This window comes from Cyphomyrmex costatus, unplaced genomic scaffold, assembly GCF_001594065.2.
Source record: "Cyphomyrmex costatus isolate MS0001 unplaced genomic scaffold, Ccosl1.0 scaffold55, whole genome shotgun sequence".
Classification (NCBI taxonomy): Eukaryota; Metazoa; Arthropoda; class Insecta; order Hymenoptera; family Formicidae; genus Cyphomyrmex; species Cyphomyrmex costatus.
The window spans coordinates 444,653-588,831 of NW_017279708.1; the positions used below are offsets into that span (position 1 = coordinate 444,653).

At 37.3% G+C, this 144,179-nt stretch overlaps 1 protein-coding gene across 2 annotated transcripts; it reads right to left on the bottom strand.

The window, feature by feature from the left end:
* Positions 1-36,489: 36,489 nt before the first annotated feature.
* Positions 36,490-91,552, bottom strand: LOC108779039 (amyloid beta A4 precursor protein-binding family B member 1-interacting protein). 2 transcript variants are annotated; one of them, XM_018546373.1, is made up of 10 exons: positions 91,451-91,552; positions 59,470-59,569; positions 41,497-41,664; positions 40,986-41,141; positions 40,272-40,505; positions 39,580-39,809; positions 39,320-39,472; positions 38,551-39,063; positions 38,031-38,405; positions 36,490-37,949 (listed from the first exon to the last, which is right to left on the bottom strand). In XM_018546373.1, the coding sequence occupies exons 1-10, from the start codon at positions 91,451-91,453 to the stop codon at positions 36,588-36,590; spliced, it is 3,294 nt and encodes a 1,097-aa protein (XP_018401875.1). In that variant the 5' UTR covers positions 91,454-91,552; the 3' UTR covers positions 36,490-36,587. The 2 variants fall into 2 exon arrangements, with proteins under 2 accessions (XP_018401875.1, XP_018401876.1); XM_018546374.1 differs by lacking the exons at positions 59,470-59,569; positions 91,451-91,552 and adding an exon at positions 46,560-46,624.
* Between the last annotated feature and the right edge of the window lie 52,627 nt (positions 91,553-144,179).

A 144,179-nucleotide genomic window follows, 5' to 3' on the forward strand; every position in this document is an offset into this window, starting at 1 on the left:
GCCGAAAGTGAAATACGAAAAAGAGATCGAAATTATTCAAAGATAAGAACGGAAATAAAACTTACATCGAGAGAAAAAAAGTAATACAAAAAATAGTTGTGTACATATATATATACATAAATTATACGAAAGCAGAAAAGGGAAAGGGTAAAATAAAAAGAAGTACGATATGAAGAAAGAAAGATTGTCTTCTTGGAGTGGCAAGCAGTTGAAAATGAAAAACGAGGAGAATGGCGGAGATGGAAAGGAAAAGAAGAATCTGGGAGGAAAGTTTGGAGAGAATAGATTGAAAATGAGAGAAAAGAATAAGGTTGAAGAAGAAGTGCGAGTGCATGAGGAAGAGGTCGGGAGAAAATATTCAAGAAGAGGAGGAAGGCCTTGAACTTCGAAAACGAAGGCGCAAGAACGACCGAAGAAAAAGATTAAAAGGGAGACGAAGCGGAGAACTGGTTGAAAGAAAGGAGGTCTCGAGAAGATTACGACCTTGAACCGCAAGTTGAACAAGAAGAGGGGATGAAAAAATATAGCGAGAGCAAAAAGGCGAGCTCGCGCGATGGAGAATGAAGCGCGGGAAGAGCTCGAGGGGAAAAATAATACCCTGGACACCGAAAATAATCATGGCGAGAGATGATTCGGTAAATTTATCAGTGCGGCACGTTGTCGTCCTTTTTCTTATGTTCATCAGTTCAGAAAAAATAAATATTGCGACTACAAATAAACTGTAATGAAAATACAATTTAGTCCTGTTAATCAAATTTTATTAAGGATAAATTTAAATGAAATCGAAATAGATTTCTACGAAAAAGATAGGAATGCGAATAAAAACAACAAACAGAGTTAATATAGAAATAACAGTGATAAAAAAAGAAAAAATTTAATTAAAAGAACCTACGATATAGATTTCTTCGCAGGAAAACATAAATAATGTTGAGCGTTCGAGATAAATAATTTATGTTAACATTATGGAATGCATATAGGTACAAGTCTTCATTGAAACGTTTAATTTTACACATTAGTTTTGAGATCTTTATTGATCAGAAACATAATGATCTGATAATCATTCTTAATTTTTGCCTTATCAATATAATACGTTTATAAGAACACTTTCTGTAATACCACGAATAATAAGAATTTAAAAGATTTGACGTGATCTGCGCAAACTGCTCCAGATTACTGAATTGAGCAATAGTTTTAATTGCTGAGAGGGCAAAGAGCATGTTCCATGAGGCGTAACCGGTCGCTTGGAAAGACTTCTATAGGGAAAGGAAAGTGGAGGCACGCTCAGATCAAAGGAAATACTGGCGGAACGTGGAAGGATTCGGCAGTGGCTGTTTTGCGGGAAACGAGAGCACGTTCCTAAGTCGCAATAAACCCGGTAACATTGTCCGGATCTCGCGCGGAGGTCAGGTTCGCCACGTTACATAGGGAAGATCGAAGAACGATGGAAGGCGGCAAGCTAGACTCGAGAGATCGAGACGGTGAGAAAGAGGGAGATCGAACGTCGATGATAATGACGTACCGATACTGCTCGTATTTTAATGCGAGAACCGCTTTAATAACGTTATGGTGCCGGCGATCGCCCGTGAGGCTTTATTAAGTCGCAGCAGCGATCGTCCATTCGACGAATCGACCGTTAAATTTTAGTACGTTTAATTACGGGGTCCTAGCGAGTGTTCATCGAGTGAGCTACGTGACTTCGCTAGGTCTCGACTTCAGCGTACCAGCCGCGTCGTTTCGAGAAGTTTGACTCTTTAGCATGACCATGTTAATTCGTACACAGTCGATGTTAATCATTCAATAATCAGACGGGATTGATTAGTTAACCCTTCTGCTTTACATCCTACTAGATTTTATTTCCTAAGGATATATAAAGGATGTGCGTGAGACGGCAGAATTTATAATTTATAAAAGAAAAATTGTTTTATTTCTTAAACAATTTTCTTAATGACTTCAATGTCCGTAAATGGGAATTCAAACACGAAGCGTACGACGTGTTAAACTACATTCTTCTCTAAATATAGATGAAACCCGTGAAAATTCTTCGAAACCAGTTCTCGATGGCTTAATTGCCGGTTTGTATTATATAGTAGGTATGTATATAAGCTGCGTGAGAGCTGAGGTGCAGAGATCTAACTTGTCAATCATCGTCCGCGGACCGATCGCGACTTCCTAGCAGCTGTAAATTTGTCGATGAAATTTCTTGACGAACTCGAGTGCGCGTTAGATCTCTGATCCGCTCCGATACCTCGAAGATCCTCGAGCCGAGCGCGCACAGTCGCTACGAGGATGACAGATATGGCGCGCCGGAGATGGCGACCTTGAACTGGACGGTTCCCTCCTCCTGGGATCTTCGAGAGTTAGGCGCCGAATGTAGAGTCCTGGCACCTCCTCCACAAGGTGATGTCTTCTCCTGTACGAAGCCACAGTGACTAGCCCAGTCGATTCTCACCATCGATCATCCCTCTTCTTTTTACCGCGGCAACAACGAGCCCCCTAACTTAGTCCAGACGAGTGACCTTGAACCGCGGTCACGTTTCCTTTTTTTTTTCTCTCGAACGAGTGCTCGGACGCGATCTCGTGCGGCATCTTCATCGGACGAGCTTGACCCTTCGTCGGCCTCGTCGTTTGTCACTGCCGTTTCCCCCCTGAAAATAATTAGGAAAATTTCGGACAGGCCGAATTAGAGTAATTATATCAAATCGTATTATGGTTCTTGCTTATTAAGAAATCGCTGTAACATATTGCAAAAAATTTAATTTAATAATAGGATCTTTTTAGATTTACTTTTTATAGTCAAGTACCAACTAAAAATCAATCATACGGTCTAATAGAAAAATTATATTATTGATTTCGTGTTTGTAGAAATGCTATTTATTTTACATCTTGAATTACTGGCAATTTTATATTTTAATTATATCTATATTTATATACTGTATATATTTAGATTCAATTGTAAAATTAAAGTTGTTTTCTTTTTTAAATTGTTATTGCTTGAATTTATAGGATTTATAGCATTATCTATATACTTTGTATATAGAGAATAAGAATGCATAGATAACAAATTGCAATAATTAGCATAATTTCTGGAATCATTAAAAGAATGAATAAATGTGATATTAAAAAAGAAGAGACGTGTGTGTGTGAAAAAGAACCGAACGAGAGAAAGAAGGAAGAATGCATAAGATGAAGAAAGAACAAGGAGTTAACTGTCGTTCTGCGATCCAGTCAGTTAGTCAGTCAGTCAGTCAGTCAGTCAGAGCCCCGCGGCAAGTAGCTGACAGTCGTGTGAGCGAAAACTAATCTATTCCACACCTCGATTACGTTGCCGACCGCGGGAATTAAAATTCAGAATGGCCTGCTAAACAACGCTTTAATGCTGTCTGATTCTTAATGCGACCGATCCAGGCTGACGAAGGGGCCCGGCCACCATCACCACCTCCCGGCCGACACATCGGACCACCCGCTAATCCAAAACGACCCGGAATCGTCGGCCACGGCACAGATCTTACGAGATACGATTGACGAATGCGCATAATTAATTGGCGCCTCGAGTTTATTTCCAGAATTAAGAAAAGTTATGACTGCGAAAGATTCAAGCAGATTAGATATATTCTCGTCGAGAGGTTAAATTAGGTTGTTCGGAAAATTTGTTTAAATTTTTTTTCCAGCTCAAAATTGTATATACAACATAACTTTGTAAAAAATGAACGAAATTTAAATTTAAAAAGAGGATTTTAAAGCTTAAGAATCTGATTTCTCTACTTTTGAAAATTATATTTTTTGAAGTTCTGTGAATTTGGTAATTTTTACATATAAAAAACTACGAGCTGAAAAAGATGAAAAATTTTCTTTTCACTTTGGGCTATTTCATGTCCAAAAAGAATTTGGAAAAATTTTCGACTACCTATCGTGAAAACTTTCCCTATAAAATCGTTTTTTTTTTTTATGTTTCTACGATTTCTTGTTCCTGAGTTATTCACGAGTTTAGTAAAGAAACATTTTAATTTTAATTGCTCATAACTCCGTTAAAAATCATCGTACCGTAATTAAGAAATAATATTCTCAAAGATATAAAACTTTGTTCTATCGAATGGTATAATCGCTAATCTTTTTAAATATACAATATATCATTTTGAGCTAGAAAATTTGAAATAAACAACTTAATAATATTTAGATTAAGTGGTCTTTGTAAATTTAATATCTTAGATTCTAAAAATAACAGGCGTCGATATATTCATATTTGACTTTATTTCTGTTATGTACATATAATATTTCATACAGTATAATATGACACTCTAAATAAGGGGATGTCGCAGAAGTATTTACGAGGTGCGCAATTTATGGTCGAGTAAAGGCACAGCGGGCGAGACTGTCGCGAGAAAGTGGCCGTGCCACAGCGATCTCGTGCCTAATCGAACGAAATAATCGAGTCCATGTAACCCGAGACTCACGGAATCCGTCAGTCCGCGCTCCACCATGCTCGATTAACGTAGCGAATCGATAATGAGCGCGTTTCAATTTTAATAGTCGTCAAGTTTGTTATCCGGTCGTCGAAGGTGAGGCCCGCGGGGTCGCGTTTTGCGTTTCGACCGAAAGGGGAGAGAAAAAGGAAATAAACGTGCGCGCGGGGGAGAGTCCTCCCCGCGATTTCGGCCGGCTCGCGTAACTCGATCTGCACGAACACCTACGAAATCAAATTATACTGCCTGGACACGCCGTGAATTTTAATCGGCGGTCTAATCTGGCCGGATCGCCATGTTGCATACCACGATAGTACGATCGTATATCGATCGTATATTTTCGCGATCATAGGCCCGCATTCTCACCGTGCAGTTAACACTAAATGCACCCATCTGACTCTCGTCTCGTCCCATTGCTATGCAACTGTGTGATTTTCGTATCGGCAAAATAAAATCCCGAAACAGACGGCTACATTTAGCGCTAAATAAAACGAGTCTCTTGAGTCACGTTTGAAAACGATCGTTTCGTTTTTTGTACTTATTAAAATGAACCTCGAACAGGATATTTGTTATAATAATATTTCTCGAAGAGAAAGAGGACGGAGCAGATGTTTCTTTTGTAGTTTGAAAAATATGATCGTTTGACATCGTTTTAGGTTTAATCCTCTAGGGACAGCATCTTCCTGTTATTAGAAAAAAATTTACTGCTTTCTCAAAGAAAGACTTATTGTAAGTGAAGAATCTATCGATATTTATACACCGACTTTCTGCAGGCAGGTATAGAAGGTACTATACAGATTTCCATTTCTTCCTTTCCTAATTAAGTATAACTAATTTACACGGTTCCCGCCGAAATTATCCCGAATTTATTTCGAATTTAATTTTAAAATGAACGTTGCAAATTTGTAACACTCGCTTCTAGAGAAGTGATGTACGAGCTAAATGACTGTCCTCCACATTAATACCAGAGCGAAACTCGCGCGCTAAAATCGGTGCGCATCGTGAATGGACCGAGACATCAGAGACCGATGCGTAATAAGAAACAAAGATACGCGGGGGAGGCGAAAGACACACCGGTAGGCGAAATAAAGAAGAAAAAGCGATGCGCGCAGGGAGAAAGATGCTGATCTCTTCGCGGAATATGTTTACGTTAAAGGCGAGCCCGGGTGGAAAAAAAAGACGAGACGAACCGCAAACTGCTTAACGAGTTCCGCGCTCCCCCGCGTCGTCTTTTCACTCTTCTACACGAGCTACGGTATACGCATGCACGCACGCACGCACGCACACCGCCCGTGTACCGACACGCGGTAGCGATGGAGAGGTTTGTCTTACCAGTATTTACCTTGTCTTTTAAGCAAACTCGAAATAAAAGCCAGACTTCTAGTTAGGAAGAATCTACAGCAGTAACAAGAGTAAAAGCTAGATCTTAAATGAACGAAAACAAAATTTTTTTATTACCAATATTAAAAATAAGAAGATATTATTAAAGCATTGTAAAATATTGCACAATAAGGGAAAGAGTGAAATAAAAAACTTTTTATTTAATCCTAGATTGGACTTTGTCATGACAACTGAAGACAGCTTAGAGCTTAGTAATCATATAGCATTCTAGAGTTAAAAAAACTCGATTGAATATGTCCATAAATACATTGTTTAATAATAAATCAGTTGATTATGGTAGAGAAGTATATATATAACTGTCTAAAATTTTTGAAGTGGAATTTAATTCTAAAGAGTGACAATTTAGCTTGTATTGAAATGAGTTGTTTAAAAATTGTCAACTTTTTAAAAGTAAGATTCACTTTTAAAAGTTAGATTCCACTCTATAAGGATTTAAGAGAATACATAAAAAGAACTAAAAATTATATTTGTAAAAAGTCGATCATGAATTTCCGTACAATGCTGGTAATTCGAGGTAACTCGCGAGAGCATCGGCGCCATCGCTACGTCGCAATTCCTCACGACCACCTGGACACACGCACTCACACGTGCACGGGACGAGACGACCGGGCGCTGTTACGAGAACGTCGTGTACGACCCCCGGGCGAATTTTAATTTTCACGAGCACGGCGCCCGTGTATTGTCATTAGACGGTCCTTGGACGAAGGATCGGCCGGGGTTGCAGGGGGGAAAAGGAAAGGGGGCTGCAAGGCGGAAAGTCAAGCCACGAGTTATGGAGGGGGTGGGAGGCCACGGTGTTATTAGATTTCTTGCAAATTACTCGCGCGTCCCATTAACGAGTCCCATCTGTCTGGATTACCCGGACGGCTCGGGCGAGCCTCGCGATTTAAAACGCCCCCGCCGCCCCCTTTCTTTCTCCTCCTCATCCTGCCCCGGCCACCCTCCGCTTGCTTGCCGATAACTTCCGCTCGTGCAAAGAAACGGGCTAGACGGCAATCAAATTGATATTCGTTAGGAAGAACATAGACGGCAGCAGTCGGAATGAAGAAGGAGGGGAGGGGAGATTTAATCGATTGATGGATAGTTGAGCGGGGATTTTATGCTTTGAAGGTTCAAACGATCTCACACTTCTCTCAGCTATAATTTCCTTACTTTCGCAATATTGATATACCGAGATTCAGCGCGCTATTGTGAGTTTGACGTACTTTATATTAATCTTCATGCTTAGAAGATAAATATCTTGCGCTCTAAGCAATTTGACTCGAAATAATAAACGTAATGGAAGATTGATTTTGCACGCCGCGCCGGCCCGTACGATGCCACGGGAAAGAATGAAGAGAAGCGGACAATGAATCTGCTGCCGGTCGGGCGGCAGCGCGGAGCGGCATTAGGCGGTCCACGTAGCCGAATTAAATCAGTCCCAGAAGCCGGTGCTGCGCACGGAGGACCACCCAGGCGATCGTCGTGAGGTCCGCGATATCGTATCGATCTTCTTCGCCATGACCCGAGGACGAAGGAAGGCAGGGAGAGAAAAAAAAGGAAGGAAAAGAGAACGAGGGAGGGAAAAACAAGGCAATTTCCGAAAGGAAACACGTGAAATCGATAGTCAACCGACTTCGCCTATGCCCTCGGGATTTTTACGACTCTCTGCTGCGTGGAAAAGCCACGACCGCGCGCGAAACACCCTTCGCGAGAAACGACCGAGGAAAATACGGCCGGAAGAGTGAGAAAGGGCGAGAGGGGGGAAGGAGGAAGGCGGATGTGTAAGGAGATAGTGAACAGGCGAGATTGCAAAATCTAAATGGCTTACGTTAAAACTTCCACGCGCAAAATGTATTATACGTACGATACCGTTTGCCCTTCGTGCTGAGTTCATGCGCGTTAAAACGGCCATTCCCGGCCGGGTAAATACGGCACAATGCGGCAAATTTGACGTGCACACGTCAGATCATCGTGCGTTAACGCGCGCCGCGGGTATTCCTGGTTCCGTGAACGTGGAAATTCTGCGCAGTACGGCATTAACCAAAAGTGCCAAACATGCTAAGTCCGGCAACGCACGCAATTCATGCACTTTGCCTGAAATATCGTGCCGAGATATACCGCGTTTCATTTGTATGCAACTTGCCTCGCACACGTTGTAATACTTTGTTTTAGAAATGTAAAATTAACTTGTCTCTCTTCGTTGGACACGCGACGAAAGTGGAAAATGCGTAATTAAGCGGAAAAGCAGACAACGTTGGATAAATAAAAAAAACCTCGATGCATCTCGTAAAATTATGTTGTAAGCAATGTATTTTTTCAGAGAGAAAAAATCTAGAAATTTATCGTGAGACTTTAAAACAGTGCGCGCACTAATATAGGAACTAATTTTTATTTTCGTTGCTCTACTGATATTATGAATAGACTGCGTATATTCCTATGAAATTGTCTCTCGTTCTCCCTAAAGTTGAGTATTGAGTCAAATAGAGACGCTCTGACAGGAAGGTATGATTCAATTCTTTCTAACGGGTCATAGAGATGCTAAGATCATGGAGCGCGCAATTTATATCTATAGCTATCACGTCTGTAATTTGCTCATGTCGTTCTTTTATTCTTTTTTGACCGTGTCCAAATAGATATATAATAATAATATACCGTTTCGTCCTAATCGATCCCGTCCGGCATTAAGCATTCGATTTGGACGGTGCTCGGCACGATGGAGATTCCGTAATTTCGAAATCCCCGCAGCTCCCGAATCCGTTGGGCATGGCTTATTTATCCGATCGAGGCCCTTAGGTCTCGATCGGATCTAAGAGGCAACGATCGTTGGCGGAGAAAGGAAAGGAAGAGAGAGAGAGAGACGACAATCTTACACGCTGTGGTCCGTCTCGCGCAAACTTAGGCGTCGCACCGACCATGTAATTTCGATTCGCTGTTCCGCGAAACTCGCCGGTAATTGAGCAAATTGGCAATCCTGCCAATCAATCGCTAAATATCAAGGATAGCGCGATCGTTCTCGCGTGTACCCACTCACACTTGGCAACACACTCGCGCGCGAGTTTCGCGCGCGCCACCGATCACTCCTGTCATCCTTTTGCCTAGCAGGCTCTCCTCCACGTATAACGTCCAATCGAGAGATTTCCGGGAAATAAAAAGGCGGCGGCGACGATGTCTTACGCAACGCGATTTGTCTCGATACTCGCCTTCGCCGGCAGCTTTTGTTTCATTCGCCATCGCCAATCGGCGGTCTATTTCGTGAAACTGGATACGACGAACGAAAATAGGAAGAAGTAATTCTACAAGCCGAAACATATACACATCTTGAAGTGATAGAGACAGAGCTGAGATGGATAATTATTACGTAGCGGGTATCTAAATTTTGAAGAAAACTCTATAAAATTATTCTTATGAAAATAGTTTTGCCACTTTAGTGACTTATGAAAAAGTCAACGAGTAAAAAAAAAATATTTAAGTTACTAACTTATTCCGCGGCTCTTTACATTTGTGATTCATTTGTGTCCTTTAAATTAAATTGACGTGTTACAAACTATTCCGGCGCGAAATAAGATGCAAAAATACTTCATCATTCTCATTCACTTCAAAACAATTATAGAAATATTATTGTATTCTTTTGAGAAATATAGGAATATTAATGAAAAAATCGATAAAAATTAAAATAAACTGAAAGAAATTAATGTCTTTTTTATCTGCTAAAAAATCAGTAAAAACGACTTTGCTGCGATTTCGCCATGCTTAACACGATTTCGTCAATTTTTATAATTTATTTCCGCTCACACCCATGCCGTTCACTTCAACGAGATTGAAGATTTTGAGAAAGAAACGCGTTTGGTGGGGGAGTCGCATTACGACATCCGAAGATCGAAATTGAGAGAATGATTAACTTCAGAGAAGTCGAAGTCTGTTTCGAAAGAAAAGAATCTCATAGGCCATATCGCTGCTGCGTGAGACCCGTATTTTTACATTCGAATGGAACGAACAAAAAATTACCACCATATTCGATGATGCTGTTGCATCGAAAATAACAGGATTAAAATTTCTCGGTTTAGTGAACGCAGCCGATCGCATTAACTTCCTCAATGCCACGTCGTGTTGGCGAGTACAGTCGGCTGATTGTCACATTTCTTTATTTGATGTAACAATGATTTTGAATAAACACGTTGGTAGCGCGCCAAAAAAAAGTAATAGCGTATCCCCTTCCTTTTTTGTGCACATTCGCCAGTTTTTATCGCTTAATAATTATAGAACTCGCGGCGGCTGTTAAAGCCCGTTTTCGAGAACCGCGTTTTTTCATTACGATCAACAGTATCGCTGACAACGCTGACAATGTAGAAATCATCAATAACGTTGAACGGTAGACTTGACGTTTTTCGCACTAACGACATGTAAAAAAAAAAAATTAAAAGAACCACGAGGAACCGAGCCAATCATGTAGACTACGTTGCGCAGATCGATGACTTGCATGACGCAGATAAAGTCATAATGCAACAGAGCGTTCGGCTATTTCGCTCTTGTTTCCCGAATAGCTGCATCAAACGGCTGCAATAACAGATGACTCGGCGAAAACCTTACATTAAAAAACTATGTTAACATATTAATTGTTAGTTTAATTATTTGGCTTTTGATATTCCAAGCGATGTCTGTAGAATTTTAAATCACAGTCATTGTAATTAGTTAAAACTACGCATGAGTAATTTATAAAAATAACTTAAATAAAAATAGGTTTGTGCTTCCAAGAATAAATCAAATGTGAGTAAATTGAGTATATATAAGAATCTCCGGGGTTGTATAAATAATATATATATATTTATAAGGCGATAAGGTATATAATTCGCAAACAATTGAAATTTGGCTGTAACAATTAGACATCTTATTAGGCAATTTACTTATATTTGAAATTAATTTATATATCGAAAATCTTTGTAAATTCTTTGGAATGGAATTTCAATCTAAAGAATGAAAATCAAATCAGTCTTGAAAAAGAGTGCTCAATTTTCAATCATTAGAAGTGACGTTCACTCTAAAATTTTTTAATTTGTTTAGAACACATAATAGTATATACAATTAAATTGTTACTGCAAATTGTGCTTTCTTTAAAACCAATAACTCAGAATGTATCACCGGAGAACGGTACATACCGACGAGATCCATTCGTCTCTTCGTTCGCCAACGGAAAACACTTTTCGATTCAGTCAGGCACGCGCTTTTATTAACTTTTATTGGTTTTCCGTTGTTGACAGGTCAATGTCGACAGTTGATCGACGTATCGGGCGGCTCCAACGAGAGCGACATTGGCGCGCGATAGGTTTACGCACCTCGACACCGATAAACCGGTCGATGTCGGAGACGGAAACCGAGCGGGAGAAATGATGCACGGGGTCGGTCAAAAAATGAGGGTTGCTTCGCGAGTCACGTCTGAGCACGGACTGGCGTGCTCGGCCTTCGGTGTACGGCCACCCTCGCTCGGGCTCGTATTATCGAATGGTCTCTGTGTGCACACCTGCTCGGCATTTCGATATACCTATATATCCGCCTGTACACGGATGCCGTATACACGACTACAATCACGCGCGAACTCGCGAGATTGACATGGAAGCCCTCAGATTCGCCCATTTATGAAACCACGTTCCGCGCAATTTAAGAATTCAACGAGACCAACACTTACATCTGTTTAGGTATTTGTTCTTCAGTGGGTACTTTCCAATTAGTATCCAGCAAATCGATAGAAGTATCGTTCTATCTTTCTTGACATTCAGTGAGTGACAAAGATAAATACTTGTGTTACGAAATAAACAGCCAATCTATTAAGTCACACGCTGAAAAAGTGTGTCTCATCTATACTGATGATAAAACATCCTGTGTAAATCTATGTAACTCATTTATTATTAATTAGTACACGATGAGTGAGATTTAATTTCGTTAAATCATTCGCGAGAATGTCCAGATGAGAATTTACTGCTCGTCACCTTGTGATACTCCAATTGAGAGATTGTCACGTCGTCTCGGGAAGTTCTTGGATCATTTACCAGTGATGCCTTTCGTGTTGGCGACCATAAAACATAGCCACGACATCACGAAATCCGGCCGACTTCTCGGCCTCCCCTCGTCATCCGGCGGCAGGATAATAATTAGCACAATTAGGGGTGCAGGGTGGGATGCGTGCGCGCGTCCTGCAGCGGATCCTGTAAACTTTCGGCAATAATTTACGGGGCTTTTAGCGGCCTGGCAGGAAGCAAGCCGCTGCCTTGAGACTTACGAAGCCAGGCTTTTCTCAAATTGTACGAGTCGTCGCACGATAGCCCTGTAACATCCCAGAATTAGCTTTGCATTATTCATGGCACCGTGATTTTTGCTCATCAACAGTCTCTGACATCTTGGACATTTGTCTGAGTTGTGTTGCAAAGAAACGCAACAAAGAAACTAAAAATGGAAATAAATGTAATATGGATTTGAAAATAGAAAAATTAACATTTTATAATTGTGTCTCTCTTTTTTTGGCAATATAATTAATACGTATTATTTTAAAAAATAATTAAGATATTTTGATTTATAATATTTCAGTCAATGTGATACCTTTGTATTTCAATAACTGTTTTGTTTTTTTTAGAATCGTGTCGTGTGTAATGTAGTTTAAAATGACTATACGCGTATTAAAGAGCTGAAATTTGTCAATTTCAGTAGAGATTCGCAACTGGCGCGCAATATGCGCGTACGCACGTAAGCAGTCTCGTGTTCGCAAAGCGAAGGTCCCTGTACTGCTGTCTGCCACCGCATTATATATGTACGTATACACGATATTATGATACCCCGGGCCCCCAGTAGACGTTGTTATGCCAAGAGACCGAGAGGGTAAACTACCGTGCCTCGTGTTCCGCGTTTTTAGAATGCGGGACTCGAATACGCTGAAACACGAGTCGCGTGAGACGCCTTTCCCTCTTTCAATTCGATCGGTTAATTATAATCGCGCTAGCGAGGGTCGGCGATGTTACTGTCGGAATGTCCGAGATGAGTAAGGAGAGAGGAGTGATTATGGCGCGCATAATTACGAAACTGAAGGAAATTAACGCCGACATGTGGTATACGTTCCTCGGCGGAAACGGACTTAATTCGTCTTACTTTGTATGCGTTATTGGCGAATTAAATATGAGTATAATGATAGCGTGAGAAAAACTTGAACTTACAAAATTTTTAAAAAAACATACCTCTTTGCGCAGAAGCTAATGCACTGTAAACATTTAATTTCATCTACATATACTATACACTAATTATTTTTTCACTTGTAATTTAAGAGAAAAAAAGTTGCCTATGAAGAAACCATGTTCCAAGAAAATCTCAACTGTTTAAAAATAGATATTATCGCAACTATCCTTTATTAAAGTATATGCATGATGAAACATAAGAACGGATATGGAGGCTAGAAGCAACGCAGATAGAGGAACGAGATAGAGGTCTTGGTTAACGGCTCTTATCATCGATCGTGCCGCAAAGTTGAACCGCGAAATGAGCTAAATGAGATCGATATAGCTAACGCCGAGCAATCTATGTGCTGCCAAGTGGCGCGATTCGCGCGATAATTGCTTGCGAACTGGTGAACCTTACTCCCTTTCACCCACCTCGTTCCCTCGGCCGCCTGGCTCATTCGGAACAGCTTTTCGCTCACCCATCACTCACGCGCTCGTTCGCGACTGCTCGTTTTACTGACAATTCAAGCCCTCAAGAACCAGAGCCTGGCACGAAGAGCTCCATAACCCAAATCGCTTTCTTCTGAAGCACAATTTGCTAACACGTCCATGTGGATCCTTCTTGTCCTGGTGCTCAACAGAAACTTTGCCCCGACAACAATCGATAATACCTAACGAACCGACGTGGGTTTTGCTCAACTTGAAAGCAACAGTGTTCAGGTTTTAAAAGCTACAGAGATTTCACCGTAGAAATTCTTTAGCTTTTGTATGAATGTAACTATCAGACATATCAAGACATATTCTCTCTTTCTTCAAAATTTTTATAAGATATATGAAAATAATAACGTGATTGTAGTGATTTAACATTATAGATTGTCAAAAAGGTTCTGAATCTTCGATTTTTACATAGAAATTTATTCCGAAACAGCAATTAATTCTCAGAATACAGATACAATCAAATACAAACATCATGTTCAACAACCATTTGTCACTAGTTGCTAGATTCCGTCTCGATATTATTTGAGTTCAGACGCAAAGAACTCACGACAAGCTATCTCAACTTACTCATCAGTTTCGTCATCTTTGCAAAAAATATTTTATTAGACGAAACAGCTCACCGTCAAACGGTATAAGATCAGAACTATATGCTGAGTGCGATAGGACTTGATGCCGTCTAGACGAATAATATCGACCAATAGCAGACTGATGGCGAATGGTTGTTAAACATGATCTTAATTTTGAGAAACAATTGTCGTTATTTCCGAATAAATTTGTATGTAAAAAAACTGAAGAATAATTCAGAACATTTTCGACAATCTAATAATTTGAATTGCTGATTTCTTTCAGAAATTTTTTATTTTACAAATCTGACATAGTTCCAAAGATCTCTTGATCTTTCCAGAATCTAATAGCGAATTTGAATATACTCATTGTCGGTGTGCTGGTGCACATTAAAGCCGCTGTACACAAACTGATATAAAAATATGCGTGCTTAAATAAATATAAAATCTAATTGAATCATGAAATACATTTTATTGTGCTGTCAAATAAAAAGTCTGTACTTTATAATTTAAAATATTTACATTTTAATTTTACGCAGATTAAATCAGTGTACAACAGTCTTAATTATTCATTAGTAGTCTAATCGAATTCGCTCTACCAAAGTTCTTCCCAAAGGTGAGCAATTCGTAAAACACGGTTACAGGCTATTAAATGGTCGTAATCGATGTGAAACACCCTTACTATCTCCTCGTAAATCACGGAAACGACATCGGATAGCCGGCCGACTGTCATTTCCGACGAGCTCGCGAGTCCGTCGCTCGCGCTTCGTGCGAGTCGCGTGCTCACCGATCGTAACGACGAGCGAAACGTTCAGCCGTGACGCGAAGTTATGGCTTAGTGCACGCGACGAGACTTCAGCGTGGCGATTTTCTTTTGTCACTCGTTATTACTGCGTGTCGTGCCGTCGTTAAAAGTGACGTGGGTGTCGGCAGTTGGATGACTTTCTGCGTTTCTCTAGTCTACCTCTTCGTTTCGCCTAACTTTTCAGACAATGCAACGAAATCGATAGCAGAACGCGATGCAACGCGACAATAGTGACAAGTAAAAAAGAAAACGAGAAGTCTCATTTCCGCAAAGATAATATGCAAAAATTACGAAAGGATTCTTTATTGGAGAAATTAGAATATTTAATTTTATTATGAATACTATGTTCTGATTTTCCCATCAAAAGGATATTCTTTTACGTTTTACTAGCTCTCTGATCGATAATCTGTCGGTATTATACTTTTTGTGCGAAAAGAAATAGTGCAAGTTTGGCTAATAGTTTCTTCCTTTTATCTTTGAAAAGGAGTGTATTGCGTCACGACGACAGAGGTACGATTTACATTCACTAAACGCGGCATCAATTTTAATTACTCCGTCGGGCCGACAAGTTGACGAGTCGAAGCCAAAGACATTTTCTCTTCTACGGTGGTATCGAAACGAAGTTTGAAACGAGAAGTCGTAAAGTCGTTCACGCGGTCTCGAGACGTTTCACGTGAAACTCTATGCGCCCATTAAAGACCAATTCTCAGAATACGTTTCAACTAACGAACGAATGGACTGATCTCCCTGGCATAAACTATTTTTAATAACTGATAATTTTCATTTCTTTTTGTGTGCATACTGAGTGGCCGCTTCATCAGAATAAAGAAGTGCCATTTTCGGCCCAAATACGAGGCGCGCGTCGTTAAAGCCGTTGTCGTAAGAATGAAGTAAATATTTTACTGTTTGCGCTTTTATGGCTCAGCTCTGTCCGAATAATCATCCGATCCATGTATCCGTCTGATAAGTGTATCATGACATTTATTGGTATTAACGCCTTCGAGAGTGATATAGTGATACCAGGCGTTGCAGGAAACAAGAAACATAAAATTCAAAGTTTCTTATAATGAGTCCCTCCTCAATAATGTATTACAATGCAATACGTCATTTTATATGACTATTTTCTATATTTTTACTATCGGAGATTTGAATTCTGTTTTTATATTTGTTATGAATCACTTAAATAGAATTCGTTTTAACACTCGGTTAAGTTAACGAAACCTTAATTAGTAATTTGATGCTTATTTCTTATTCACCCGCTCGAATTGTTTTCTTGAGGTAACAACGTTGCTTGAAATTTTTTACAAGAATTTTGATACGAAAACACGTTCAATCTCAAGTGCGTGCTATTTTCCCGTATACTAAAAAATGACCACTATCTTATATATTGATACAATTTCTTGGCAAACCCCGCTCGTAACTTTGACATTAGATTCATGAAGTGGGAGTCTCGCTGGAGCAATTACCCTGCTTTTTTTACCCTCCTGCTCGATAACATCACAATTCTTTTAAAAACGTAAGAATATTGACGCTTTATACGTACACATAAAATAATATTATTCAATCTCCAAAAAAAAATCGAAAATCTAATAATATCTGATTTTTTAATAAGTATGTAATTCATATGGTACATGCATATATCTTTATTATTTTTTATCGTCTTCTATTATAGACAGTTATTCATCAGAGAAGAAAATTTGTTACAAACATCGAAAACAGGAAAACAAGTATAGATCCAATATCGCAAGTATTTTCAAATGTTTGACAAGCTTCCGACACCGAGATCGGATTTCTCCCATCATTGTGACTAAAATACGATTATGTAACTGTCGTATTACATTGACGAGATTTATCGGGTAAATTTATTAAGGATCGGAACACACGTGTGCGCAGGCGTTTATTGGATTATTGCGCGCGTGTGCATTTACGTAACGTGGGAAGGAGTGAATTATGTTCGCTCTCAGCGAACAGCTTATGGCATTTATTAGAAGTCCGAGGGGTGCTTCAGAATTACGAGCTTCCAGTCGCGGTGCGCGGGACTCTCGCTTTTTCATTTATACGCCAAGTAAACGGCCGGTCGTTATCGGCCGACACCTTGGTCGGTTCTCAAGAATTTACTACCAACCGAAGGGGATGACGGGACTGTAACGATTACGGGGGATAATTTCCTACATAGATATCAGATTCTCCAGGGTTGTCCGAAGAGCGTCGCGAAATAATAACGGAGCACTGCTGTTTTGTAACAGAATTATCTTTTGTGATGACGTCATTTCTTGCGCGTATTTCTTTACATATAGAATGTATAAGTATATATCTCTCTCGAAGAAAATATTAAGACATAAAAGCAGTCAAAAATGACTGGATATTTAATTATGTTAATTGTGTGTGCAATTTTAATCTCTTTTTATTAAGGTCATATAATTATTATTTAAAAGTTATTTGTAACAAATAAAAAAGTTAACATAAATAATACAATAATTTGAATAAAAGAATTATTCACTGCGATTAAAAAAAACGGAGAAAGCAGCTGCGAATTAAATTAGAAGGTATCAATATGATATATTTGATATGAGAAATAGAAAAGTAGTTCAAGCTGTACTTATAAGTCGATTCGGAGATTGCAGTAATTCATAATTGATCTCATTAATAGGAATATTTCGTGTACCAGACGAATAGCAAAACGATTCCGTCCATCGAGAACGTTCAATCGAAAAGTTGGCCATCGAATGTAAAGCTTTTGATCTGCCAAGACTTCGAGAGGGCGAAGAGGACCGTTAACGGTATCACAAAGAGCATATCCCTCCCTATTTCCTTCTCTTTACTTCCTCTCTTTTAACGTCCTCTCCCTCGCGAGAGAGGTTTCGCACAGAGAGAACCGCCTATAGTCAGCGATCGGATTGGCTCATTGAATTTTAAAATCGCAAATAGAGTTAGCGTAGACATCAGACGAATCGAGAGAGCTCGCAGTTGCATCAAAATGCGGAATGTCTTTTAAACGATTTACGGCGCGCATATTTTAAGATCGTCGAATGGAGATTATATTATAATATAGAAAGGGAAAAATTGTACAGTTTTATTTATTTTCTCTCTTATATTGACATGTTTTTAATTATTATAAATGTGACGCTCGGAATAAGTTGACGCGTTTTAAACGCAGTAGTAGCGATCGATATTATTCAGACACGCGTTTATCGGACCTAATTGTATAAACGAATAATTATGTACTTAGTAAAAAAGTATGTTTCCAAAAATAATTCACACTTAAATTTGTTTTTAAGACAATAATTGTACAAAATTAACTACAGAACTTCTTTTTTGTGGTAACTTGATAACTCCAGTAAATAAATCATACAGTTTTCTGTTCTTATGTATGTGTTACCCATTTAAAACTTCTATTATACTATATATTATTACGGTCATTATAACTCATTAATCATCACTACGAATTATTCAATATAATTTGTATGGAAAAGAAATACTTAGAATTAAAATTCATCGTGGCATCTGGAACATTGGCCCCGTAAATCCAGTCCTGAAATCACAATTATAGAGGTCAGTCTGGGATTCGTCAGGCTGACGAGTTTACCTCGTTAACCGCACAGTAGTAACGCATCACCTTCGGCCAGACAGCATCAAATAAATCGCCCATCGACCTAGCTAACGACACCCCGAACATATCTCTCGTTGGGGTAGGGTAGGTTCTCCTCCCTTTTTCTGGCAGTGTCAGAAGCGAGGGTGGCCTAATTCGTCATAACGTTCTTCCTATCCCGGCAACCTCGGGACACCATCAGGAAGCCTTATCTATCCCCACCACCATCGTCGGACTTTATCGGCTGTTAAATTGCCATTCCGTTAACGGCCGCGCCGGAAGAAGAAGAAAAAGAAGAAGAAGCAACGGGGCATCCGGCGGGACGAGGATGGGACGCGACCGATGGATTTTACGACGCGATCAAACGCGTCCGACGCTAATTGCCTTCTTTTTTTTTAACGATTCCCGACGACCCACCGCCGAAGACGGAATTCGCAACGCGAGTGCAAGTATCACGACAATGTGATTTCTCCAACCGGAAGTGGGGAGTCGACTGTGTAGCATTTCCCCATCGATCTGCCATTAATTGGTCTCGTAATATTAACGGGCGGGTGTATTTGACTACACGACCACTGTTTGCGCGAAATGCTACTTCCTGCTCGAAATGGACCATCTACCTGCTGGATCAACGATCGTCGTCACGCAGTAAAGCCAATTAATGGATCTAATACATAACGACTGCGTTCAGTAGAAAAAGCAGCTTTGCAACCGTTAAAAATTTTTTTAATATGATTGGTTCACATCACAGATACAATAAGGAGCTAAGAGCAAAATCAATCATATTAAAGAATTTTAAAACATGTGGTAAGCTGCTTTTTTTGCTGAACGTAGTCAATGTCTCGATACTATTGATACGTCTAGACTGAATGTTATCGTAGATACAGCTTGACTGATTTTATAGATAATACTATCTGTCTGTCATTGTTTTCGTAAATAAATTTTAGGATAAGGGTATTTCGATGAATTTTGTTAGGTACACACATACACACACACACACACACACACACACACACAAAAACTTACTGGCTCACATTTATCTCTCAACGTTCTTCTCCGTTATATTTGCTTCCTGCGGCAAAAATTACATAACGCAGTCAGATCTCAACAAAATCTGTGAAGTAATCCTTATCCTGGATATTTACGTGAAGGATTTTTGACTGAATAAAAAAAAATAAAACAGAAAAATGGTGTGTAATCCTAGTCACGTAAGTGAACACCGCTTATTCTTTCTCACATAAGATCTCCAAATAGAATTGACGTGAATAAAGCAAAAAACTTCTTTTCAGTCTTCATTTTAAAATTGAGAAACGTAGTATATGATTTTGCATTTCGCTAATACTAAACACCAAAAAATCCGAGCTGAAATTTTACGTTGCATTTACGTTTGCGACATTCTCTTGATTCCTTCATTAAAATCGACGTCATTGCATTCCTAACATTCACATGCATATTTTGAGACCGTAAGTGAGAAGTTTGGGTGCCGATGAAAGGGCGCTCGGCAAACCTCGCATGATTCGCCCCAATTATCCCAACATTTACCCGAACCACCACCGCATAGCCACACGCGCAACTGGCAGATGTTGGTTGGCCACACGCGAAAATTCGCGCGAAAGTGGCCCACAACGCCGTTTAATTGCTTGCCAGAACCAGCCTGTAACGAGAACGCTCGCGGCTACTTGCTCGAATTAGTATATCTGACAATGAGAAGTATACGTTGTCTGTTGCAAGTGTGTGCATTTCTCGATATAACACACGTGATGAATAAAGCAAAAGTTGGTGAATGAAACTACGGACTTTGAATTAAATAGAGAACTGTGGATTCAATTTACGAGTCGGAGAAGTGTAATAAATATACATTAAAATAATTGCTGCGTCTACTTATCATATATTGTATAAAATAGAATAAGTTCAAATGAAAACGAGACAAAAGTTTTTCTCGGTTAATTTCTCATCTAATTTTCACATTATAGTTATACATAGGTATATACCGAGAAAAATAATTAAAACAACAGTTCATATATCTGTCATTTTTTATGTTTTAAAATGTTTACGCTTTAAAATGTTATAATAATAATTATTAAAATACACACAGATCAAAATGATGTTAGAATATTTTCGTAAGATGTATCTTCTTTTCTTTTTATTCCAATATATATTATAATTATTATCTCCTGATCACCAATTATTTCACGATTATATTTTTAATTTTGATTGCATCGCAATGTTTGAAATTCTTACGTTTTAACAAAAGAAATAATTTTTTTTCTAAAGAGATACCGCTGAATAAGAAATAAATAAGTATTGTGATGTATTTTGAACTTAAGGAATCGAAACAGCCGATCTTCCGTGGTTTCCTTGAAACTTTAGGAATAATCGGTGGCCGAGAAAGACAGCGATAGCCGCGGGGTGGCTTTAGGTGGCGCTCTCTGGCGTTGCTTTTGCCAATCGATACGAGTTTCGAGGGTAGACGTATCTTCGAGATGGGGATTAGGGTGCGGCGACGTGCGGAGAAGTCGTCGTCGTCGTCGTCGTTGGCAGTGGTGGCAACGAGGTTGGAGAAGTAACGGGGGTGGAAAGGAAGGAACGAGCAGCCGTGGAATCGTGAGGGTGAGTGCGGAGTCAGGCGGAGGTTGCAAAGAGGGTCGATTCAGCGCTGGACCAAGGTCCACTCTCACTTGCCGGCAGAGAGGGGAGAAGACGCCGGGACGAAGCGAGGGTTGATGTAGAAGGGTGCAATGCAGGGTGGCCACAGCGGAGTCGTAGGGCGGCAAGGCAGAGGGAGGTGAGTGAGAGCGAATCGAGAGCGAGAGTGAGTCGAGCTGCCGAGTCGAGCCGAGCCAAAGGGGGTGAGACGCCAAAGGGTTCTCTCGCTTGGAGAAAGTGAACAGTGGTGATCAACTCAACCTTGCCAAGAAAGTTACTCCTATCAATTTTGTTAAATGAGTAAGCAAAACATTTATTATAATCACGGCTATGATAATGACAATAATAGAAATTATATCGCATCGTGTAATTATTTGTAAAATTTACATTGTAACGTTGGAGAACATACGTTACATATACCCTACTTAATATAACTTAATATAATTTTTATTTTCTAAGATATAGGAAATGAAATAGTTTTGTTCCGATTTTATAAAATAATTTAAATAATATTTTTTAAACCGATTATTATTTATATTTACTCAAATTCTTCTACAATCAGATCCAATGAGAAATGCGTGGCTTCTCTGCTATTGACCCATCAGGATAAATTGCAGAGACTGTTTTAATTTTCGAATGTGACTCACGCAACGTGCAATTGCACGTCGCATAAATTATACGGATACTACAGCACCAGCGCATCGTTTTGTGCGTTGCACGCAATTATGCTGCTCGCGTCGCACACGTAAATATTCAGAGAATAGCAATCAGCCTTTAGTTTTTCTCTACCGACAGTCGATTTTCATGCTTTTTTATCACGTACGGAATAAACAAGTGTATCGGTAACTGGATTCTTATTTAGATGTTCTTATTTTTCGAGTATATAATTTCTCACACATATAATGTACCTACAATAAAAAAAGTGTACAGTTTTATAAAAACATTTTTAATAATATTCAAAATAAAAACATAATATTAATTAATCAAAATATCTGATTACTGACTTTGTTAAATAATAATATTCAAATGTATATAAATAAATATAAAATAAGATGAAAAGAATATTTTTTATTCTTTTCTTTTCTTTATAATTTTTTTGGGATAAATTCAAAGCTTATTTCTATTAAATAAATATTTGGCATGAACAAATGTATCATATAAAAATGATTATTCATATATCATCTTTTTGATATTTCAATTCGTTAATTCCATGCAAGAAGACGTTCAAAAAGCTATTTTCGTGATAAAATCTTTTTAGTTTCAAAAATGATGTAGCTCCTTTGAAAGGAACGACTTCATAAAGACGTTTCCAGAATGAGACTAATGCGTTCTAAAGAATTAACGATCTACAATTAAGTTTAATTGAAGTGGAAGGAATTGAGTTTTGACGGAGAAAGTCCAACGAGAGAATCCGATGCTTTTATCGGGCGTGAATAATATTCCAGCACAAAACTACGTGAAGTGAATATCAGGATCTCGAATAAGCTTTCGGTCGCGAAACGAAGCGGAGAGGAGAAGATGGCGAGAAATTTTTTGGTTATTGGACGACCACATCGTAGGCGGAATCCGAAAGGAGAGAATATCCAAGAGGGATCGGGAAAAGACGAACATGCAAATGGATCGACCGACCGGTCGAATTTTCTCGGGCCACGTCCTCGGAATACACACGCGTGTTGGGTATCGTGGGCGTGTGTATACGTAAACACGCAGGGGATGTGCGAACGCAGGAACGTGCGTCACTCTCTCTCTCTCTCTCTTTTTCGCGCCCTTTGCTCTGTTCCATCGCCCGATCTTTCTCTTTTGTATTCGTTTGCGGACACGTAGAGCAGCGTATTCGAGGAGGCGAGCGGCCATCCTTCCCGTGCGAGGCGAAACTAAGGGGAAATTGACCGACGCGCAGTGGTTCTCAATGATCCAGGAAATTACGACGTGATCGGTCGTGATATTTTTTTTATATAAGATTATATAATTCAGTTCTAAGTTTCGCAATTTTTGAACAATATGGAAATAGTGTCGTAGAAGTCTAAATAAAAATATATCTTGATACTTTTACAACGATATATCTGTAGAAATTAATATTTCAATAATATTAAGATTTGATAAAAAGTAATGAAAAATTACGTAAGAACATTTTTTAATCCTTATCTTTCGGTAAAGGTAAATTTAGAGTTGAAAAAGTTATCGGTAATACTTTAGTTCAAGAAAACAATTTTTGACTCGTATTGATGTAATAATTTCTTTAACGTTTCTAGATATAAAAAAATGTATAATATAATTAAAATTCTCGGAATTTTATATATAGAGAACTATATTCTATAAAAATAAAATTTAATAAATAGAGATTATTTTCCTCACAAAATTTTCATTTTTTATTCATTATTTGTTAATGTCACAGCTTGTTAAAACAATAACAGATCCATTGCAAAATTATAAGAACGTCTTTGAAATTGAACAAAAAATTGTCTTTCCGGAAAGTTTGGCTCATCTCGATAGATGCAAATCGCGAGGGTTTGCTGAGAGAGCTGGCCGGCCAAGAGGCTGCGGCGGGAGGAAAGGAAGGAAGACGGGCGGGGGGCCGCGGGGGTGCAGGGTGTAGAATGGTTCGTAGATAGGGTGGCTTGATATCGGCGAGAAGGTGAGCTTCGGAACGCGATGTCCGGCCTGGTCCAGCCAGCAGGAGATGCGAGAGTATTGATCTAGGCTCAGACCTAACCCCCGACCCCCCCTTCTTCCGTCCTCCTCCTCGGCAAACCCCCGACCACCTCCTTCGTCTCCTCTAGCCTCGTCGCGAAGCCACCCCTGCCTGTTCCTGGAGGTCGCCGAGGGAGGAAGAGAAAGTGCGGGAAGACAGGGGTTGGGATGTGAGGGATGGTGGTGAGGTAGACACGAGGAGGGCCGAGGGGTGGGATACGAAGGAGGGTGGAGGACCTCGAAGTCCGGCTTGCCCGAACTGGCCCCCTCGGCTACGCACGTTCACTCTCACCTCCTCCACCTCCGGTCGGCTCCTCTTACGTTAGACACGCTGCAGTGGTGCTCATTCTTCCGTCTTAATCCTAGCAGAATTGAAAACCTGGAGATCCTTATTAAAATATATTACAAGAGAGACAATTTTAATAATTCTTATATCTTTGTAAGTAGCTATGAAGTAAACGTACTAGTGACCGGTTGTGTATATACATAAACGTTATTTTTATTAATCTTAAATGCTTTTTTATTACACTATTATAATTTAATTGTATGTAAAGATTACAATTAATATTATACTTAAAAAAATGTTTGAGATTAATAACAATATAAGCAATTAAAGTTTTGTGTAAATATATCTGCAGAACATAGATAAATGTCCGGTTACTGAAATGTTTACTTTGTACAATTCTAACTAAACAGTCAATTTTTGTATATATCTTTACAAATTAATCTCTCTTTTTTCAAACTATTATCCTTTATAGTTTTAGTACTTCTAAACGTTTCTTGATTCGTCGGAAAAGTTCTCCATATTGCTGGTTAGAAATGACAACGCCCAGATTTTTGCATCAGTATAAGATTTGTCGTGCTATAGAATGCTTTTAGCACGACCTTGAACGTGACTCTACAACTCGGAAGCACGATTAGCGGTAGCGTTTATGGCCGGTGCACCAGTGGAGCAAGCGACGATAACGTCGCAAGCGAGTTACTCGAATCCCAATAAATCCAACCCGCCCTTCGCGGCCTAGGAAGCCTGCATGAGCTTGCTCCGAGATTAGTATTAATTTATAGCGCTGGCAGATAGGATAGAATGCGGTGGTGGCCGACGCTGGCCGAGAATGGAAAGGGTGGAAAGTGAAATTTCGCGGCCGCCGGAACAGGACCGGGCCGCCATTTCCATTTTCCGCGCTGATAATTGCAAGCTGAGGATTTCGCTCTGGCGCGCGAATAGGCAAAGTTTACCCTATTTACTGAACCACGGATCGTGCACAGGTTTCATCGAAGTGATAAAGTAGCCGAGATAATTACAGTAGCGTTTATTAATTCATGTTAATAATTTGAAATTTATCTCCATAGAATTTTTCCATAAAAAGATTCTGTGACTTATCCGGGCAAAAGTGGATTGACTATTTACGTTAAGGAATGGTTAGGTGCGATTTCGAACTTGGATTAAAAGATTCGTTCCCCTAAGTTGAGACGTACCATAGTCAGCTTGCGGCTTTATCTTATTAAAGACGTAACAAAGACGCGCCTGTTAGGGATAGTACGTGGTGAGGGAGAAAAATGAAGGAAAGACGACAACCTACCCCACGGACCATCGGTCATCGCCCACAACCTCCCCGTCGTTTTTTCCCACCCTCCGTTCCACGATATCACCCTGTAATGAATCTGTCACGGAGCTGTGAGGTTTCATTTCCTTTCTCTTCCTGGAAAAAACACAAGAAAATTATTTTTGCTATTCTAGACGCTTTGCAAGATGATACTAATTTTTAACTTTTAACCAATATTTTAGAGAATTGATAACATATTAGAATTTTACTTCCACGTTTACTTATTTTATAACTTTATAGCGTCTGATTGAAAAAAAGTGAAATTTGTTTAACGAAGTAAGTGAATGCAGGATTCTTAATACCACGTTTATTTATCTAAACGCTAAAAGAGAAATGAAATTTTCTTGTGCGGTGATAAGAGCGAGCACGCTATCCCATTAATCGAATTACGACAAGTACATCCTCGGAACTTCCGGCCACAGTATTCGGTAGGAGTATCGGAAGTCCGAAGTCGTCGTGGGAATTGAAACCTCTCCGGAACGGTCGGCGGCGAGCCGTGGTCGATCCCGAAGAAGCTTGCAAGGGACTCCGACCCACGACGAAGGAACCCAACGATGGCGACCCAGTCTCGAAGACTTTGACCCACATCATATCGCTCGTTTTTGCTTCTCCGCCTCCACCACCTTCCGAGTTCCTTCCCTCTTGAGACTATTATCTTAATCCCATACATCCTCTTTAAGAGACCCGCTCTCTCAAAGACCGTCTTCTCGCCTCAGTGTTGATCTTACCGTCACGCGTGCGTGACACTTTGATTTTTCTTCATCTCTTCGTGGATCTTTAATTAAAACATGGCGAGCAAAAGGAAAGGCCGATAAACAATATCGATTTACGTCGATAAGTTTTGACTTAATTATAGTGATTTTATAATAATTGTTCACTTCATTACTATATAAACAAACATTCAGTTTTAATCTCCGTTAATTTTGGTTAATCTACTCGGAAATGTTTATTGTTCATTTTACGAACACTTGACAAATAATTAATTTTGTTTCCAACAAAAGTGGATGAATTAATGATTATTGCTTGCATGGTAAACAAAATAATAACACCGACCGCAAACAGGTTCTTGAAACACGTGTTGAATTCAAAGTGCCGCATTACGCACCGGAATGGCATCCACCATGAAATTTACATTCACACGATATCGTAGGCGGTAAAGAGGAAGTTACCGCAACAAGCGGTGTCGTTTTCAAGGTCGCGAAGTACGGGCCCGAGAATGATAGCCGGGGACCACCAGCGGTCTGCCGGGGGCATGCACACTGACCGACATTCCTGCGGTCGCCGAGATCCTTGATGGAGGATCCTAGATCGGAAATCACAGTTGTTTCACACGCGCACGATGCCAACAATTCATGCTATTTAACATTGGCGCCATTGCCGAAAGGACTTTTTTATACCAGAATTTTATTGAAAAAGAAACACGAAGAAAAAACAATTATGCTAAAATATCCAAAAATTTAACTAAAGTTCTGAAAATAATTTCATCATTAGGATTAGATCATCAAAAAAAAAAGATTATAATAAACGTTCAAATTGACAGAATATGTCAACTCATTACAGAATTATTCATTATGCTTGAGTGTTCTATATAATAATTTTGACGGTTCAATAAAAACTATTTTTAGATCTGTATCTATAGTTAAATTCTTAAATTTCAGCAAAATCGTTCTTTCCATGAGAATAATATTAGATTTTATCTCTAAAGGATGAATAGTTTATCAAATGTTGAAATAACTTATTAATTCCAATCCATGAAATTTCTTTAATAATGAAACTCTGAAGCGCATCTATCATTAATACTTGTCTGCTATAAGCTGCTTATCGAAATGTGCACATATGAAAAACACGACAGCTTGTACCATGCACTTTTACATTTTCTTCGCAAGGGTTATGATGTGTATTCGCAAGTTTTATGACGGAATAATGTATAAAACGCTTACACCGTTGTAAAATCAGCCTATATGTAAATGGAAGCGTTTATAAGAAGCGACGTACGTCGCGTTGGAATAATTTACGCGTCCTCCCGCGGACTTACGAGACGCTTAAAGTGTCAGACAAGATCGGGGCGCGAGCGTCTTTCCCCTTTCGCCTTTCCATCCCGGAATCTTAATTCCGGTAAAACGTCTCTCGTATCGGCGATCGTAAAGCTGGTAGCACTTCCGTCGCAAGATGAAGAGGACAGTAGAATAAGAGGAACGAAGAGGAGGATGAAGACAAGTGTCAGGACGAAACTTCACATGGACGAAGTGCAATCGCGATATTAGGAGTTGAAGTGCACAAATTTATGCTGATTCGGCTCTCATCAAACTTTTGGGTAATCAAACTTAATTGAGAGACTCCCGCCATCGAATATACAAACTCGTTCGCGAAGTCAATAAAGTCTGGCGAAAACATGAATCTCTGGGCCACCCCCGAGGTCTTTCCTTATTTTATTTTTCATTAATTTAGCCCGGGAATTTCTTTTAAATCTTGATTTATGCGTCTGATAATTTAGTGTCGGCTACGTGGAAAAGTGACAGATCAAGTTGTGCAGAAGAAGAGAATTTATATTATTTTAAACATAATGTTTTTTTAAGTAGATTTTTTAAATCCTTTATATAAATAATTGTTTTCAAAAAATAAAGAAAATATTGAAAGAATCGAAAAATGTTATGAATTTTCTCACACAATGAGCATGACATTTTTTTGAAAGGAAAGATTATCAAAATACTAATCCCAGTCCTTTTCCCAGAACAGAATAGAATTCTTTCTAAACGATGTAATCCATAGCACAACTATTTACATAAATCTTTTTTTCTTAAACGACAATTTTACTTAACGACTGTTGCTTTATATATATATATAAACAAATTTCTAAATGTTTAAATCTGGAATTAAAATATTCAAATTTTTCGAAAAGTAATTTCTAGGATAATTTCAAATATTTTACTTTTCTCACGTTATCTGGACCTACTAGTCATAATCTATACGATAGGTGTAGTAAGCACTTTTATAAAAAATTGATCAGTCACAGTCAAATTAATGAGGAAATCGATGATCGATATGATTGATCTTTTTTGTAACATTAAATTAGCCCTATATCTTTTGAAAAATTCCAGAAACACACACTAAGGATCTAGAAGATTTATCCTAATTTTAATAGGCCATACGATTTAGATTAATATTTTTAGATTTTTTTTATTTTGAAACTCTGAGATTTAGGAATGTACTTGCATAGAATGTAATATCAAAAAATTGTATATATTGTCAAGTTATAAAATAAAACTCTCCTTTCTTTTCTTCGTGTACAAAAAGCGAACGAAATTTTAATTGGGCCTCGATCTATGGTGTGTGTTAGTATTATCTAATATACACTCAAAATTTGAAACTAAACTTTGAAGAAAATGCGCTTAATTCTTCCTCTCAAAACACCGCAATATCTCAAATATTTTAAAGAAGTAGAAACGCAAACAAATTACTCTACATCTTTCGCTCTCGGTTGTTTTTATTGAACGAGAAATCGTTTTTCTGTTCTTTTTTTACTTGGGATCACCCTCGTGGACCTCGTTTGCTGTTTCGCTAACAATCTTTCGCGGCGCGACGAGTTTGGCACGTTCTTGAGCAAGTGGCGCGATTACCAGTTTAAAGTAGCTAACTCGGCGTCGTCGTCGTCGTCGACGTCGACGACGGCGGCGACGGCGGCGGCGGCGGCGGTGTCGGCGAGCTCTACTCCTCGTAAAATTATCTGTAATAAAATCATGATTTACGCCCGTGTTCCTGGAAAGCGGGCCGCTCAAACGTTTCACTCTGCGTTACGTCCTCCTCCTCTCTTGTAGTTCGCGGGGACGTCGAGGTCGAAGACGACGGGAACGACGCCGCCGTCAACGTCTTTCGGCGCACTCTGACCTTTCTCGAGGATTATATTATCCTCATGAATTCATCAAGGAACATTGGGAGCATCGCTGTACTGTAATTATGCGGACACCGTTCATTTATAGTGATTTACGGAAAAAAATTCTTTTTTTTTTTTATTAATATAAAATGTTATCATTATTTTTCTTCGCAATAAAGTTCGAAATTTTATTTCTTCGAGTTTGTCAAGAGTCTGCGGTTTACTCGTTCAAAGCTCGTTTCAACTCCTAGATTACAGCCCTTAAAAGTTAATTGCGCGCTGTAATATTTTTATTAATATCGGAACCCGAGTTGGCAATTTCGTAGACTATAATAATTTTTTATTAATGCAATTTTATCGCGCTATGCGCCGACGTCATAGGGGGGTCGCGCCGAAATTACACTCAAAACACGGACGTATGTGACGCAACGAGCAGAAGGAAGGAGAGGGAGAGATATTTTATGCGTACACATGGGACACTTTTACAGAATTTGGAAAGCAAAACGGAAATTTCGATGGGAGCCACACTCGATACCAGTGAGAGTGTAACAGCCTCCACCTCAACCCCCTCGCTCCCTTTGCTCGCAATAGTGATGCGCGTAAACGTTCGAGGGTCGCGCATGACGTAAACGCAAAGTAGAACGCAGGACTGCTGTAAGTCGTAAAAAGAATCCCATAAAACGGTAGCCCCCTCTCCCCCTTTTGCGGCAATTTCGTATATTTACGTCGATCTTCCTTATAATAAAGTAGAACGCACCATATGTAATACATACTTCGCCGAAAAGCCGTCTCAGTTGCTACGAATAATTGTCCACTAATTATTATATATACATATAATATTAATCATCGAGTCTTTCGATCTAATATATGTGATGCTTTAACAATAATTCTCTTGTCAGTACATTCTTGAATTGGGAAACATATGTGAAAACCAACAGGTTATCGCGATAATGTCAAAATGAACGTTAAAATCGTACTCATTAAAAAGTGACTTTTGATAGTATTATTTTAGAGCTATTATATTATTTTAACATCATTTTTTTTGTTATGTCATGACTTTTGCTAACTTGCGCAGCTTTGCTTTTGTGACTTACTTTTTATGAATCGATCTAAGAGAGAGAGAGAGAGAGAGAGAGAGAATGAAAGATTGTATATTATAAGATGAATTCAATTAGAGTATTGGAAATTGAAAATTATATTGTAAATCTCTATGCACTTATTGTTAATCGCTTAGATGATTTTTCCTCTTCTTTGCTCCTACTTTTTTTTTTTTAAATATTAAACATATAATTGCTGTATTTAAAAAAAGGATCAAAATTAAAAGTAACACAACGTTATATAAATGAAAAAATAAAAATCAAAACGTAATGTAGCTTCAATCTTGTACATTGAGCGTTTAATTATTTCATCCTTTTTTTTTAAAGCGATTTCATCTGGCTATGCAGTAGCAATAAGTATCCTATTTATGCGACGAATAAAATATTCCGTCTGTTAATAGATTTTTCTACGAATCAACGTTAAGTAATTCACCATCGCTCTTATCACGAACTTTTATCCAATTTAATTGCGGGCCGGTTGCGACAAAGAATCGCCAACAAAGAACGCGACATATGAATTATGAATCATGCTGACACGAGGGCTATCGTTAATGTATTAAAATAAAAAACAAGAGAGAGAGAGAAAGAGAGAGAGAGAGAGAGAGAGAGAAGAAAAGACGCAACCACAGCTTTACGGCGAACCTTAGCTTACGCGACGAGAAAAGCTGGAAAATTCAATACCGCACAAGTTTATGTGTATCTGCGAGCACGTCCCTCACACACGGCTTGAGAATATTAAAAACGAGGGCTTTTTATTAAGGCGCTTTTATGACCGGAAGCGTGCACCTTTTTGCCACTTATATGCCCTCGGTATAAGGGTAAGCACTCGGTTTGAAATTCTAAAGGAAGGAGAGAAGGTAGGAAAGAGAAAGAAAAAGAGAATCATGCTAAAAGAATTCGAATGCAAAAAATGAAAAAATACAAGATGTTCAAAAAATTTTAGATACATAAAAATATAAGAAACCTTATATTAAACTAAAGAAGTAAAATTGTTTCTTAAAAATTGTATGATATATCATAACGTAGAAAGAACTTTAAACACGATTTTAGAAATATAATTATTAAAATTCACAAAAATCGCTAAAATATTGCAATTTTCATGGATATAGATATTTCTCTTGAAATTTTATATATTAATTTATTTTTTATGTTGTGAATGCAAAACATTTCCTGTACTTCATAACCAACAGTTAGTATTACCGATGGTTAATAAACTTGGAAAATATTTCAAACGTCAAACTATTATACAATGTATAAAAATATACAACTTAAATAAATATATATTTCCTCTCTCATGTACATAATATTATAAAATTGTTGTTACGAAACAGTAAAATTTTTATGAGAAAGTATTCCTATAAAATTTTTATTTACGTCGGTAATTAAAAATTTACAGATTTCTCACACAATAACAATTTCGATATTATAAAAATTGTAAGTAATTGTAAGTTACCTTTAAAAATAAAAATTGTATTATATCAATGTAAGATTTTTATAATAAAATCAAGCGACAAATGCGACATGAGGGAAAGAAAAGATGGTCGTCGACCATTGAAATATACCAAAAATTTATTTACATAAAAACATGAATATAATACCTATAATATTTCAACTGCTGCGCATTTCTTTGTTCGCTCGGTACGCGTTATACCTAAACAACTGGCGTCGGGTCACGAAATAATGTCAGTATTGTCACAATTTTTTAAACACACCTGCACAGAGTGTATCCGAAACAACCTGCAATACGACCTAAAGTCTAATTGTTAAGCTACATCGAATCGATTTGATAGCGATGCGAACGCAGCGTTCGAGGTCTCTCGTCCTCGCGATAACTGACCGAAGCGATTTTCTCAAGCCGAAACAATTGATTAAATCAAACGAAACGCAGTGGAGTCTTCGCAAGATTCGTATCCCTTCCAAAGTCTTTGAAGGCTTACTCTCTCTTTCTCTCACTTCACTTCTTCCTCGCAAACAACATAAACACATTTGTATCATTGTTCGGCCGCGCGACATCACCGACAATTATTTTCCTTGTGGTACCATTCGTTACAATATTTACAGAATTATACGAACAACTTAAAGTATACAATTTAAGAAGGATCTGCTCTTCTCTATCTTCATACGAATGTTGTTCAACGCGAGAAAGAAACATATTTTTCTTATTTCTAAACCTACTCATGTAAATTGTTATAATGAGAAAAAACGGAATTTACAATAAACTTTGTTCCATCTGTTCTTAACTTCGACTTAACAGTTGATTAATCTTCTAATTGTAAGTCGGCTCCGAATACAATAATCAAAATGTTACAATTTCTGTTAGTAACCAATAATCATTCTTATCCTCGACTTCATTCCTATAGATTCTATTACCAATTGCACTAATCTCAACGCGAAAGCTTTAATCCAATTATTCACTGGAAATGGACGGTCGATTAACTCATCCATCCCACGAAAATCAAGCGATGGGCAGCACGCGTACATCGAATACTAAAGCTACCTACACAGATTGCCTGGAGTGTTCAGCTCGGCGAAAGTTTCTTAAGAAGTACGGATACAAAAGAAGTTTTCATCTCGGCACGCGCCAGCATTCCCAACGAGTCCCGTACCAGTCCCTTTCAATTTACTTGGAATAAGTCTGCGACGTGATGGTGCAACAAATTCGTGGAAACTTATTTTATGTAAACAGAAACTACAAAATTCCATCAAAATAGAAAATAAAATTACGTGAGAGAGTCTTAAAAAATCGTATAGGAGTGAGTCCATTCAAATTACAATGGAAATAAAATTAAATCTAAAAAACAAAATAAAAAGCTAATTAATATAAAATATACATTTAATGTCAAAATGTTTTCGACAAACCAAATATTTTAAGAATAAGGGTCGCATTCTAAGCGCAGAGGCACTGATACTCGTACTCGTGGCAAATATATTTTAGAAATTCGTATGAAAAGGATCATTAATCTCTGTAAAGTTGATATATTAGTCTCAAAAATTCATTTATATTATTGGTTCAGTTTGATTAAACCGCACGTAAGGCGGGGATATAGTTAAATCGACATCGACGGTTTCACTTTAAGTTAGTCTCTTCAGCTATTATTATTAAGTAATTCGATTGTGTTACAGTACGCAGTTTCGTGCTCGCTTTTGGCGCTCGCTCGAGGAAGCACATCCGATGCGAAATCGTGCGGATCTCCTTAAAAATTGAGAAAATTTTCGCGCACAGGCACGGCGTGAAAATCGTAAAATTGTATATTAAAGAACGACACGAATCCATTATAAAACTGGAAAATTCTCACGCACAGAGTCCGGTGCTGCCAGTCGGGCCGGGTTCCCCCTCCAGTGCCTTCCACAAACCAGGCAGTGTGTACACAGGAAATATTTAATATTTAAATCTTAATTTTTAAATCTTAAATCTAAATTTTTTAAAATATATTAGATTAAAGATTCAATTTAAAAATAGTGCACTGCCGGTTTATGGAAGGTACTGGAAGGGGAACCCGGCCCGACTGGCAGCACTGGCACAGACACACGGCATTTTTCTTCAAATTGGAAAAATTCTCGTGCGTAGGCACGGCGTAAATATTCTTTTTTGAAAGTTAAAAATGTCAAATGTTGACAAATTAAAAGTGATCTGTTGACTGAAGACAAATCGATAAGTCACTCGTAATAGTATCTCGCACACACGCAGTCAGTATGAATTTTAAAGAGATGATAAGATTTTATCATAGATATGATCTTCCGGAAATATCGAAGGATGAAAAATTAGAAATGATTTGTTGGCTCAAAAACTGGTCGAAAAACTACTCGTAATAGTGAGCGTTGGAATTTTCGATGCATATAATTGCGTAAAACTACGGTGAAATATTTCTTTATCAAAATCTGTAATCTTACAAAATACTTTCTACGGATTGAATATCGCACGAACGAGCTATCTCGAGCGATTACCGACTTCGTATATAAAAATTTGACGATACAGATGCTCCGTAAATCCGAAGAGTCGTTAACTTTCATATGTAAGTCATGCAAACGCGATACAAATCGAGATATAAAACTACATCAGCTACGCGACCTTGAAAAGGCTCGGCTAATCGTTACTGAAGATTCCATTGGTGATCACAAACGGGAAGCTACGCACGATATTGTTCCTCATCATTGGCTAGCGCGACGATCTTCGCGATCGTTCGACGCATATTTCGCTTTCTCTCCGGTCGGCGACGTGAGACAATTGCACGTACCTGGATCGCATTTTTCTTCATCTAATTCTAAGAATCGGATATTTGAAACAAGAAAAGGAGTTAGTTAAATCGTCAAGAATAAACATGTCCAACGAATACGAATAACTAGCACGTTCGCGTGATCCTCTCAGCAACTTTATTTAAAGTATCCAAAAATTTGTTATTATCTATCTAGCCTCCAGAGTTAACCAATTCATCGGAGACTCGCGAGAATTTCGACATTCTCATTTGATCCGTCTGGCTGTCAAAATGACATTGTCAGTTTTTCTCCGTTATCGAACGAAAAAGAAACGGAAAATGGCAGAAACGAGATCTCGCGTCCTCGCGTTACGAGATGTCACGCGCAGTTCGCTCCAATGACAAACGAGAAAAGTTATATTGTTACGTAGTTCTATTGGTCTATAATCAATGAACATACGGACAACCGTAAATCCCGTCATCGTGTTCCACATCGCGAAGCGTGCTTCGATTGTATAATACATCTACACATACAGCATCCAAGTCAATATAGCAATGTAAACGCGCGTACATACTCAACTTATATACATATATGTATACCTATGCACAAGGATGTGATCGCAAAAGACGCTCTAATCGCAGAAGATGTCCGAAAGTTATCATCTTCACTGTTGAAATACGTGCGCTGCGAAAAGGTGGGTTGCTTCCAATTCGAGCTGAGATCAATTTCGCTTTGCAGCGATTTTCTCGATATTTTTTCGAGCGTTGCGATTTACGCATTCAAGGAATTGCGTTCCTTTTGTTATCATACTCTTTGAGAGTATAATTCGAATCATCAAGCTTTTTATTTCGAAAAATTCAAAAAGTAAGCGAAAACTTCAGATAAAATATATAGTATATTACATACATTTATTTCCATTATTATTATTAGAGAATATATATCGTAAAACATTTTCGCAATACTTTTGAAGTAATGTTCTCTCGAAGGAAATATCAAATAAATCATTTTTTTTTTAATTGTCAGATTCACAAAATTAATAAAATATTATTAAAAATTATATTCAGTTAATGATTATTCTTGATCAATTATTTCATCGAATCAAATTTGAGAAAACTTCAACAGAGAGATTATATATTTTTGCATATATATTTTTTTATTTTATATTATTTATCACATCCAAGTATATTTGAGAAAATCGCAGACGAGGCAGTTAGCGGTTATAAAATTTGCGTACAAACAGAACTCTTCATTCTGCATAAAATCGTCAGTTAGTCTCTACGTCTTGCCTAAAAAAATCGTGCGTTTTGTTGCTTCTCATCGCCTCTTCTTCTTCCTCATGCGATCTTTAGATCGCGGAAACATGGGTGCAATGCTTAAGATTTATATCACATCCTTCGTATGTGCGGCAGTGTTTCTTATATGTTGATTGGCCATAACGCCATCGAATCTCTGTCGCGGGCTCGAATTCAATTCAGTTCGTTGCTCGATTCAAAAGAGCGTCATACATTCTCTGGTTCAGCTTCAAACGGCAGTTGCTTTACGCAGGTCAAGGATCAGAACTTCCAGTAAGGACGGTTCATCGACGTTAATTCTTATAATTTGTGCACTTATAATTTGTCATAATAATCTCTAATTTTTTGTAATTTCATTGTTGAAAATTCAAACAATTCTTTTTCATTGATATTCGTATACATAGATTCTATCATCGTTCTAAATTCAGTTCTACAGAACTGTTCAAAATTGAATTAACGAATATTCTTTTTTTAATTTACTGAAGAAGCATATTTTCCAAATTTTCTTCTTCTATTGAAGATTCTTTCTAGCAAGCTAGAACAATGGATTCGATGTCATTATGTCGGAATTGGCATTCCGAAATAATGACCAAACGTTGCGTTCACGGAGCCGTCTCCCGCCTTCGTTCTCACTCCTTCCACCAGCCGCAAAGACAGCAATACCATCGCCTCTCGGGATGGGGCTGGATTATCTGCTATTGTCAGTGCATCGCCCTGGTGGTGGTAAGATGCGTGGTCTCGGCCCTCTTGGGCGGCGGTGGTGGCGGCCGTCTCTTGCCCGCGATTGCATTAACAATGTTCATGCTGCGATTTTCATCTGCGAACCTCACCGTTTGTCTGGCCGGACTGGACGCGTATTCAACCGGTCCGTTGGGATCTGTAGCGTATACATTCTCATACAGATTATCCGCACCGTAGTGTTCTTGTACCCAATTGGACACGTTGGTCTCCCTGTAGTCGGCCACGGCAGGCGGTGGGTCCCGAAAACCGAGCACCTCGTGCGGCGTCGTTGTCGAGTCTAACTTGCACTTCTGAGCAACTTGCCACTTCTTTCTCATCACTCTCTGCAGATCTTTGAGGAAATCGCCCGGTGGCGCTTGATCAGACGCTGCCAGCTTCTTCGGTGACGTAAGCCTGGTGCTGTCGGATCTTCTAGGCGGCGTCGGCTTCCGTTGCGGCAATGCAGGACTGCCTGGTTCCTGTTGGGGTGGTAGATTGAATGAGATCTTCTTGCCGGTTCCGGTCTTCGATTTGGGTGACGTTGGTGGTTCTTGGATAGTCACTCGTCGTTGCGGCTGCGGACTCGAGGCGGCCTTTAATTCGGCTAGATAAGGTGGTGTTGCGTAATGACCAGTTCCTTGTTTCATAGCGCTACGTCGGACGGTGTCCATGTTGGGATTCGGCCTAATCGGCTGAATCGTGTTATGATGACCGGTCTGGTATATCGATTCGACTTTGGAATTTTGCCGGCCGAGACTCTGGGAATTGGTAAGTGGCGGTTGAGCACTATAAGCCGGCGGTGGTACGAAGGGTGGTGGCGATGTGAAATTAGGCGAGTTTGGGGTATAGGTCGGCGTACTTGCCGTCGATCCTGGATAGGAACTGTGCGGAGAGGATACGGAATTGGCGGTATTGTTCGCGTGAGCATTCGGAGACGTATTCGAATTGTAATTCTGGACTGAGTTGTTTAACGCGATACTATTTGTATACATTTGATTGGCTTGTGACCTAGGATTGGGATTATGCGTGGGTGTGCTCTCGGGAGTCACAGAGTTCGTAGGGGTGGACTGTTTGGGTCTAGCGCGACGTATCGTTCCAGTTTCGCCGACAAGTGGACTCGGCGGTGGCGGTAGAGACGCGAGACTCAACGAGGAGCCCGTAAGCTCCGGCGTGTTGCAAATCGGAAGTTCACCAGGCGCTGGCGGCGGTGGCAGAGAATCCAGCGAGAGATTCGATCGGAACATTTCGGGAGGTGGGGGCGGAAGCGGTTCGCTGTCGGACTCAACTTCTTCGACAACTCTTGATGGTGATGGTGGCGGTGGTAGCGAGCTAATCGACTCCATCTGTAGGACACAAATCTATTCGTTACGTATCGAGCAAATATTAAATTCGTTCATATTAAATTTCTTAGTGATATTAATTACCATGCACGTTTGTATTGGACTCGTCGGCGTTTTCGATTCCTGACTCTCCGATCTGCTGTATCCCATAGGACTCGCCCTCTCTCTCACAGGCGTGCCAGGAGGTACGGGGCTGACTGGTGTCGCGTTTCCAGATCTATGATGTCTCTTCAATGTTCCGGACCCATCAGAGTCAGTGCCACTTCGTCGACGACTATGCCTTCTAGTTAGCGTACCGGATCCCGAACTTGTCGGGCTTGGGCAGGAGTCTGGTTCGTCTCGAACAGTTTCGCCGACCTCCTTCAATTGCCTCGTAATTGATGTGAGAGGCAACTTTGGATTCATAGACGGCTTCCGTTTTATCGTCCCGGTTGGAAATTCACCGCATTCGAAGGCCACCTATCGTACAATTAATATGCAAAAATTAAATAATTGTATCTAGTTAAATGATTATGATATAACAGAAACAGTAATATGTAATAACAATATTTTTAAATGAATTTATTGTTAATACGTAGGTCAAATAGTGTTTAATTGTATTCACCTCACAACTACTCGGTGCCCCATCAGACAAACATCCACTGGAGCTAGAGCTGCTCGCTCTGCTCAGTCTGCCATCGTTGTTATAACTCTGCCGCTGTTCCGAATTATAACTCTGTCTTTGAGCGTCGTATTGCCTCGTCGTAGCGACTGTCGTTTCGTTGCTGTGCCTTACGTTCTCCGCAAACTGTCTGGCGTTGTCATTTGTCGTATTATACTGGGTTTGATTTGGAGGTGCAGCAATAGAACTGACCGAGCACGATCTGGCATGTGCCAATAAGTCCAAATCCTCCTGCGCCAGCTCGTCCACGAGTGCTCGATAATTTTCCATTAGCTGCCTGCCGTACTTCGCTACGCGAATGCCAACCATCCAACGCTCCAAAGACGCGTTATCTTCCGCGCAGAGAAATTTAATATACTTGGTGGATTTGGGCTGTTGCAGTCGTGGATGTTTTACGGCGAAGCAAAAGTCGGTAGGCGCTTTGTATTTCTTTCGCCAGCCAACGCCATAATAAACCTGGTTAACAATTAGCGAATCCTTTGTAGAAATCAATTCGCATGATTAATGGATGCAGAATTTTATAGCAAATAATAACAAAAAGATCGGATAATCTTATTTTATATAAAAAAGGTATAATGGATCAATAATAATAATTGCGATTATATAATTATTAAAAATTATCATAAAATAAATACAGAACGCATAAAACATATTTGCGATTAGTATTATATGATGTATCGCTGACTGAGAAAGAATATATAAAAATATAAACCTGATTAACATCGAAGGTTGCCAGACAGACGAGGTCTCGAGCGGTGCGCGCCTTTTCCTTCGGCCAGTAATAAAGACCGGAGGCTCGTAAAATGAAGTGATACCTCTTCCAGCCCTTCTTACTGTCCGATTTCAAGTACAGCGGACCCTCGACCTGGAAGCAAATGGTAATCGATGCAGAAGAGAAGTGGAATATATGTCAACGAACTCGTTCGGTCCGGCTGCCAAGGCGCAATGAGATCGTAAACACATCTCGCTTACCTCGGGTACGCCGACGTTGCTGCTTGAGAAGAACTCCTCTAATAGAATATTTCTCGAGTGGTCGTCGTACTCGCCACCGCCGCGATCTGTGGGACCGAGAAGGAATCGCTCGGGCGTGAGAAATAGTTGTGTTTTATCCGGTCTCTCGACGAAAAGCAACTTGTTTTTGGAATCCCTGGTCCATAGTAGAAGATTTTCCACTAATAATTCATGGTCCTCGTAAACCCTCTCTGAAAGTTTCATTATATCTCATTATCTTATTGTTAGTCTGCAGATTTTGACACCGGTAGTACAATAAAATTACTTCCCGAGCTTACGATGTATTCCTTTCAGAAAAAGTTCTAATAATGTGAAGAACGAGAGTATTTACTCATTATTCTCACTATTAGATACAATGACACTGTACGTCATTTAAGAGTAATAACATAGTTATATATTACACGCCTTTAAAATCGTGTATAATTTTATAATGTATTATATATATAGAATATATATTTATCTAATATTTCTTTTAATAATACCTTTTACATAAATATAAAAAAAGCCATTTCAAGCACTAGCAAATATCGATAAAAAATGAGGATGTCAGCATAAAAAATTAATGTCACGTGTAAATATTGTCTGTTGGAGAAGAAATGTTGCGTCACTAGTCTAGCAATTAGCGGTCGGCAAATAGAAGATAATAGACTCACCCATGAAGAGATCGGGCAAATGCTCGACCACGGCCCACTTCGGATCCATTGGAACGTGGTTTTTGTCCGCGAGCAACCTACACACGTGCGCGACGCTCATCCCTTCGTCGACCAAGAGGCTTTTACCGCTGCCGTCCAGCGTAAACGCTTTGATGAAGAGCTTCTGTACGCTCGCCTCGCGCATCTTCTCCAGCGCCAGGCGGATTTTCTCTGCTTTCGCTTTGCTCGCTGTATCTGAAGAGATAATTACAAACAAAATTACTCAAGATGCACAGACTAGTATAAATATAAATACAAATAAAAATAGAATAAGTAATACTGAGTGAAAATCGACTGGACATGCTCAACATTTAACGTAATAAATAAACGAAGACTTTATTCGGTCAAAACGAGTCTTGATACTGAATAATATTTTTGTATATATTTACAATCTCCAGTTCGAACAAACTGCGCGCCAATTATTTGTTGGCCTTGAAAGCTAAGTCCTAAATTGAAGCTAGAGTACGTAATATCACAAGTTAAAAATAGAATGAAAAAATAGAAAACTTACCGTTCAAATAGTTCAATCAAATAAAATATGCATTCTCGTAAAACAAACAAAAGTTTGAAAAATCGAGATTTGATATTTAAATTGATCTCTCAAATTAAACGATGAATTAATCAACATTCTAAAGTTATCGACCGCGCCGCGGTCAAAATAAAATGTAGACTCACCGACAAACTGGTGCGATTGTTGTTGAGGAGCTGTGTGCATGGCGGTCTGAGGTGGCTTGTGTCCGGAACCACTACTGCTCGCCGAACTTTCGCTGGACAACATGGACACCGTGTCTGAGAACGCACTGTCATTATCAGGACTATCAGTGCGCATACCTATAACAAGATCAAAGGCATATAAAAATAAAATATTTTAAACTTTACTATATCTTACAAATAATATAATTCATAAAATTATAAATGACATAATAATTAATAATATAAAGTAGATATTGCTACATATACAATTTAATCAATATAAGTCTTGAAATTGTGCTACAATACGATTACAGCCACCGGCACACGATGCTTGTTTTCTTGCTGGATTGCTAGCTGGATTAGAATCTTGTTACCGTATTGATTACGATGCTGGCACGATGGTAAGAATCTGATCCAGCTAGCAATCCAGCAAGAAAACAAGCATCCTGTGCCGCCGGCTTAATATGTCGTTAGAAAATTTCTTTGCACGAACCTCCTTCATTTTTGATGTCAGTATTGTCGCCTGGGTTGATCCTTGTGCTGGTGGGTCGTCCGGGTCTTTGTGAATCTGGTGCGGGAGTAGCGGCGATGTCACCGTCGCAACGTCGCTCCAAGGCGCACAATTCACCAAGGATCGCATCCAGGTCAACATCCTGGGAATCTATAAAAGCACGTATTGCATCTTTTATATTAAAAAGCAACTAAAAAATACATTGTCACTCTGTGTATAAATATACATAGCAAAGAGCAGAGTACATAAAACTTTTACAGATTTTTAACATTGAATTATTAAATAAAAAACTCTATATATCATGTATTTACAGATTAAAATTTATAAGGCTTTCAAAATATCGTGACATTGAAACTCTTTAGTCTTCGCATTTTTGTGTATCTTCAATATATTCTGAGATTTTATTATTAAATTTGTATTTAGAAATATAGATTGATTGTAGGATCCAACGTTAAGAGATACTTTACTTCCCATCATTCAATATCATCTCATCTTAAATCTGCATTATCTCCTTACGATTAATCAAAGATTTTCCCACGATTTCTCAGGAAACGGTGAATGTAAATTCGAATACATCTCGTCTGTCATTATATACACGCTTGCGTCGTGCACACGCCATAATTACCACGTATCGTTATCAGTATGTGATAGCATGCATATACGGAGCTCGTCGCAGCAATTAGCGAAATTAGCAGTTCAGCAATTCAACCGAGTATCTCGCACGCGAATGTGCTGGTGTGTTACGCACAGGTAACAGTGTTACCTGCGCGAAAAAATGGGTATGGTAATTGCCAGAATTCTACCAAGCTCGATAGCATTTTATCATTTTAAATCTATAGAAAATACATTTTTATTTTCCGAACAGCTCTGATTATTATCGATTAACTTGTAATGGAAATAATTATCGAAAACGGAAAACAAATAATATATCAATAGTATTATTTTAATTAAAAATAATTCAATAACACTATTAATGAAATAAATACACGCCCTTGTGTTTTAATAAAATTTTGTTTGTTCCACATTAATACTGTTATTGATTCAACAAGATTATTTTTCATTAAAAAAATATTGATATAACATCGTTTTATCAATATTACAGCGAAGAAAATAATGAACAACTCGTACATAGTATAGTCATAGTACTTAAATGTAAGAAAATTATGCAATATCAAAATGTAATCGTAAAACACTTGAAAACAGAGAAGAAAAAATAATACAATCGAAAGAATTGTTTTCAACTAAAACCGAAGCGCATATAGTCGTACTTACTTCGCGGAATGTTTCATAATCACGCTGAATGTGAGTAGTAATATCAATTTGTACAATTCACGGTAGGCGTGACACTTTGTTGCAAAAGACCGAGCGAGGATACTGAAAACGCCTCTCTTTTGCTTTGCTGATACCGCAAGTGAGTGTCAGATCGCTATGAAAAAGTGCGGCGGGGCGTGAGTAATTGATAACGTGCGAATTAGTGTCAAGACTACTTTCATGACCAACGTCAAGTAACCGTGGTAAGGCTGTCAGTTTCTCAAGCTCATCAGGAAAATTATAAGCACATCACAGAATTTCCTTGTAATTTTATGTTTATTGGTCCAGGTGATGAAAATTGGTTTAGCTGATGAAAATTTACACAATGCATTGTAAAATCGATAAAATATTTAGAGACCATATTGTGAGGTAGATTGGATATAATAACACGTAATATAAAATAAAATTATATTGTATTATATTGAGATAAACAATTACAGTACTTGAGCGTTTCAATTTAACTTCTTATTACTCTTATTAAAGTTTATAATCATTCAAGTCCTTTGATATAAAGACATCAACAAACAATGGCAGTAATGCTTCTTGCTCTTTGACCGTACGTTTTACTGCGTCTTAATGATAACAAGCAATTGTATTATGCGTATTCAATTTAGCATGCAGTTTTCTGCAACTTTTCAGAACACGACTCCTTGACCGACGCCACGGTCGTTGCTGAGTGACGTGCACCCCGTGGAATGTGAACGATATCGCCGCGCGAATCGTCACGAGCGACGCGACGCAACGTTACCGCGAAACCGCCGACGCCGACGTTGCGAATGCGAAAGAGAAGCCGAGGAATCGCGCGAATGTTTATCATGCAGATTTGTGCGCTCGTCGTCCACCTCGAATTTCTCACGCATTGCCTGGCAAGTTCGCGTTGTCCGCGATGGAGAAGTTCCCATCGCGAGGAAACTTCAGATTAATAATGAGATGTAATTCCGGTAATTTCATTTGCGCTGCATAAATGCAAATTTGTCATGAATATAAAAGTTTCTTATTTCCAAATAACACACGGATTAGAATTAATATCAGTTTAATCCGTTTTAATTTGCAATATTTGCATCTTCGTTAAATACACGAACGATATATGCAGCTGTCGCACTTAAAGTTATATCAGATAATCTTTCTGTAGTCTTTTTGCACTCGTGACGCATATATCAAGACGGTGAAGTTGCAATCGCGTTGTATTGTAACACCAAGCTGTAAATGTGTCGGCTTTGGAGAATTAATAAGATTGCAGATGATATGTATACGCGGGGAATTCGCATCGCGGTGCAGCGTTCCTCAAAACGAGTTATGTATACGCGGTGAATGAAAATGAAACCGGTGTGTGTGTGTGTGTGCAACGCACTTTCCATGGGCGCGAACAACGCAAGTTGCGAGTTGCACCCGGCGACTACCGTTACGGCGAAATTACGCGTACGCTGCATCGTGACTCCGTCGTGTGGTGCGCAAACACCTCGACGTGGATAAACCTAACCGGTCATTCGCATTCGGAGGACAACATGGATGGAAACGTGTGAATCACGGCTTTCTCGAGTGCTCTTTGACCATCTTTCGTCGAGCGTCTCGTCGATCGTTCTTAATGGAAAAAAAAAAAAAGAAAAGCGTATAAAACTGGCAAGAAAAATTTTTATCTGACATTTAACGTACAGTTAAAAAAAAAACAGACTTTGAAAGAAGAGAAATTACTGAAGTGCAAAAAAGTACGCATTTTTCTTTAATAATGGAGCCAACTTTCCGTTAAGAAGTGACTAATTTGAATTGATAATAAAGGAATTATGCAAATTTTTTATAAGTAATCTACCCAAGTGTAAAGAGCGCGAAATTGTGTTTTAACTTCAGGCTAAAAGTTCGTCTTGGGGAAAATGTAAGTCTTGGCTTAATTGTCAAAATTTATCATAGAAGGCGAACCTAAATAATCACAGAATACATTCTCAACTTGTGACGCATTCATGTATAAAATACGGAAAGTATGGTTAGTAATAATTTTGACTATTTCTTTCTCAATAATACGTCCATCATCAAGAATGTTCATTACTTTCTTTCCTTTGTTTTTCTTATCTTATTAGATAAAAATTGAATGAAAATATGCAAATTATATACATTAAGAAAGTTAAATGAAAAAAATTTCAAACTGTATAATGTCTTCTATAAGCAAATTTTTGTTCTCTTAAAGGGCATTCAACTTAGTTCGTGGACTTTGTCATGCTACTTAAAATGCTTTGTAACCGTTTTTACGGCGATAAGACGTAACTCTTGTCGTTTTTTAAGTTTGTTTACACGGTACAGTGGTAAGATTTGTAGTAGCAGTTTGTACAAAAAGAATATCAGAGACGCGTATCGATCTCCTTTTCTATGATATGATACAAGGGTAAGGAGAAATGGGAACTAAAGGATTGGGGAAAGGCACAATGCCGGCTTTTACGACGAGTCTCGTGGCCATTATCAGAAGGGGTCGTCGGAAAAAGATAAATGCTGGGTAAACACAGGAATGGTCGTAATCTGTTAGATTTACCTTATACCAATACATATTCCGTGTAGAAAGGCGGATAAATAATAATGTAACAAAAGAGAATTACCCTATATAATTATAATTAATTTATAATCTGTACGAATTTAATGTTATAAAAAGTCTCTGTAAAATTTTTAGAATTAAAAAATTAATAAAAGACTCGTTGCAAAATAAATTAATACTTCAAAGTACGAAAACTAAGTAAACTATTAATCCCGAAAGCTATCATACAAACTGAACCTTTTAGACTTCATTATATAAGCTTGCGAAAAAAGAGATTAAATGCTCCCAATTATGAAAAATGCATTTTTAATCTAAATTGGCCTAAGTTTTAATTTAATTACAAACACAAAGAGATTATATATCACCCAAAAAAAGTAATTAAAAAAAGTAATTAAATAAAGTTTTAGCTGATTCTATTAAGAATTAAAGGATTATATGGTGGTACTGAGAGTTGTGTCCCAACATTGCATTGCCGAGATTCGCTTGAATAAAAAAATGAATAGTTCATTTAAAATTCATGTTGGCATATTTAAACATTTCAACTTTGTGTAAGTATAAGTAGTTATAAAGATGAATAAACGGAAGTAAAATAAAATGATAATTATTTTGGTTAAATAGATCGTTCCTACTGTAACAAGAATTGTTCTAAGGAGCAGCTTTCCACTGGCTTTCTAAGTCGAAATAAATTACCGCATAGACGAATACGTAAGTGTGACTCGACTCGTTAATTTACGAATTCTCGTCGTCGCACGGTGCTAAATTGCTATAAATTTAGTCGAGCACATTGTCGTGGCACGTTGTCAGAAAGCTGCACTTTCCTTCGACCTGCATCAATTGTTATTGCAGCTTATGTTGAGCATTATAACAAATTTTTACGATACTAATATTCAAACTCATATTCAATCACCCTTCGCATAAATGGAACTGATAACGCGGAAACATAATTGTGCATGTTGAAATTTAATTTCATTTTATTTAATTCTCATTATAATTAAGACAACTGAAGAGTTCTTTTTATCTTATCGACAATGTCGATATGATAAAAAACATCGTTATATATAATTTTACTAAAACTACTAATTTCTTTGCTTATTTCAACGCAGTATATCTCGCATCTCGTTAAAACTTTCAAAAATCCATTACAAGTCGATTATTAATACATTTTCATTTGTTTCAAAATTTTATTACTGCTGTGAAGAAAAGTTTGTCTGTATACCTTTGACAGTGAGGTAGCCCAATATGCTCTCGTTACTACCAAAATGCCCGAGCATCTTCCACCCTGCCAAATGAGGCGTCGATTCTCTCGAGTACAATCTCGTTTCCCTTGCGATCGTCAATTAGCATCGTACTCCGATGAGCCTCTCATCGGAGCGAAAGAGCATCGTCACCCAATCATCGCCACGAGCGATCACAACGTCCGCGTTTTGCATAATCACTTTTCCATTGAACTGAGAAGCCATTTGTCAGATTATCACTTCACAATCGGAGACAATTTGAGGTCGACATAACGCAAACTTTTGCAACTACATAAAAATTTCTACCTTTTTAATGTCAATTATTCAAAAACGATTATAAAAGACGCCACTTTTGATCACTTTCCCACTATTAGCTAGTAATTCTTGAATAAAATATCAAGCATTGAAAGTTAAGAGCCAAGAAGTTATATCGCGGCGAGAAAGTCAGGTGGACGCGGATTTTCAGAAGATAAATATATTCGCGCCATGTTTAATTGAAACCAAATCAATATTAAGTAAGTTTTTGTTGCTTTTTATCTATGTATATTGAACTATCATTACAGAAAATTTTTAATCAAAATTAAATAACCCTCTGACGTACAATTTTCATCTCACCGAGTATATATATAATAATTAAAAAGTCTCGTATAAAATATAATACAAATAGTTCTCGTATCATTGACTATATTTATTTTCGTGATATAAACCCAGGATAAAATAAACTTATAGAATTGATCAGCGGTATAAGTAAATTAAGCGACGTAGAGGAAAAACGCAAAGCGCACGATGATTTCGCACCTCTGAAGGTGCATCGGATGGTTAATCCCGATCTTCGATCGAGCAGACTCACGACGATACACTGTCGACGGAGGGATACGATCCACACGGTGAACACGATGCGCACGTCGCGTGCGACGGCACTAGACTAAAGGCCTTAAGGTGAATATACTTGCCTCTCGCTACGAGTTTTCTACGCGAACGCGCGTCGCGCCTGCGTGTGGGTGCCTCGTGCCTTTGTGTGACGTGCGTGTTTTACGCACGTTAAAAAGGGTTGAGAGTGCACCGGTTGACTTACGCAAACGTCTATTGACTATAAATAAAGCCCCCCTTTGAAACGGCGTTTCGTCGTTGGAAATATTCCGCCGATCTGATCGAGGCCGTGATAGATTGCGATTTTTTATCTTCTCAAACGTGCGGGGATAATCAACGTCAAAAATTATCGCCTTTCATATTGATTATTTTATTCGACATAAATTTGTCGATACTTGAAGTATGAGAACCTCTGTGAAAACTTGAACTGGAATTCGAGGAATCTCTTTGATAGTGGAGTGGAATCTGTAGATAGTACGGGATGACTCTTTAGAAACAGAGCGCTTAAATATCTTTGAATTTATATTTATAAAAATATGTGAAACATAATTTAAATAACTTTAAATATTTCCGATATAAAACTTTATCTTCCTTAAAAATACTCAACGATATCCTGCTTCATTAGTTTCATTATTATCTGCGGACGAATTTTGCCATCAGTACAACGACCACCGACCAACGCTTGCTCCCTTTAATTAAACACTTGCACTTTAAGTATCGCATTTATGTCACGCGGTAGGTGCGTACGTGCACGATTATGCGTGCGAAAGGGTTGAACGCGCCATTGACTTACGCAAGCTTTTATTACGCCGTAAATAACATGGTGTATTCCCTGGGATAATAACGTAATTTTATATAATATAGTAATATATATTATATATACGACGTTACACAATGCTCACGAGTAAAATTAATACGTCAAATAATATTCTCGAAATATATTCTTCATACGTAACGACATGCGTAATGATTGTATTGCACAAATTGGATCGTGGTAATGGCCGAGCTTTTATAACAGTACATTGTTTAACGAGTTGAGCACAAATCGAGTATCGAGCCCGACGCGATATCACAGTACACGGATTAAAGAGTTCGTATTGATTAAAGTCTAGGCGCCGGAGTGACGATTTGATAAATGGTAAAGACGCGACATCGCGGCGAAAATGCATCACAAAGCGTCCACTCCACTGATTCGTGTGTCATTGAGATAAGGGAGAAATCCTCATCCATCAAGACTCAATGAATGATGCAGGGAAATAATGAATGTCAACATATTTAACGATGCAAGCGTAATCATGTTAATATTGTATTCCGCAAAAGGGAAATTAAATGCGAAAGATACTGCACATCTATCGTGCGATACTTCAGTTGTTCAATAAACCACTTTGTCGTTTATGTTACATTATCATGCCATCTATTTAGCTTTGTTAAAGTACCGCAGTTACGAGCCGATCTCTAGTCCCACGAGGCGATGTAATAATGGGTGCATTCAATACTACAATGGTTCACTGAGCGACTAAGTAGCAGTCGAATGTAATTGGTTTTTACTTTTAGATCCAACTAATCACATTAAATTACTACTTAGCTTCTCAAGCTTTGTGTTTAGGATGCTAAAAACCGCTGCAAAACCTCGGATAAAGAAAAAAAAATAATAAATCACATTTGAACAATTCGATCACATGATCAATGCGATTGGTTAGTGCTTTCTTTCTTCCGCAAGATCGATTTTTAGCATCGTGAGCACAAGATTTTAGTGAGTGTTTGTACTGAATGCACCCAACAGGATTTAGAATTCCTCATTGTGGATCTATAAAAATTTATAAACCAGTTGTATGAAAGAATTTTACAACAGTCGTAAAGCTGCTTTCTATATTGAATATAAACATCGTCAGTTTATAATTGTTACAAATATGCTACATCATTTCAATTCTTCTGGACTACTTCCATCTTTCAGCATTCATTTTACGCGTTCGAAAATCCTAATTTACATATATTATGCACAAAACAACCGCTGCCGATCAGTACGATCGGGCAATCTGACACGTCGCAATTAATCGAGCAGAACGGGTGTTTCGCAGTCAATCGACTTGGCTTTTTACCGCGGGCGAATTTCGCGGATGAACTTTTTATACTTTCCCCGCTCGCGATCGCGAACGAGGAAGGAAGGAAGGTTCGTTCACCCTGCCGATTATGTGAATACGCAAACGCGCTCGATAACGCAGTAACCTAGATTAATCGAGCTGCATAAATCAGCCGAGCCGACACGGCGCAGCGCGCCGCTTCTTCGGTTGCAAATATTTTCGCGCTATTTTCGCAAACGCCTCTCTAGCTCCGATAAGCTCGCGCGTAAACGCCAGCTTAACTATATAAATCATACTCGACCCTTTTGACACGCGTGCGTGATGTAATACGATCGGTGGGTTCCATCCGAGCGGTGTATGTGTATTAATTATAAATTGATCTTTATGTTATATATGTACTTTTCCGAGGTAAAATTGTGCTTCTCATTCATAATTCTTCGAATTATGCATTTGTATATTAAACGTTCCTATGTTAAAATAATACTCGAGTGGACTTAAGCATTAACGAAACCATTAGATAAAAAATAAACATTACACAAAGCACTTCGTGTAAAAGAATGTCAAATATTGGATCGTTTATTCGATTAATTATTTATAATCTTGGCTTGATTTTGTTTCGATACTTGTTAATTAAACGCGTGATCCTGCTTTTCAATAAACGTATTCGGCGTATCTCGTGGGAAATATATATTTCAGCTCTGTCGGACTACAGATTATTAATTAAAATGTATTCTACTGAACGTAATAATTAACATTCGCACTCCTGAGATTATTTTCAAAAAATTCAATAAATGTATTCAATTGGAAATTTCTCATAATTTTATATTTTTAAATTTATATCGACAAGCAAAAAATGTTGTAGTTTCTCAACGATTAGAAAGATGTTAGATTGTAATAATAAACTTAACATTTAAATGCATTATATGGTGCAGTAACTTTTTTGTAATAGTGACTTCACGTTTGAATATGTTGTGTGCAGTAACTTTTTGCTTGTAATTAGTTGCACTGTAGCTGCTGCAGCCATTGCGCAACTACTTTCATCGCGTGCTTTCATCTCATTGCGATCTTCGCGATAATGCATCGGGAGAGATATTTCTGCTTTTAGAAATTTTTTATTAATTCTAAACTTTCAAACAAAGTTTCGTTCTCCCATAAAAATTTAATTGCAATGTACCAGTTTCGAAAGGCTTTTGCAATCGCAAAGCCGCAAAGAAAAAAAGAGGTACGCGTCCTCCATCGTTTAATCATTCTGCAACGCATTCAAAATTTATCAAAATCAAACCGGGACACTTTCGAGCGCCTCCTTCTTCGCAATTAAACAGGCGTAATTACTAAATTAATTATCCTGCGCGTCAGACACAAAATAATCGATCGAACTCCGACAGGGGTTTGATCGAGTTTTCTGGACCGCGAAGAAAAAGTACAATCGATTAATTAACGTTTGCACGTATACGTGAGGAAATGCAATAAAAGCGAGTGTTAATGAAAGAGCAGGAGGGTAACCCTTGCGTATATCTTTTATTGGCAAAAGAGACGCAACGCTACGTTCGCAGTTGCCTCGCGTTTAACCCGATTCCGATGGTATAGCTGCTGGAAACCGGTCGCCGCCGCGCCGTCCGAACGAGATGACGGATAAAAGCGATTAACCACGCGCGCGCTGCACCGGTTCGTTTTCCGCTCAGGCTGTTTTCCACGCGGCGTGAAATCGGAAAAGTGCCGGACGCCGATGCACGCACTCGCCTATGGCTAATACATATTTACGCACTTGGTAAACCTCGCACTTTCTACGAGATAGCGGCCGCGCGAGTAGCCGCTATTCGCAGCGAATTATTGCCCCCCGACAAGTAGAAAACACAACGGAAAGAGACTTGTGGAAAAGATTCCATGAGGAAACTGCCGTAGGAAATTTTATACCTTGCAATTTGCAGTCTATGTATTGATTTCGCTGAAACGAATTGTAAAAAGACTTGCTGTATTGAATATGTTACAACGTAATAATGCATGCCTGTAGGTACTCGTGATATTTTAAAAGTTAATTTCTACAAAATCATATAAATGAATTTTTTGTGATCGAACTGGTCGATTTTGCATTGCTTTTTTTATTGTATAATAAAACGCCCGAGGTGAGATTCCCGTTTATTCCTAATTGGCAGTTGATACATTGCGAAACGAACGACACTCACAATGGACCTCGCGTGTCGTAATTACTGCAGCAATTTACTCGATCTGCCGGTGGGTAGATTGATTTCCGCCAATGTCGATGACGGTTCAATAGGCGTTTTGCCAGAAACGTTTGTGACTCTATAAAAGCAATCCTATTTGCCCCGTGGATCCTACATTATCTGTTTATCTCTATCAGTCTTTAATGTAATTCTAATGCACATTTTTGTAGACAAAATAAAATTGTAAAAGTATACATAGCATTTCTATTTGCGAATCTGACATAACTGCAGATTACGAAGTACGTCATGCAGTGTCATGGATCTTCTAAGTTCAATTTCATTCAAGGCTTGATTCTTGCTTTTATCTTAACATCTAAAATTAGCAGAATGAATATTAGGATAATATTTTTATGTTTGAAGAAAGAAAATTTCTATGGTATGGAGGTCACGTAAAAACAAAAGATATTAAAAAGCAAGATTGATAAAAATCATATTTCAAACATGTTTTAAACAGTTTAAAAAATACTTAATCGATGTTCTTAATGTGTTTTAAATATTTTACAGTATTTTATAATACTGTGTTTAAAACAAGCATTACAGCATTATAGTACCTTTAAAAAGAAACACAATGTTTTATTCTTCACAAAAAAAAATATTGATCTTCGCCAATCCTTAAAAAAAAAATAATAAAAGGAAGACAAAAAGAGGGAACTCAAGGTCGAACTACGATCGCGTGTCCAAACGAGCTTTGTTTAATTAACTAATGAACCTCGCCCTTCATGACGTGACTTGCCTTTGGTTCGACAGATGCACCCTTCGTTGCGTGTCAAGTTTTGTTGGAACACACGTGGATGCGCCGGAATGGAAAATCGTCAGTTAAACATGAAAGAATTATGGTAATTGAACCATTTGCATCTTTAAACCACGGTTGCCTGCAGTATTATAATCTAAAGAAATATTAACAGGTGACAAAAATCCTTTAATCTCTCAATGTAAAAACTTATCACATTTATTAATCAGTTTATTAATTAGTTTCCATTAATTTATTTAATATTATTAATTCATTATAAGTTTTAATCTTTTTATTATTTATGATAATAAAAAGTTAAAAATCTTAAAACAAACTTGAATAACACAATTTCAGCAAGAATATCACGAATTCTCAAATAATTAAACAAATTATTACCAAAATGTGTCGAATTACTAGTAAAAAAAAAGGGAACATAATTATAGCTTAAATATCAAATAATAATTTTACAAATGTCGCGCGACGTGTAGCTGAAGGCGCAGTTGTATGTACACAAGCATATTGCAATCATTAGAACTGCACGGTCGTGCAACTGCAAACTGTAATGGCAGTCATTTGATCTGTCGCAATAGTGGACTAATCTACTGTAGGCATTTTTCATAATACGTTATTACCTCTGCTCTCTTGATGAAAAGAAAGTAGTAGAGACATTAAACAAAAATATAAGATGCATTTTTGTTTCTTCTGTGTATGTTTTTAGATAATTATTAGGTAAAGAATGTACGTATTTTATTATTGTTATACGTAATTCTCGTTCCCCCAAGTATTTCTGAATAAATGTTTAACGTAAGTTACGTCGTCTTGCTGTTTCCTCAATGTCTGTCTCGAGCAAAAGGAAATTCTCAGATTAGAAGAGACAATTCCTTAGAGAGAATATGGTAAAATTTTGCAAGGGAATCCTTCCCATTACTGTGAATGCGGCAAATACACGGCCGAAACGGAGAGTGAATACAACGAGCATTCGAGGAGAAGCCATCTCGACAACTTGAGCTACGATGAGACTCAAATGAAGGGCATTAGCGTAGATGTCGAATGGGGGAGACGAAACATCGTCGTAACATTCGCAATTCCGAGGAAATCGACGGCGCCATTGAGACGCCGTATTTGCTCGCGTGCTTAATAAAATTTTGACAAGCGTGGACATTGCAACATGTCGGATTAGATAAGAACATGGTGAAAGAGGCAATGCTTTTTCAGTGAAAATTTATGAGAGGAGAAACTATACCGTGCATGATCCAAGTTTATGAATTATGAAACAAAGTAGTAGCAGGCAATTCGAAAATTTTCTTCAAGTTTTGATATTTTCGGAACTGAGTAATTCTTTTTTAATCCAGTGTTGTATAAAATCTTATTCGAGTATTTCATTTAATTTGATATAATCTATATGCATATTAGGTACTGTATAATAAATATGTTTATTATATTACATCAGTATATTCTCAATCAATAACTCACGAAATTGCTTTATAGTTTAAAAAAAGAACGAACATTGAGAGACGAAGAAGCCCAAGTCTTCTCTTTTTTTTTTCTCTTAAATCCTAAATCAAGTCTCACATGAATAATCGTGAATAATTCCGTCCTTTCTATTTAAGTAATCTCAATTACTTTTTAATCAAAAGTGAACCATTCATATTTCTAATTATAAATCTTCGCTTAATATCTCACCGAATTAACACATTCTTAAGACAAGATTCAGGTAATGTCTACAGATACCTAAATGTCTCTCAACGAGAATAGTGGAAGAAGTAGCACGGTGAAGTAATCAAAGCGTCACACAAAGGAAGCGAGAAGGAACGAATAGAAGGAGAAGAAAAGACGGGAAGTCTCAGTGAATATTCAGTGAGCTGCACAAGGAAGCGAATGATGCGGGGGTGTCTTAAAGAGAAATGACATTAAATGGGGACATTAGTAGAAATGTCAAACGAGGCAATGACATTCTCTTACTCGCCCATAATTTTCATAATATCCGTTCTGAATCTTATGAAATTACTTGTAATTTGTTTACGTGCTTTTCATTATGTCACGTATATATTTTAACCATGTATATTATTACCGACTGGCATAAAAAACATTTTCGAAATTTTAGGATATTTTATCATCGCTCAAAACAACAATTCCAAAATTATTTAATTTTAAAAGTATAAGTACACAAAATATATAATATTTGAAAACTTATATACTGAGAGAAATATCGAATCGTTTTAATAGATCATATATTTACAACACTCAATAAAGATTGCAAGTAATAAAAAGAATTGTATTTAAAAATTGATTTCATCAAACATATCTGGTAGTGTTGCGTTTAATCGACGAGAACTATCATCGCGTTACCCTACGCTCGAATGAAAGGAGACATTTGACGATCTGATATGATGATTTATGGGCGAGCGAGAAAGATTGATGAGTCCATCGGCATTGATCTCGTTAACGACAAACGCTTTTATCCTACGGTTTCCCGCAAATCGGCAGAAACCGTTAAAATAGCATCCGGTTATGTTCGACACTGCCATGAGAGATGAAACAGCAGTATGTTTCAATGGCGATCGCAAACGACGCATAAAATTACGGAGCGTCGAGACAGAATCGTGAATCTTCGTGGAATAATCGAGCGAACAAAATGGTTAGTTTGTAGATGAAGCTGCTTATTAGAGAGGTATAATTTCAGCATGAATTTCAGATGCCGAGACGACGAAGAAAATTGCAAAGAGCCTCACTCCTTTACATTTTAAAAAAAGAAGAAGAGTTCAATTAAAATCCACTGCTTTATTAATTTTGTTATCGATATTCAGTAGACATTCCGTAATACCGGACATAATTATAATTAAAACATCTTATGGCATTAAGTATAACACATAAAAAGATAGAGTAGCGAAACATCGCGTGATGAACAAGAGATTTTAATGAATTAATTAATTAACTAATTTATCCAACACATATTTTGCCTAATTTTACAATCAAGGATTGCTATCTCATTATCTTCGCATAATTCAGAATGGCCGTTTCCTATTCCTATACTTCATTCTGGATTTCATTCCTTTTTTCGTCAGTGATGCACTCCGTCAGTTTTGTGGTCATTGATACTCTCGGCCAACCTCATAAATAATTAAATATTCCGCACGGCAAGCCGCATAAATTACTCTTAGCGCGTTTAACGGATAATTAAGTCTCTCCGCAAGAATTAATTACTTGTCGCGCTTGAATTCAAGTATTTCGAGTTACCGGGCATTGTCCGAAAATCGGGAAAATATTTTGTCTACATTCATTCAATTAATTAATTAATAACGAAAGAGATACAAATTAAATGCTGCAACAGATATTCAGTGAAAAAAAAAGGCCGGTGAAATCTCGCAACAATTATTTTCAGATATTAATAAACGGTGCAAATTGAATTTTTAGAGGCGAGCGTTAAAAGTACGAGTTAACAAGCAGCAGTTAACATATAGCGCGGCTGTGAAATGCACCCACGGTTTTATACGAACCGAGAGAGGAAACGTTGAAACGTGCGCGAGTAATAAAACCGCGGACTGTACCCGGGGTAAAATCAGCGAAAAGGAACCATGAATGGCCGCAATGCATTAAACATTCTCGCCTCGTTTCCCGACGGCGTCGTTCACTTTGTCGACGATTCGTACCACTGGCCCGCGCCCGACGTCTTATTGATATTCTCTCCGTAACAACGGTCAAAACTCTCATAAATAGATTGAGATTCGATTATACTAATGCACGCATTATCATTAATTTAATGACGTTACGTGGCCGTTTCATTTCGTCGTGATTATCGCCTCGCGAAGGCGCACGCGATAATCATACCGTTCGTGCCGATTAAATGTAGCTTCGTAATAATCGGAATTAAAAATTTCATGTTGCAATTAAAGCGATTTAATACGGTCGGATGGTGTCTAGTGGCATAGGCGTACTCATCGATAACGAAATCCTCAGCACTGAAACTTACTTCGCCCGGCTAAGCTCGAGTTCAAAGAAAAGTTCTCTCGTTTGACGACGACGACGAGAAAATTTGTTTGAACGCTAATTTCACAGAGTTTCCGTGAAACTGTGCGACAATGCAATTACTTGACGATAGATCCTTCAATTTTCCGTTCACGGTCGTTATGATTTCGCATCCTTCGAAAATGCTTTACGATCGTCTTCCTCGATTTGCCGCGCCCGCGCCGGTGCTACCGTAATCGTAATGTTGCGCTTTACGGGCGCTTTATCGCGCGCGCGTGACTTCTCGTCGATTCGCCGTGATTTAAGGATGGCTCTCGCGAGAGAATATTGCCGGTAGATCCCAATACCGACGTCTAGACTCGGTATTGCTCACCCAAGGCACAGGCTTGCAATATCGGTTTAACGATGGCAAGATGGAGCAGAAGAATGTTCTCGAGCTTGCGAAAGCCCTGTCGACGATGGAGACCATAAAGAACAGCAACGATACGAGCGACTCATATTTGAAATCTGTACGACACACCTGTTCAACTCATTACGCGTTGATAGCATGTTTAATATACGGGGTGTCCTAAAACTGACAATAAATGTTTCAAAGATATAGTTTTTTGTAACATTTTAAGACGAAAAGTCTAACACAAAAATGCCGTGGCTATAATAGTTTTCAAAAATCACAAATAACAGAGCTAGAATTTCGTGCGCTCAGAAATGCGGCACTCATCAGGAATGATCAATGTAAAGATGTCTCCTCGAACTTCATGCTTTTGACAATAATAAAATTCAATCCTGTATTCGTAATTTTTCTCTATCTCTTTGAAAACTATCTCTGATAGCCTAGGCATTTTCTTATTAGATTTTTTACCTTAAAATACTACAAAAAAATCTGTCTTTAAAATATTTATCGTCAGTCTTGGACACTCTGTATAAAATAAATTTTCTCTGAAAGATGATGGATGGAAAGAAGATGGATGAAATATTTGTATAAAATCGAACGCAAATATTTTTTTTATTAATAGAAAGGGTCTTGAAATATTAGTAATAAGTCATGGTATACGTCATCGCCTTATCTACGAAATACCAGAAGAATAAAGTTCCAGTCGTGAAAATAGGGAAGCGTTGTAGTTTAGCAGCGAGGATTGAAGCGACGCCCGTCTGGCGTGCTATTTTAATGCGGGAGATGATCGATTAAGTATTCCACGTGCGGCAAGGCGCGTGGCCGTAATTGAATGCACATCTTGGGATTTTTCACGCATCGCGAAATCCGCGCATCACGACCTGAAAATACCGTAACGAGAATTCCGATGGCTTAAGGTGGAGTTTGTCTCGTCGCGCTTTACGATCTACCGATCATCAGTAGTTCTCAAATTGAGAGGCACGTTTCTGCCATTTTTGGAGGAAATTTCTGGAGAATGTTTCGCAAGCTTTTAAAATGTAAAGCTTCTATTTTTATCTATCCACACATTCAAGACATTTTTCAGGAAATACAATTTATATAGAATTTTTTTTCTATAGCAGATTCTAAAAAATCTTTACGAAATGACTCATCCGGAGAAACACAGATATATGAGATTCATTAAATTTTATACTAATTCCAGATGTACAAAATAACACGAAAAACGTAACATTTAAACCCCTAGATATTTAAAACTGAGAACAGCTGATGATCTCTGTAGTGTGAAATAATAAGGCTGTACGCGTGTCTCGCTTAGGGGTCCAAGGTTCCCAGATGAATCATTAGCCGAGGAGGCAAAAATAATAATCCTACCTCTGCGATAAATCCGCCGCATTATATATAACTCTTGATCTTTGCATCGTGTAACAACAATATATCATCGTATCGATTGTCCGCCCCCAGGTTCTGCATCGAGCAAGTTGAGAGCTTGCCAGGCAGCAGCCAACGACAGAGAGATGAAGAAAGATCGCTGTGGCTACGCATGCACAGCCTTTCGAGAATCTTCCGGCGCGGCGGCGCGAGTCCGCCTGTTCCTCCGCTTATAATCGCGTTTCGCACAGTTGTACTCGTACGTGCGCGCGTGGGCGAGGGTGAGGTATGAGAACAGAAACCGAGAGGGAGAAATCGTGACTAGAACGGCGTGTGTAATGAAAGGGCAATATTCGTAAAATACTACGAGACACATAAAGCAGAATATTCATAAATGTCTAAAATAAAAATCAAATTCAAAATATATGTACACACGTACCGTTTAATATCGCGATATATATAATACATAAAAAATAAAAGATATTTCAGAAAAAAATCAGCTCGTATAAACTCAAACAATTTTCCAAATAAGTAATTAAGTGGACGTTATTATCGGAACTAGAAATATCTCAAAGGAACATATGGATTACACGAACGATCAAAGTCGACCGCAAATTAATTTCATACCGCTCGAGAAAGCAGCAATCAATCGACCAAAGAGGCGGCAAAGGCGGATCGATATAGTGGTAGCCTAAACCGGAAACAAATGGCCGAAATAAATTTTTACGACAGGAAGATATGTATCGCGTCTCGTTAGCCGTTTCGCCGATCGATCTTTGTCGCACGATTAATGTCTCGTCGGAGAGCGAAATCCGCGTAGGAGCCGCGCAGGCCAGGAGAGAGCCAGGAAGAGTCTGAAAAATTTACGCACCGCGGGAGACGACCGCTTCCTGCCTTCGCGAAATTGAGAAGAAATAAATGAGAAAATAACTAGAACGCACGGAAATACTTAGGACGACGAGATCGCGAAAGGAGCTGCCGATCGATGGAGAGGGAACATCCAACGAGCTTTCATCATTTTTACTTGACGGAGTGAGGAAAAATCAAGCGTGGAGAGAAAAAAACGGCGAAAAACGGAGAGAAGTCGTCAGGCGGGCTGGACGGCTCGAGTGGTCGACACACGTCGTTCAAAGCGACTTTTCGCCCCACACACTCGGGAACGCATCTCGAGTCTAGCACGTGTGGAGATCGTCAACGGATCGAGTGACTTTTCCGGGTGGAAAGCGGGATCAATAAACCTGAGCGAGTGGTACGCGAACTTACCTTCGAGATTCGCCATGGAGAACCTGTAGCTGTCGATCCTCGGTGTGTTGATGTCCGAGTTAAAGGGCCTGAGGGTCGCCGAGCTCACATTGTCAAGACCCTGCAACACGAAAGATAGCAAACACGTTAGCTCTACTCCCAATCGAGAAATGTGTGTTGCCGCAGCGTGTTAAGCAAATAAGGGCAATGACCGCAGCCATCTGCCCTTTTAAAAGGAGTAATTGATGAAGAAGATTAAAAGTCTCTTTATATTCGGTGTCTATTAGATTTTAGTAAAACTGTAAGACTGTACAAATATTGAACAATGATTTATCATTGAAACGATAATATACAATAATTACTATAAAGAATTTTAGCAATTTTAATCAATCATTAGTACGAAAGAAAACTTTTATAAAAATGCTGTCCCCCTTTTTTCTTCTCACGATCAAAATTGATCGTGAGAAAGAAGGAGATAGCGGATTTCGATATCCTGCAGCGTGCAAATCGTACGCGGTTTGTAAATGTAGCAGCATGCGAATATATTCTTGAATGTCTGAGTTCTCAGCCACGAAAAACGTGGTGTCATGTACGGCGTAGCGGAAAAAGGTGATATTCAAATCGAATCCATGCCAGAAAGTAACCCCAGCATTTCTTCGACCTTTCTCGTCTATTAGAAATCCAACTCAATCCGTAATCCGTTCGAAATCCTTTTACGTTTCCAATCCCCGATTGCGGATGAGATTTGTACAGTCGAAAGCATTAAGTCACCTACACTCACTAAAAGACTTTACGGCACGTGCGATTTTTTCTGTTCTCTTATCTACAAAATAAAATGAAATAATTGAACTATACTATTAATTATATTATACTATTAAAAAATACTCGCGATTCGTTTAGCATCGATAACATAAGTTGTTAATATCCTCGCAATAATCAGTTAGCAACGAATTTTCTAAAAAATTATCTCAAAAATTAGCTACATGGATTATATTGTTATACACCTTTTCGATTATTTTTATATATTTAAGCATCTAATAGAAATATTTCGCATGTTTTAGTAATAAAAGAGCAGCATTTATTTTCGAAATAGTGTTACAGAAAATGTTCCAATGTAGATCTTATGATCTTCTTATATTACTTTTATTAGAAGTGACTCTTATTAGAGGCAGCAATTTTATTTTTAACAGCAACTTCCGTAAGATAAAAATAAGTAGCGTTTGTGTATCGTTAAGTCGATAATACAAAGTTGATCAGCAGCCTCTGCTTTCCAATATTTTGCGCGATAAAATCATGCCAACGACGAGCAGAAAAGAGTGTTGTGCTCCTCTGTTTATGAAGATAGCGCCAACGGATAACTTCTATAATTGTGCGCGCGCGCGTGCTTTTAGATAGGCAACCTGACTGGCATGCATCGATAACCTTAGAGAGGTACAGGTTATGAGAGGAACGACCTGGTGGTCATTACTGGGTCACTGAAGTTTAATACGCGAACTAGGTAGCCCGATACAATGTAAATAGACCGCACGACCACCTTGTCAAAAGGAAACTGACGCGTCGTAAATTGTCTAGAAGGATTTATAAACAGCGCCGATAGAAGCATGAATGCACAAGTACGCATTGTTCTCTGAGTGTTGCGAAATTATAGTTAGCAGTCCGAGAGTTCGCTAGGTATAGATATCCATGAAGCATAGCGCGCGTGTATGTGTTAATGCATAGCGCAAAATATTTGTTTTAATCCACAACCACAGAGATTTTCATTATACGAGTACATATACGAGTATTACTTGTTATTACAAATTGCAAGCGCAGCGCTATACTTCAACTACAGTTTGCAACAATAACGTATTTGATATAATTTATAAATATTTAACGAGACACGTTAATAGAAAGAGAAAGAGGGAAAAGGAAGGGAGAGAGAGAGAGGAAAATTTTCTCTCTGGGAAAATTTTCCAAATTATAACGATTGTTCACTATTGATATATTCCGACGTAAATTTCATAAAGTTTTTTTTATGAGAAACAATTATAAAATAATCACAGAGGAAAAAATATTTACAAACTTTTTAAGATTCTCTCTTAAAAAAATTCTATTGCTATCTTTATCGTAATCTTTTTCGAGCTTTCGAATTTTTAATTGTATTCCTGTACCGCCTGCGATCGCTGAATACTTCCTATATCTGATATTCATCGGCGATGAGCTCGGTGTGGGTGTGGTGAACGACCCGGTAACCATCATTCGGCCAACCGACGCAACAATTAGATCCGCACGGATAATGCCGGCTCTTCCTGTAACGCGAAACCCGCGGACGTTACGCCCGTGTCTCGTTTCATGAGTATTCACGTATTCTGTACTATCAACGTACTTGCATTAAACCCCGAGCTCGATACAAAAGCTCAGTAGTATTTATGTAGATGTAACATTTTATCTTCTTATTTTAGTACTCGACCTTTAATCCAATCTTCTTCCGACGTAGATAAAATTTTATGAATGTTATGCATTCAAATATAAAAATGAAAAGGACTAATTGCAGTCTGCGAGATAATAAATGCGCAAATTTCATTAAATGGACATAATTCTTAATGAATAATTATAGCATTAAGCGGATACTATAATTGAATGGTTCGGCTTACGCTTTGGCCATTCATTAACGAAAGAAATCGATGCAATGATAATTCTGCTATTATAAAAGGTAGAATAATAGCAGAATGGACAATGTATCGGTTTTATTCATTACTGAAGACAGCCAAAAGCGTGAGCTAAACTGTATAACTGTATTCGCTTCGTATTTTGAAATTATTTATTAAACATTATATTTATTTAATGAAATTTACGTATACTAATTACTGTGTCAATTCTCATTAACCTTTTTCACTTTTATATTTGTTCAAAAGTTCAAATTACTTTTTTCATCTTTTTAATGTATTATAATAGCACTAAAATTACTGTTTTCTGACATAAAATATTATATGAAATGTATAGCATTGTAGCGTTATAATTATCGTAGGTAAAAAAAGTCTAATAATTAAAAAATTACGCTAAATAACAAAAAATTTCGTGAAAAAGAAAGAAAATCACATAGAAAATTAAGATATTTTTCATATACTTAATTTTTTTTTTCTAAGCATTGATTCTTCCCGTTTATCGCAGTATTATTCAACAAGAATAGGTGAGAATGGGACGTCATAAAACTTCAGCCAGGCTCCTTCGGGACTTTTATTGCCGCATACGGTTTGCATAGTCAAATGTAAATTCCGTGAGTAGCTCGTGTGTTTCCGTGTGTACTCACATCGTCCTGCGCCTTGTGGCTCTTCCATCGAAATAATCTGTCCATTTGGCAGGTGACAGAAGCGCGGTTATTTCCTCAAACTTCGCGGAAGATCACTTGATTCCCATCTCGCGCGGCTTTATCGACACACGTGGACGGCTTCATTAAATCATTAATATTGAACATATTTCGATTTTAGATGAATCGAGATGCCAAAGGATCCATCACCCTTTTTCAGCACTTTAAGAAATCGACATAATGTTTCCAAGAGTAATAAAATAATGGCATTATTATAGTAAACTGTTTAAACTGTTAAGAAATCAAAGACAGTAACACCGCACCGTTTGCAATTTTTCTTTAAAAAAAAAAGGGGGGGGGAACTGATTCAAGTGTCTAATTATCTTTTAATTTTATAATGTCAATATTACTTTTCTCACTACTACGATTTTACAACACTTTTGTGTATCCGTTTTCAGATTTTTTTCGATGCATAAAAATATCTAGACGTCTGAATCGAATTACAAGAAATATCTTTCCTCTAAAAAAAATTAATGAGAGTTCTGTAAAAAGATCGTCTTCGAGCTGCAATTTAAACTATATTTTGTCAGCCACTACTATTACTGCATGTAGTTGGTGCTATAAGATTAATTAGATCGGGCTGAAGGGAACGGACGGCTGTGAAAACGCGCGGACGGACGTGGTATCGCGGCTGTCGTTGTGATACGAGCACTGGATGCTGATCCGCGAGGGATTCAACGTGAAGGCTGGTCGGTCCACGTCCCACTCACCCTCTCGATTCCCTCCGCCGCATAGAGGACGGTGCCGAGGACCTCACCGCTTCTCTTTCTCTCTCTTTCTTCCTGGTTCTCGATTCCTGGCACGAGAAGCGCCTGCGCGTCTATCGATTCCCTCGGTTCCTGCAGGAACATTGGACGCAACGCCTTCCTTCCTTCCTGCGTATAGTTCTAGTCAGAACACTAAAGTGTCCTTTACTATTTGTCAGAGATAGCAATTTTTTCTTAATTAAGTTGAGAACTCGGTTGAGAAGAACTTTTAAAAGTTCCGAAATTGTACGAAAGTCCTCGAAAACATTTCTACATTGTATAACTTCCGATGAGAATAAGGTTACTTCCGGTTTGTCGAATTTTGAAAAACAAAATGTAGAATAATAATTATGATATCCTCGAATAATAAAACCTTCGAATTTCTTCAACTATTAATATAATAAGAATATTATTGATATTGTTTCTAACTTTATATATTGATAATTTCTAATAGTATACACACGTTCAAGTAGTTTAAATCGTATTATTTTAACAGAATTAGATCATCGGCATGAATTATTTATCGTCCATTCATGAATATTAATAACAGACTAAATAACAAGTATATAGAGGCAGTTCTATAAGAGGAACTTATAATTGCTAATTTATACCGTTTAAAACTCTATTAATATAAAATAATTTAAAAAAAAATACACGAGGTAAGAAGTTAACTTTTCCACTATAAAAACACCTGCAATTCTACGCTTTATTGATAAAAAAAAGGCTTTATTGTAAGCGTGTATCTCGTCTGTTATTTTATCCTGGCGCGTCGGTGAATAACCTGATCGCTCTGTTTGCAACCAGGATTGCGTGCGTTCGCACCCCTGCAGCAATCGCGTTACAAAAAGGGACTTCGAGTTAACCCCTGACAAGCTGGGGTCGAAAAGAATGATGGCACGTCGAGTGAGACGGTCGATGGTCATTCAAATGCGACGTTGCTAATCAATACGATTAATAATATACACATCAATAATCGTATTAATAAAAAACAATTATGTGATATCAAAAGGCGATAAGAGTAAAAAAATCGTATTAATTAATTAAACACTATATAACGGTATAATTCTGTTAAAACTATCATTGTTTTTATTATGCTGTATATATCATTTTTTTAAATGCTGAAAAACACTCTTGCCTTATTCTCCTTTTCTGAACTATAAAACAATTTTATTGTCTCTAGCAATACATCAAGGTTTGACTTTAGAAGAATAACCGCAGTGTTCAAGTGCCGCATTGTGCAGACCATCCATGCATGCAGGCACCTACACGTATTTGATAAATGCGTTCATGGAGGTGTATACACCCTCTCGCACCGTTCGTCAACACTGCAATCCGATTCTTCCACGCCGAAAAATCTCGTTCGCTTCGCAGACATTTAACAGAGCAAATCGTTTAACATCGTTGACAAATTTGACGAAATCAACACAATATAAAATCGTCTTTAAACTTGAAAATCTTCGAATGAAGTTAAAATTTGCTCAGTCGAAAAGTTTGTGGGACTCGCGAAGTTCACAACTCTGCGCGCAATTTGCAAAGTGGCTGAGAACGCGCGTATTCTGGTCTAGAAATCCCAGAAACGTGGCAGAAGCAGAAGATGCAAAGGGAAAGGGTAATTATAGACCCGTTGCCGAGGCCGCGGCTATGCTCCCTACGGGACTGGCATATTTTTCGTTTTGCGAGCGACGAGAAAAACGAGTCCAATTCGAAACCGAGGCCACGTGTATCTTCCTCACGCCTTTAATGCTAAATGTAGCTCTGATTTTTCCCGCATCGAGATTAAAATATTTCAAGGAGAAACTTTATTATTATTCCTTTTAATATTGAAATAAATAATTTCTCGTGTCTACAATAATTCGAATAAAAAGAACCTATCGAAGCGTTTTTAATTTATACGATATTGGAAATTTAATTTATAATTATTTAACAATTCTAATTTCATGTACAAATTCCATTTTGTTTAACGAATTAAACTCTGTATATTTAAAAAATCGCAAATATGCGTAAAATATTTAACCTCTTGTAGGTACTTCGCGACGTTAACTATTGCCTGATAGTAGCTCGTGTGAAATACATGTAATAACTTTGTCTCAGAAGGCATGATCAGTTTGAATGTCCTCATAATCCAGGAAATCGTCACGTCGAACGTCAACGTCGTTCTTCGACAGAGAAATATTCATTACGTCCAAGGAACGTCGACCGACTGCGAGATACGTTGAAAGATAAATATGCGTCGCGACAACATTGCTCACGTGCTACCTTACCATCACGTGTTTGCATATCCGGTACGGTGTGTTCACATATACCTTTATACAGGATATCTCAAAGCCACTGTGGGTAAATTTTCAAAAGAGTTCTCTAAAAATTTTTAATAATAAATTCCAGAATAAAAAATCAATTCAGCTCGTTCGAATTTGCGAGCAATCCTAAACTTGATGTATCATCTGCATCATAAAATTAAAAAATTACGTTTTTATCATTCTCGTGAATCACATGACGGTGCCTTTAGCTCATTTACATTTATAATAAGATTTTAAGTTTATTCTTTCTTTAGATTTTTATCAATTCGGGTTGAAATTCGAATTAAAGTTCAAGTTCAAATCCGACGCGACGAAAACGAATCGTCCTGTATAACTACATGCACATACACACACACACACACACACACACACACACACGAGTATTGACAGAGAAAACCAATCGTTACTCGTTGGTCTCGCACAATGTACGATGTACTAGAGACATGCACGTGCACGAACGATGTCATCGCGCCTCCTTGGAAGATAAGACGTTACTCACGGCGCTTTTCAGCGCGCGTAGCCGTGCGCGCAGACGAGCGTGAAATCTCGACAAGCATCGCGAACAATACTCGCGTAATGTATAGCGGTGTCATCTCCTCCGAGGCGGTAGGCGCACGTCGGGAAATAAGCATTAGCAGAAATTCCGAGGTCGTTTATATGTGGAAAAAAAGAAAAAAAGAGAAAAGAACGATCGTCCTTCTACTAAAGGACAAATTTCTTTCATACAAAGTGATTCTAGCAAACGCAACTTAATCATTTGAATTTTTTTTGTAATTTAAACAAATGATAAATTGAACTAATACAAAGAAAAGAATTCACAAAATTGTGAAATAGTTTTATTATCACTAAAAGGTGTTTTATCGTGATATCTTGATTGAATTCGAAATTATAATCTTTTTGTTTTATAGTTTTCTTAATTCTTCGTCACACACAGACTATATGAATTATAGAATTGCTAAGCAACCGTTTTTCAGTTCAACAAAAGCATCGGAGATCGTAATCATATAATTCTAATCGACCACCCTCGCGTCGAATTCACGGGAAATTACGGTCCGGAAGAAGCATTCCTTTCAAGTCCGCCGCTTATCACCGTGTGATCCTTGCGAGAGAACGAGGAACATCCTGCCAGTTTGGCGAATTAGATCGATCTAGCCTCCATCTCTCCGATGCTTGTCGAGATACAACTGTATACTATTCACTTAGTTACGTGGGTACCAGCAGAGATTCCGACGAGTTCCAATCAAAATAATTCGTTAACGTCCGCGTTGGCCAGTTAACTTGTTCGTACGCATTGCAGTGCCAAACAAGGGCTATGTTATTTTGCTTTGATTAAAGATTCGTTTCAAACATATACAGAACATTGGCGAACTGATTAAATTTTACTGCAACGACAAATATCACGATAATTAAGAAAGAAACGCGTTTTAAATAGTATTTATTTTTTGTCATACCGCTGATAACATAACGTAAGGAATAAATATAAACGCATATATAAATTAAATGAAAAAACTATTATAATATAACTATATTAAAATATTTCTATCTTTTTTTTTTAATTGTGACATTTAAATTTTTATTCTTGATCACTTTATAGACTATCTAATGATTACTATTTATAATAGCTTTCTTTTAACGCTGATATTTCATAAACTAACTTATCAACATTTCTCTATTTTTATCCATTATCTCTAATGTTTTTCTTTCTAAGAATGTGTATGTACGTGGGGATCACTGATTCGAATGAATGATATTGAATTTTTAGTTCCGGTAAAAGTACTACTATATACCCTAATATATTCATCATGCTGACTCAATGTCTTCTGTTATCTGTCGCGACGAGGGTACCCGCAGTACCATCAATCCCAGACACCCTACCAAGTGTACCTATCAATAACGAAAGGGCAGCTTTACGTGAATCATATTTTACAAAACCGCTTGCAATATCGGATGTCATTAGTATATGACGATTTCAACAAAGAATTATAATCATTTATTATATCATTAAAACTGTGACAAATATATTAATTAAATATCATTTATTAAATTATTATAATGTTGTATGTACGTATTAGGTACTTACTCGCAAACGTTAAAACACAAGGAATAATGCCAATCGTTACATTTCATAATTTTTCAAAGTTCATGAGGATTGATAATATATACGATAATCCAGTAATTAATTAATTTGTTAATGGAATCAGCGAATGAAGAAAGAGATATTTTGTGTTCGTTAACTCTTAAAAGGTTATCAAATATAAAGTTTAATAAAACACGTAATTTAATGTTGCGCATGGAGTGCTGACCGCTTGTTACTCTCTCATCCATTTATATTTCTATATATCTACCCATTTCACCATGTCGACTAATTTTTTATCACTGATAAAAACATCTTTTAAAACAACAATATCTACATAGAGAAAAATGTAAAATAATATACACTAGAAATATAGTAATTTTTTGGAATCAGATCTATATTATAGGGACGCCTATTTATATAATTTTACTTTTCTGATAAATGTGCGATCATAATATAGTTACACTGTAAGGTATTTTTTTACATTTTGTAAAGTAAACTTCAAGAATTGTAAGATAACAATTGGAATGGATTTACTATACAATCATGATATTGTAATAATATATTTTTTATCTTATATAATAATAATCTTCAGCATTTTTAATTTCAAGCAAGTAAAATTTGTCATAAATTCGGTAAAAGTAACCAGAATATTTTTACTAATTTTCTAAGGCGAAAACTACTCAATCATTTTCCTTCGAGTACAATACAATCGACGATTTGCAATTTAAAAATGGACAGTGCAGTATACACGACTTGGAAATCGCATGCAGTAAAAGATATTTCGTAATAAATGATCTGCGACACGCATTTCTTGCGATTGTCGGGTACCTTTTTGAAATAGCAGCATTTGATCAAATATGTTGCGATAACATATAATACATTTCAGTTCATACTCGCTGTTTCGTGCTTTATCTCCGATTTACTGTTGCGACCGGTCAGCCCGTCGAGTTCGCTCGGGTCGAGCATTCGTTCTGATAAAATGATGTTTGAAGAACCGGAACGTATAGGGTTCCGGTAACTCCGGTTTCTGGTAACGATTTATCGGTCGTACCGGCAGCGAACGATCAATACGTTTTATGCTTGCAAAGTAATACATCGAGAAAAAATTCATATCCGACAACGTGGAAGTTAGTAACTCTCGATCTATCGTAATTTTATTTTGGTGGGAAAATATTGCACTTCCTGTTCTTGTGCGCACACGCTACAAAGTAGTTTCCATAATAATTTCAATAAAATTATATATTATTTAAATAATACGTGTTATATAAGCAACAATGATTTTATACGGTACTATTGAAACTAATTAACTATTGAAATAAATTGATTTAAATGACAATGCAGTTGATTGATTGTTACGCGTATAATAGAATTATATATATATATATACATATATCTCTTTCCTCTCTCTACTTCTAATTTATTAATATTTATTCAATTACATAATTTCTAGATATTCAGAGAATTTGTTATTTAGATCGTCGACTTTGTTATATTTTGATACAAAACTTTAATTTTAACAAGTGTAATTTAGCTTGACTAGATGCAATCTTCACCAAAAACAGAACGCTTTAATAACGCTAATGGACACGCAAATCCACCCGCATTGGGAAGAGATGATAAAAAAAGAGACAGAAAAAGGAGGAGAATATAGCGAAGTCAAGGACCGCTACGTTATTAAAAGAACCATACATTGAGGAGCCATTTTTTTACTTCAATCTACTGAAATATCTCAGCAGGGGGGCATGTGAAGATAAATGCAATTACTATAATCTCCCTATTCGCTGTCATACACCCGCCTTTCACAATTGTACTCAATCGCACGAATTATTAATCTGATCTCGTTTGCTTACTTGAGCTTTCAAATCATCGAGTTAATTTATTTGTTAATCAAAATTTTACGAATTTTAAGAGAATTTTGCGGAGATTCTTAACGTAGTTTTAACATCAATTTCAATTATTATAGCAAGCATTGATTTTTCTTGAAAGACCGAGTTGTATCTTTAACTTATCTTGTTAAATTGTTGATATCTCTAACTTGATTTTTATCCATTTCATATATACGATACAGTTAGAACAAGATATTTCGAGATGTAATATTTTTTTCAGAGAGCAACTCACGCGATCGACAATATTACGTTGCTTCGACGATAGTCGACTGCGATAAAAAGCCGTCGGAATCGTCTCGTTATAGAACGGCGTGATAAAGGGCCCGGTTGTCCCTTGAACCGGCAAACCGCTACCTCCCTTCGCTACGATTTAACGAGCCGAGCGTTAAGATTGGCTTCGTTGGACGTCGGGCGCTTTCCAGCCGCTGCATTTCTCGATGCAGCACGGTTAGTGCGCGAACGCATCGAAAGAAAAAGTGCAAGCTGTAGCGCTATATCCGACGATTCGCGTCCGTGCGCGCCTTCCCTATGATTCTTCCACAAAAAAGAAGAAAATATGGTCGGAAGATAGAAGCGCCGTTATGCCTAGCGATGGCCGCTCCGACGTAACAATAGGCAAGCAGGATGCCGGTTATCTACGCAACGTAGTTCGTCATGAGAGATAAAAATGTCCACGAGTCATCGCGTTTCACAAAAGGGCCCGATAGTAGATATTAATATTTATAAAAAAAGAACGATAAATGATATTAGTGAAAAAAGTGCCCTTGTTATCAACGGAAAGATGCAAAAAGTAGAAAGGGAAAAAGTAGTTAATTTGAAAACGTAATTACAGTTACAAAATGAGTTGCGCAGTTATATGCGATATAAGATATCTCGTCACAAGTATCCTATAACGAAAAGTGATATTTAAATCTTTGCATCGCAATATTAATGTCACCGTATATTATAGAATTTGCTATTGCAATTTCGATATCAATATTAATGTCGTCGTTTATCGAAATTCAATATTGATATCATGCACCAATAATTTATGCGCATTCAAAATAATACTAAATCATTATATGTATTTCGTGACAATACGTATCGACAATACTTTAGAGACCTGTGTATTCAATATCGCAATTTTTATATACGCAAAACGCTTCTGTTTGAAGAGTACTTCTTTCACAGAGAATTGACTTTTTTAATTACCGTCGCGTCCTCTCTGCTCCCTGTTGTAAAAACCGAGTAATGGCGAGTAATAACGATGAAAAATGTTTCGGTTAATGTTGTGATGTTAGCTTTAGAAGGGCGAATTTATGACGGTTGCTTAATTAGCAGTGACCCAGTAATTAAGCAAACTCGCCCAGGGCGAGTCAAAAGTTTTGCGATTCGTATAATAAGGGATATCGTTGTGAAACCCGTAGCTTTAGGGGTTTCACTGAAAATTAAACCCGCGTTTCCACACCCCCAACGTATTATACGTAAGTGTACCCTGTAGGTGCACACTTTCACGAAAACAGAACCATTCCTCGCCGCTCCATTGGAATACGGAACACCTTTGTAATCGCATCTTTCCCGCGCACCTGGCACAACAAAGGTGCCATTACTGTGGTAATTGAAGTCGTTAATTATTTTATAAACTACGTCAAACTGATTAGCGGGACTCCCCACTGCTTCGCCACGGTTTATTCTTCCCGTCGCATTCAACAACAACAACATAAACCCTGTAGACTTGCACAAGCGCGAGCTATAAGTTCGTTGGTCGGATTTATGCCAGCTTCGCTGGTACGCTAAGATAAAGCTGCGTTTTAGTTGTCCGACGTTCTAATTTCAACATTTAAAATCCCGCGGAGCAGCTGAAACGTCACTCTCAACGAAATCGTCTACAGAAATACTCTATTCTCAATCACAAACACTCTCGGGAAGAGATTTTAATTCTTTTATATCATTGTCAATTAAAATTCAGATTTGTTTTTGTCTGTGACAGTATCATATATAGTTACATATTGCTTCCACGAAAGGTCAATAGGCGAGAATCTATGTAAGTAATGACGCAAATAGCCTCTCGCAATTTCTCCGTAGCTCTCTTCGCGACCGCCTTCGGCAATTGGACGATATTGGATCCGTGCAGAGCGGAGAATTGACTCGTTTCGCGGAAGTGGGTATTGCACTCGCGACGAACTTGCGCCCGCGCATAGATGCTGCAATTCGCTCGTAATTGCATCGAACATCGGAGCAGCAAACTGCCTTCTCCGTACAATATCTTTCAGTTCGCCTACGGTGATTTTAATAGACGCGCGGACTCGTTTTCGTACTCATGAAATATCACTTGGCATCGCGTGCGTGTTAAAGGAAGCGTATAATAGAAAACTCACTTTCTCACGTTTCTGTAGATAGTTAATTTTGTGTCGCGTTGCTGGCTTTTTCTAAATTGACACCGAGAAATGTCCTATTTCACGCATTTCAGATGTCACGTCGTGATTCCGTAACGCTTACGTGATCTCAAACGACTGTTCTTTATCTTAATCCTCTGCTGGCAACTGAAGTTTTTATAAACCACTGATATTTTGGTCATAAATTTTGACAGATAAATTTAAGTCTGTAAAAAAGTAAAATACAATCTGCTTCTATGATGGTAAAAACTCATTGTTGAGATTTTGCTAAATATAGTACCACACACAAAATTGTTTTGTTTTTCGTAATATCTCTATTATTAACGGAAAAGTTGTTCATGTTACCGACGGAGGGTTATAATTTTCAGATTGTAAAGATTGACATTAAAAATTTAAAAAGTCTTGTGGAAAAAATTAATCACTTCAAGTCTCACCCACGACTCTCTTTCGTCTCCGCGACGCAACAGCTTACCGTTCCCCTCGCTGTAGCTTGCAATGAACTTCCGTTCGTCAGGCACGTCCCATCGTGTATCCACGCATCCCAATGATAGGTCTGTGGCCCGACGTTGGTTTAAATATAGTCGACTCCTCTATAGTATCACCTTACGAAAGATCGAAGTACGACAGAAAACGTGAAAAAGTCCTTATGGTACGGTCACACCTTCAATTGCAAGATCCCCAAAATATTTTTCGAAAGAAAAAAAATTATTTTTATTATGAATCACGGTTAATTGTAAATTTCGACTATACACAAAATAATATTATATTATACTTCAACTAAAAAAAAAAACGAAATTTGTTAATGCAATTAACTGTAAATTAATATAATAAAAATTGTAATTATTATTAATGAGAAATTGAGGAAAAACAATTTATTAACATTTTCCACGTTTCAGATTCCGTTTATTTTACAATTTTTATGTTCATGTTTACGATGATACGTGAGAAACGGTACAGCTGCTGGTAATATGTATATAAAAATAGAAGATATATAGTCTGTGTGTTGCAAGTATACGAGAAACATATTGGACTTATCCCTTAAAAACCAGGTGCCGGAACTAAAAACGGAAGCGAAAGTATTGGCAGGCTGATCTCGAATTAGGATCACCGACGGTTGTATGTCACGTGTCGTTTGTTACGAGAAAAAAAAGAATTGGACGTATAAGCCACCACGAAAATACAAGCGGATGGATTACGAAAATATCGAAAAGATGGTTTTCCATTCCATTAGAACAACGTTTTATGCAGTAGAGGTTGTTATTTTTCCATTCACAATGCCTGTATTTTCTCATATTACGTATCATTCTTCGTAAATATCGAAAAAATATTTTTAAAAGTCTTCCCTCCTTTTTTTAAAGCGAGTTCATGCATATCGGATTGTAAAAAACACATAATATAATATATAATAATTCTCACTCTGCTCAATTCCAGTGCTAGACAATGCGATCACGTAAGAGTACAGTTTCGTGTAAATGCAGCATCGGTAAAAATTACGAGTTTTACGTGTCGAGGGGAAAAATTGCGAGGAGAAGGAAAGAAAAAGAGAAAGAGAGATCAAAGTTGCTGATTATAAATAGATCGCGGAGCGGAGAAAGACCGATGGGAGAGTCGGTTTCTATTCTAGGCCGACTGTAGGTTGGTCACCTCGCTGCCACCCACCGGCCCTGACCGTCAAAGAAAATGCATTCGTTGTCGCGTGCTGTATTAGCAAGAGAGACAGAAATTGTGTTTTTATGAGAAGACATAAAAAGAACGGTATACACTTGTTTACGGCTTTCATAACCCCGGCTATACGCAATAATGAAGATAAGCTAGTCACGTGAAGGACATCCGGTGATTCTGGGTCATCTGAGATAAATCGCCTCGACTGAATTAAATGTGACAATCTATCGTATAACAGTATTGGATTTTTACAAGAAAATAAGAAAATAACAGTCACGGAAGCGATCGTGGTCAAACGGAAAAAAAAACAAATAAAAAATTACATAAAATCACAATCATAAAAGTAAACTTAAATGTGAAACTGACAAATAACTGAGAAAAAATTTACTAAATCTTAATATTTCTTTTCAATAGTACTAACTAAACATTTACTTATAGGAAATAAATATTTAATAAAAAATACGACAAATCAAATCAATGATTCTCGTATCAAAAAATAAACACATGTTTACATTACAGTAAATATTTAGTTAGAAATATTTAAACAAATATTTACTAAAATTTAGTAGATATATATTTCAGTGAATAGCATAAAAATTTATGTCGTCATTCAGTTCTGCAAAAGTTGATAGAACATCCCAATGTAATTGACATTTCCATGATAAAAAAAAACGCCACAATGAAAGTTTCAGATATACTATTCTGTTCTAATACGGATTATATCTCTATTCCATTCTATTTTAATGTTCCGCAGCAATGCCCTGAAATAAAGCGACGAACGTGTGCATGGAGAAAGGCGACGCAGTGTAACGTCGCGAGCATAGATAAATCTTGGCACGAGTCCGCGTAAATGTCCGCGCGACGATGCGGCGTCTGGACGCTCAATGGCGGATTTCGCGCTTGAATCATCCCCGTCTCGAGAATACGCCTGCCTCGGCGATGATGCACCGTCCGTTGCAAAACGCACTTCTCTCGAGAGAGAGCAACAACTGTGTGTATGCAAACAAGCGTGCGCTGTACTCACCACCGAATAATGGACCGAATGCATAAGACATGTTAAATAAAAAGAAAAATAAATTCATCTTTACACGTTGAATCTCTTTTCTGCCAATTCCTTGTTTCATGTCGCGACTTTTTAATATAAATTTCATATTATTTATTACCTCCGTTTTCAACTCCGTTTCTCGTAATTGCTTTTTTATCATTATATCTTATATGCGTAACCCAGAATTACTACCCTTTTTTTTTTACAATATTTTTACGAATTATACGTTGTTTAATCAATCACAATTATTATATTTTTTTTGGGGAGAAAAATTATAAAAATCTATTTTATGTTTCTTTGAAAAAATACTCTTGACTTATTTTCTGATTAAGTTTCACACGCTGAAAAGAATGCGACGGACTTTGATGGCCGGAAATTACATTTATACTTGGCAGCCTCGTCTTTTTCAAAATATTTCATCTCTGGTTATCGTAAGGACGGAAACTCTCTCCTCAAAGAAAGTTTGTTTCCTTTTAACATTGCAGTATACGCTATCTCATGTTGCTCGACCTTTGAGACTTGCCATAAGTTTCGCTAAGATACACCCTTAATTAGCTTTCTAGGAACTTCGCGGCATCATATAGCAGACACACTCAATGGCGTAGTGTAATTTTTATGTCTGGCATATTCGAAAGTTATTAATATGCGAAAGGAGATGCTTCAGAAATAATATACTCGTTTGTAGTTTTGAGAAAGTTGATAAAAATTTTTCTCTCAAGCCCTACAGAGCAAGAAATTTATTAATATTACGTTGTAGAACTTAAATACGACACGCATGTTAGAGATCGTTCTCAAGGATTTATGATCAAATATCTCATTGGTAGATCGAAACTACCGCGAATGGTAGATTATTATTAAGTATTATTTCTGCAATAAATGATTCCTATGTCGGTCATCTTTTGTAGACTTTGCAACGTTTGCCGATCTTTAAGATGATGCACCCGAATTTATTATTCAGGATAGCGAGAAACGACTCCCCGCGATGGACCCCCCGACGAATCGTCTGTGAGGTTTTTCGAAAGTCGGCTCGCACAGAACACGAACCTTGAAAGCCGCGTGAATAAAACCATGGCGATGTAACCAGTGAAGCTACCGCTGAGTCATTTGAAGCGGCAGAAAGGACCTGCAAAGCGGCATTTAACGAAAACGCGCGGGTGGCCGTTCACTGCTGAATCCAACAACCTTCCTACTGAGGTGAGGGCGGTATTCTGATGATGAGAAAGCGATTGACCGCAAAAATCTTCTGTGTCGCCGGCCATTGAGGACCGCCGCGTGTAAATGTGTTTTCTTATGTCCATTTCTTTGTCGAATCAAGATTTTGTATAATATTGCATAAGTAAAATGTCTTATAAACATAATGGTCTTCAAATGCTGCGATAACAGTAATTTAAGCAAAAGTACTTTTAGAGGCGTTAACGAAGTAAGTAAATAAAAAGTTGATATTTTATACATTGAAAAAATTCTATTATGTTTTTATGACAGAAATTGTATTTTTTTTTCTAGTCATAAATCATATTACGTTATATACTCTCGAAGAGTGGAGTTGATGTATAACGTGATATATTTTGAGATAAATTACCAGGGTTTCAAAATATTACGTCTTTTTATTACTGTGGTCCGTAGTGTTTCAGGCAGGAACGTAAAATCGAGTGTTACGTAAAGCGATGCATCGACTTTATACGTGCCTCGTCGTCGTTGAGGCGAGTGCATGGGTGGTAGACGTTTTTACTGCCACCATGAAGGACGAGGCCCCCCAAGGGTTCTACGAGGGCGAAGGGTCCGGAAAAGCGCTATGTACCATCGCGTAAACGATCAGAAGGGATTTTCAAACACTCGATTTTCTGATCGTTCCCCGAGATTGACGTCAAAAAAGCGTACCATAAAAGTGACGGAAAATTTATGAAGAAACTCCAATGTTTATGCTTCTACTGAAAACTTTGCAAATTGTCACATCATACGCGTTTACGAAAATTAACAAATATAAGTTTCACACGATGATATAAGATTTAAATTACACAATAGAGAGATGCGGTAATGCGACATAGATTTATGCGCGGTATATATTCTGTATTCTCACCAGAGCTTGAATTATACTTGAAAGTACGAAAATCCATCAGCATCGAAACGAAGTTACTGTAAAATGTGTATCTTGCATTATTGCGTCCGTAGAACGCAAATTGCGCTGTGTAGCAATAACGTCGGGAATAAGAATAATAATATCGCGAAAATACTTTTTTATATGACACGTAATATCTGTAACCATCTTCCCTGAATAAAATGCATTGAATATTCAAAGAGGTGTCTGCATTCGCTTCTGCAACGTGACCGAGCTACCGATAAGATCTATTATTACTCTGCGGTATAAAAACCCATTTAATAACTCCTTGTCTCTCTTCTTGCGTCTATTTCAGGCTCTCTCCCCCTTCCCTTCTTTTAAACAAGACTTATCTTTTAAACAAAAATAGCTGAGAGATTCTTCCGCGCAAATAACACTCGCTGAAATGGAGTTAAAATAAAGTTTTCAGTGCGTGTCACGCACTAATTATCACATATGACATTACGTGTAATTATCACATAACTAGCGAGTTTCCTATTTTGTGAAGCAATCGTGACAAATGCGTGAAAAAATATTTTTCACGCCCAACTGACACTATACAAATTGATTTCTTCAGAAAACACTTATGTATTTTGAAAGGAATCGATTGGGAGACACTGCTCGACACGATCCAGACAAGCCACTCTATTCATTTTCATTCTGATCGCACGCGCATCACGGAGGCGACAAAAGCGCACCTCGAAGAGGAAACAGCGACGGACTGTCTGGACAAGCGGAAGTGACCGCTGGCTAATGCGACACGATCCTCTGTCCGTTTAAACCGAGACCGTACAACACAATAGCAGCTTCCACTTCCAGTGTAAAAAAAGAACTGAGAATAAATTTTGTATGTGTAAACGAATTCAAAATCCTTATGTACCTATAAATATTACAATGTAAGTTGTGTGAAGAACGATATTCATTTACAAGAAACAAAAAACTGAGACGTGTGTGTAGAATTTATTTCAATTTTGAAAATCGAAATATATATTTTAGTTAGAAGGAAAATTTATAAGCAACGACAAAATAAGTTTACTAGCATTTTTGAGTGTTAAAGTTGAATATATTGCATGGGTGCTAATTTAGTACTCCGTTATTTCAAGTTGGTTCTCTTTCACTTACTTCGTACGGAATAAAACCACGTGGCGCATTTCCCGCAAGGGACATACTAATATTGTCGCATGCCTAGTCGATGCTTATGGCTGCAGTAAAACCCGATATACCTCCTCTCACATGTTGCACGCTCACTCCACACGACGGGGACAAGACTCCGATATTCATCGTCTCGTTTTCGAGGACTACTAGACGAGGAGCTGGCTCGCACGCCCACGGCCCTTTGATATTTTTACACGGTTAGGCGTGGCCCTCCGTCCGACCCCCCTCCCCCCTTCGCCGCCCCCGTCGTCATGACCCTCTTATATGAGGGTCCATACGGGAACGAGCGATGCCGTTTGTTATAACTTATTGTGCCGATGCGCGTGGCTCGTCCCTCCGTGTTTATGTTGGCCGTCTCGCCCACACGCTGCCCTCTCCGCATTTTTCACCCAGTATATTCCGCCCCGTGTTGTTGTAACGAGGGTTGATGGCCCGAACAGCCCCGCGTCTCTTCCCCTCTCCGCTCGAATTTCGATGTCCAGTTTTTATTTTCAGAACTGATGGTTTAAACGGTCTTGCCGTGTTGTCCTGTTTATTTTTTTAAGACCGTCATTCTCGAGAAGATAATCTTTAGTGAGTCACTTTGTCGAAACATGAAAATTATTCAACATTACTAGAAGTAAACAGTTCTTGAAAGTTTTCTTTCATATGTAATATAGTATTTACTAAAAAATAACAACTGATAACATTGATTTGAATAAAACATTTCGTTATCTATCATTAATTTTGTGCTAAATTTAGCTTCAATTTTTTAAAATTCTAATTTCAAACAAATGAAATATATTAAAAAGACATGAGAATTAAATAATTTTTCCTTAATTATATTAAAACTGTTACTAAATTTTATCTTTAATAACAAATTTCAAAGTATTATAAATCAATAACGGAACACGAACTTGTCTTGATAATGGCTACGTTCTATTAGAAAAAGCAGCTTTGCAACAATTGTAAATTTTTTTAATACGATTGATTTTTGTCTTTTTGATTCCTTATGGATCTAAATCAATCATATTGACGAATTTTACAACAGTTGCGAAGCTGCCTCGTCTGCTGGACGTAGCCAATGTCTGATTATATCGATCGCTCCTTTTCGCGAGTCGCTGCGTCAAGCGGCCATGTTTCTCCTAAATTTCCAATTAATCTCGGACCACATGGGACATACGTCGACAATAAACTCGCATTATCTACCCCCGACAGAGACGCGAATTTATTCCGCCCGACGCGGTCACTTTAACGTCGTAGTCGCACGCAGTCACCGAGGGAAGGTTACAGACTAATCGCACTATGCGTGCGCAGAGGAGTTGCGTACTCCCGGAATTTATGCATGGCCACGCACCAATGTCACCGTCGCGCATACTGTCCCGACAAATTTCCGGAAACATGTTGTCTCTCATTTTTATTATGGCTATCTTCCTACATAACAATCATGCTGTTTCAAAAATAAAAAAAAGAAAGAATACATGTCAATTTATATTAAAAATTAATTTTTTAGTATAAATAATGCGAAGCTTTGCGTAAAAATGTAGAGCACAAAATTCTGCTCACTTTGTTCCGCCAACTTAAGACGTGAGTTATGTAGTATGTATATAGAGTACAAAAGTATATGTAGAGCAATGTGCTTTTCGCGTGTCAACGTTCTCGATCTAATAATAGCGGATTATTTTCGGAAAACGTTGAATAATTATTCCCTCTTAAATTGTAAAGACTTTGGACTAAGCGAGCCGTCTGTAAACCGACACCGTCTCGCTTCGAGTTCTCTACGCGCGAGTTTAACGGAATGACTCGTGACATGGTCGGAGGGCATTTCAGGCCTTCGCTATGCGTCCCTAAACCCGTCTAATCCGAATATAAGATATTGTATTTTACGGCGTGACCGAACGGACAATGCACGCTTCGGACCGCCGCCATTGTGAGGAACGACTCTAAGTCCACGGAGAAAACTTTGAGGTAGAAATGTGTTGCTTAGAGCGTGGCTTCACACTAATAGCGTCATCGGCTCTTCTTACAATTCCTTCGCGCTCGAACGCGCCACAAACGAGATGCAAATCGGTCGAGCCGAACATTAAAATCGCGAGAGCAGGGCTGTGCCGAGATAACATAATCGCGTATGCTCAATTATAATAAACCGATGTAACCGACCACTTCTTTCTTTCATCTTACGATATGCAGAATCATGTATCGAATCGCGAACGTCAATTTCACACAATTGAGCGATGTAGAAGATTCTCTCCGCATCTCTTTTCTCATATTACATAAAAATTTTGCTGAAGTATCGAAAATTTAGCTATAGATACAGATCTAAAAATAATTTTATTGGACCATTAAAATAATTATGACACTGACTGCCAAAATGTTAAAATTTTTTGCAGCATTGCTCATTATACAATATTTGAAATTCCTACGTAATTATTGTTATGATTTAAAATTCTTTTCAGATCTGTAGTTAAATTTTTAGATATACTTCAACGAAATCATTTTTTCCATATATAACAATTTCAAATAACTTAAAAAAAAAAAAAGTTAAAGTATAACTAGTCCTCGAGTTGCAAGATCGGTAATGTGAAAAATTTTGCAGAATTTATCTCCGAAGGAAAAATGAAATAATGAAATTTTTTATTAGAGATCAGAATATATGCAATAAAATGTTTTACTGAGAAAATATTCTAGATCGGTCAAACGATTCTGCGAATGTATAATGATGATTGATTAAAATATTGGCGGGTGTTAAACGAACTGAATTAGATCTTCGCGCAGAAGAGGGTTCTTGAGGTTAATAGACAAAAACTGTGTCGACCGCTGTCAACACTATTCCGAGACAGCTGCAGGACTTTCGGATAGGACCTAGCTCGACCAATGGAGCTTAGAGTGAAAACAACTGATCGCGAATTAAATGCAAGCCACGAAGGCAATTTGCCATGGCAGCTGCTCGACATCTGCCGAATGCATTCTGCTTGTAACCTTCGCGATCTAAGCGTGCAAATAGTTCTAGTTGGTTGAAGCTGAGCGAGCTCGGTAAAGGATTTCATGAGAATTCGCTCCCTACGGCGGTGATCTTATCCAGCTATAAATAGACGGAGATAAGGAAAACAATCAAGACGAACTAGTCAGATTAAATCTCTAGTGGGAAAAATATCATTTCAATAGAGTTACCGTTATGAATTTTTAATTAAATTTTAATTAAAATGCGAAATTTAAATAAATTGTATATCTATGTCCATTATAGTGCGTAATTTACAAAGCCACTCGTTTCTATCGAGAACTTATAGAACGAAGAGAAAGAGATTCCACCGAATGATAATCTATAGATCTGTACATTCTCTCCAGCTTACGGAACTTGTGAATCTAATAATCTATTGATCTACGAACAAGTCCATAGCAATTTATGGACCAACAACTTTTTAAATCAAACGATCTAAAAATTTTTATATCTGTACATAGCTATCTATGAATCAAAGCATCTTCGAATTTATCGCTACATGTATAGACCCATGAACAAGTCGACCTAATAATCTACGAATATGTCATCTATTAACTTGGATGTATAACCTTCTATTATATGCAAATGTACAGGCAAAACCAATTTGATAGACAAGCAATTAGGCAATCAATATTAAAGAGACACTTGACGTATGTTCTTCTTAAATTTATTATTTCACATTCATGCGTATTCAAGGTTTTTTTTTCCGAGGAGAGGGTATTCATCGAGTCTGTTATCACATAAACAGCAATTTTTGTATATTAATGAATTGCTTTTGGAAATATTTAAGTTAGTCTTAGAATGCTTTCTTACTTCTGATTTTGAATAGAAAAAATGTTGGATTTTGTGTAAATGTCATAACTTTTATTTTATTCTAAAGAAAGCACCATATTTCAAATGAACTTCTTTTTACGAGATTGAGTAATTAATTATCCTAGTGAGCATAATGACACAGTTGACAACTGTCGTGAAATCGACCGTGCCTACGAGCACGTTAATGTCGAAAGCACGATAAAAGATCAGTCGTTATGTAAGATATCATCAACGCGAGCAATGAATATTCCGATGAGGGGAGACCTTTTTTAATTGGCAGTAAGCGCGAATATCTTCGCGCGTATCGACAATCGTAACACGACTGTAACGACGTCAGACGATCTCGACTTCGATGTCGGTCAGCAATAATTACTTTCTTATCTTTTTTTTTAATTAAAGAATATAAATAAGAAATGAGCTTCAGCACACCACCTATACATTAAATACGCATACACGATCTTGTTTTTATCCCAGTATGTTCTTATTATTCTTATATAAATTAAGTTGCATCTTACTGCCACTTTTCCTCAAATGTTTATTGCGTTATCGCTCATAAACCTGTGTACGTGGGCGTGCATGATGTGTAAACACATGTGAGTGCCTGCAGTGTGTTGAGCTCCGTTCGTGGGTTCGCTAAACTGAAATGACTGTGCGGATCAGTCATCCTTGTGGGAAGGCAATAATTATATCGTAAAGACAACGCCGAGGGACCCCCGATTTCGTGTCAATGAAACCGTCTCACTACCGCAAAATAAAAATGCCCACCGGCGATACATAGGGCGAGGACGATAAAATAAATGTAGCCGGAGGGTGCTAAGGGTCCTTCGCAGCGATAACAGATTAGACAGTAATGACAACCTTCAACGACTACAAAAAATATATTTCATAAAATAGGGTGGAGGGAATCGATGTAATATTCCACGATATATTTCGATATATTTGTTTTAACAATCGGCTAGAAAATGTGAGCTTTAAAGAATTATAGCAATTCGAAACGAATAAAAATATACTACTAACAGCGTCTGATTTAATTTCGAAGCTTGCGACCAAAGTAAATGTATTTTGGTCCATCCTGTAATTCACTCAGGCTCTCAATCTTTCCGGGTTCGGCCGGGCATCGAGGATAGCGATAGCTTATCGTTCGATCTGCCCGAATCGATTAGTCAGACTCGCGCTTGCGACAGCAAGAAGTGAGAGAGCGTGGGAAGCGAAAGCGAGCAGGACTGAAAACGCAAGCTGGCGTGTGGGAGCTTCGTGACTCGATGCGAAAAGCTCGGCTCGCGGCAACTTCACGTGACCAAGCATGGTTGGTCAGATCGGTTGACCATGACCTCACAAACCTTTCTATCTCCCGTCCGCCACATCGCCCGCTCTCCCTCCTCCCTTTTTACTCTCTGATTTTTATCCACTTCCGCAGTGATAAATGCGACTTTTAATTTTGTTAAAATTTCCAGAATATAAAGTTCCGGAAAACTATGAAAATAATTCATTTCCTTCTAAATTTTTTTTAGATAATTCTAGACGATTAAAAAATGAAATTCTAATTTCGTTTTTCCAATATTCTACATATCACAAATATGTTGAATAGATTATACAGAATGCCTACTTTGTCAGTCAATTACATAAATATACTTTCAGAAACAGATATGCGGATCCAGTGACTCTGAACAATGGATGAACTACGATATGTTAAATATCAAAGTGCCTTATACTTATACGGCGACCATGGGACGCGAATCACCCTAACACTGCGCGAAAAAACGCATCATGCGGAATGACGAATGATCTGCGAATCCCATCGAGTGCCTCGCGCTACTCGTTTCAGTCGATTAATCTGGCTTGAGTGCGGTGCTACGTCGATATTTCCGTGCGAAAAACTCCTTTGTCGAATACGAGCACAGCGATGAATTGAATGACGAACAAGAGGATCCTGTAATCCTCTCATTGTCTCTTCGTCGTCTTCATCTTTGTCTCCACGTCACAGTGTCCTGTTCGATGAAGCGATTATTCTGTCAAAGATGTTCGAATCATTGAGGGGGAGAAATTTACGTGTACGAAACTCATTTTACAAATGACTGAACTAATTTTACCACGATAATATTTACACAATGAGATTATTATAATTGCTGTATAATGTAAAGAAAAGCGCTTCGAGCGCGCTTCATCGAATGATTCACCGTCAGTCATTTAAGCGAAATGTTGTATTTATAATTTAACTTAAACAGGTTTAACTTAAACAGAGACGCAGTTTTTGTCGGAACAGATGTTTATTACGCCGGCCCTGGGCTCGCGTCGGCGATACAGAGGGATACGAGAGGGATCCCGACGCGAGAGGAATCACACAAAAGAGCAGAGGGCTACAGAGAGATAAGTACTGCCCGTCCGTCGGCACACCCATTAGAGACACATGTGGCTTTTCTGAACAACGAGGCCCTCCGTAATGTTCTCCGGGATAAGAAGAGACGGCTCAAGAAGGATTAACGTCCCCAAAAACGCGTAACATGATCATGCGAAACAACGCCTCGATCAATATTCTTGCGACCAGCTTAACAATAAATGCAATCCTTCGAAACAAAATATTCACTGAAACAATTGGATGTATATATTTTATACTAATTATTAAATTCATTAACTTTTAATGTAATTATCAATTAAACGTGTATTTTATGGTAATTAATGTATTCGTTCAACATATCATGTATAATTGATCGTTTTGTAATATTTATATGAGGAAGATACAGAATACATTATGATTTCCAAAAGTAGAGAATCGTTGTCTCCTCGCGCTTCTTTTGCTGACAAACGCAGAAATGCAGAACGGCGAGCAACACTAATGTATTCCGATAATACGCGCATTTTCTTAACTCGCGTTTTCTTTTACGCTGGTGCGGCGGCGTCTCGCGTTACGCTCTTATTCCGCGCGTCGGGGTTACAATGAGAAAGATGATACCCCCGACGAACGGGGTTATCTTGGCGATTGTACCGCACAATAGAAAGAGCATAGACGCGAAGTGGCGCCCGTTAAATGTGGAATGGCAATACCGGAAAGAGAATCGGCAGCATTTAGCGTAAATTCTGTTAGACTGTTTACGACGCGCTGTTCGCCTTATCAGAGAGCCTTATCAGGGAATAACGTTCTCGACGTATATAGAATCAATAATCTCGCGCGTTATAATGTAAAAAATAAGAATTTAATTACTCCTTTAAAACTCAGGAAGCTAACTATCTCTTGTCGTCTATAATTATACTCATGAGACAGTTCCGAATTGAACCCTAATTAAAATGATCCTATAATTAAGATAATCCTATAATTGCCGAATTGAGTCCTTATAATTATAAGCAGGCTTTCAATCAAATCCAATGTGTGCTCCAGAGTTTTAATTGACATGGCACGAACGGGAGATAAGCACGAGGGAGATGTTTTGCGACTCGTTTTCGATAACGCAACACTTTTAATTGACCGCGATCGTCCGAAGAAACTTCGCGGAAGCCTTTGATGGTGTGGTCTTGTGTTAGGTCTAGTTGGGCATCAGTTCCTTGGACCTTAGAGTAGTCTTCGCTTAGTGATAAATGGCATTCCGGAGCGAAGAGACCTAATCAGCTCAGGTAAAGGTTTCTCCTTTCCGCTCTATATATACACACACATATATATATATATATACATATGTACGAACTCCTAAAAGCGACAACGATACCTTCGATTGAATTTACGACTCGTCGTCCTAAATCAGCCATCTAATACACAAATCGTCTCCATACGTAAGATTGAATCTTATTTCTCGGTTGCATCATCCGCTATTACAACTTTCGTCAATTATCTTTGATCGATTGTATCTTTCTACGATATAGTTCGACTCAACATATTACGAACTGTGATCCAACAATGAGAATCGCAGGTTCTACATCGAAAACGTCATATAATATTCCCTGCAAAGCGGAGAATTAATGTAATTTTATATTTAAAAAATAATTAAAATGTAATTAAAACGCTGAAAAATGCTTAACAAAAACATTACTGATCTTGTTCGAGTTATGTAGACCTATAACAAAATTACAAAATTGACAAAAAATACACAGTCAGTACTTCTCTCAAATTCGGTCGTAAGTGCAATGCGGTGTGTATTTAATGCAGAGTTAACGTTTTCGGTGTTGCGTGAACGTTTAAACGTAATGGGCAGATGTTCGTTTAAGTTTAAGTGATCCGCCAGGCAAGAACAGCGTACGTGGAATCGACTTGCTCGCGTACAATTTCCGAGGCTCGTTTGGGATTTCTGCGAGGCCACTACGATGGTGCAAAAACCTCGTCGACTTGGCGTGGGCGAGCGGTTATTATTGCTCGGCGCCAGACTTCAGGGACCACGCTAAGAACGATTTCAAATGAAGGAACACCGGAGATGCATCAGAAGACATGCGAATTACGAGACGTCGCATAATCCGCGAGACATGCAAAGACGAGAGAGCCTATATTTTTAACAAGTTTCACGAAAATAATGATTTTTTTATCTTCAGCAGCAATAAAAATATTTTAGACGATAAGATATAGCAAAGAGGAAGAAAGTGAACTTTATAGTTCCTATTTATGCAAGAAATAAATAGCATAAAGAACAAAAACCTAAGAAGATTATAATACGCGTTTTTGTATTCATAACAAGTTTTTAGTTATGTCAAATAAAATGTATATATTTAAATATTAGGATATATAAAATATTTAAAATAAAAAAAAATAACGTGCAAAAGACAAATAGGTTTCTTACGAGCTTACGAAAAGCTCGTACCAATTCCCTATTATAGAAAATAAGATAAAAGCATGAGAAGTTTCTCGAAGGGTGGCGATAATTCTGACCGTGCAGTATCGATCGATTGGACAATGACGATAGATAATCTACGCCCCCACAATCCCGAAGGGGTGGATCCGAATCGCGGTCCCCTCACTGTCTCTGCAATAATGATCACCTGAAAGTGCATTCCCTCATCTACACCGACACGAAGACATAAATCCGCCTCCAAAGGGATTGAACCACGTAATCTCGTTCTGACATCGAAAGCCGTCCGTCAAATCGCACGAGGCAGATGCGAGATTTTCTAGACGTGGTATTGAATAGAAAATATTTCGTGACGAAATTCGGAATCATACTTCGGGTGAAAAAGCAAATTCTTCTTGATAAAAATTCGATCAAACGCTGTCACATCTCTAGCACTCTTCAAAATTTCTTGGCGTTTTCAAATTGCACAAATTAAATTTTAAATAAAAAATTCCGAGTAGAATTTTAAATTGATTACAATTTCAAATTAAAAAGTAAAATTGATAACGCTCATTTGAACGAAGAGAAATAAGATCTTATTTATGCTTTTGCATCTCATTAGGAAGAAGCAGGGCTGTCCAACTCCGGGACGCACCACGCATATGTAAAATACACATCCTCTTACGAGGCTAAAGGATGAGGTAAAAAGAATAAAAATAATGGGATTAATTCGTTCGTCAAGTGACCGTGATGACATCCGAGTGCCACCACATGTGGATTAGATCTCTTTCTTGTCTGCACCACGTGTGGATTAGATTCTGTTCTTTTTATTTTGATGCCACGCTGCGACGCTGTCTATCGCATTTACCGTGCTAACGAGGGATCTAAATATGGTATAGAAATACGATTCTTTTAATTCGGAAACAATATAAAGATATTGACGCTGCACAAATAATATATAATTTCAATTCTTACTTTCAAATTATCTTCAATCTTCATTGGAAAAATAATGTTCGTATTCATCTAGTATTTTTATACAAGTGAAATAAACAATAAAATAGAATTAGAAAAGATATTTAAAAATATAACAAAAAATCGAGCAAAAAATACAATAGGAAACCTAAAATACAAAAAAAGGACCGCCTTACAGTCAACTCACCATTATTTCTAAATCGCAGGCACGTCGCAAAGTGCAATTTACCATCTATATTTCTCTAAAAACACACAATATATTCCTTTCTTTTTTTGCTAAAATTCGACTACGGTAGCACTGATCATCCGTGACGGCTCGTTGCCTTCGAAAGAATAGCAAGAACCATTCGACTGCGGAATCGTAACGAGCACGAAAAGTCACGAACAAGGACTACGGTTGGGCACCTGAACTGCACGCGCCTGATGGTGCATCTTTCTTCCCGCTGTCGCTACGGATTATGATAATGCTCGTTTACTCGCTGGCAACACGGTAGGGTCGATGAACAGATTCGACGGTCAGAGGGGAGTCACGGGTGGTGAATTTCCCGACGCGAGAGACGGCCGAAAAACAGGGGTGGTGGCACCCGGATGAGTCATACTTCATCCCCGACGTGGTCGCGGCCGGTGGGGTGAAATGGTGACTGGTCGCCTATCATCCCCCCGTTTTCTGCCTGCGGACGAGCTCCGAGCAACAGACACCCTCGCTCTCTTCTCTTCTCTCCTTCTCTATCTCTCTTTTCGACTCTCTATCGATTCTATCTTGATTTCGTTCTCTTCCTCTTTCTCTTTCTCTCCATCTTTCGATTGAAATTATATTTCAATTTCCGGGCAACCCCATTATTTCGGCACGCACTGCTATTTGGCGATCGGATCAGACGTGGAGTTCTGTACAATGGAATACGCAAACTTTCACTATTAATTAATGTAAATTTCTAAGGAATAAACTTCACAGATTTTGTGAAGTTTGTTCAATGTTGAAATAAACTTGGATTAGCAGGAGGAAACTCAGAGATATATAAGTTTTCGATAGTTTTAGTATGTTTAAACTTTTAATATTTGCTTTTTGAAAAGATATTTGTATTAATTTATTAATAAAAAATTAGTTTCATCATCATACGGAATGCTAGCCATATATATGATAATGTAATATCCTTACATTATACTTGATAAATATTTCTTAACACACTGTCATTGAATTTTACACGATACACGCGCTTGATAAATCTAACTTTCGTAATAAACTTTCGAGGAAGCAATTTGCGATGTGTATCGCATGCGAAGCGTTAAAACGCTGGTATTATACTGCCCATTATTCCCGACTTTTGACAGCAAATACTCGTAACTATTTAGTCTACCGTGCTTATCTGTCGCTGCCTACGCTACCGCCTGTCTCCTGCGCCTTCCCGCCTTCCTCACTTCCGGCTGATACGATCGCCCAATGAGATAACAGGAAGTGAATTGACGAGATAGCGGCGCGCACGTAGCGAAAGACGAGGTGGAAAACCTCGTCGAGTATTCTACTCAGGAGACGTGTATCTGTTTAATCCTACCGAGACGAGGGATCGATGTTTCGGTTTTGACTAACAAATTTCGAGCGCTGTTGCTATAACTGATCCTCCTCCTCCTCCTCCTCCTCCTCCTCCACCTCTTTCTTCTTCGAGGGCGCAGCTGGCGCTGAATCATCGTGGCCCCTCGAAAGTACCTCGGCGTTGCCAAGGTTTCCGAAGTGGCTTCGAGTAACTTATCACCTGCTTTTATCAAGATGGTAGAAGGAAGGCAGAAAGAAGGAGAACACCGATGCGGTCACCGATGGTCACCGGAAAATGCGGAATTCGCGCGACTTCCACGAACGTGATTCGCGTAATCCCGATAAATCGATATAGACGTATCAACTGGCAATTTCTCCTCCTTCTCTTAATTTCCGGCCGAGTCGGCATGTTGCCAGGATCCAAAGAATTGCCCTAGACCGAGTGCCATTATCGCGGCCCCTTTTTCAATTGTGGGTTCTTTAAAGGGAATGAGTTCGATTTAGAGAGGAGAAAGTTTAAAGAAAAGTCCATTCGTCGTAACTTTTTCTAATTTTTTAAAGTCAAATCTGTTGGCATAAATTAAAATAAAAAAATTCTCACAAACTTAAATCAAGTTGATATTAATCAAGTCGTATTTAAAAGCTCAAGTTATACGATATCCTATGGATAAACCAGTATCATTTCCAAACAGATATAAATATCGCGACGTTAATATAAAGGAAGGATGATACGTGACTCCAACAACCCTCGATTTTTTCGTATAATTTTATGATTTATCGCCTCGGGCGAGCCTTTTGTCCCTGTTAAATGTTTGTGCGTAGCGCACGCACATTGGTTCGCATGCAATTCGCCCCGAGCGAGCAGAGTAACTCCGCCAGCAGCGGTTAGTAATTCAAACGGTCATTTTGGACGCAACAATGGACGTAACAGTAGATTCGACGTAATTTTATACTCGAGCCCCCATTTTCTCGGTAGTCGGTTAAGCCCAATTCACACAACATTATATTCGTTAATGACACGTTAGACGTAGCATCCATATGTGAAGTGGAAGCCACATGGTTATATTATTATTTAAAAAATATGATTTATCAACGCAGAATGAGTCAAAATAGTTGCTAAAAAAGATGTTGAATTACTTCCGTTACATAATCTGAGATCGTGGAATTTGATTTATAAACGTGTAGCGTTTGCAAATAAAGATCTTCTCTGCTAGTACAATATATATACATATATATATATATATACAATATTACAATTATATTATAATTATAATATCAAAACAACACATGAAAGTAATAAGAAGACAGTGCTGACAAGTTGTTGCATAATACAATTCTTAGACCTCCTGCAGATTCGAAACGAACGACAGGAGGTTGAAAAAAAAGGATAGCGGCGACACACACGTAACTGCGAATGCCCTAACGGTCAGCATCCGCCCCAGCAATTACCTGGAGAAAATTCGATACTCTCTCGAACAGGGCACGATGCAATTCGAGGGCGCGACTCTGACAGATGCTACCATAGATAGATGCAGGGTCGGGAGGGAGGGGGTTTGGCAATCTCGCGGGAAAACTCGCAAAAAACCGCGAACGCAATAATTGTGCGCGTAATCGAAAAGACGCGCGGGTATACGATTGTGATTTCACCGCGGACTCACGGACTATCGATATTCGCGTACGTCGAACGCGATATTCGCGAATTAAACTGACCGTCACCAACGATTATTACGACCATGGCGAGCGGCCGATAACGGCGTTATTATTAACATTCATGGACACGTTGGGAGATACGACGAAGATCACGATGCTCATTCGTGTACAACCGTTATTAAAGGAGAGTGCAGGTCTCGAATGAGGGAGACCTCGTACTCTCCAAACCGGGATATGCAAATTTCCACCTTGACCGATGTAACGCCAGACAAGGAGAAGTGACGATATTCGGCGATGCATCTTTAACTAATTTGCATTGTGCAAATGCTATAAATACTAATTTTACCCTGCCTTGATTGCTGCTTTAATCATGTGGTACATTTATATTTCAATAAGTGTGCATATGTAATGCGATATAATTAAAACATACATCAAGTCTTATTATATAAACAGCTCGATAAATATGTATATTGACACGTCGATCGTTGCCTTTATGCATATAAAGTGTCTGCGTTTCGTGTGTGATAATGTATCTTAAAATTAAAATGGCAATAATTATTGCAGGACACGATCGAATTAATTCTCCGAACAATCGCAAATAATAATAAAAAGACGGTAGCGCGAAATCTCACGTACCATTCCCTCGTCTATCGACGTGTCTTCTTCGAAGCAACACTCGTCGTCGTCTTCCGGTGTCAAGGTGTTAGGAGCTTCCTGCGGCTCCTCCTTGACATCCTGTCTCCTCATCCAATCCATGACGAGATTTCCTCGCTTTCTTGGAATCCCTGGAATCGAAGACGTCGAGTCTATCTAGCTTTCGATCGGTCCTTGAAATCACGTGTCTCGAGGCATCGCTTTCAACGCGTTTGTCACTTTCGGATTCGTCGCAGAAGAGAGAGAACGGAGTACGGTTTCAGCACGGAAAGCACGAGCTGGTCTCTTATCGTTCATCACGCTCCGATTACGCGGAAGTTACGCCAATGGCTGTGGTTGACATTTGCGAAATGTCAGGATTCCTCCTGCCGTCCGGCTGAGTATCGCGCTAACGAGAAGGACACGCTTCTCGAGATTACAGCCCAGAGAGAGACGCGATCGATAATGCACTTCTCTCGGCCTCGCGGTTCGCACGTGCTTCGCGCAGTGTGGCTCGCCGCGGAGGAACGCAAAAAAAAATAACCGATACAAGCCGATCGCTGGCAACTTCACGCTTTACACTCACGTCTCTACGCTATCCTCCGAACTCGTCTCAGTTATCTCAGCGACTGCGAGCTCGCGGCGTCGATTTCTGGTTCACCGCGTGAACCCGGATTGGTGGAGAGGAGCTAGAATCTTGACCGAGAGACCTCCGAGAGCCCTTCCGTCTGCAAATTCAACATCGACAGTGAGAGAGTTCGTCAATCCTCGTCAATGTCTCAGCTCGTGAACAATTATTCAGCAATCCGACCCTTACCGAAGCTGAATGTTATACAGGAAGGACAATCGATTTGCGACCCTTCTAATTACGAATTTACATCGGCGAAAGTGTCGCTCGCGCGCTCGTTTCTGAATCTGACGATTCGGCACGGTGAGTTCGCTCGCTTACGTCAAAAATCTTCGAAAGTCCAGCTGAAGCTTAACATCGCAGGGATGATGATGGTCGATAGATGCGCAATCTCGTCCAGCGGGAGGATAAGCGAAGTAGCGAAGGAACCGGCGTCGTTAAAACTGCACAGCGGCGACGTTGTTGCACGTCACGCAGTATAGTTATACATGTATATACATCCGCAGAGACACACGTACACACGCGAGAAAGAATCGCGAGATTATGCGAGAGACGCGCGCGCAGTCTCGCATGTGCACACGAGCGAGCCACGGCCGCGGTGCAGCTGCAACTGTGTGTGCAGGCTGGGAATGCTGGAGGTGGTATGGAGGCGGCTCGGTGGGCGCACTCGCTGCCTGGTCTCTCTGTTCTCTTTCCCTGTCTCTCTCATTCCCATTTCGCTCCCTTTCTCTCTCTCTCTCTCTCTCTCTGTTTCTCTGTCTCTGTTCCTCCCTCTGTCTGTTCTGTTCACTCTCTCCCCATCCCTCGTCTGTTCCCCCAAATAGTCCCCTTTCTTCTTTCTCCCTCTAACTCACATCATCTGTCTGCTCTCTGCCCTGGCTTCTCTACTATTCACCTCTCTCTCCCTTTCTGCTTTCAAAACTCCCGCTGGGTCTCTCCTCCTCTTCCCGAAGGAAGCCTAACTCTGTCGCTGTCACCCCAGCGGCAGACTTCTCACTTCCCCTTTTGCTCTTCTTTCCCCTTCTTATTCTCGAAATGCCAAGATTGTATTTTTAATCTTGGAAGATTAAGTTTCCTCCATCTTGAAACAGTACTATCTCGTTACTTCTTTCTTTCCCTGATTCCTCTTGATGATCATTCCGTTTCTATTTTTTTTTTCTTTCTCGAAATATGTCTTCCTTATAATTTGTGAAGTTCTCGATCCATTCTCTTCATCTATCTATCTCGTGACGTGTCATCAGAATTCAATCGTCCAGTTATTACAATCAGAATTACTTATTTTTGTCTCCTTCTCCTTTCTCTTGCCTCGTGATCTCCATTCTCTCTCTCTCTCTCTCTCTCTCTTTTCATATTCGCGGCAACCTTCTCTTTTTTTCTCTTTAAACATTCGTATTATCTTATTCCTTCTCATTTCAACTTGCATTCCAACGTTTCTCTTCCTTCAGCTCCTGCTTCTAGAGCTGTTTTCTCGTTCTATGTCTCTTTGTTCTTTCTCTCTCTTTGTCCGAAGCTAGTTGGAAAGCAATGAGCAGTAGATAGAGTTAAACAGAAGAGAAAAGAGAACGCAGAGGAAGAGTAAGGAAAAGAGAGCGTTCCAGTGAGGGGGTGATGGTCGAAGGTTCGTCGCGACTCTTCATCTTTCTTCATACAGCCAGCATCCCCTATAGAAACCTCTCTCTCTTTTGGTGCCTCATCCACCTCCACTATGGTGGGCTCCCCTCTCTATGAGTTCCATGACCCCTTCTCTTCCGCACGTCGCTGCCATGAGTTCAGGGACGATCCCTCTTCAGTGAAAACCCAGGCGTTATCCTGGGAGATTCCACAAACGGCGGCTTTGTTTTTACAGGTTTACCTAGATTCGCTTGGGATCTACCTACTGATTCGTTGACTCGTTGATTTTAATCTTAAATGTATATATACAGGGGATCTGAATAAATAAATAATTGTAAGTACATTTCTTGAGAAGACATGTCGAGGTCGTCGAGGATGCTGCAAATGTTATCTCACAAAATAAAATCGATAAAGTAATAGAGATTTTAATTATAATTTTATATTTAATTAAAAGATATATTTTTTCTTCTGACGCTGTACAATATTCAGTATCTTGTTATTTTTGGATAGATAAATTTAATAAAGACGCAAACTCCGATGAAAGAAAATTTAAAAAAATTTAATTTTAATTTAACTATTAAACAAGAAGTTTCTATTTATCTAAAATTCATCACTTATCATTCTCTAAAATGATATTAGATAATCAGCCTTTCAGATGTACACTACCAAGATAAGCAGCAGTTAATTACGATAGTATGCCTCACAATAGATCGAGAAATTCTCTCGCTTAGCATGCTATACGCACCATAAGTACCATTTTGATCTCGTTCTTGTACACATGGTACATCGACATCGGAGAACTAAATACATGCGAATGTGTCTATCGTAAAATCAATAATCGACGATGCTTCTTGGGTACAGAAAACGTAGCGTAAACGACGTTTTGACGGTCATGTGTCGTCATATACTATGATGATAATGATTTTTTTCTAAGTGGTAAAAAGATACGGATGAACTTGGAATTCACTTCAGCCTTCTTGGCTTACTTCGAAACTTATAAATGGACGATAAACAGATGAGAAATCGCCTGATAAGGCGAAACTTATCATCATCTATTTATGGTCCTATCAAGATTTCTTAAAGATAAATATGGTTCGAAGTAGGCTGAAGTCAAGTTTATCCGTATCTTTCTTTCGAAGTACAATTTTCAAAAATTGATACAATTTTCGGATAAGATTATAACGCGGCCTTTTAAGTAAGCTGCGGTTCGAGTCTCGTTAGTATAGAAATCCACTCCTGTGAAGGGGAGAGGACCAACGGATCTCATACAAGCACGACGAGAACGCTAACCTAGGGTACAAGGCATAGGAGAGAAAGATGGTAAGAGAGAAAGGAAGAGAGAACGAGAATGAGTGTCCCTGAGAAGGATAAACGTGTCGCATGAAACGAAGAGAGATGGCTTACAGTAACGTATCAAGCGATTTGCGGAATGCATTCGTAGGAATGATTAGACATAATGCTCTATTAGCCATCTGTGGCGCTGATGGAATTTTATATCTTATTTTCACAAACTATCCGTATACACACTGAAAATATATTTACTTATTTTTTTTCCTTCGATTTAATAGTAGCCATTCATTTAATAATATGCATATGCGTGTATAATTTAATCGACATATATTGACAATATAAAATTATTTCATAAATTTTAATTGTACATGAAATTTTTACACAAATTCCACACGCAATTGCTTAAAAGCATTCCTACTAGTACTGTAGAAAATATCACGAGACAGGATAGGTCTGCATTGTTTACAACTTAATAGAACTTTTTTCTAATCACACAATCATGCGATGACAGAGCACAATGAAATTTTTCTCCCCCGAAATTGATTATTAATTCTTGAGTTTCATCGCGATGACTGTTACGTCACTGCATCCAATGCAAGGCAGAAAGAGGAGGAACGACAAAAAGGAGATCGACAAGAGGAGAGAGAAAGAAAAGAGAAAGGAAAAGAGAAAAGAGTGAGAGAAAGGTAAAAGAAAAGGGGAGATGGGGGTGAGAGACGAGAAGGGTGAGAGACGTGATGCTGGAACGTGTGTTAGTCACGGGTTGCCCATAGCAACCCACGCGGCAAATGCACGCGTTACAGGCGCCTCGTATAGACTACAATGTACAGGGTGTCTCCGAAGTTAGTTTCTTCTAAACAGTAAATAGCGAGAAAACTATTTAAAAACCGTCTCGTCATAGCCGATTTCTTTTTACTAAACGTGATTAAGCACAAAATTTTTTCAACCGGGAAAAAATGATGGTTTATAGAGAAAGTGAAGGACAAGTCCACCATTTCTATCGCACCCTATATACGTTGCGTACTACGTATCTACTACGTGCGTATGTTGCGAGTGCGCGTGCGGGACGCATTCATATGTTAGGCACGCTTGTGTTACCAAAGTTAATTGATTTTGTCTCCATCGGCCGGCACGATGTCACCGCTCGATCTGACCGCACAACGAAACCACATTATTGGTCGCAGATACCCGCGAAACATATCTGTGGACTGCTATCTGAGGCGGGGGAGGGAAGAAGGGTATAGGAATCACGTGCTTGTGTGACTATAACGTTCTTCAGATTTAGTATCTAAAGAATGTTATGTCCTCATTTACAAAATTTCAGAACAATGCTGTGAATATTTCACACTGAACTCCAGCGTGATTCCATTCTATACATACTTATGAAAAATAGCACAATTGCGATTTCACTCGATATCGATATGTACGAGTGTCTGCAATGTGATGAGAATTTTATACCAGTAATCTTCAAAATACTCGTACGAGCAATTCATTTAATGATTACGCATTTAGATAAGAAAGAAATAAGTGTACACAAATAGCATGATACATTTCGGATCTTCACTGCATTTCTTCCTAATGATCTACGAATACCCCGTAGAAACGTGCGATTGACTTTCAACTGATTTTTCTACAGCAAATCGGTTGACTAATGACTGATATTATAAGCGAACGTAGCGTGGAGTTCGGGATGATTGAAGTACACCGAACGTATCAATGCACATATTATGTTAAGCAGGCTCAGGTAACGTGACTTTTTTTTTCCTTATTTCTTTTGCAAGCGAATCCCTTGCGTAATATAACTCGCTCGGCGAGCCGATCGTTGGACAAAGGTTGATATGATCGCAAGAAGCAATAAAATGACCGATTAACTTTCATGACGCTGTATTTCGGTCTTCTATATTACGCATATTGTCGCGATATATTTCAGTGATATCTTCATTTTTTTTTTCGAAAAAATACATTTTTAAAGATTCTTATAAGCAATTCACTTGATTTGTTTTTCAAGTCACAAAACTATCTTAATAATTTTAAATTTATTATCAATTAATGGATCTTTCTATTTTCATTTGCTCGATTGTTAAAATTTATCAATGATTCGTAAAATTTTGTTCGACTATCATTTAGAAACGGTTTGGTACACTTTTTGGAATAAGAAAAGCGAAGGCGACAGCCGGAAGACGAAGACAATCCCATCACTCGAAAAATGAGAAAGTTGTACGTATAACTACGAATCCAACAAAAAATTTTTGATGTCACGCATAAATTAGGTACGATTACATTCGGCTCAATGTTTTCACGGTAAAATTTCAGAAGAAAGGAAGTTTATGTCACATAAAACACTCGGACTTTTCACTCGTATAAATAAAAGAGTCGGATAAGATAGTCCAACTGTTATTAAACGCAGCGAATTATCGATCGATCAAGCTCAAACCGAAGATATGCAGTATAAACGTTTCAAAATCCCATAAACTCGAAGAGAAGAAAGAAGGGGATCGCGCGGGTGGGCCTCCTCTTCCGACATATTGTTCCCATTCGCACCTATCTGGGGCCTTGGGCCACGAACCGTCTCGTTAGCTCCCACGCTTGCGAAAGAATTCGAGACTTTCGTGTACCAGCCCTCTCTCCCCGTTCTCATCCCACATTCGATGCTGCATCCGCATTTACATACCATGTTAAAACGTTGTAATGTTATGTAGATGCTGTTGTTTTGGAAAATGTAAGAGGTCGACGACATCCTTGAATATGCTCGCACGTGTTTCGTATGTGTGTTCCATTTTTTGACCACATCACACACACATACATATATTAAAACGAATAAATATATTATATTAATTATATCAAAACATTTTTGTTTTTTCAGGTTCAAAATATGCTACGTGAATTAATCCTCCCCCCTCCCTCTCTCAATCTATAATCTCAAATTATTTAATATTACCCTAAATTGTTAAATATCTATTATTATAATTGTTTAATGAAAATCTTAAGATTAAAAATCCTATAAATAACGGAACGCCATGCAAATGGTAAACCATGAAATTAAAATAAATTATGACGTCAACGACAGTTAATGTTCGATTATTTCTGATCGCAACTGAATTCGTGATCTAGAAAGAGCGATTAGCTAACCAAAGCTATATCGGGGCAATCAGAAACAAGAGACACTTATTGTGCTATATGTTTATGTTACTCGGAATCTACAATTAATCAGGCCATTCCATAAGAAGCTTATGCAATTCGTTCTCATTGCACCATCGATGATTATTTCGCTGTATCGTACGTCCAATAACGCAAAGCGTTTCATATCCTGTGAGGAACGCGTCTTATTTCGTCAGTGTGATGACACCGTATTTGTTTTCTCGTCTGGGTCTAACACGATAAATCACCAACTCATTCGTACTCGCGTTGATGCAAATTTTCCGCGCGTCCACTTGAAGAATGAGAGATTTTTTGTCTACAATTTTTAATCCTTTTATAAAAAAAAAAACAAATAAAATTATTTCATTGCAATTAGCAGATTTTTAATATTTTGCTACATTTTTTATTATCTTAAATTTGTCCGACTTTAATATTTTTGACGTAAGTATTTCTTTCCGCAAAAAACTTTTTTGATTATTTCTGCTTTTCTTAAGCTTCTAGAGGCGTGTCGAAACATAAATAAGAACTGCAATAAATTACCCTTTTCGCAATGCTTCGTACGGAGCAAAATTGGTTCAAAAGACCGCTTATCTCGGCGCATTGGCCGACTAGCAATTTCATTTCTGCCGGTCGACGATTTGTTTTAATCAGGCTGTTATATCCCCTTTCGTCCCCTGCCCTCGTTGTTCTGTCGTTCACACCGGTTTGCGCCGCCTTCAATTTGCGGCGCCGTCTCTCTGTGGAATGTCTTCTAATAATCGCTAATTAGAGTTAATAGCGTACACGCCAGCCGCCCGTCACGTCGTATAGCGTCGCCAAGAATAATTCGCGATCGTCTAGTTTCCAGAAAAATCAATGGCAATTTAATAACGATAATAATAAAATAGATAATACAACAGAGAGAGAGAGAGAGAGAGAGAGAGAGGAATTATGGTAAAATTACGATCAAATAATAGTATAAAATAATAAGGACTGTGTGCAGCGATAACATTTATAACTTCATCTCATAAATGTTTAAGTCTGTAAGTGTAATTTGTATATAGTAATTAGAAAGATAAAACATAAATTGACTCACTACGCAAAGTAAAATGCATGTTTATAGATGCATTTTACTTAATTTTTTATCAAATCTTAACTAATAACGGTACACAATAAAAGTATAGAATTTATCCATTATCTACTTATTTTTATTTCGAGAAACGTACGATCTTTCAGCACTGCATATTTTGTACTTCACCTATAAATCGATATGCAACTCGTAACATAGCAAGTATGATGAATTACCCTTTTTGTTCTGTGCCGTGGCGGTAAATGATATCCTGATGGTTATTTGGCTGATTAACAGGAAAGCGGTATAATTATTGGGGAAAATTATCAAATTCATTGCAATGAATATGAACGAAAGTAAATCGAATCGTCGGGATGTAAATTACATCTGGCGATTGCTCTCGGATTAATAATATAGTAACAACGTTTTTGTTAAAACATACCCGTCGGGTATAATTATGACAAAATTAGCATACTAGATGCAGAACTGCATAATTCGGAGGAAATGTCTCGTATGAATGCAGTATGATTTTAATCGGAGACAGCCCCAACAACCGGAAGGTGAAAAAAATCTCATTAAAAACAAATTGCATAACGTTATGAACGATATCACTCAGGTATACAGGATGCTTTTTAAAATTTAATTTTATCGTACTATATTTAATTTTTATAAAACTTGACACGCTTAGAAATGATATTTCCTCAATTTTCTAATTTGATTTATTAGTTATCTTGATTTTCAACAAGAATCTAAAAAATTTCCAATCGTATATATATCTCAAAAAGACAAAATTTTTTATTATAAAATTTCGTTAACCCTGCACCGGCAATGTGAAGTTTTCAAGCAGAGTCGATTTTTTAGAGGAAGTAATCACTTAATGTAATCGTGGGACGGAGTCTCTAAAATCATTATAAAATTTATATGAAATTCCGATATATAAACCGATAATTATATATGTAAGTACAAGAAATAATTGTGTAATATTAGATAAATTCGTTTATTTTATCAAATGACCGCATATACAATGAGGAAAATTATTTGTCATCGAATAAAATTATATAAAATTAAATGAAATCATGTAATCTGTAGGACAATATTTCAGATAATGATTACTCCTTTTTTTTACAGCGGAATTCGATATCTTTCAATTCTAAGGAAAAGAAACGAATTATGACAAGTCGTTCGATAAACAATGCAAAAGCAATTTTATCATTTTTTCTTAATCATGTAATAAAGTAGCGTGTTATTACCTCAATAAACTTTAACTAACGTTTCACACACGTAGCTTGCCGAACGAGTCCTAACAGGGGCCTAAGGGCCATTGACTGGCGGGGGCCTAAATCGCTACGGCACGATACGAAGGAATGCGCCGGGATATCTCGCGTTGCAGAGAGACGAAGGGAATAACGGAGGAAGATCTCGCGGTGGCGCGGGAGGACGAAGAAGATGAGAGAGAGACAGAGAAAGAGAGAGAGAGAGAGAGAGAGAGAGAGAGAGAGAGAAAGCAAAAGGAGAAACGAGTTAAAAAAAAAGACATGCGAACAAAGGGCGGTGGGGTACACAAATTGCAGTGGCGAAAAAAGCACGCGTTCTCTCTACAACTCCTATTCTTTCTCTCCCTGTTCCGTCTTTTTCCTCGGAATCTCGAGGTGAAGCTATTGTCTTTATACGAATATTTTTAGAAAAATTTTGCGATTCGTCTAAAGACTCGGTTTCACCGATTACAGCTTCGCGAGCGACCTGATTTCGCGAAGAGGATATAAACCGCGCTATTTTACGATATTTCTCTTTGAGAAAGCAAAATTACGCTTGACAAAAAGTAATGGACAGTTATTTGTCGATTTTTTATTATAAACAAAAATACTGGTACTGATGTGAATTACACAAATATTTTACAGTCGAGTGCGATGGCCGTACTAAATTTAATAAAAATAGAATGTAGCAAAGAAAATGCTGATAAAATAAAATATTAAAAAACAGTAAAAAAAAATTTTCTTTTGGTTCAGAATTTATGGGGATAAAAATAAAGACTGCCGTATCTTTCGATGATAAAATTAAAACTCGAATCATTACACAATAATTAGCGAAAGATAACAGCTATATCTTATCGGACATTACCACGTTGCGTGATATTGTCATAATTATCGCGATTAAATCTAAATAAGCAAATTAATCTACATATAATGCGCTTCTCTACCACGTAATATCAGGATTAAATAGATTGTATACATCATGAATACTGTTCGTATTACTTGCAGACAAATTTGAACCTGTCAAATTCTTGTGGATTCCACGATTCTTGACCGCGGACAAAAATTTTCCTTCTACAGGAAAGGCATGCTCAGTCCGGTGCAACGAATATTTTTTCGCGTTAACGTTCAAAAATTCCACAAAAAGGCACCTCGTACTCGTTCTCTATATTTATGTGCATATTCATGAACTCATTCTCGCCGGTTATGCATTAAAATTCTCTCTACTCGAGGGAAAAAAATCCGTCTATGGATAACGACCAATCAGCGGCTGGTAAAGAGGTTACACAGCTAATAGGAATGAACGACATCGAATTACCGTGTTTACTTATAATATCGATCGCAATTAATTTTTCTGTAGATTTTATAACCACTATACTCTATAATCTTATTAATGGAATTAGCTTCGATTAAATAAATTTGTATATAGATTCTCCTCGCGATATTCTAATCTATTTTTGATCTGAAAGTAAAGTTAGATCAGAGATTTAAAAGACAAATAAATATTTCCAGAAGCCAAAATTAATGCATCTCTCGCTATGTCCACTTTATTATAGTCCACGAATAAATATTACATTCTTTTATGTTTAGTATTTAAAGACTCGACTCAGTCCTTCTCGAAAATTGACACACACCTTCTTCCGACAAGCGAATAATTTCGAAGAAACGAATCCCCAGTGAGGTGGCCCTTGGAGAGAATCCGCCGGAAAAAGAGATCGGATCCGACAAAAGGATTTCTAATGGACGCTGGACATCCCGCGGAACACCTTATAAGGCAAACCTCGAGAGTCGGTCTCTGCCTTTCGGTCCAGGCAGGCATCACGAGAGAATCTGAGGTGGCGGCGCCGAGGCGCCTCACCGTTGCCGGATTTAGACCGAAAAAGGAATAGCGCGATGTTTTCGGGAAGAACGAAAAGAACGAAAGAAAACGTGAGATCGTCACGGGGTAGATCGAACGTATCGATACCAAAAGATCGATGCGCAGCGATCTCTGCTCATTTAAATTCAAAATAAGTGGATTTTTATCAGATTTTGCAAATAATCGAGTAAAAAACGGTCGAATATCAGGTTGCAGTTCTTATTTCACGATACAAGCATTAAATCTTGTCTCGTTGATCGCGCTATTGTTACTCGAGCTTTATCACCAAAAAAGGGATGCGGAATCGCTAATTAATCGGCTAAGATGCACCCCTGACGTACGACAGTGCGTCCATGTTAAAGTTATGTAGCATCGTAAATTATACGAACAAATACATGCATACGAGTACTGCGCGACGCCGCGTCGCCGCCGTAGCCGGCATACATATGCAAACTGCATGACGCATTCGTATTCATGTATGTAGATTCGAGACGGTCCGAATCCTTTGAGGATCAATCGCCCGACTGGTCTATGCGTCGCAATGTTCTTAACTCGACGAGTAACAAGCCGAACATGTATTTATGTTATCGATTTTCGTGTTATTCGATGTATAAGTATTATGCAAGATTTATACCATCAAACAAAGCAAATATAAAATAAGATAATAGTCATCGTGCGATTATAAGCCTTGAGCATCTTGTTTCGCGTAACATCTAAATTCTAATGCATTAAATATGAAAAATTCGATTAATCATACACATTATTTTGTTTCTCCACAAATATTATATAATAATTTAATCTAATTTTGTAATAATTTAATCTAATATTTGTTAAATTTTTTACAGGAATCATACAACATATTTGTCTCACTTCTCCAAAACATTTGTAAACAAGACGTGATCACAGAATTTTCTGCATAACAAAATCATTCTATTTTCATGATAAATTGCGCGATATGATGAATATTGTACAATATTATCCCTAAGAATTTTCACGTAACCGACGATCCCAATATTCTTATCTATTCCTCCGGCATTTTATTTATTCCTAACCTTACCATATGTAGTTGGTCCTTGATCAGTAAGGGTCGAGCGGTCCTTGTGGACTTTGTTCTCCGCATAGAAACCATACTGACGTCCCTCGGTCCCGATACTATTCTCGGCATGGTGTTTGACCTAACCAACCGATACTCGTCTCCTGGGTGCCTGCTCCTCTTCTTAAATGTGCCGCACAACATGTTCGCAAAGTGCTACCGAAATCTTGTTAGATCCCAACCGGTATCATTCAAGCGAGAAATGTGTCAAAACTATCACACGAGTCCTAGATCCCTCGATCGTGAAAATTGTAAACACTAATGTCTTAAATATAATCGATCATTTACGAATATATTATTTCTTATATAAATCACTATATAGATACTCTCTAAAATTTTCGAGAACCGTAAAGTTTAAGATCCTTCTGTGAGTCTTTAAACAGGGGAAACAATTATTAATCAATTCCAATGCTGCGAAACATATCAATTACGAAATAAACAGATACTTTATTTTTCGAGCATTCGCGAATATCTATCTCGATAATTTTCTGCAATTGATATCAACGATGACTGGCCAGATAAAAACTTCCAGAAAGCTGAACCGATGTTTTCTCGCCACAATTTTCTTGTGGGAAAAGTTCTTCTATCAAAGTTATAAAAACAATCGGAATTCACAAGCGCAATCTGTTCAATCGAGAAACGTCCTTCGATTCGTTCACGTGAGTTTCTTCGAGCGTAGTTATCCGATGTTTTTTCTTGGCGGAGTTCAATGCCATCTGCGGATTCCTGCATCTATTTAACCCTTCCGGTCCCGGCCGCACCCTCTGCGAACCTGGTTAATCGACTGGTCCCTCGCTTCGATTGTCCGTTCCGTTTCTTTCGCCTCTGACCGCTCTGCTTTCGATGTCTCTTTTCCTCTCTCCCGATTTTACAACTACTGACGTTATTAATTAACCGTGCAATACACAGTCAACTACAAAATCAATAAGATGATCGACCTGAATCGAATTGGAGTAACCGGACTATTGGTCAGTCACTATCAGTTGGAGATTGTCGACTCGTGCAAAGTCCCGATCCCACTACTTGAGGACTCGCAGCAGGATACTTACTTCCCCACCACTCCCTCAAGTCCCTTCACTTCTTCTCAATAAGCCTCTTCGCAATTTTGTCTTCTACGAGATTTATTAGATCCCACGCGGTTTATTTCCTCAAGTTGTTAAATGTGTGACGTAATCGCAAAGAACTCTTCTTATTTTTCTCTAATTGTTATTGCTCGATTTTTTGCTCGATACCACGAACGGCCCCACACCTGAAGCATCCAGGCGCGTTTTCGGGCTACTCGATACTCAATTAACGGAATCTCAGCCAGCTCAAGTCGCAGTGAGAGCCGAGAGTCGACTGAAGGCATAAGACTTCAGTCGTAAGCTCGTCGAAGGAACCCCACCACGTTGATTTCAACAACACCCGGCACCCGGCCCGACCGGACGACCTGGTCGCGTGGCGCTCGGCACAGATACGCAGTGTCTCTCAAAATCGTCTTCAGATTTTCGAACCAGTTCGGTTTTTCTCTCGTTCTCGCATAAATAACGATATTTTCGACAAAGCGATAAGAGTTTTAGAGGATCTCGACAGTGTCTTTTATAATATTCAAAGCTTATATATATATATATATATACAATATTGATCAATTATTAATTCTTCATTATAGGTCTAATTAAATGAAAACTAAATTAAAAGTATGTTTTCTACTGATTTTTATCTTGTTATGCGAAATATTAAGAAACGTATTTTAAAGATGTGTGTTTTTTTCAAGGATGAAATTATTTTGCTTGCATTTTGTACAATAATATAAGATTAAAATTACATAATAATTATTCTGAAGGTTTTAAAGAGATGTAAAGAGAAAAGCATCTGTGTTGTTTTCAAAAAGAAAAACAACTCTTTAAATAAAAATCTTATTCAAACATATTCAATACCTACTTTTTCGTTCGTATTTACGAAGCAAGAAGTTCCGTAATCTCATTAAGCATAGAGGTTAATAGCATCCTATTTCTCATAAAAGATTCTTAATCGTTGCATAAGTTTCTCAGGAGCCTCACTCGTAAATAAGTGAACCTTGAAGGATTCATTATATGCGAGAATAATAGTTTGAGCTATCAAACACTTATCCACCCCTCCCCCCCTCTCTCTTTCTCCCTCTCTTATCAAATTTCCAAATCGGAAGTTTTGCTCGGAACATTAAGGACCTTGACATCTACCAGAACGAGACAAGCCAGCTGAAGGAACTCGATACCTATCGGCACATCTGCCTTCTCTATTATACCTATAGGGAAATGCATTTTTATATAACAGCATACAAGCCTTGGGATAGAAATTATAATAATAGCGCATATCCGGTTTTCCGAGAATAAAACATGTTATAGATGATGGTACTGATACAACAATGTACGTGACAAGAATTAAATGTTAAAATAATGGTAAAATAAAAAACGCAAAAATAATATACTAAAAAGTCGCGATTATACTGATAAAAACACATTTTAAATGTCAAAATTGGAATCTAGTTACGCTATCATTCGCTTCATAATAAAAACCACCGTGTTACGAAAACGAGAAAAATCTGTCGATTGATTAAATTGCCGAGGATTAACCGCGGATTCAAAGGGAAGCAAAAATACACCTGTCTACTTATATAAGTTCGCAGAACCTCACACGTAATCCTACGTTTGAAGGTCCTTTTCGTATGAATATATTGCGGTTTGCTCAGCCTAACTCGTTTCGTCGTGGCGAAGACGTATTATTTTCTTGGTTTCTGCGTTTGATCATGAGTTCTGCACATTTCCTGTGGAAGTCACACGATTATCTGGCCTAATGGCATTGACACTCCTATACACATATCCAGTTACAAGAATTACATACGGTTAAATAAATGCGTAAAAAGATTGTTAAGTATATAAAAATTTTGAAAATTATGCTTATTATCATTTCAACTCTAAACAATAATAAAAATTACGAACATCTTGATCCTTTAATATAGGCATTAAAGTTTTCAATAATATCTTTTATATTATTCTGTTTAAATAATTTTCTATAAAAGAATATGTATATTCAAGTCTTATTATTACAATTGTTTTTAACAAAAAGTAGCAAGTAATTCGTAATAGGAATAATATATATTGTTTCATCCGTTAATATTCCTCTTTCTAAAGAATAAATAAATTTTGGTCTTATATAATTAGTTAGGTGACAAAGAAGAAACAAATTATACGAGAATCAATCATTTGATAATATTACTGATCTTCGTCAAGTTGAGTACCGCGTTTATGACTAACAGAAAACTCAGGTGAACGGTGCATTTACATTAGAATCAATATAAGACCGTGGTACGTATAGCGCGGCCGATGTGCATAATAAAGGGTGTTTCGCGGCACCCTTCGCCTGCGAAAATGAACTTGTAATTTCGACATGAGTCATGCAAGGCCCTCAAGATGCCTAAATAAATGACGCAGCATAAGTTAGCCTGAACTTTCTCAACCAGTACTTGTCGAACAAACTTTTCAATATACATGTCTCGCAGATGTCGAAAAGTTCGAGACAAAATGCTCTGATAGATATAAGGTAGTAAATTATGTATGTAAATTATAAGGTTCGTACAAATGCGAGAAAATTTAATTTTAATAATTGGCACAATTGAAACAAAATACTTATGACTAGATTTTAAATATTTTCACACAACGCAGAAACGAATTTTATGTCAAAAATGAATTAACAATTATAAGAAAAAAATAACATTTTCTAGTTTTAACTGTTACAAAATATCTTTCAAATATTAAATAAAAATGTACTTTCTATATAGTTTATTGCTCTTCTATCCTTTTTAATGTAAGACATTAACTGACAGAAATACTATAGATATCTTAAAAGATTTTTAATGTCGTCGACGAATGTGAATTCGAAACACATCACGATATCCTTTTACGATGATAAAAACACACTACATGTTTCAACCATCTCCGTTATATTAGTCAAAAATTCAAAGCACCGTACTTCGTTAACATCATCTTGTTGGACCCAATTCTTGCGCGTATCGTTTCTGAAGTTACATCGCTAGATATATGAAGGGAGTTCTAATAAAACACCACAACGAGCCAAGCACTGGAACAAGCAATTTAATTTTCCGCTTTCGAAATGCTATGCGTTTCGCGCATTTTATTATACTATGTTGCAGTTTCACTTTCCTAATCCTCAGATTGAACAATGTTTTAATAAATATAAAAAATACCTTTGTATATATTTATAATATAAACTTTTTCTAATTTACTTTTAATTACAATAAATTAGATTTAATTATAAATTTCTATTCCTTTTTCTCTTTCACCAGAAGTGTATTGTATGTTTAATATTTTTATGTTAAGCGTTTTAGTTTTCATTTCTTATACGATTTAATATTCGTGAGTTCAGTTTCCGAAAATTTGAGAATCCCTGAATCCCTTCAGGTTTTTACCTGAAGAATACGCATGCGCTGCGACCGACAGATGTTTCCTCCTCGCCAACTGTTGCGCTCCATGTTCAGGAGAGGTAAGAGGAGAGGCTGCATCTGATTTACCGAAAGAAAAGAAAAAGAAGAGAACCAAGAGAAAAAAAGAAAGACGGAAAACTCACCCCCGCATCTTGCAGTTCGTGCTCCTTTTTTTTTTATTTTTCTGACAGTATCTCTCCGAAGGGATATCCAATCTTATGAAGGTGGCCCACCCTTATCCAACCCGCATGAATGTATGTAGTTCTTATGTCATTAGACTCGATCGAGTTGCCGATAACACACGTATTTAAATACTCGTGTATGAAATTAAAACTTATCGCATCTTCGTGATAATCGTCTTCGAAGAGAGCGTTTTTAACTTAACAAGATTCAAAATGACTGAATAATAAAAAATAAAAATATAAAGATTATACTTCGCAAAATTTGCACAACATAAATTTGATAACGAAATACATGAAGTAATATGACGTAATCTTGTTAGGTACTACGTAATTATCAACTCTGTCCGAATTATGAAGAGATAATGACGACATATCACTAATGAAGACTTTTAAAATTCGATTTTAATTTCGAAACATACATTTCTTCCGATATTTTGTTAAATAATTTTTCTTTATAAAAAGATTAAAAAATACATAGTTTTAACATTTATTTTTAGATACTCTGTCAACTGATTTATTTGTTATCATAATTCTGCTTTTTTTGCTAGGTGTATCAGATTGAGAAAATTTTAGTAAAAAAAGTAGAAGAAAGTGAAGAAATATGAAAACATTTTATGTATTTTTGATATTACTAGATAATAAAATAAACGTAACGTATAAAAATTAAATATTTCTTCATGCAGAAAATTCAATATGTATTCTACAAATATTAAATCATATAGACCATTTACGTATTCTTAATTTTTGTATTTTTCTGATTTAAGTAAAATCCTCGTATCCGATAATAAGTCGAAGTATAAAACACGCAAGCCCTGTACGCTGGATGTAACCTTCGTTTATTCCGTAGGAAATCATGAGTCCGGAGGAATCGGCTACCACCTGCTCGATCGCGTCGCAGATCTCAACAATCGCGCAATTCGCATGTAACGTCGCGCGTTGCGCTACGAGATTTATCGTGCACGCAGTTAGGGCGGACAGTAGGTCCTTCTTGTAGCAGCTTATTAAGCGGCGGTAAACCGCACGGCAAAGATCCACTCCGATCTTGGAACCGGTCACGACGCGCGCGTATATCAGCAGCACACCTCTCGACACCACCTGCCGGTCGTTTCGCTCTCTTCCCCCTCGTTTACTTCACCTGATCGCGGTTCTCCTGCAGCGGGCACCCGCGGACGAACGAACACCTTCGCCGTCCCTCATTCGTGCGGCCCGGGCCGCATTATCCTCCTCTCATTATGCTCTTTTTACGCAATTCTCTGCTTAACGATATCACGCGAATTGTTCACTATCAACAGATAGGAACGCCTAGTAACCTTCATGCTTTACTAGAACGTCACATGTCAACAATCAAATTTATTTATCACAAACAGAAAAAAGGAGAGGAAGATGAAGAAACGTGAAAAATATTTGGTGTATCCTTGGATACTACTAGTAAAATAAATGTAACTCATAATAATTAAGTATTCCTTCAAACATTCTACGTACATTCCACAAATAATGTATTCTATCAGTATAAATCATGTGGATCATTACATATTCTCAGTTTATAGATTTTTCTGTAAATGAAGTATTACTTTATTTATACAGAAATATAAATTATTGAAAAATTCGATGTCACCGTTTTTAGTATTCGATATATTAGTTTTCACATTTAAATAATACATATTATTATTGATTATTACGAAAAGCAAAAGGGTGCAATAATTCTCTCTGCCCCGCTTCCAATAATACTCGGCTCATATTCTCTGGCAAAAGCACTCGAGCCTGCTTATAGTCACGAGCCTCGTGCCTGCCGGGCCTGTCCTTCTTTCTCGATTTTTTTTTCTTATCCCGTCATCCTCTCCGTTCGCTCGCCGACGGGCTACACACCGTTCAAATCTCGGTCTTCGTCGAGGGGGAGGCGATTGCTTAACGACGCCAACCACCTGCCCCGAAAAGAGGAACACGTGCTGCTACTACGAGGCAGCTGCAACCCATAGACGACGGATACATGCATCAGGACGAAGCTTAAGCTGTTCGAGGTGTTGAGAACGCGAAGCTAAAGGACAGGACAGGCCAGGCGGATGAATTTCCTTTATTTTGGTTATTATATCGTCATTATATATTTTATGACTCTAAACACAATTTGTCTCAAAAGATTAAGAATAAAATATTTTTTATTCCATTTTATATTATTTCATCATGATTGTGAATCATATTAATCATATGTGCAAGCGATTAATTACAGAATGCTAAACGATTCCTACGTTAGCAATGTTAATTATTAATAGTATGATATGTATAATAATGGTACAGCAATAAAACATTTTTAAGTCAAATAAAATATAAACATCTTTTTTTGTTTTTGTCCTTTCAAGAAATTCAATGATATTCTTTGCTTCTAAAAAAAACGCCAGATCATTTCAATAGAAGAATGCTTGCATGGAACTACAGAAGGGGTGCAGAAATTAAATGTATTCGGCTGCACGGAAAATGCTCCGTCAAAGATAATATCTCACGTCACATCAGATTTACTTGACAAGATTAGAGACGAGCGCAACAGATGGCAAACAGGACGCGTGGCTGAAACTACTACGTAATTTTTGTATTTCGATCGCTTACCTCTACTCGAGATATGAAAGGGAAAGAGAGTAAGAAAATTAATTTCAGTACTATATTAATTAATTATATAACACTGTGACAGTTTGTTTATCATTATTAATACATCCACATCATATTATGAATATTATAATGTCATAAATCAAAAGTATATACAATTATTATTTATAATTCTTATTCACACAGCATTATAGTATTTTCAATACTGTATAGTAATAATTTCGTAATCCTATTTTTTAAATTAATTTCCATTCTATTTTGTATAAATTAATTTTTTATTAATTAACACATCATGACTAATATATTTATACATATTTTAAAAGATTCATTTTACTCTAAATTTTATCTATTTGTTTCATCCTCAATAAAGCTTTATAAGGATGAAATTTTTAGATCTCTTTAGATACTTATCGTCACCGTGCATGAAAATATGCGCGGAATGATTTTTCTTTTTCATATTTTTCTCGGTGCTGCTCGCTTTTCTTCTTATTTTGCAAGCACGTTGATAACGGTTCATCTGACCCCAAGAGAGAAACCGACGAAAACAGAAGCCCCGAAGAGGAGACACGGAAATGAGGATCGCTTTACGGCACATGGTGTTCGAGGATGGACGAGCAAGAAGAAGGTCGGCCAAACTGCACAGCTGCCCTTAGGCACGTGCAGTGCGCCGCTACCTGAGCAATTCTCTCGCATTTCCCGCTCTCTTCAGGCTACCTGAAGAGCGCGAGCTAGTTTGCTCAATAGGCATAAGAAAAGCGCGAGTGGTGTACATTACATGTTGGAACAAACGAATGAGTCGTTGTCATTCATAATTTTACAGTAGAGAAAATACGTTCGACATGGAACTTTATTATTACTTCACTTAGCAAACAAAAAAGCTGATATTTTCACGTCTCTTTTTATATATACAATTAAATTTTGTTTTATTTTATCATACATATACGAGTATGTATAGAAACTTTATTTTACAAAATGTATCTAAAAAATTGAAATTTATATTTTAAATCTTAGACTAGAGTATTCATAATCAATTATATTTAATTTGTTTAAATAATATTTTTGATTGTTTAAATAATGTTTTAAGATGCTAATTTATGACATTTTAAGACGACTTAAAAGAATTAATGAAGTTAGCATGATATTCTATTAATATAAAAGATTGACGACAGTTCATTGAAAGGAATAATGACAGTTCCAATAATATTTTTCACAGTTCCTTATAAAAATAAAAAAAGTTCCGCCTTTTTATACTAAAAAATCAAAATTTAAAATATGACGTGCTAATTTCGTGAATTTTGCTTTTGTATTATAAAAAATGCAGAATTCCTTTTTATTTATAAGGAACTGTAGAATATGAAAAATGCTGGTTATTTTCTTTATATCAATAGGATATTAACTTCATAGATTCTATTTATGTGGTCTCAAGTATAAGAATTATATTATTATAAATACCGGCCTAAGTAATGCTATTTATTATCAATTAACATTCTAAATAAATTACGTTAAATAACGTAATATGATTACACAGTTACTAATATAAAAAGTATACTAGTTTATCTTTTTAACTAAATTTATGCTCTGAATATATTTAAATTCAACATAAAACGATACTATTCTTCGTTAAGACGTTAAAAAGAAAAAATATTTTACAAGCTCTCGTTATTCGCGTTTAACCACTTATTTCGAGCGCGATTCGCAAATCTCTAATAAAGACACTAAAATATGATCTTCCGTGCGTAAACGGATCTGGAATTGAGAACGTTTTTCTCTCTAACGTAATCTTCTTTCGCTAATTTAATGGCTCGATAAATGCTACTTTATTTTACCGAAGAACGTTACTCGAAGTATATTCGTTATCGTATGATGAAGTCTTGAGAGCATAAGATCAAGAGGCCACCTAATTTTCTTCTCCACACGATGTTTAGGTTTCTCGAAAGGTATGATTGCGGCCAAGGGTCATCGCTGATGGATCTGCACGATTTAAAATTGACGATAATCTCGTGAGTCACTCATACGCCACGTAATACACATCCCCAATTGATAAACCGATAATTAACCTTTATCTTCTTAAAAGGATAATTTTTCACGTGCTTAAAAACTCCCTTCGCTTTATAAACAGGCAATTATTAAAGACTCAAAGTCTAATTTCTTTGCGATTAATTAAAAAGAAAACGTGACTGGAAAATTATAGGATCTAAACAATGTTCACTGCACAATGGAATAACCATTTACGCTAACATATTACAAGATTGTTGAGTGCAGAATTTAATTAAAAGTTCCGTTATAACAATCTACAAGAATAGTCTCCACATTTGAAGCTAGATATTCCAAAGTCACCGTGCGCTCGAATCCTTAGAGTTTTTCTCTTTCAACGGAAGAATAGTAAATAAGTATCATACCGGATACAGTAATATTATGGAACAAAGGCTCCCTTGGTTGACTCCGCTCACGATTAACGATGGCCACGAAGTCTCGCTGCGGATGCGGATACTACGAAGCCCGCATGTTAATAGCCACCGGAAGCTCTTAACCATTTGTCTATTTCGCCGCGAGGCTTGCTGTTCGCGCTCGCTCCGATTTGCCCTCATTATACGAACGATCAAATGATATAATGAACGATTTAGCCTCTTGAACCTTATCAGTCTCCGTAATGGGATGTAGCTTGTCATGTCGTACCGTGAATTCGATAATTACGAGTTTGAAATGGTTGTCGCGGGATTGCGAGAATATCAATCAAATCAATGAAAATGAAGAGCAATCGTACTGTAAACTCTACGAGTTTTTGATGAATTGCGAGTACGAATGAAAAAATATAGTTTTCACATATTCGCGGTATTAAATAAAAAAACAAATTGCCTTTACACGTTAATTTCATAAAAAATATAATTTTTATAAGATAATTTCCATCAGATTAATCTCATCTATTTTTTAATTCGATCAAAACTTTTTCTTTTCTTTATTAAAATATATATTTAAAAAATAGTCTTAGTTTTCGTAATCCTGTTCAATCTATTATATTTTAAAAATAAGACTATAATTGTTATTTCTATTCTACTTATTATCCTTAAATTAAGAGTATCCTCTTCTTAAACAGTTATTGTTATATTCTTATTATGTTATTTCATAAAACTGCCGAATATACTGCAAATATCCGCATATTGAAGTTTAATCCGCTAATTGTAAATTCAAATAATTGTGCGGATCAGTCACCTCTATGCGTAATCATCAAGAACTCTTTCTTAGTGAACAACACTTTTCTGATGAAGATATCAGCTCCACACGTGTTCCAATCATGAAACTATGAAGAGAGAGAGACACGTTAAAGCTGAAACCTGCATTACCAGTATCGAAGCAAGAAACTGCCTGTCGTCGGTAATGTATGGAGCAAAGATAGCACAGTTCCCAAAATAATCATTTTTCATGACAGCTAGATGACGTAAGAGATATTTACAAAATCATCAACAATTTTTAAAAATTATTTGACGCATACCATAAATATTCCACATAATTTTACGATAAATAATTTTAGACGATCATACAAATTGCTGATAATAAAACGTAATAAACAAAAAACTGCTTTACCAAATTAAAAAATAAATTTAACAATAACAAGTTTCATTGTCGCAAAAATATTGTATTATGTATAAACTATAAAATAAAAAAAAATGAACTAATAAATTTACACTTCACACTCTTTTAATAAATTAGTTGCAAAGGTGCATTGTAATTAAAAGTACATTAACATAAAAATTAATATTTTCATAAAAGAAAAAATATCGGTTATATTCGTTCTCATTATCTTGTATAGATTATCACAAAAACACAAACCGCATTATTTTTTAATCGTCGCCAAATTATTATCTATTTTAAATAAGAAAAATTATTATGCAATTAAAATGAGAGAAACTATTGTACAATTTTGCGAAGCATAATAATTTCGTTTGTGACGCCTCGTGCAAAATGCTCTGATCCCCGAGTGGAATGTGTCTGCAAATTGGACACCTCAGTGCACGCGTTATGTTACGTCCCCGATACGCGAATTATATCCCGAAGCGCGTTTCGCCGATGGAACGGTCGGTCAATGTGCACGATAATGCTCAACACCGTAACGCCCTAATCATCACGAATAATTCATGGAGTGTGCAAGAAAAATAACGAAAAAAATATTATTTCCGTAAAGCGGAGATCACAAAAAATAGATATTCTATATTTTATGAGTTTTATCCTTCCGTCTGGCGTATTCTATTCAATTTAAATGCGCATAGTTTAATAATTAATTCAACCAAACTTCCGTTTTTATTGAAAAATAGATAGAAAACAACTGTATATGTTATTTACACTTTTTCTGATAATTGACTGAAATTTTCAATTCTATATTAAAATGTATAAAGATAAAGCTGCGCTTTATGTTTTTAATTCGAATTTTTTTAGGATTAATTTCTTCTCTTTAGAGATACTTCATAAGAAGATGCTCTAAAGTGCCAGACAAAATGGCTATGGGGTAACCTGATTCTAACTAATAATGTTTCTCAAGATGTTCTAGTGTTCTGTTCCAACGCTCTCTCGAATATTCTGTGACCACGTAGGGGTCAGCGACCACAGTTGCAACGTTATCCGTTCCGCGTTGCCAGGTTATCGATCTGTACAGGCGCCTTGACCGACCTCCGATGCATCGCCAAGTGCAAGTGCAAGCAAAAGCTCTCTTTCTCTTTCTCTTCCTCTCTTCTTCTCTTTCTCCTTCTCTCGCTTCTTTCGTTACATCCCAGAGCGATCTCGAAATAAAAGTGAAATAAGAAGAAAGCAATAGGGTAAAGAGAAAGCCCGCGGGGATGAGCGATTGCTTGTTTACCGTTCCCAATGCGACGCAACTCGTGAAACGTCACAAGTTTTACGTGCGAATAAGCTCTATAGAAATTTCATATCTAGTACATAGATAAAGACTCTTAGTGTTACAAATGATATTACTCATCGAAAGAAGCATTCGCGATGATCACGATGACAAAGTTCAACTAACCGTCTGTGAGAATACCAGATAAATCGCCTCTCTTTCCATTATCATTTCAACTATTTTTTTATTACAAATTTTTCACAATTTATACGTAAATAATTTCATTTATATTTCAGGGAATTTATAGAGAAGTCGTAGATGCAAATACAAAGATGAGGCATTTGATAAAATTTACTGAAAAGAGTCATCTGCTAATGTCTTCCAATTAGCCATTTACTCTATATTTGCCCAATTATCGTAATTTTCGCTTTTCGCCCTTCGTGAGGTAAATATCGCATGATGGCGGGGCAGTGACACCCAATTGCTCGGCTATCGATTCGCCGAACCTTCGCTGCGAAACGGCCAAGTGCAAGTGGACGTGTTCGCGCACTTCCACTCATCCATCTTTCACTGACTAGACTCGATTCTCAAGTATCCATTCGTCGACTTGTAGCAAGGTTCAAGGTTATACTCGTCACGGTTTTACTTTCAGCGAATACTCTTACTTCTCGAGAATGAGGCGTCGCGTTTACAATCAGATCAACCGCAGTTGTAATTAAAACTACACATCCCGGTTCACCAGAAATCGCAGATGTCGTGGAAAGATTTAAGATATAATTCATATATACGAGGAATTATTATATTTTTAAATCACGTTAAATTAAACTTAAAGGCCATTGATCTTGAAAAGAGAAAGATTAATCTGACTACATCCAAATTTAAAGTAAATGAAAAAATAGATCATCTAATATAATATTAATTATAATAGAACATTGCCGCATCTAATTCAGCGCACATGGCGTTCTTCCAATTTAATTTCCTGCAACTTCGTGAAATGGAATTGTAGTCTTGAAAATACAAGCTACGCTCGACAAGACCTATATAAACTCGTCTGTATGCAAAATAGAAGATACTCAACAGGTATCTCGAGAAGCCTCAAAGAAAAAAGAAATCCATTGTACAAGTTGATGATATTAAAGTTTTTAAAACAAAATAATGTGACAAAGATTTGTTCCAAGTTCGTGAAAATCTCATTAAGGCAAATAACAAAAACAGCGCTGCTGCCAAAAAAAAAAGAATAACTTGTGTCGCGTTCGTTCTTGTGGATTAATCTAAAAATTTCTCTATTACTCCGACAAAACCAGCGAGAGAACTTTTACGAAGTAAATGTACGAACTTTTTCGCTCGTAACTAATGACAAAGAAAATTCTCGAACTTCCTAAAGATGTTTCTCAAATTGCACACCGTGGAATGTCCGGTAAAATCATGCTTGCGTTGGAAGTCGCTAATACAACTAACAATAGTAGAGTAATAACAATAAAGCCCGATCTATAAATTGTGTAAACGTAATTGTAGTTGTAAGAATTGACCAATTACAGTTGAATACGAGGAGAATATCCAACTGTGATTGGAGGATTCTTACAACTACGATCACTTACTACTACGCAATTAGATCGAGCTTAAAAGAGGATCCGTCAAGAAAGCAATTATCCGCGATTTAATGAAATTAGAAACAACCACCACAGAGCAGGCCATAATCCTATAAGCAGGAAGTGCTAAAAGCACTCAGCAAGAACGAACATTGATTTACTCGCTGGACAAAGTTCGCGTCGCAGTCACTCGAACGCGTCAATTGTCGACAATTCTGTCGCTATTGCGTAAATCGCAAAGATCGCGAACTAGAAAGATACGTACAGTAGCGCTTGAAAGTAAATTTGTATGGAACATTTCAGTCCTTTCTTATGAGCCGGTGTTGCAACAGAAAAAAGGTATTAAAATATATGATTTTTAACTTATATTAATGAGTTTTCCCTTAATTGAAAATCCTTTCATCTGAAAACCTAAAATTTCGATATCTATAAAATATTTTTGAGCGCTAGTGTGATATTATTAAAGTAATAAACAAATATATTACAAGTGTTATATAATTATAGTAGATATTAAACTGTCGTAATCGGTTATAAATAATACGTATATATATATAATTATATAACCGATATTATGTAACTAAAAACGATTTCGTCCAAATTTATTCATAAAATTTATATTTCTTCATTGAATTTATGATACGATTTATCGATAATAAATTTCACGTGCATTTTGTTATGTAAAATTGTAACCGTCGGATATATTTCACTAGTCGCTGACTACTAATGTCAAATGTAGAAACACAGACACTCACGGAACATGTGCACGCTTTTCAAGGAAGTAAACTCGCGTTAGCTACTTCTCGTGCGAGCTACTAGCGAATCATTTAGACCACGCGCCACTTGACACCAATTGAGAAGCGCGTACTCGAGAGAGGCAGTTAGTCAGCTGCCTCTTCATTGGATCGCCTCGTCTTTCAATCTATATCGGATCAAAATTTCTTGCCTGACAGCGATTCTACTTCAATCTTCGTACACATCATCTCACATTGAGATGTTTAATTGAAGACGTTAAATTTGTAATCACTGCACTCTATCTATTGCTTTATTTAACGCTTCAAAATCGCTTGAATTAAATCCGACGTATTGAAGCATTAATTCACTTTGTCGTGAACATACACATTATAATAAATAATTGCAATCCAAGTTATTTATAATTGTTCAAAGGCAATTTAGTTGTTCTCTATGCGATTAATTGCTGTGGCATGCAATTTCGAGTAACTCTTAGGTATATATGTGTTACGTATAATTAATTGACAGTATTGCTATATGCCGCTTATGTTTACAATTGTTTCCATATAGAGTATTTAACAATGCATATGCTGTTTACGATGAATAAATATTACTGCTATGGAGATCCATGTTTCAACTCCAGTATTGTACAAACTGTTCGTAAAAAATAAATTTTTTTTTATTTTTCTCAGACATTTGAAATATTTATGATTGTTTCACGGAACGTTTAGCTGCCTACACGCTATTAGTACAACGGCGGTTGTTCGCTGGGTTCCTGACCGTAAAATAGCTAACGAAGAAACCACGTGAAGAGAAATATAAACTCACCACAGTCAGGCTGTCCAACTCGCCCAGCCACTCGTTCAGAAGCTGTTCAGGATCTGTCTCGTTGTCGCTGTCTTCGGCTTCTTCCTCGTATCGCTCCATGACGAGCCGACTGTCCGTTGAATCGTATTTTCTTCAAATACACAAAAAATTTAAATCGTTAAATTTTCTTTCAAAATATTTCCAACGTGTCTATTATTTTAAAATCTCAAATGAAGACGATTTCTTATCTACGTCACATACAAAAAATCTTATATATCAGTAATTCAATTACAAAAGTCAAAGGCAATCGTCAAATATCGCCACGGTAAATTTGTAAATTAAAATTAAAACAACACACCAGAATATTCGGTAAAATATTATATGTTCGTAGGAGCTCGTTGGCAAACGCGACGCTTCTACCGAAATTGAATTGAGTTTATAAAATAAATAGGATTAATAAAATTTTCAGAATTTCTTTCTTTAACAGAGCTCACCGATACGACAAATACGTATCTACCAAATATTACACCTAAATAGCAATTAATAATTATGAAAAAGTATAGAGAGAAAAATCATAAGAATTTAGGAATTATATTCTCTCGCATAATTTTGCATTACTGCCATACGTCGCCTTCACTTTGCGCTGTATGCAAGTATGTCATCGACAAATATGTACCGTCTACGTAATATAGCTTTGTTCGCTCGAGGGTAACTTGCGGTTACCAGCTGTGATGGCGCAGAAATGTTGACGAAACATTTAGTAGTGTTGAACGAGCCTTGGCCCGAAATTCCCATTAATAGGACCGCGAAACTGTGATCGTAGAAATGCGAGCGATGCGGGCGTAAATGTCGCTTTGTCACAATTCCTTTTCATTAACTCGTATAATTGGATATACTCGTGCCGCAAATTGAAACGTGGAATTCTGCTTCGTTGTAATTAGTTAACCCTGGGGCGTGCATTTCTATGATCATCTTACTCAAGTTTACTAAAACATATCTTACTGAATATAGCGCCAATTAAATATACATACCATCCATTGAAGTAATACGTAATTAAATTATACAAACGTAATTATGCAATACTATTATATATGTATGTAAAGCGAATAATAAAATCCAAATGTTTCATAATTTCTTGAATATAATTTTGAAATGATTAATAATATACAATATAGATGCAAATGTAACAAAAAGTATAGGTTAGTATACAATATACAATTTATATAGAAATAATATTTTGTTATTATTAATCGCTATACAGCGAAATGAGATGAAGTAATAAGCGTATTATTTTCTACTGAATATACAAAACGGGTTAAGGTGAAATAGTGTGCATTCCGGAATTAAAAACAGCAGTCGCGTTAAATGTCAAGAATTAAATTGTAATTACAGACAGTGCTAACGAGACATTAGATTAATTTGTCGCGATTGTGCATCGCGGTCAAGTGCACACGACGCCATTACCGGTAATGAAAATTAATTTAATCGCTCGATTGTCTCGAGAGAAATCAACTCGTTGCGCCGTGTCCCCTCTCCACTTAACACTTTTGCAACAAAATGCATCCTCGATTGCGACGACATGCACTTGCGCACAGAATGGTCCTCCCGTTAGGGTGATTGTAGATGGACTGTATCGATTCCATCAATTCGATTCTCATTAGACATTATTCCGGGTAAATGCACACGCGCGACTGTTAATTATTTCGATATCGTCACGTCGTAGCAATGCAACCGTTTGCCTCCACTGTCGCCTGTCGCGGGACCTTCAGTAGCAGCGAGATCTTAACTCACCGGCATAGTTCTGTGATTAGCCAGTCGCAATTCCGCGATTAACCGATACCAATAAGACTTTCTATCGTAAAACACACTTCCTATACAACGTGAAGGGGATTTGAAGCTTATACAAGAACATTCTCGTTGTAGAAACGCAAAATTTCATATAAATATGTTTATAATTACAGTGTATTTTGACTGCAAAGTGTTCATAATGGAATCTATAATTCTCTCTACTTCTTAGAAACACGTGTAAGAAATCGAGTCTAAAAGAAAATTATTTACTGCAGCGGAACTCTCATTTCTAACAAGTTCCGTTGTCGCGTGGCAACACTTGCGAGAAGGTTGGTACTTCAAGTTCCCGTGGTAACGCGTGTGGGAAAGTAGCAGTGATCCATTGTGGGTCACTTCTAGATAGAACAGAACACCCGCGGGTGCGTGCACGAGCTGAATGGCGCATCGCCGTACGGTTTGACATAAACACGCCACGCCACGCCACGCAGGTGCGGTGTAATCGTCTCGCGGTCGGGACGCAATAGCGTTGCATTCCACCGAAGTAGCGCAAAACTGCGCTGCTAATTGCGGCAGGGAAGAGGAGAAGACGGGGGTAAAAGAGGAACGGGTTTACGGTGCACTGGACGAGGTGTCCTTGCAAGGTTTACATCGCGATAGAGAGAGCGGACATGGGGAGCGCGGATCGCGGAACACGCACAGCAAGGACGGAAAATGCGTGCGGCGACGCGTCTGCTTGCCGGACGATGCAACTTTCTTGCCTCTTCATCGAAACAAGCGTAGAAAATGTTATACTCGCGACACATTTGCGGTCGTTTCATATTTTTTGTTCCCAAAGCATGTAAACGCTAATACTAATTTGATAGTAACTTCCTCTTCTGATACATCTGATAATCGTAACATATATATCACCATGATGTATCACCTAATTATTGCTCCTCATTTACGTAATTGGAAACGAAATAATAAGACGTACAAAAAATCTCAATTAAATGTTCGAGCATGTTTATGTATAATGTTATATAATAAATTTTTAAAGATTTAAAAAATGTTTGAATTTTATATAATTAAATTAATGATTTACATACAAGGGTGCAATGAAAAATTTAATAAATTTTAGAAAGTAATTCATTAGATTGTTGTTTCTTCTTCTTAGTATCGTTATTACAAGTTGTTATAAAAATATCAAATGTAGAAGTAATAAATTTGTAGAGCACGCTGTTATAAATAATTATCAAAAAATTTTTAATCTCTTTATAGTCTTGTCGTCAAAAAAATGATAGAAATTTTAGTCGAGCAAAAGGAAAAATATTGAATAAAATCGAAAAGTTAAGAAAATATGCGAGTTGATGGAATAACGTAATAGTAACGGGCTAGCTAGCGATGGTGTGTGTGCATGAAACATAGACCGAGATATCGATTGCTCGATTAATAATGCAACGAGCAGACAAAGCTCTCCCGTTTCTCCAGCAGCGGCGACATAACCAATGTTGCAGCTAGACGGCTCACGACGGCTTGTCTTTCAACCGAAGAAACGGGTTCCTACATCGATAACGAAGCGCCTCTTCGACTATGCACGGTTCATCCCTCATGCGGCCAGAGTGATCGATCGTGTCAGAACAGCAAACAGCTTTATTCAGCCTCCAATGAAGCAATCATGAAACAGCTGTATCTCTAACGCAACTCGAATTCTTTCTTTCCTTCTTATCACATAGGATTCTGTGAAAGAATTACAAATCAGTCAATAATATATCGACGGTTCAGTGTTACAGATATTACGAATCCACAGCAGTGGAGTAATCAGGTTAAAAAAAGTTTAAAGAGATAACTTCAATACATGGAATCCTTTTGAAGTGTTCAGATATAGTGTTATCTGTACAAGTATCAACCAGATATCACTACAACGCTCGCGTAAGTCGTATACAACTAACAGCTCGACTCGACTCGTTTATCATCGAATTAGTGATATCTTTTCGCTCGCAAAGGATGCAGCGGATACGAATGAGTTCCCAACCAGAGATCCCAACACGAAACGAGTATACGCGAGATATCGTGAGGATCAATGCAAGGGATGAGCTTCTTAGCGAAAGTGCCTCAGGGACTTACACAAACGAGATAGCAAGGAACGGAAGAGATTGTCGTCGAATCGGCATGTCGGCACGCGATGAATCGTAATCGAGTTTATAGTCAGGCCGATGCGACACGGAAACGTACCGATATTGATCAAGTTAAGATATCTGAGACGATACCATGAAACTTAAACAAGTAGTATCGTTTAACTTGAAAGTAATACGATATGATAAAATATGGAACGATTCATTCTTTATTTTCATTTACAAAATGCATCACCTTTTTAGCTGCATATGGTACAAAAAATAAAATTAAAATAATAATTATATGCTCTAACACATAAAGTTAAAAATATATCCATTATAGATTATATAACTACGTTAAGCTAAATAAAATAAAACAGATGGAAATTCTGATGATAAAATTCATATTTTTCATGAAAATCGATTAACATGATCAGCTTAAATAGAACTCGCAATGAACATAATTATTAAATTGTAATTTAATAAAAATTCAATCGCGAATTAACGCATGCAAGATTACATTAGGCGATAAAATACAACGAGGTATTTGTAGAAAGATCACGAGCATCTCCGCTATCAGCAATGGCGGAAGTCACCCTCGGGAAGGATGCACCGTCTTTCCTTGAGCCTTATCTCCTCTTTCACGCAGAGTCCTCTCCGTGCAACGCCCTGATTCGATCGATCCTCACCTTCTAGCGTTCGCGTTCAGATCTGGCTCATGGAACACAAGCTTGCCCCGCCGCAAAGAAATTCCGCGGACACGGAAACGAGGGTCGAGAATACCCGGAACGATGGATTCAACAGATCTCCTTCAAGGGGTGCTCGAAGGGTGTCCGATGACTCACGTGTATACTCGGGGAAACCCTCGACCGACTATTCAAAAGTTTCTCTGAAAAAGGATTCCTCAGAGGAGGGATGTGCAAAGTCCCAACAAACTGATCGCGAAATTGGAAAAGTGAAACAATGCATCCCAAAAGTGCCATAGTTGTTTAATTGTTATTAAGTATTTTAACAAGTAAATTTCAGATTGAAATCATATTAAAGTTTGCTCAACTTTAAATAAATTTGGATTATTTATATGTATTCCTGCAGCCCAAAATTCGCTAAACAATTCTTATAGTTGTTTGCCATTTGAAAGTTATTTATATTGCGACTTTCTCATTAAGGGAAACTTTGCAAACTACTCTGCACAGTTTGTTATACTTGCGATCGTTATTCTCGGAATCATAGCTCCCTGAAACTTGTATGTGCGTCATCCTAAAATAAAACGTTGACGGCACTACCATTTTTATTCGACGGGTCGCATCAATAGACGCTGCTCCAGAATAGCAGCATAAGCACCAGTTATGCCATACACTATACATTATTCACGACCAACTCTTTACCGTCCAGACGCAGAAACTTTTTAGAAATTCGTTTTCTCAGCAAGTAAAGGTTCGAGCAATGTTCTATGGGCGTTACTTCGGCGACGGTGTCGCTCAATAAGTACTGTCGTTGCCCATGGCGATGCTAAATAATACCCCAGTGGTTTCGTACCACCTTCGAGAAGCTACCGTAGTCCGCGTCGGGAGAGCGATTAAAGACAATTTGCACGGAGCGACGCGATTGTCTCGGCACGCAAGGCACGCGCCCGGAAACAGATATTAACCCTTCCGGATTGTTGCGTGCCATCTGTAAGAAAAGGGACGTGCGCGATTCGTCGTAAATTAACAAATAATTTCGTTTTCATGGCATCTGTCTATTGAATCTCGTGAAACGGCCTCAATTTTACGATGAGAAATTCAACTAACGTGTATAAATAATCCGCTAAAAGAAATTATTCAATCATTATAAGACTATTGTTATTTCTCTTATCAATTTTTCTTTATCAAAATAAAAATTGTTATTACTCCAGTTTAGATTTTAATTAAAAAATTGTGCTCCTTTTTTCTTTAATATTAATAAGTACTTTTCTATTATTTTTTTCTAATACTTTTAATAACTCAACAAAGAAACATTTCTGCAACATACTTGCAAAAATACACGACTTTTGGAACACCCTGTACAATAGCCTCACGGTGATGGCATCGTTAATATGATAATATCACATCTTATACAAGCAACTGTATATCCAATATTTCACGCCTCACGCAAGCGACGAGCAAAAGATTCCGGCGTGTTAATCCACGGACAATGTTGCGATATTTGAATTACAAATGCATAACGTATGCAATTTGGTTAGAAGATATCTCTTCGCAGGGATCTCATTTCGCATTTTCGCTAACAATAAAGTATAGCACTTGTGTTCTGAGATTATATATTAATATTCACTGCGGAAGTATTGCCGCCAATTATTTCCAATGTAATTATCAAGCATTGTAATAATGGTTTTTTTATTATCATCGTTTATTCTAGCAAATGGGATAACTAGTTATGATGTGCAGCTACAAATTATATCTTTAATACATATTTATACACAGAAAAAAGGATATAACAGCATTATCTAATAGCGGTTTAATTAAAAATAATCCTATTAATTCAATAGCAATATTAAACATGAAACAAGTAACACTTCATTTAAAAAAATATATATTTGTTTCATTACTATATTAATGTTATTAGATTAACACAATTATTTTTAATTAGACTACTATTAGCTAATGTTATTAATATATCATTTTTCCACGTGTGAAAATAATAATTATAAAAAGAAGAATAAAAGCTGTGCATATATTAATTTAAAGACTAACTTTATAATTTATTAGTATAGGTATGACATAAAAGATGATTGGGGAATTATTTTGCTAAAAAATTACAGTCCTGTAAATACAGAAAGATAAATATTCGCTGCTGTTTTTGCTGCTGATTCATATACGCCACATATAAAAATATCAAACAGTAGGATCAAACAGTGAGAATAAAGCTCCCTCCTTTTTTGTCCAAAAACGATTAATAGCATCGTACATTGCAGCGTTTTTAGACCTTGGAAACTTTAATCGGCGATAAATACACTCCGCAGAGAACTCTTAAGCGTGGTACATCATCGATAATCTTGACTGAACGAAACATTTGTCATTAATGAATATCGAAACTAACACCACGAGTGAGTTATGCAATATGTATATAAATTGTTAACAGAGGATACATTTAAAAATCATAGTAATGTACTAACATTACACGAATTATCAATTTGTCCCAAAAAATTAAAAAATTTTTTAAATTATTTTAATGCTTAATGAATTACTTACGATTAATTTAAACATTTATAATTAACGCTAAAGATATTATTTTTATCAATGATATATCCAATATTGTTTGCTATATTTTTATGTGTGCGTGCAATAGAAATATGTTGCATTCTTGCGTAATGTAAGAAAGTACATGATTCCAGAATTGAATGGAAAAGTTACATCTGTATATTTTTATGGAAAACAATAGAACATCAGCAATAAAAATAAAGATACGTGAGATTTTCGTGGGAAATCAAACGCATTGAAACTTCACCGATATGCCAAACTCGTAGTTATATTTTTTTAAGTATAAAATGTTTTTACAAGAGACTTTGTAAAATTCTACACATTTAAAATGATTTCTATATATAGATGAAATTTAAAAAAACACAGAATTACGATTAAAGTCAATTAATGTCGATCTGATTAAGGTTTATGGAAGAAAACGGTTCTAAATTAATTTTATATCTACAGATTCTACGTTTCTCGTACGCTCTCTTCCGTTCATCCCGTCGTTTCGTTTCGATGCACTCCATATTTATTCGTTGACTTCATATTCCCCGCCGACTTGTGCTCTTCTTCCTTTTGTGGCGCCTCCGATGCCGCGTTACGCACTTTCGCGATTCTCTTCCACGACAGAGGATGATCTCGAAAGAGAAAGAGCTCTGCTAAGCTCGGGAAGGAGAGTAGGACAGCGATAAAGTGAAAGGAGGAACTACGGGAACAAAGGGACAGAACAACAGACTTGACTTGCGGAAGTACACGAAATACGAATTTCGCTCGCAAAAAAATCGACCTCGAACTCCTTTGAGTGTCAGATTGAGAATGTATAGTGCTTTGGACTGCCTACACGACCGCAATAATTGTAACAGATATAAAGTTCCTACAATTTCCTTGAATTTGGAGACACGGTAGTGTCTCGGCGCTAATAAGCCAAGCGACACTGCCGTGCCTCCTTTACGCGAAACGGAGAACATATCGCAGTTATTTTCTAGAAAATTTTAATCTGCAAATTGTAATGCTTTACTTATTATATATATATGGTATATGTATGTTCATTTTGATTATTAAATTTGGATAACATACACTCTTTTTATATGTTCACTTTGAACTGGCACCTTTAATAATATATCAGTTACTTTTCATGGTAATTTATTATTGGAGGAATAAATGTGTTTGAATTATAATTTTGATATAATATTTTTAAAGAAGAATTAATCTACTTGGGTTGGAATAGGAAGCATGGTTTTTTTTTAGCAATGATAACTAATACAGGGATGCTTTCGTGGATCACTTGCAAACCTAAGTATCCGGAATGGCACGACTCATTCATATATTTCCCCTTGTTAATAAGTCAACGGGTATCTGGCTCATCGGAATCGGTATGAATGCCAAGACTGTTCTACATTGCGCGTTCCGGCTCGCCAGGCGATGACGTCGAATAACGGCGGCGTCATGTTTGCGCTCATGCTGCATCGCAAGCACGCTCTTGCAAAATACGACGCATACGATATCCGGTTTCAAGTATCGATTGCACATACGAGAGTTTCCCCCCTTCAGATTTGCTTGTACCCTGTCATAGTCGTACGTACAAATTCAGAATGTTTTTTTCATATAAGCAAAATATTAGCAGTGAAGCTTCAAAAGAAGCAAAAAGCTATTGACCGTGCGAGAGATAAATGGAATATTTCAAAATAAAATGTACAAATTATGTCGAAATGTATTAATAAAATGTATATATGTATGTATAGTCACACGGCGAAAATAATCTTCTGGATATTATTCGGATCTCATATACTAGCGAATGAATCTCGCTTCTCTCGTGATTCATTCAAAAAATAATCCAGTCAGACGGTTGCAAAGCGTTTCGTGGAAAAATCGTAACATTGACGATTTTTCACCATGCCTATAAGCGTCGAACCGGCATAAGATACATGTGATATTTCCACGAAAAACAAATCACAGATCCGATCTGGATTTTACTAAGAAAAGTGTGCGAGATTCTATAACGAGAGCAGTTTACGTTATGCAAGAGCGATGAAATAATCGCGCAAACTGTCATCGCCGGACTTTCCGTCACGTCGCCATTGATAGGAACCGTAATTTTAAATGAGCTCTAATGGCATGCAATTTATTTTCGATGAATTAGCATTTCGCCTTCCATTCAGTGAACGAGTATATTTTCAATTCTTGGAGTCGTCACCTGTTTAAATTGTACAGTAATTTCTGTGACTATTTCTTAATTATTTACTCTTTAATACGATTTATTTAACTGGATGTATTAAAATTAGTAACATCTACATTATTTAATTTCAGAATTTGACAAAAGTTAATACAAGGTAAAATATGACAAGATAAGACTTTGATAGTTATGGCAAATTTCAACGATATGCTATCCTGATTTATTTTACAAATCTTCAAGTACAACAATTATTTGTATAATACTTTATTTTTCAACGGTTCATTCGCGATTGGAGCTGAAAGATAGTAAATCTTTCACGATCTTCAAAACGAATGCGATGATAACAGATCGAAAAGCCGTATATGGGCGAAATAAACGTAAAATATGAATACAGACTCAGCAAATCGTGAATGAACGATTGTCGAGACATATCGCGCGTGCGGGTAACTCAATATACGGACAATCGAGATATAACACTAAAACGTGCCGCCAATCATGAATGACTCTTTGTTCGAAGCAAAGAATCGTTCTGATAAATGATTAATTTCTAGAAGCAATGATAGAGAATTAAGTACCTCTTTCTATGATTATTTCGTCGTTGCAAGGCACTTGTTTAAGTTAATCGTCAAATAATCGCTGTGCGTTTCCATTTTTTCTAACAGAAATGCGTGAAAACACATTTTTCCAAAATTTCAATTTCAGGCAAGTTATTCCATCTTAATATCATTCGGTTACAGAATCAATGTAAATGTTGAGAGAGATGCGTGTAGTTATCTAAACAGTTAAATCGACTTTCAAGTATAAGATAGCTTTGTGAGAGAAATGTAGCGAGAGCAACGTGAATATTTAATCCCTCGAGGGGGTTAAATATCGCGAGAACGATGCTCCACTCGCGGAAAGCCGCAGCTACGTTTAATTGCGAGTAGGGTCCTGCGGGAGATAAAGGAAATATTTCAAAGCGCGCCGGCGGGTCCGATGTCGCGGGGAACACGATTCTGCATTCGCTTGGCGCATCCGTCCGCCCTCAAAGAATTTCCCCAGGCGGAGCGCGCGGCAGACGAAAAACGAAGAGAGCGATAGCGAAGGAGAAGATCGTGGAATACAGGAATAGCTGCGCCATACGCGGACTACCGTCCGCACTGTACCGGGTGTTGCCGCTTCTAAATATAGAATTTCGATCGCGTTACCCGCGACTTGACGAGAGCCGCACATCCGGTCCGGGTATCCTGCGTACGACCGCCTGCTTTCGAGAACATCTACTCCTAGCTAAAACGTAAACTACGATCTAAGACGTTCAAAGCTAAAGCCAATCGTTCATGTCATCGTACATGATTCAATAAAAGAGGACAACATTTTCCTGCTTTATTTGCGTTTTGTTAACGCGCTCCACTCTCTCATTGTCTCGTTTGGTTGAATATTTATTGCTTTTTTTTTTTTAATCGAGAGTTCACTTTAAGATTTACAATTTGAGGTTCGATGAGATTTAAATCTTATCGAATGTAAAGAACCACACAATACTGGATGTATTTTTAATAATATATGTCAAACACGACTACTGACACTTTGAAAAAAAAAACATCTGTTTTCATCACTGTTCGTTATCATAGATAGAGGTAGTTTTACTAGTATCGAGAACAAAATGCCGTACGAAAGTGTTTCTCGTTTTTCAGAAAAGTTACTTATAAAAGAGTTAAGTCTCTTGTCGTAAGAAGTAATTTAATTCATCTGTAAAACATTTCTTGCTCTCCCCCCACTTCGATGAAACGAAAAGTTCTCTTCTCAACTCGTAATCAATTTATACTCTGAGACGTAATAGATAGTATCGAAGGTTATTTTATTACCTTAATTTTCATTTCTAACAAATTTCCAAGCTCACTTAACGATACATCTTTATCGACTCTTGTATTCTTCCCAGTATTCATATTTTTCAATTATCTCACAGACAACCCCAAAGGTTGAAGGCAAAGAGAATTTAAAACATAATCGAACACACAGCCCTCATTCCTTGCGGCCAAATTTCTCCGAAAGAGAAGAAAGACCAAAAATCGCTTTCAGTACTTATCGTGTGCGCAACTGCTACGATATGCTCGTTAATAAGAATTATGCACGAAGTATAGAGGTATCGCTGCGAGGTGCGTTGACCCTCGAAATCGATATTTCTATTAGGCTCTGTATCAGGGTCCGTCCGGTAAAGCCGACGTTTGTAGTCCTGCTCTTCTCCTCTCCCGTTTCTCCTATCGTTCCATCTATCTCTTTCCTCTCTCTCTCCCCCCCCCCCCCCCTCTCTCGCCTCTTTCTCTTTCTCTCTTCTTGTCTCTCTCTCTCGGCTTCTCGTTCGCCGTATGCGGTGCGTTTGCACGAATGACCGTGTTGCGTGACGAGCCGACTTTGACGCAGCCGCAGAATCATAACCGCGGTAGAAAACTCCTCGGCCAAGACCGCTGACCTTTCCTCTCCCCGCGATTCAGGATATGAAAACGGTTTTGAGATCGAGGAAAGAGAGAGAGAAAGAGAGACTTTCTAATCCGCGGATATATTGTGCTCGCAGTTTTCCTGCAGTAGAAGACAATCGATTCTCGATTAATATCGAAGCAGTAAATTCCACAGAACGTTCTCCTTCTGATCGAACTCTATGTAACGAGAAACCATAAACGTCTAACATAAAAGTTTCCAAAGAAATATATATAAATTTATAGAGGAAAACGTAGAAAAATTATTTTTACAGAAGAAGTATCACCTCTTTTGATTCCAAATTATTCTCAACTAAAATATAGCTCATCATATATTAAATATATCTATTTCACTAAACGTCATTTTCTCAGATTTTCATCAGCATTTCTAATATCTTCGAAACAAATTTCCCTAAAAAATAATTTGACACCAAATTGTTGAATTTACTATTCGATATGGTGCTCTCTGCACTATGTGCATGAAGTTAGCACCGCCATTTTGTTAAAAAAAAAAGAATAAAATTTATGCTGAATTGTGCTAGATTCGTGCTACATTGTGCCGCAAGAATTAATGACATAACTCAAAAAACAAAGCGTTAAATTGAAAAAAACGTTTTTTTCGCCAGCACCGCCATTTTGTTTAATCGGCAAAATAAACATTGTGCTGAGTTGTGCCCGATTTGTGCTACGGTAGCACAACTCAGATATACAGTATCGATCACATGGAAGCACTACAAACCCGATTTATGGGCAAAAAACCGAACACGGAGGGAAAAACTATATTTTTAGTCATAACTTTTGATGTTATGAATGAACGGCTGAAATCTTTGCGGCACAATGTAGCACAAATCGAGCACAACTCAGCATAATGTTTATTTTGCCGATTAAACAAAATGGCGGTGCTGGCGAAAAAAACGTTTTTTTCAATTTAACGCTTTGTTTTTTGAGTTATGTCATTAATTCTTGCGGCACAATGTAGCACAAATCGAGCACAATTCAGCACAAATTTTTTTTTTTTTTTTTTTTACAAAATGGCGGTGCTAACTTCATGCACGTCTCTGCACTTCTTCTTGTTCAGTCATGCCGCGGCGCCAATATTTCTTACTCCACGAACGCGCATATCTAGTGTTTCGAAATTATAAATACTTGATTGATTAGCTACGCAGAGACACACGCATAATACGCACTGATACACGTAAGTGAAATCAGACTGTGTCAGTACACGCACCCAGGAAATGACCTCATGTAACCGGCGATATTATCCTGGAGTTATATTTTCACGCACTCACACGTGAGAATGCACGGTACACACGAAACCGAGTGCTTTAAACGCATGTACGATTTTCCAAGCGTATCAATTCTACTTCGCGTTCAGACAGCCGCGTACATCTCTTCACTAGATAATAGAATCGGTATTCGATTCATAGTCGAAAATGCACGCTCCTCGAATCTGCGATACAGTTTTATTTAACGTGATTCAGTGAACTGAAATCTGATTCGAAAGTGCAAGGTTGTAAAAGTCGATATATAATCCTCCATAAAAATTACATAAACTTTTTAACGCATACATATAATATATTATGATTCTATAATATATATTAAAATGATAAAACTCTAAACTTCAAAGAACTTCGAAAAATACTTCTTATAAGCAATTGTCAATGGCAGCAGAAAGAAGCTTTACAGCTTTGTTGTAAGGTTCTTTTATATATTGGCTCTTGCTTTTAGCTTCCTAAATATAAATATATAAACCAATCATATTAAAGAATTTTACAATAGTTGCAAAGCTGCTTTTATCTACTGAATGTAGCCAATGTTGCCTATATGCTAACTTATTATATATTCTATTTTTGATGATAATATATGTTGCAAAATTTCATGTGTATGTGATGCATTTTTTATTCTCATATTCAAATCTAAAAGTAACAGAATTATTTGCTGTTATAAGAAATTCATTTTCTATCTTAGTTTTGCAAAACTCTGCTAGCTTTCCTAATACATTTTTGCGTTAAAATAGCTCTCAAAACATTAATACACGAATTATTCGAAATTCTCAGGATATCAAAATATGCGCCAAGAAATTCAATTCGCGAAAGATTGTCCTGCGGGTAACCCTACGACCACATGGAAGAACATTCTTTTAATTCCAATCAATGTTCGGATGCATTCCTGACCTTATTTGGCCATCATTGCGCCTTCCAAAAGAATTCCAAGGTACAAATAATATATCCTCGTGAAAATTCCACATATCTTCTCTCGCAGATAAATTATTTCTCCATTCAAGAAGGAGTGGAATACAAATTGATATAAACCATATAATAATAAAAAACGTTAACAATCTCACGATTAATCTTTTCCATTTTTTGTCAAATCCACTGTTTTTAAAATAATTTCACTTATCATTTATAAAAAAAAATAATTGATATGGAATTGATAAGAGAACGCATATAACATGAGGGAGTTGTAAGACTTCTGATATATTGTATCATACATATATCTAGTTTTAAATAACAACTCAATGAACATCCCGTGAATTATATACAGACCGACACTCTAATTCTTCATGTGGAAGTAACAGTACAGATCCTTTCATCGAAATATGAGTGTCAAGCGAACGCGAAGTGGGTCATTGTTGTAAACTGACGGAGATGCGTGCACACAACGGAGAGTCAGGGTCGCGTAAAAGATCGAGGGGATCGTCGATCTCTCCCGAAGCGAGCGTTACGCACGGACGAACCTGTAATAGCGCAAACCGCTCTCGGGTAACCTGCGGTGATCGGAGTGGAAAGACAAGAGGAGACCAGGAGACAGCGAGAAAGAACGAGTTGAATAGACATATGTATGTATCTGTACATTTAGGAAGAGAGAGAAAGGGAGAGGCAGCAAGCAGAGAGGGACCGTTACATACGTAACTGCGCTCTAAGTGCATCGATCGCGATGCAAACGTCGTAATCGGATTCCCACGCAAATCGCAGCTGCTTCGGACGAGAATGGGATTAGCGACGCGGACGATCGCGACGCATACCGAATTTCCTCTGGGATCGTGACGCGAGAGCGTGCAGGTATTAAGATCTCAATTTTGCTCGATGAACGAGATATGTGACATGCAGTATAATTCCTAGCTATCATGTGTAACGCGGCAATAAATGATAAAATTTGTATAAGAGTGCTTCTGCAGACTTGCTTTCTTGCGTAAAACTCCTGGATTATTCTCAACGCTTCTCGAATCCAAATCATACTAATTCCTTCAAAAATTCTAACATTATCAGTATACTAGCAATCCTTGTTATATAAAAATATTTTAAAATATATTGATTTTTTGATGCAAAGAGACTTTGATATTTAAATTTTGTATCATTGAACGTATCTTGAATTATATATAGTATTTTATTGTACGTAGATATAATTTTTCTTGTTCTTTTACTTTCTCTACTTATCATTTTATTTAAAAACTGCAGCAGCCGCGCGCGATACAAAATGGCTCTCATTCTAATACATAACATATTCACAAACTGACATGATAGTACTAAATGATTTAAAATTATACATTTGCATATTAAATGCAAAAATTAAATATCCGTGGAAAGAGAGAGAGATATAAAAAACGATTCAAATAGACCTTGATAAATTATGATATAATTTCTCTGATTAATAACTTTCCGCGAGAAGTTGATACAGGGAAGCTGCAGCGAAAGCTTCGTCAAGATCATGGACTTGCAAATCCAGGCTATTGCATTACGTGCTCATTAATTCCACCGTGGTCGTAGCAGATTTTCCGCTTAATTCACTTCATTAATCTCGCTACGATCGAGCAAACGTATAATTAATCTTACTTATGTATTATTCATTGTTGTAAATCGTCAAATCGTATATTTATGTCTATATTCACTCGCTCCGGTCACACTGCACGAAAAGTTTTATATCCATTCTTCAAGTTTTGTAAATTTTACAAAAATACATATACGTAACCAAGTATTCTTCTTTCTCGAATAACATTTTCCTTAAACAAAAGAAAATCATTTCAATTTCAATAAAGAAAAACTAAAATATCTATCCATAATTGTTCAGTCATTCTCATCGAGTCTTCTTAATTTCCGACGTAAAACTTGCGAAACACGGGCGATAAATATCGTCACCTAGAGCTAAATATATGTCGCGTATTCGGATATTTATTTTTCGAATGAATCAAATGTGGCAACAAGGGTGATCGAACTCATATCGACCGTCTGGTCGATGATGTCAGAGCAAGATACTCTCTCAGCGAGAAACAAGAGAACGTTGTCGAGATGCAAGTGCTCGCAATTCCAAACGGGAAAGTGCCGCTACCTGTGGCGAAACGCGCGGTGCAACTGCAATTGCAAGTGCTCGAGATAAGCGCCATGGAGAAAATAGTCGTCGAGCGACCTTTATCAATCGAATGCGAACGGCAGGTCCGATACGGAATTGGGTGTGAACCGATACGCCAACTTCTAAAGGTGCGCTTACAAGAATTTGACTCATATTTTAAAGAACACTGTTAAATTTATAATGTGTCAAATTAAGTTATTTTTAATCATTTCTGTAAGTCGCCACTGCTTAATATGTCGTCAATTTAACTAAAAAAACAATTGAGTTAGATAATCTAACTCAAGAAAATGTATTAAATGTGACTCTTAAGTGTGACTCTAATTTAGTTTATTATTTAATAAGTACATAAATTTGGACTCACTTATTTTTAAACTAATCAAATGGACTGATTTACATTTTGACATACATGGAGGTTAAAAATAACAAACATGAATATTATCTACCATTCCTTCTTTGATATCTAACAATGAAAAATAAAATTAATTATATCTCATCACGTCATAGAATGTCACGAATATGTCCAGAACACATAAAGAAGTGGCAAAGGAATTTATTTGTAAATTTAAATTGTGTTCTGCAACTGGCGCAAAAAAGAATATACCATTGTTCATTCACGGACCTCGATATATTCTCGTTCGTTCTCTCAGAGTAAATGCACCTTAACGACGAACCCTCCACCAGTACTCGAGTACTCGCTTTACGTGCACCTGATCCACGTGGGCGCCGTAATCGTTTCACTGATCGGTTTCCGCCTACGCTTTCCACGTCTGTCAAAAATAAGACTCGCGCGTGTCGTGTACGATATCACCATGCCAAAATTGGCGGGAAGCCAGATTTCTAATTTTGAAAGCGTATGGAGAGCACGATTTCAATATTCCCGCAGATGTCCTGAATAATGTATACAATATACATTAATATAATATTATATTTTACGCAAATTTGAATATGGTATTCCTCACGTTATAAATTCAACAAATCTCTTTTTTAATTTTTACAATTATGGTTTAAAAAAATTTTATTCGTTTAGTTTGTTTAGCCAAAAGATAAAATTGCTTCTTACATTGTAAAAAATAAAATATTAATTTTAACTCAAAGACGTTGAGTAGATTTTCTGAGACATGCAAAAATGTTAATTTTAATCCACTCAACGTCTTTCAGTTAAAATTAATAACATTTTATTTTTTACAGTGTAATGTGTAAAATATTATATAAGTATCTTTAAAGAAATTAATTTATTCGTATTGCAAAGTTTAAATTTGTCTGCCTGCCAATCGCAATTTTCAAATCAAACATATAATACATTTTTTAACATTCACCATTTTGATTACAAAATATGCTGGGGCTTTAGATTCCTTTCGGTGTAATGAGAAACTTACGCTACGAAAAAGGTGCGTGGTTTTTGGAATGACGGTCAGTGAAATGAGCCGCTGCTTTGTGGAGTACATGAAGCCAATTTTGTATCTGAATAAGGATGAGCAATCAAAAGATTGATCCCCGCGATAATGAATATATGTTTGCGGATTTTCTAACTATGATTGTATTGCATTCTGCACGTTGATGTTTAGGAACTGAAAACTATTTTCTCTTCTCTCTCCCTTTCTGTTTCTTTTCATATAAATTCAAATTTCAAGTTTCTATTACAAACATACAAAAGTATGCCTAGAATTAATTATAATAATAACGAGATATTTTAAAGATAAGAATTATTTTATGATGTCTGATAAGAAAACTAAAATTATAAAAGTTCCCTTATTGTCTCTTCTTAACTTCAACACTAAAAAAGGCAAGAAATTGCTTTCGCTGAAAAAACGCCATCTTTCCGTCTCTCGACCTGGAATTTTGAAATCAATAGAGGCCCGCCGGTCGGCGGCGTGACGAATGTCCAGCGATGTAACACAACGCATATTGGCTTGACCTTTTACACCGGGACCAAACCGGCGGGAATGAAGTAACGACGAAGCGAATCGCCGTCACGGCTCCAATTCAGCCGATAACGAAGCGCTGATTATCGTGGGACGGAATGCATATCGCCAATTGTAAATCCCTTCTTCGCAATGTAATGTACATATAATGCATTACGTGAGAAATCGATACGTATAATAATGACAAATAAATATTATGCTAATCTAATTTATCTTATCAGAAACGTCTGTGACATTAATTTACTTAAATTTCGATTTTTAAAAAATACATAATTAATCAACAAATCATTGGTACTTCATTCTTGATCGATTCATTATTCGTTCAAGTTTCAATTAAAAAATTGCATTTTCTTAGTGCTGCATTATTAACGCATAAATACATATCATAAATATATCTCGTATATTTCGTTAAACAGATTACATTTTCCTGTATTTTTTCATAATCTTTTCGTCAACTTTATCACTAAGATATAGTTATTCGAAATGTATCTTGACGTCATTATCGTGTCAAGAATAATTCTGAGAATCACAATCACGCGGTGCTATTAGATGACACTTAAATCCGTGTATTTGAGATAGAATCATTTATTTACTGATGCTCGCAATCAGCAGAACTGGATTATGTATTAAATGCGGTCGTCTCGGTTAGTCGCTACGTGTGCAAAGAAAGCAAATAAACGCAAAAGCCGTAAGACAATCATTGCTGATGTGCATTGTTAGCTGACGTGATCTATCTGTCTCCTCCGCGAACGTTTCATTACGATAGTTGCATTCTCATGCTTGGAATGTTGCAATCTAGAGGATAAACCATGCGGAATTTTCACGTATAAGCTTGAGGAATTAGTTGGACTTAGCAGATACTGCTTAATTCGAAATCAGAGAACATAACTGGATACAATTAACTTAGTTCTAAGCGGAATGTTAATTAAAGTAGGAAATATAATAATCAAAAAATGATACTATTATTAACTGTTATGAACATTAATAATACGTAAAAATCATACTTATAATCTTGTTGAAAATTATTAGATTCGATTTCTAAATAAAGAATTTCGATATCGACTTTTGCAAAATATGATCACTGTTTTATAATTGGAACTAAAATTATTGTTATTCGTCAAAATTTCTGTCTCTTGCTTCTTAATGATCTATATAGTTACGCAAGAAATTGTAAAGTCCGGAAACTTTCTCTCTTATATACATATATATACGCGCATATCATGGTTTGATTAATTTGGCATCAATGTTTGCTTCGTAAAAGGAACTTCAATTTTGCTAAATATAAATCCTCTAAAAAATATCGGTGTAATTTAACATCGATCCCTGGTATGAAATCAACATCAATGCGATGTCTATATAATTCTCACTGTTGGTATTAATATTAACACCCACGTGATGTAGATTTCAAACCCCTGGTATTTATATCAACATCATGGTGTGGATTTAAAGCCACAGTCTATATTTTACAGAGTAGAAAACTATAAAGAAAAAGAAACGTATTAAGAACTATTCTGCAATTTTTACTATTCTCTAACGATAGTCAGATAGCATTACGTATTTGCATGTTTGTCATTGACAGATTATTTACACGTGGCGGACAACGTGTGGCCGAGAAAGCGATGTGTTTGACGATCCGATCAATGGAAGTCCAGCCACCATAAACGGTTTAACATCAGTACGACAAACAAATCACCGTCGGAAGTCCGATAATGCCGATTGACGGCATCGGCGTAGCAAACATTCATTCCGCGGCTAATGGTCGCCCATCGACGAATATCGGAGCATAAAACGCGCGCGCGCGTTTGTCGCCAACGATATTTAATCACCGCTTCAATTTAACGTTGTGCTTAATTATTCCCAAACGATCTGCATAAAGTATAAGCGTATTTTACGTTCAGCTTTCTAAACGCATTCAATCTCTAGCAGCAACGCTTCGAAAACTCCAGTTGTATGTTGAAGAGGGTAAAAACGAACGTCGATTAATTAATTCTGCGATCTATTTGACGAATACATAAAGTTGCGTTTCCGCCGAATAACTCGAAAGAAAGTTTGAAATTAATTAATTTATCTTACTGAATGGTTTGATAAATATCGTCGCTATCATATTCAACGTCATTATAATGAAAAGAAAGTTAGCACATGCACGTTTATTAAAAGAAGCGTTTATGAAGACACTTTCGAAATTAGTAGGTATAACTAATAACAGACGCGATAAATGTGCATTTGAGAATATTTACAGATTTAGATAAGTTTGAAAATTAGACAGATATATATTTTCACATTATTTAAATCATATACTTTTATTATCATAAATGTTTCAATCATTTATTCGAGAAGTACGAAAATTTGAGTTTACATATTTCTGTGATAACGAAACATCCAGGCAAAAACACAAATATTGTTTACTACATGGATATGTTGTGGTACATTCGACCGAAATAGAAATACGAGTTTACATGAGGCATTACGTTAATTACGTTAATTGGAAGTAGCATCGTTCCGCATCGACGTTTCGCACATTTTGTTTCATTAGGTGCTGACGCGATCCTTCCAAAGTCTATAAATGCAAATGCGGTCTGACTCGGTCGAGCTCGCGTCAAAGAGGACAATCTCAATTTGAATTCTACGCCATGAACTCACGTAGTTTCGCGCTTACGCGTGCAGAACATTAATTTCCTCTATAACGACACAGCGTTTCCCACGCACAGCTGATTACAGGCAATACTCTTGTCATACGATGGTTCAAGTCGAAATTCGCTAAATGGAGAAGACGACACTGTACTTCTCTCTGTAAAAATAAATTGTATTTGACTCGTCCATTTTCTGCTGTCCATTTTAGGATGTCCAGGTATAATTGTGACATCACCAGACATATCAAAAATTCAGAGAAAGCCTAATGGTGAGCCTTTGAAATCCCTTCGTTCACGACCAACGAAGCCTTCGTAACGAAGATAGCATATGACACAGCATGTCATATATTGCATTAGGGTAACTTTATTAATTAAGCGCAAGGGATAGACGGTGCGGCAGACACGTATTTTCCCTACGTCCATTTGTTCCCTCCCTCATTCGCGCGGTCGAGGAATGTCATCGGATATCCCTATATATCATCGTAAGCTTCCAATTTACCGGAAACGGAGGTGACACGCGATACCATCGGAATTTCTCATTCCATTTTCACTCATCGATATCGAACCTATTACTTTCGGTGAAAAATTTCAATTTTTCCGTGAGAAACGTGGTATCCGATATATTAATCCGAGAGATCTCCTTAATTTATCGGTTGGAATCGAATTTATAGCTCAATTTTCGGAATTGTAATAAGCAATAGAAAGCCCGAAATGAATAAAAAAGAAAACAAGATTTCTTTCTTTGAAAAATTTACGCTAATAAATTTTTTCTACGTAAGTATATCTTAAAATAATTTTTTAATATATTTTATGGTTGAACAATAGCCGTTGCGAAACTTTCATCGAAAGCACATTGGGATCCACATTGTCAGTGAAGATAGCGTGTATGGTACGTCGTAGATACACGCTTTACGAATATTAACGTTAACATCCCGTCTAAGCATGCAAAACAGCAAACGTCTTAAGGTACACGTGTACATACACACGTATATGTAGTCACCGCTCGTCCGAAACGGCTTCCCCTCTCAGTCCTTTGAAATGCAGATACAAGCGCACCGTTTCTATATGCATTTTACGCAGAAACGCACTTTTTGTGCGAGCATGCGTCTTTGATGTGCGAGCAACATTTCTTCATTAAAGAACATAAATAAAAAAATAAACTTTAATTTTTGCTATCCTACTACATTCAACACGTATATGGATTCTGTTCTTATTTTACTTTACTACTACTTTTCCTCAAATATTTATCATAAAAAAGTGTATATAAGCTGATGTGCATAATATGTAAATATACCCAGACAGCACAGTAATGTTTAAAAAATGTATTTAAAACGTACATGTTGGACATATTAAAAACATCCAGATTAGAGAGAGAGAGATCCATGGATATTTTAAAAACGTTTTAAAAACATCCAGTGTTACCATTTTGGACTTCTTAAAAACATCCATCTTAGGATGTAGTGAATTAAAACTGGAGACTAAATTAATAAATTAAATAAATTTTAGACCATAATCCAGACAAATTTGCACTCTGGAAGCAAAAGATTCCTAATTCTTATCATTGCGAGCAGACTCGCGTGTGAAGCTGGCCCCCCAATATTAAAAAATCGATTTTTTTCTTCATGCATTCGTTTGCTCATCGTTCGCTCACGAATGCTCAGTTGGAATTTTCGTTTGCTCACTCTTAGTTCAAAAGATATACGAAAATTATGTTTTGGGGGGCCAACTTCACACTAGCCTTCCCCTAGTTAAATAACGTACATTTTTAAAACATTCGTACTAAGTCCATAGACGTTTGGACTAGATTGAAACCAAGTCTGGATGTCTCCAAAGGATGTTCTGTGCTACCTGGGTATATCCACGCAGTGTTTACGTTCGAGTCTGTGAGTTTAGTAAGCCCTAATAACTATGTAAATCAGTTATCCCTACGAAACAATAAACACAAAAAGAGATATTAATTCACATCTTTAACAAAAGATGTTATGTTAACAACTTTCATAAAGTTTATCTCGAAAAAATATCTTTTTCCGTAAATTAAAAATAAATTTCTGTAATATAACCGTGATAAAACATATAAAAGAAAATTGTTACTACATTTGTATAAAAATACATTTTATATTTATTAAGGTAGAAAGAGAAAAAAAGCTTTGTCTTTTTCGCATTTTTAATAAAAAAAATTAGAGAATAACGTTTCCGATTTCAAATCAGATACTCGGATTCCCTTTAGTGTTTTTCTTATAAAACTATATAAATTTTTTACTAGCTGGCAAAATATGAAAAATGTGAAAATTTTATTTTACATAAACACACTGACCAAGTTACACAGATGTGAACCTTTCCGCCTTTCAACGTCAACGTCGCGCGACTTGAGTGCAATTGCATCGCTCGACTCGCGCGGGCGTCACGATGTTTGCACACCGCATTCCGGTGTTCTTTCAACACTTTGTCGACTAACAAGCGGCGGTAGGCAAAAGGAAACCGATAAGTCAACGAGGGCGATGTATCCCGCGCGATTTACCTACTAACCGTGGCCGGTTTTTTCCATGTTAAGAAACCTGTCGCTTTCGCGCCACGGCATGTACCATACATTGACTATTAATCGGTGAATATAGAATATCATTCTCATTTCAAATAAGACTTGAAATGTATTCGATATTTAATATGTACAAAATTTATTGTTCGAACAGCTAGAAAATGCTTTTGTTAAATTCCAAGCAATCTGTTCTTAATTTTAAAATACTTTGGAAAAAAATTAAAAACTTCCCTTTTATTTTTAATAAATTTATTTAATATTAATAAATTTTTTTTTGGATTAATAAATTTATTTAAAAAGAAATATTAACTTTTTTTATATACAATATAATAATAATGTCAACGCTCGAGCAATTTTAAAAAACAAAACAATAAATAAACGACCATCACGAGCACAAAAAAGTTGAAATTAATATTGTTATCAATTTAAAAAAATTTAAATGACTTCAAGGAAATATTATATTTACTAAAATATCTTGTTTCGTGAGATACTGGTTGTAAAATATGTAGAGGATTATCATGGGGATTTTTGACGGAAAAAGCTGTCGACTAAAAAGATCAAGGGGTTAATCTCCCAGTCATCCAAGCGGGAATGAAGCTTGGCCTTTTATGTAGCTGATAAAACGTCACTGTGCAGCTTCACCCTCTGATCGTTCCTTGAAGCGCAAAGATCTCTTTGATTTCCGCTAATTCTGTTAATTGTAGCGTAGACTTAACGCATCGGCAAATTTTCCCATGGAAAGTATTATCGCCTGCTTTCACGCAATGACACGCCGAGTATCTTTCACTATCATCTCGCGTCAACCGTTAACCATCGCGCAATCTATTTATGACTGTCTATGTAATATAAAGTCTTGCCATTAATGTCTATGAAAGTAAACCATACAGAATAAATTACGAATTTCTTTACTGGTGAAAAGAATTTACTTGTTAACAATAAATCATATTCTATAATAGTACTATAATAATAATTTATCTATCAAAAAATAATATCATTTTATAAGTCTAAAAATTCTTGCTTTTTAATACAAAATTTAATAATATTTAACGTATATTTTCTTGAGTTATCGCCAATTAATAATTCTTGCAAAATTCTATATAATATTGTCTATAATAATTTTCACATATAAAGACGGAACATATTTCATGTTGATTTATTTAAATATATTAATTATAGCTTCTTTCTCATGATTATTTCTTTTTAATCTCAATCTACTTTTCATCAATATATATTAAGTATTGTGTTAATTTAACATCGATAAGCACAGAGGACAGAAAATGAAAAAAATACATAAGATCGCCAAGTACAAAAGCACGGCCCGTATAGTTAAATCATCCGGAAGAATAGGTTATCTCTCAAAGAATAAAACGTTGATCGCATACAACGGCGCTTATACTTTGCTCTTATTATGCCCTCCATCTAGAGAGCTTCTGGTACCTAATTGGCCGAAAGAGAAGAAGGTACTTGAAGCTCGGGGTGCTCGATCGCGATTTGCGGTTTTAATTAAGCCTGGTAATCTCGTTCCCCAAGAACAACGAGAGCTCGTGATTTCTTCCTTTGCATCCTCGACCTTTCTCCCCTGAGTCGTTATCAGTGCAAACATTGCTTCATTCCTGAATAGAAATACGTATGACTGTACATGCATATGTCGCTTGGCGGCCTGAGACCGGAAGGCGCGGCCGATAAAAAATGCTTATGCGTCAGTTTCATGATTATTAAAACGCTTTATCGTCGTTTAACATTATTGTACCAGAAATAGAACAAATCTTAAAAATCCAAACAATGATTTTGAATATTTTTAATTAAAAATAGATTTTTATGAAACGATAATAATCGTTCTCGATTTGTTCTTTCGTATATAAAGTATAATATATATCTGTAAATTAGTATTGTATTTAAAATATTAATAATTTTTTAAGCTGTATATAAATTCCTTTGTTCAATTTATTTAATATACATTACTACGCTATTAAGTTATCATATGACATAAAACTTTATTAAATTGTTTCTCTTTAAGCTGTCTTTTTTTTTATATATATTTCTTGATTTTTATTTCAATTGCGATTAAAAAAGCGAACAAAAAAATAGAATCAGAATGAAATGACTGTGTGTCTCTAGCTTGTAACGTGAGCAAAGTTGGACACGTTCCCTATAGGATTTACGATTTGTTCAACTGGTCACCCTAATTGTACGTAATGTTTATGAACTCCGACCTGTGTTTCCATAAATTGTACAACGTGATGTTAACTCTGGAGACTAGATATTCCTCTCAACGTCGTAATAACGGTTCATGAATCTACCTGTACACACCTACGCGAGCGCAGATGTGTGGGCCTATGCGTTTCCGCCTCTACGTTCCCTTATCAGGTAAACCGTATGCGTTACGATGCGTTATAAAACACATTTCTATAACTCGTTGCTACACTACATGGGGCAAAAATTAAGTTTAAATAACGAAGTATATCTAAAAGACATC

Coding starts and splice junctions, on each gene's coding strand:
- LOC108779039 (XM_018546373.1), bottom strand. Junction 39,810..40,271: donor TTTGCCCGATCTCTTCATGG/GTGAGTCTATTA, acceptor TGAAACTTTCAG/AGAGGGTTTACGAGGACCAT. Junction 38,406..38,550: donor GGGCACCGAGTAGTTGTGAG/GTGAATACAATT, acceptor ATTGTACGATAG/GTGGCCTTCGAATGCGGTGA.